Below are 144,179 nucleotides of genomic sequence, written 5' to 3'. Positions count from 1 at the left end.
TTGCCTTGTTACCTGTACACATTCCGTGACACTGGCTTCATGACAGCAGAGAATCAGTCTGCATGTCATAGCAGAGAATGAGGCTTCACGTCACCCACCACTGCAACAGTCCATTGGCATATATTTAGGCCTAGCACACAGGCAGAGCAGAGAGGTCCCGTAACAGACAATCTGGCTTCATGTCAGCAGAGAATCAGTCTGCATGTCATAGCAGAGAATGAGGCTTCACGTCACCCACCACTGCAACAGTCCATTGGCATATATTTAGGCCTAGCACACAGGCAGAGCAGAGAGGTCCCGTAACAGACAATCTGGCTTCATGTCAGCAGAGAATCAGTCTGCATGTCATAGCAGAGAATGAGGCTTCACGTCACCCACCACTGCAACAGTCCATTGGCATATATTTAGGCCTAGCACACAGGCAGAGCAGAGAGGTCCCGTAACAGACGATCTGGCTTCATGTCAGCAGAGAATCAGTCTGCATGTCATAGCAGAGAATGAGGCTTCACGTCACCCACCACTGCAACAGTCCATTGGCATATATTTAGGCCTAGCACACAGGCAGAGCAGAGAGGTCCCGTAACAGACAATCTGGCTTCATGTCAGCAGAGAATCAGTCTGCATGTCATAGCAGAGAATGAGGCTTCACGTCACCCACCACTGCAACAGTCCATTGGCATATATTTAGGCCTAGCACACAGGCAGAGCAGAGAGGTCCCGTAACAGACAATCTGGCTTCATGTCAGCAGAGAATCAGTCTGCATGTCATAGCAGAGAATGAGGCTTCACGTCACCCACCACTGCAACAGTCCATTGGCATATATTTAGGCCTAGCACACAGGCAGAGCAGAGAGGTCCCGTAACAGACGATCTGGCTTCATGTCAGCAGAGAATCAGTCTGCATGTCATAGCAGAGAATGAGGCTTCACGTCACCCACCACTGCAACAGTCCATTGGCATATATTTAGGCCTAGCACACAGGCAGAGCAGAGAGGTCCCGTAACAGACAATCTGGCTTCATGTCAGCAGAGAATCAGTCTGCATGTCATAGCAGAGAATGAGGCTTCACGTCACCCACCACTGCAACAGTCCATTGGCATATATTTAGGCCTAGCACACAGGCAGAGCAGAGAGGTCCCGTAACAGACAATCTGGCTTCATGTCAGCAGAGAATCAGTCTGCATGTCATAGCAGAGAATGAGGCTTCACGTCACCCACCACTGCAACAGTCCATTGGCATATATTTAGGCCTAGCACACAGGCAGAGCAGAGAGGTCCCGTAACAGACAATCTGGCTTCATGTCAGCAGAGAATCAGTCTGCATGTCATAGCAGAGAATGAGGCTTCACGTCACCCACCACTGCAACAGTCCATTGGCATATATTTAGGCCTAGCACACAGGCAGAGCAGAGAGGTCCCGTAACAGACGATCTGGCTTCATGTCAGCAGAGAATCAGTCTGCATGTCATAGCAGAGAATGAGGCTTCACGTCACCCACCACTGCAACAGTCCATTGGCATATATTTAGGCCTAGCACACAGGCAGAGCAGAGAGGTCCCGTAACAGACAATCTGGCTTCATGTCAGCAGAGAATCAGTCTGCATGTCATAGCAGAGAATCAGGCTTCACGTCAGCCACCACTGCAACAGTCCATTGTCATAAATTTAGGCCCAGCACCCAGGCAGAGGAGAGAGGTCCCGTAACAGACAATCTGGCTTCATGTCAGCAGAGAATTAGTCTGCATGTCATAGCAGAGAATCAGGCTTCATGTCAGCCACCACTGCAACAGTCCATTGGCATATATTTAGGCCTAGCACACAGGCAGAGGAGAGGTTCATTCAACTTTGGGTAGCCTCGCAATATAATGGTAAAATGAAAATAAAAATAGGATTGAATGAGGAAGTGCCCTGGAGTCCAATAATATATGGTTATGGGGAGGTAGTTAATGTCTAATCTGGACAAGGGACGGACAGGTCCTGTGGGATCCATGCCTGGTTCATTTTTATGAACGTCAGCTTGTCCACATTGGCTGTAGACAGGCGGCTGCGTTTGTCTGTAATGACGCCCCCTGCCGTGCTGAATACACGTTCAGACAAAACGCTGGCTGCCGGGCAGGCCAGCACCTCCAAGGCATAAAAGGCTAGCTCTGGCCACGTGGACAATTTAGAGACCCAGAAGTTGAATGGGGCCGAACCATCAGTCAGTACGTGGAGGGGTGTGCACACGTACTGTTCCACCATGTTAGTGAAATGTTGCCTCCTGCTAACACGTTGCGTATCAGGTGGTGGTGCAGTTAGCTGTGGCGTGTTGACAAAAGTTTTCCACATCTCTGCCATGCTAACCCTGCCCTCAGAGGAGCTGGCCGTGACACAGCTGCCTTGGCGACCTCTTGCTCCTCCTCTGCCTTGGCCTTGGGCTTCCACTTGTTCCCCTGTGACATTTGGGAATGCTCTCAGTAGCGCGTCTACCAACGTGCGCTTGTACTCGCGCATCTTCCTATCACGCTCCAGTGCAGGAAGTAAGGTGGGCACATTGTCTTTGTAGCGTGGATCCAGCAGGGTGGCAACCCAGTAGTCCGCACAGGTTAAAATGTGGGCAACTCTGCTGTCGTTGCGCAGGCACTGCAGCATGTAGTCGCTCATGTGTGCCAGGCTGCCCAGGGGTAAGGACAAGCTGTCCTCTGTGGGAGGCGTATCGTCATCGTCCTGCCTTTCCCCCCAGCCACGCACCAGTGATGGACCCGAGCTGCGTTGGGTGCCACCCCGCTGTGACCATGCTTCATCCTCATCCTCCTCCACCTCCTCCTCATCCTCGTCCTCCTCGTCCTCCAGTAGTGGGCCCTGGCTGGCCACATTTGTACCTGGCCTCTGCTGTTGCCAAAAACCTCCCTCTGAGTCACTTCGAAGAGACTGGCCTGAAAGTGCTAAAAATGACCCCTCTTCCTCCTCCTCCTCCTCCTCCTCCTGGGCCACCTCCTCTTCCATCATCGCCCTAAGTGTTTTCTCAAGGAGACATAGAAGTGGTATTGTAACGCTGATAACGGTGTCATCGCCACTGGCCATGTTGGTGGAGTACTCGAAACAGCGCAACAGGGCACACAGGTCTCGCATGGAGGCCCAGTCATTGGTGGTGAAGTGGTGCTGTTCTGTAGTGCGACTGACCCGTGCGTGCTGCAGCTGAAACTCCACTATGGCCTGCTGCTGCTCGCACAGTCTGTCCAGCATGTGCAAGGTGGAGTTCCACCTGGTGGGCACGTCGCATATGAGGCGGTGAGCGGGAAGGCCGAAGTTACGCTGTAGCGCAGACAGGCGAGCAGCAGCAGGATGTGAACGCCGGAAGCGCGAACAGACGGCCCGCACTTTATGCAGCAGCTCTGACATGTCGGGGTAGTTGTGAATGAACTTCTGCACCACCAAATTCAGCACATGCGCCAAGCAAGGGATGTGCGTCAAATTGGCTAGTCCCAGAGCTGCAACGAGATTTCGCCCATTATCACACACCACCAGGCCGGGCTTGAGGCTCACCGGCAGCAACCACTCGTCGGTCTGTTGTTCAATACCCCGCCACAACTCCTGTGCGGTGTGGGGCCTGTCCCCCAAACATATGAGTTTCAGAATGGCCTGCTGACGTTTACCCCGGGCTGTGCTGAAGTTGGTGGTGAAGGTGTGTGGCTGACTGGATGAGCAGGTGGAAGAAGAGGAGGAGGAAGCCGAGAAGGAGGAGGTGGCAACAGGAGGCAAAGAATGTTGCCCTGCGATCCTTGGCGGCGGAAGGACGTGCGCCAAACAGCTCTCCGCCTGGGGCCCAGCTGCCACTACATTTACCCAGTGTGCAGTTAGGGAGATATAGCGTCCCTGGCCGTGCTTACTGGTCCACGTATCTGTGGTTAGGTGGACCTTGCTACAGATGGCGTTGCGCAGTGCACACTTGATTTTATCGGATACTTGGTTGTGCAGGGAAGGCACGGCTCTCTTGGAGAAGTAGTGCCGGCTGGGAACAACATACTGTGGGACAGCAAGCGACATGAGCTGTTTGAAGCTGTCTGTGTCCACCAGCCTAAATGACAGCATTTCATAGGCCAGTAGTTTAGAAATGCTGGCATTCAGGGCCAGGGATCGAGGGTGGCTAGGTGGGAATTTACGCTTTCTATCAAATGTTTGTGAGATGGAGAGCTGAACGCTGGCGTGTGACATGGTTGAGACGCTTGGTGACGGAGGTGGTGGTGGTGGTGTTGGTGGTACATCCCCTGTTTGCTGGGCGGCAGGTGCCAACGTTCCTCCAGAGGCGGAGGAAGAGGCCGAGGCGGCAGCAGCAGAATAGGCCGAGGCGGCAGCAGCAGAAGAGGTAGCAGGGGGAGCCTGAGTGACTTCCTTGGTTTTAAGGTGTTTACTCCACTGCAGTTCATGCTTTGCATGCAGGTGCCTGGTCATGCAGGTTGTGCTCAGGTTCAGAACGTTAATGCCTCGCTTCAGGCTCTGATGGCACAGCGTGCAAACCACTCGGGTCTTGTCGTCAGCACATTGTTTGAAGAAGTGCCATGCCAGGGAACTCCTTGAAGCTGCCTTTGGGGTGCTCGGTCCCAGATGGCGGCGGTCAGTAGCAGGCGGAGTCTCTTGGCGGCGGGTGTTCTGCTTTTGCCCACTGCTCCCTCTTTTGCTACGCTGTTGGCTCGGTCTCACCACTGCCTCTTCCTCCGAACTGTGAAAGTCAGTGGCACGACCTTCATTCCATGTGGGGTCTAGGACCTCATCGTCCCCTGCATCGTCTTCCACCCAGTCTTGATCCCTGACCTCCTGTTCAGTCTGCACACTGCAGAAAGACGCAGCAGTTGGCACCTGTGTTTCGTCATCATCAGAGACATGCTGAGGTGGTATTCCCATGTCCTCATCATCAGGAAACATAAGTGGTTGTGCGTCAGTGCATTCTATGTCTTTCACCGCTGGGGAAGGGCTAGGTGGATGCCCTTGGGAAACCCTGCCAGCGGAGTCTTCAAACAGCATAAGAGACTGCTGCATAACTTGAGGCTGAGACAGTTTCCCTGGTATGCATGGGGGTGATGTGACAGACTGATGGGGTTGGTTTTCAGGCGCCATCTGTGCGCTTTCTGCAGAAGACTGGGTGGGAGATAATGTGAACGTGCTGGATCCACTGTCGGCCACCCAATTGACTAATGCCTGTACCTGCTCAGGCCTTACCATCCTTAGAACGGCATTGGGCCCCACCATATATCGCTGTAAATTCTGGCGGCTACTGGGACCTGAGGTAGTTGGTACACTAGGACGTGTGGATGTGGCAGAACGGCCACGTCCTCTCCCAGCACCAGAGGGTCCACTAACACCACCACGACCATGTCCACGTCCGCGTCCCTTACTAGATGTTTTTCTCATTGTTATGGTTCACCACAACAACAAATATATTATTTGGCCCAATGTATTGTATTCAAATTCAGCGGGATATAAATTTGAGGCCTAGTATTTAGGCGCTGGGTGACCGGTATGGATTTAGTGACAGAATTAGACTTGGAAATGCACAGAAGCGTGTGTGTGTGAAGTTATTCTGAATGACCCAATGTGCACCTTGAATATTATATACCCTTTTAGGGATAGATTTCAAATAGCTCTGATATAGCAGAAACCACTAAATTATGAAATTGTTAAATTGGGAATTGTATTTAAACCCAGAACAAAAAATGTGCTTTGACGGACACTAAATAACTTTCCCAGCCACAACAGGACAGCGTTAACGAGAGATTTAGCAGGATATAAATTTGAGGCCTAGTATTTAGGCGCTGGGTGACAGGTATGGGTTTAGTGACAGAATTAGACTTGGAAATACACAGTAGCGGGTGTGTGTGAAGTTATTCTGAATGACCCAATGTGCACCTTGAATATTATATACCCTTTTAGGGATAGATTTCAAATAGCTCTGATATAGCAGAAACCACTAAATTATGAAATTGCTAAATTGGGAATTGTATTTCAACCCAGAACAAAAAATGTGCTTTGACGGACACTAAATAACTTTCCCAGCCACAACAGGACAGCGTTAACGAGAGATTTAGCAGGATATAAATTTGAGGCCTAGTATTTAGGCGCTGGGTGACAGGTATGGGTTTAGTGACAGAATTAGACTTGGAAATACACAGTAGCGGGTGTGTGTGAAGTTATTCTGAATGACCCAATGTGCACCTTGAATATTATATACCCTTTTAGGGATAGATTTCAAATAGCTCTGATATAGCAGAAACCACTAAATTATGAAATTGTTAAATTGGGAATTGTATTTAAACCCAGAACAAAAAATGTGCTTTGACGGACACTAAATAACTTTCCCAGCCACAACAGGACAGCGTTAACGAGAGATTTAGCAGGATATAAATTTGAGGCCTAGTATTTAGGCGCTGGGTGACAGGTATGGGTTTAGTGACAGAATTAGACTTAGAAATACACAGTAGCGGGTGTGTGTGAAGTTATTCTGAATGACCCAATGTGCACCTTGAATATTATATACCCTTTTAGGGATAGATTTCAAATAGCTCTGATATAGCAGAAACCACTAAATTATGAAATTGCTAAATTGGGAATTGTATTTCAACCCAGAACAAAAAATGTGCTTTGACGGACACTAAATAACTTTCCCAGCCACAACAGGACAGCGGTAACGAGAGATTTAGCAGGATATAAATTTGAGGCCTAGTATTTAGGCGCTGGGTGACAGGTATGGGTTTAGTGACAGAATTAGACTTGGAAATACACAGTAGCGGGTGTGTGTGAAGTTATTCTGAATGACCCAATGTGCACCTTGAATATTATATACCCTTTTAGGGATAGATTTCAAATAGCTCTGATATAGCAGGAACCACTAAATTATGAAATTGCTAAATTGGGAATTGTATTTCAACCCAGAACAAAAAATGTGCTTTGACGGACACTAAATAACTTTCCCAGCCACAACAGGACAGCGGTAACGAGAGATTTAGCAGGATATAAATTTGAGGCCTAGTATTTAGGCGCTGGGTGACAGGTATGGGTTTAGTGACAGAATTAGACTTGGAAATACACAGTAGCGGGTGTGTGTGAAGTTATTCTGAATGACCCAATGTGCACCTTGAATATTATATACCCTTTTTGGGATAGATTTCAAATAGCTCTGATATAGCAGGAACCACTAAATTATGAAATTGCTAAATTGGGAATTGTACTTCAACCCAGAACAAAAAATGTGCTTTGACGGACACTAAATAACTTTCCCAGCCACAACAGGACAGCGGTAACGAGAGATTTAGCGGGATATAAATTTGAGGCCTAGTATTTAGGCGCTGGGTGACCGGTATGGATTTAGTGACAGAATTAGACTGGGATATGGCCAAAAAATAACCACACTATTGCTGGTTAAATGCACTTGGTGACGGGCGCAGCTTGCCCCTGATTTAGTATATGGCCAAAAAATGAACAGACTATTGCTGGTTAAATGCACTTGGTGTCACAGCTTGACGCACCACACTACTGAGGGTTAAATGCACTTGGTGACGGGCGCAGCTTGCCCCTGATGTAGTATATGGCCAAAAAATGAACAGACTATTGCTGGTTAAATGCACTTGGTGTGACAGCTTCACCCTGATGTAGGCTTTAGCCAAAAAACAACCACACCATTGAGGGTTAAATGCACTTGGTCGCAGCTTGGATGCACTTGGTCGCAGCACCGCACAAGACACAAAATGGCCGCCGATCACCCCAGAAAAAAGTGACTGACAAACGGTCTGGGCAGCCTAAAAACAGTGAGTGAGCATTTGAATTTCAGCAGCTCAATGATGCACAGCTGCAGATCGATCGATTAATCAAGTGAAGTCCTTTGGAGGAGTTAATCTGCCTAATCTCGCCCTACTGTCGCATCCGCAACCTCTCCCTACGCTAATCAGAGCAGAGTGACGGGCGGCGCTATGTGACTCCAGCTTAAATAGAGGCTGGGTCACATGGTGCTCTGGCCAATCACAGCCATGCCAATAGTAGGCATGGCTGTGACGGCCTCTTGGGGCAAGTAGTATGACGCTTGTTGATTGGCTGCTTTGCAGCCTTTCAAAAAGCGCCAAGAAAGCGTCACAAAAGCGCCAAGAAAGCGACGAACACCGAACCCGAACCCGGACTTTTACGAAAATGTCCGGGTTCGGGTCCGTGTCACGGACACCCCAAAATTCGGTACGAACCCGAACTATACAGTTCGAGTTCGCTCATCCCTAATGTCAAATAATTGCTATTTTTGAAAGTGTTGCTATCTAGTATAATAGTAGAGGAATTGAAATTTGGAAATTTGCTAATTTTTCCAAATTTTTGGTACATTTGGTATTTTTTTAACTCATTTTTACCAATGTCATGAAGTACGATATGTGACGTGAAAATAATCTCAGAATGGCCTGTATAAGTAAAAGCGTTTAACGTTATTACTACATAAAGTGACATATGTCAGATTTGCAAAAAATTGTCTGGATAGGAAGGTGAAAACAGGCCCGGAGTTGAAGGGGTGGTTAAAGGTGTGTAGTGAGCACTTTGACCTCAAAAGTGTTTTCTAGAATTAGGAAACACTTTGCAGTGAAAATGAAAAATGGAATTTTTTCACAAAAAGTTATGTTATGTTTCACTTTCCCAAAGGGTGACAGGACAAAATGCACCCCGCATTTTGTTCTCCCTTTCCCCCTGAATACGCCAACACCCCATATGTGCTCAAAAAATGATGCATGGCCGCACAACAGTTCTCTAGAATCAATCAGCAAAATATAGATTTTGCTGACCTGAATTGGCAGACATTTATTTTAGGTACCATGTCACATTTAAAAGATTCCTTAGGTCCCCCGAAATTAAAAACCCCAAGAAGTGACTATATTTTGGAAAGTGCAAACCCGTACGATCATTTTGAGTGGTGGAATGGATACTTTTCAGCAAACAGGTGTCTCACAGAAGGCAGAAACATTAAAGGATTTCAAGACACACGTTTGTGAAAATGGAAAATTACTAGCAGACCCCATTTTTTTTCTTTTGCAAGGGGTTAAAAGAGAAAATGCGCCCTAGTATGTGTTTCCCATTTTCTCCGCATTCAGGAAACACCCCATATGGGCTTGTAGCCTGCTGTATGGGTGCACAGCAGACAAACAGCAAAATATAGATTTTGCTGGCAGGTCTGAATTGGCAGACATGGATTTTAGGTGCCATGTCGCCAGTGGCGACTCTAGGAACAATATATAGGGGGGGCACAAAGATACCACAGTCAAAAATGGGGGGGCACAAACAAAATAAGTATATATTAATAAGATTACAAAATACGAGAGAATTGCGGTATGCAGGGATACAGTTATAATAAAGCAATTTACTTACAAAAGAAGCTACTCAGTCGTCTGCTGTGCTGTCCCCTGCTTGCTTCCACGGATTCTTTCCCCTTCTTTCTGTCTCTCGTCAGTGCACAGGCGCACTGTTATGGTGGATCTGTGGAAGACACACTGTTATGGGGGCATCTGTGGATGACACATTATGCCTCTCATTAGCCCTCATTATGCCTCTCATATCAGCCCCCATATTAGCCCTCATTATGCCTCTCATATCAGCCCCCATATCAGCCCTTATGCCTCATTAGCCCCCATATCAGCCCTTATGCCTCATTAGCCCCCATATCAGCCCTTATGCCTCATTAGCCCCCATTATGCCTCTTATTAGCCCCATTATGCCTCTTATTAGCCCCATATGCCTCCTATTAGCCCCCATATGCCTCCTATTAGCCCCCATATGCCCCCTATTAGCCCCATATGCCCCCATATGCCTCCAATTAGCCCCCATATGCCTCCAATTAGCCCCCATATGCCTCCAATTAGCCCCCATATGCCTCCAATTAGCCCCATATGCCTCCATATGCCTCCAATTAGCCCCCATATGCCTCCTATTAGCCCCATATGCCCCCATATGCCTCCAATTAGCCCCCATATGCCTCCAATTCGCCCCCATCTGCCTCCATTTTCATCCTATTAGCCCCCATATGCCTCCTATTAGCCCCCATATGCCTCCTATTAGCCCCCATATGCCTCCAATTAGCCCCCATATGCCTCCTATCAGCCCCATATGCCTCCTATCAGCCCCATATGCCTCCTATTAGCCCCAAATATGCCTCCGATTAGCCCCAAATATGCCTCCGATTAGCCCCAAATATGCATCCAATTAGCCCCCAAATATGCCTCCAATTAGCCCCAAATATGCCTCCAATTAGCCCCCAAATATGCCTCCAATTAGCCCCCAAATATGCCTCCAATTAGCCCCAAATATGCCTCCAATTAGCCCCAAATATGCCTCCAATTAGCCCCCATATGCCTCCAAATGCCCCCATATGCCTCCAATTAGCCCCCAAATATGCCTCCAATTAGCCCCCATATGCCTCCAAATGCCCCCATATGCCTCCTATTAGCCCCCATATGCCTCCAATTAGCCCCCAAATATGCCTCCAAATGCCCCATATGGCTCCAATTAGCCCTCATATGCCTCCTATTAGCCCCCATAATGCCCCCAGCAGCCACATTTTTTATAAAATAAAAAATAAAAACACTTACCTCTCCTGCTCCTGGACGGATGCCGCCTGCCATTTTCTCCTCAGTCGACTGTGCTCTAAACTGGCGCGCACAGCGTGAGGTCACAGAGCGACCTTACGCTGTGCGCAGCCCTGCACAGCCGACAGCCGAGGACCAGGAAGTGGTGAGTACAGAGCGTTCACCACTTCCTGGTCCTTCGGTACTAATGAGCGCTTCTATAATGGAAGCGCTCATTAGTATTCACTCTGGGGAATCAGCGGGGGGGCACCCGGGGGGGCAAGGGACAACATAGGGGGGGCAATTGCCCCCCCTCGCCCCCCTCTAGCGACGCCACTACATGTCGCATTAAAAAAATTCCTGAGGTCCCCAGAAATTAAAAACCCCAAGAAGTTGATGAAATTAAATTAATTCTCCATGGATAAGTGGTAGATTTTTAAACACTCCTGCATGCACAGATCAGATTTTTCAGGGCAGGTTTCGCAGTGATAAATGGTGTCTTTCCTTATCCCCCTTTGTAACACACTCTGCACCTTTTTTGGGTCCTTCTCTTCCTTGCTGTCTGGGGGACTTGACCTGGAAAATGTTGCCCTGGTATAACAAAGGCACCATGACCTCCAGAAATACCGGCACCCTCCCCAGCCTGTCTTTGAAAAATTAGGGCCTTGATAACCACCTCTTGGAACCTGAAGGAAAGTTCCTGTGTGGCCTGCAGATTGAAATAACACGTATGCATTGCACATTGCCATCTGTACAATGCGTATGGCCAGCTTTTTGTACCACACTTTCGTTTTTCATATGGCACTGTAGGGCTTCAGAAGTTGATCTGAAAGACCCACCCCACCCATGTGCCTGTTGTAATCCAGGATACAAACTGGTTTGGGGGTAGTGGTTGTGGTACCTTGTACAGGAGCAGGGGAGCTGTTGTTAGTGAGAATGGTGGTCAGTACGTCCCTCTTGTCCTTGTACTTAACCACCAGCATATTCTCATGGAGGAGATCCCTACTATCACCCATTTTCAGTGGTTGCCCTACCAGGAATCTAGGGAGGACTCTCTGATTTTTGCTTGCTGTGCCGCAAGCCACAGTTAGGGACATGAATAAGGGTATGCTGGTATAATAGTTATGCAAATAGAGGTGGTAACTAGAGTTGAGCGAACACCTGGATGTTCGGGTTCGAGAAGTTCGGCCGAACATCCCGGAAATGTTCGGGTTCGGGATCCGAACCCGATCCGAACTTCGTCCCGAACCCGAACCCCATTGAAGTCAATGGGGACCCGAACTTTTCGGCACTAAAAAGGCTGTAAAACAGCCCAGGAAAGAGCTAGAGGGCTGCAAAAGGCAGCAACATGTAGGTAAATCCCCTGCAAACAAATGTGGATAGGGAAATGAATTAAAATAAAAATTAAATAAATAAAAATTAACCAAAATCAATTGGAGAGAGGTTCCATAGCAGAGAATCTGGCTTCCCGTCACCCACCACTGGAACAGTCCATTCTCAGATATTTAGGCCCCGGCACCCAGGCAGAGGAGAGAGGTCCCGTAACAGAGAATCTGTCTTCATGTCAGCAGAGAATTAGTCTGCATGTCATAGCAGAGAATGAGGCTTCACGTCAGCCACCACTGCAACAGTCCATTGGCATATATTTAGGCCCAGCACACACACAGGCAGAGGAGAGAGGTCCCGTAACAGACAATCTGGCTTCATGTCAGCAGAGAATCAGTCTGCATGTCATAGCAGAGAATCAGGCTTCACGTCAGCCACCACTGCAACAGTCCATTGGCATATATTTAGGCCCAGCACACACACAGGCAGAGGAGAGAGGTCCCGTAACAGAGAATCTGGCTTCATGTCAGCAGAGAATCAGTCTGCATGTCATAGCAGAGAATGAGGCTTCACGTCACCCACCACTGCAACAGTCCATTGGCATATATTTAGGCCTAGCACACAGGCAGAGCAGAGAGGTCCCGTAACAGACAATCTGGCTTCATGTCAGCAGAGAATCAGTCTGCATGTCATAGCAGAGAATGAGGCTTCACGTCAGCCACCACTGCAACAGTCCATTGGCATATATTTAGGCCTAGCACACAGGCAGAGCAGAGAGGTCCCGTAACAGACAATCTGGCTTCATGTCAGCAGAGAATCAGTCTGCATGTCATAGCAGAGAATCAGGCTTCACGTCAGCCACCACTGCAACAGTCCATTGTCATAAATTTAGGCCCAGCACCCAGGCAGAGGAGAGAGGTCCCGTAACAGACAATCTGGCTTCATGTCAGCAGAGAATTAGTCTGCATGTCATAGCAGAGAATCAGGCTTCATGTCAGCCACCACTGCAACAGTCCATTGGCATATATTTAGGCCCAGCACCCAGGCAGAGGAGGGAGGTCCCGTAACAGAGAATCTGTCTTCATGTCAGCAGAGAATCAGTCTGCATGTCATAGCAGAGAATGAGGCTTCACGTCACCCACCACTGCAACAGTCCATTGGCATATATTTAGGCCTAGCACACAGGCAGAGCAGAGAGGTCCCGTAACAGACAATCTGGCTTCATGTCAGCAGAGAATCAGTCTGCATGTCATAGCAGAGAATCAGGCTTCACGTCAGCCACCACTGCAACAGTCCATTGGCATATATTAGGCCTAGCACACAGGCAGAGCAGAGAGGTCCCGTAACAGACAATCTGGCTTCATGTCAGCAGAGAATCAGTCTGCATGTCATAGCAGAGAATGAGGCTTCACGTCAGCCACCACTGCAACAGTCCATTGGCATATATTTAGGCCTAGCACACAGGCAGAGCAGAGAGGTCCCGTAACAGACAATCTGGCTTCATGTCAGCAGAGAATCAGTCTGCATGTCATAGCAGAGAATCAGGCTTCACGTCAGCCACCACTGCAACAGTCCATTGTCATAAATTTAGGCCCAGCACCCAGGCAGAGGAGAGAGGTCCCGTAACAGACAATCTGGCTTCATGTCAGCAGAGAATTAGTCTGCATGTCATAGCAGAGAATCAGGCTTCATGTCAGCCACCACTGCAACAGTCCATTGGCATATATTTAGGCCCAGCACCCAGGCAGAGGAGGGAGGTCCCGTAACAGAGAATCTGTCTTCATGTCAGCAGAGAATCAGTCTGCATGTCATAGCAGAGAATGAGGCTTCACGTCAGCCACCACTGCAACAGTCCATTGGCATATATTTAGGCCTAGCACACAGGCAGAGGAGAGGTTCATTCAACTTTGGGTAGCCTCGCAATATAATGGTAAAATGAAAATAAAAATAGGATTGAATGAGGAAGTGCCCTGGAGTCCAATAATATATGGTTATGGGGAGGTAGTTAATGTCTAATCTGGACAAGGGACGGACAGGTCCTGTGGGATCCATGCCTGGTTCATTTTTATGAACGTCAGCTTGTCCACATTGGCTGTAGACAGGCGGCTGCGTTTGTCTGTAATGACGCCCCCTGCCGTGCTGAATACACGTTCAGACAAAACGCTGGCTGCCGGGCAGGCCAGCACCTCCAAGGCATAAAAGGCTAGCTCTGGCCACGTGGACAATTTAGAGACCCAGAAGTTGAATGGGGCCGAACCATCAGTCAGTACGTGGAGGGGTGTGCACACGTACTGTTCCACCATGTTAGTGAAATGTTGCCTCCTGCTAACACGTTGCGTATCAGGTGGTGGTGCAGTTAGCTGTGGCGTGTTGACAAAAGTTTTCCACATCTCTGCCATGCTAACCCTGCCCTCAGAGGAGCTGGCCGTGACACAGCTGCCTTGGCGACCTCTTGCTCCTCCTCTGCCTTGGCCTTGGGCTTCCACTTGTTCCCCTGTGACATTTGGGAATGCTCTCAGTAGCGCGTCTACCAACGTGCGCTTGTACTCGCGCATCTTCCTATCACGCTCCAGTGCAGGAAGTAAGGTGGGCACATTGTCTTTGTAGCGTGGATCCAGCAGGGTGGCAACCCAGTAGTCCGCACAGGTTAAAATGTGGGCAACTCTGCTGTCGTTGCGCAGGCACTGCAGCATGTAGTCGCTCATGTGTGCCAGGCTGCCCAGGGGTAAGGACAAGCTGTCCTCTGTGGGAGGCGTATCGTCATCGTCCTGCCTTTCCCCCCAGCCACGCACCAGTGATGGACCCGAGCTGCGTTGGGTGCCACCCCGCTGTGACCATGCTTCATCCTCATCCTCCTCCACCTCCTCCTCATCCTCGTCCTCCTCGTCCTCCAGTAGTGGGCCCTGGCTGGCCACATTTGTACCTGGCCTCTGCTGTTGCCAAAAACCTCCCTCTGAGTCACTTCGAAGAGACTGGCCTGAAAGTGCTAAAAATGACCCCTCTTCCTCCTCCTCCTCCTCCTCCTCCTGGGCCACCTCCTCTTCCATCATCGCCCTAAGTGTTTTCTCAAGGAGACATAGAAGTGGTATTGTAACGCTGATAACGGTGTCATCGCCACTGGCCATGTTGGTGGAGTACTCGAAACAGCGCAACAGGGCACACAGGTCTCGCATGGAGGCCCAGTCATTGGTGGTGAAGTGGTGCTGTTCTGTAGTGCGACTGACCCGTGCGTGCTGCAGCTGAAACTCCACTATGGCCTGCTGCTGCTCGCACAGTCTGTCCAGCATGTGCAAGGTGGAGTTCCACCTGGTGGGCACGTCGCATATGAGGCGGTGAGCGGGAAGGCCGAAGTTACGCTGTAGCGCAGACAGGCGAGCAGCAGCAGGATGTGAACGCCGGAAGCGCGAACAGACGGCCCGCACTTTATGCAGCAGCTCTGACATGTCGGGGTAGTTGTGAATGAACTTCTGCACCACCAAATTCAGCACATGCGCCAAGCAAGGGATGTGCGTCAAATTGGCTAGTCCCAGAGCTGCAACGAGATTTCGCCCATTATCACACACCACCAGGCCGGGCTTGAGGCTCACCGGCAGCAACCACTCGTCGGTCTGTTGTTCTATACCCCGCCACAACTCCTGTGCGGTGTGGGGCCTGTCCCCCAAACATATGAGTTTCAGAATGGCCTGCTGACGTTTACCCCGGGCTGTGCTGAAGTTGGTGGTGAAGGTGTGTGGCTGACTGGATGAGCAGGTGGAAGAAGAGGAGGAGGAAGCCGAGAAGGAGGAGGTGGCAACAGGAGGCAAAGAATGTTGCCCTGCGATCCTTGGCGGCGGAAGGACGTGCGCCAAACAGCTCTCCGCCTGGGGCCCAGCTGCCACTACATTTACCCAGTGTGCAGTTAGGGAGATATAGCGTCCCTGGCCGTGCTTACTGGTCCACGTATCTGTGGTTAGGTGGACCTTGCCACAGATGGCGTTGCGCAGTGCACACTTGATTTTATCGGATACTTGGTTGTGCAGGGAAGGCACGGCTCTCTTGGAGAAGTAGTGCCGGCTGGGAACAACATACTGTGGGACAGCAAGCGACATGAGCTGTTTGAAGCTGTCTGTGTCCACCAGCCTAAATGACAGCATTTCATAGGCCAGTAGTTTAGAAATGCTGGCATTCAGGGCCAGGGATCGAGGGTGGCTAGGTGGGAATTTACGCTTTCTATCAAATGTTTGTGAGATGGAGAGCTGAACGCTGGCGTGTGACATGGTTGAGACGCTTGGTGACGGAGGTGGTGGTGGTGGTGTTGGTGGTACATCCCCTGTTTGCTGGGCGGCAGGTGCCAACGTTCCTCCAGAGGCGGAGGAAGAGGCCGAGGCGGCAGCAGCAGAATAGGCCGAGGCGGCAGCAGCAGAAGAGGTAGCAGGGGGAGCCTGAGTGACTTCCTTGGTTTTAAGGTGTTTACTCCACTGCAGTTCATGCTTTGCATGCAGGTGCCTGGTCATGCAGGTTGTGCTCAGGTTCAGAACGTTAATGCCTCGCTTCAGGCTCTGATGGCACAGCGTGCAAACCACTCGGGTCTTGTCGTCAGCACATTGTTTGAAGAAGTGCCATGCCAGGGAACTCCTTGAAGCTGCCTTTGGGGTGCTCGGTCCCAGATGGCGGCGGTCAGTAGCAGGCGGAGTCTCTTGGCGGCGGGTGTTCTGCTTTTGCCCACTGCTCCCTCTTTTGCTACGCTGTTGGCTCGGTCTCACCACTGCCTCTTCCTCCGAACTGTGAAAGTCAGTGGCACGACCTTCATTCCATGTGGGGTCTAGGACCTCATCGTCCCCTGCATCGTCTTCCACCCAGTCTTGATCCCTGACCTCCTGTTCAGTCTGCACACTGCAGAAAGACGCAGCAGTTGGCACCTGTGTTTCGTCATCATCAGAGACATGCTGAGGTGGTATTCCCATGTCCTCATCATCAGGAAACATAAGTGGTTGTGCGTCAGTGCATTCTATGTCTTTCACCGCTGGGGAAGGGCTAGGTGGATGCCCTTGGGAAACCCTGCCAGCGGAGTCTTCAAACAGCATAAGAGACTGCTGCATAACTTGAGGCTGAGACAGTTTCCCTGGTATGCATGGGGGTGATGTGACAGACTGATGGGGTTGGTTTTCAGGCGCCATCTGTGCGCTTTCTGCAGAAGACTGGGTGGGAGATAATGTGAACGTGCTGGATCCACTGTCGGCCACCCAATTGACTAATGCCTGTACCTGCTCAGGCCTTACCATCCTTAGAACGGCATTGGGCCCCACCATATATCGCTGTAAATTCTGGCGGCTACTGGGACCTGAGGTAGTTGGTACACTAGGACGTGTGGATGTGGCAGAACGGCCACGTCCTCTCCCAGCACCAGAGGGTCCACTAACACCACCACGACCATGTCCACGTCCGCGTCCCTTACTAGATGTTTTTCTCATTGTTATGGTTCACCACAACAACAAATATATTATTTGGCCCAATGTATTGTATTCAAATTCAGCGGGATATAAATTTGAGGCCTAGTATTTAGGCGCTGGGTGACCGGTATGGATTTAGTGACAGAATTAGACTTGGAAATGCACAGAAGCGTGTGTGTGAAGTTATTCTGAATGACCCTATGTGCACCTTCAATATGATCTACCCTTTTAGGGATAGATTTCAAATAGCTCTGATATAGCAGAAACGACTAAATTATGAAATTGCTAAATTGGGAATTGTATTTCAACCCAGAACAAAAAATGTGCTTTGACGGACACTAAATAACTTTCCCAGCCACAACAGGACAGCGGTAACGAGAGATTTAGCGGGATATAAATTTGAGGCCTAGTATTTAGGCGCTGGGTGACAGGTATGGGTTTAGTGACAGAATTAGATTTGGAAATGCACAGTAGCGGGTGTGTGAAGTTATTCTGAATGACCCTATGTGCACCTTGAATATTATATACCCTTTTAGGGATAGATTTCAAATAGCTCTGATATAGCAGAAACCACTAAATTATGAAATTGCTAAATTGGGAATTGTATTTCAACCCAGAACAAGAAATGTGCTTGAACGGACACTAAATAACTCGCCCAGCTACAGCACTAGGGACAGATTTAGCGGGATATAAATTTGAGGCCTAGTATTTAGGCGCTGGGTGACAGGTATGGGTTTAGTGCCAGAATTAGACTTGGAAATACACAGTAGCGGGTGTGTGTGAAGTTATTCTGAATGACCCAATGTGCACCTTGAATATTATATACCCTTTTAGGGATAGATTTCAAATAGCTCTGATATAGCAGAAACCACTAAATTATGAAATTGCTAAATTGGGAATTGTATTTCAACCCAGAACAAGAAATGTGCTTGAACGGACACTAAATAACTCGCCCAGCTACAGCACTAAGGACAGATTTAGCGGGATATAAATTTGAGGCCTAGTATTTAGGCGCTGGGTGACAGGTATGGGTTTAGTGCCAGAATTAGACTTGGAAATACACAGTAGCGGGTGTGTGTGAAGTTATTCTGAATGACCCAATGTGCACCTTGAATATTATATACCCTTTTAGGGATAGATTTCAAATAGCTCTGATATAGCAGAAACCACTAAATTATGAAATTGCTAAATTGGGAATTGTATTTCAACCCAGAACAAGAAATGTGCTTGAACGGACACTAAATAACTCGCCCAGCTACAGCACTAAGGACAGATTTAGCGGGATATAAATTTGAGGCCTAGTATTTAGGCGCTGGGTGACAGGTATGGGTTTAGTGCCAGAATTAGACTTGGAAATACACAGTAGCGGGTGTGTGTGAAGTTATTCTGAATGACCCAATGTGCACCTTGAATATTATATACCCTTTTAGGGATAGATTTCAAATAGCTCTGATATAGCAGAAACCACTAAATTATGAAATTGCTAAATTGGGAATTGTATTTCAACCCAGAACAAGAAATGTGCTTGAACGGACACTAAATAACTCGCCCAGCTACAGCACTAGGGACAGATTTAGCGGGATATAAATTTGAGGCCTAGTATTTAGGCGCTGGGTGACAGGTATGGGTTTAGTGCCAGAATTAGACTTGGAAATACACAGTAGCGGGTGTGTGTGAAGTTATTCTGAATGACCCAATGTGCACCTTGAATATTATATACCCTTTTAGGGATAGATTTCAAATAGCTCTGATATAGCAGAAACCACTAAATTATGAAATTGCTAAATTGGGAATTGTATTTCAACCCAGAACAAGAAATGTGCTTGAACGGACACTAAATAACTCGCCCAGCTACAGCACTAGGGACAGATTTAGCGGGATATAAATTTGAGGCCTAGTATTTAGGCGCTGGGTGACAGGTATGGGTTTAGTGACAGAATTAGACTTGGAAATACACAGTAGCGGGTGTGTGTGAAGTTATTCTGAATGACCCAATGTGCACCTTGAATATTATATACCCTTTTAGGGATAGATTTCAAATAGCTCTGATATAGCAGAAACCACTAAATTATGAAATTGCTAAATTGGGAATTGTATTTCAACCCAGAACAAGAAATGTGCTTGAACGGACACTAAATAACTCGCCCAGCTACAGCACTAAGGACAGATTTAGCGGGATATAAATTTGAGGCCTAGTATTTAGGCGCTGGGTGACAGGTATGGGTTTAGTGCCAGAATTAGACTTGGAAATACACAGTAGCGGGTGTGTGTGAAGTTATTCTGAATGACCCAATGTGCACCTTGAATATTATATACCCTTTTAGGGATAGATTTCAAATAGCTCTGATATAGCAGAAACCACTAAATTATGAAATTGCTAAATTGGGAATTGTATTTCAACCCAGAACAAGAAATGTGCTTGAACGGACACTAAATAACTCGCCCAGCTACAGCACTAGGGACAGATTTAGCTGGATATAAATTTGAGGCCTAGTATTTAGGCGCTGGGTGACAGGTATGGGTTTAGTGCCAGAATTAGACTTGGAAATACACAGTAGCGGGTGTGTGTGAAGTTATTCTGAATGACCCAATGTGCACCTTGAATATTATATACCCTTTTAGGGATAGATTTCAAATAGCTCTGATATAGCAGAAACCACTAAATTATGAAATTGCTAAATTGGGAATTGTATTTCAACCCAGAACAAGAAATGTGCTTGAACGGACACTAAATAACTCGCCCAGCTACAGCACTAAGGACAGATTTAGCGGGATATAAATTTGAGGCCTAGTATTTAGGCGCTGGGTGACCGGTATGGATTTAGTGACAGAATTAGACTGGGATATGGCCAAAAAATAAACAGACTATTGCTGGTTAAATGCACTTGGTGTGACAGCTTCACCCTGATGTAGGCTTTAGCCAAAAAACAACCACACCATTGAGGGTTAAATGCACTTGGTGACAGGCGCAGCTTGCCCCTGATTTAGTATATGGCCAAAAAATGAACAGACTATTGCTGGTTAAATGCACTTGGTGTGACAGCTTCACCCTGATGTAGGCTTTAGCCAAAAAACAACCACACCATTGAGGGTTAAATGCACTTGGTGACAGGCGCAGCTTGCCCCTGATTTAGTATATGGCCAAAAAATGAACAGACTATTGCTGGTTAAATGCACTTGGTGTGATAGCTTGACCAACCACACTACTGAGGGTTAAATGCACTTGGTGTGACAGCTTCACCCTGATGTAGGCTTTAGCCAAAAAACAACCACACCATTGAGGGTTAAATGCACTTGGTCGCAGCTTGTGCTGGCGCACCACAAGACACAAAATGGCCGCCGATCACCCCAGAAAAATGTGACTGACAAACGGTCTGGGCAGCCTAAAAACAGTGAGCAATTGAGGATCAGCAGCTCAATGATCCACAGCTGCAGATCGATCAGTTAATCAAGTCCTTTGGAGGAGTTAATCTGCCTAATCTCGCCCTACTGTCGCAGCCGCAACCTCTCCCTACGCTAATCAGAGCAGAGTGACGGGCGGCGCTATGTGACTCCAGCTTAAATAGAGGCTGGGTCACATGGTGCTCTGGCCAATCACAGCCATGCCAATAGTAGGCATGGCTGTGATGGCCTCTTGGGGCAAGTAGTATGACGCTTGTTGATTGGCTGCTTTGCAGCCTTTCAAAAAGCGCCAAGAAAGCGTCACAAAAGCGCGAAGAAAGCGACGAACACCGAACCCGAACCCGGACTTTTACGAAAATGTCCGGGTTCGGGTCCGTGTCACGGACACCCCAAAATTCGGTACGAACCCGAACTATACAGTTCGAGTTCGCTCATCCCTAGTGGTAACCCTTATCCAGCAGTGGATGCAGTAAGTCCCAAACGATCTTCCCACTAACTCCTAGGATGGGGGGGCATTCTGGGGGTTCTATCCGGGAATCTTTCCCTTCGTAATTGTGGAACTTGTGGATGTACCCGGAGCTACTATCACAAATTTTGTATATCTTTATGCCATACCGTGCCCGTTTGCTAGGCAGGTACTGGCAGAATCTAATCCTCCCTTTGAAAAGTAATATGTCATCGCCAATTCTGTGAGAAGGTCTGGCAGACGTTCTTCTCTACCTCTTGTATGTTGTTCTTTGTTTTGGTTTCACTTTCTCATCTCCTTTCCTTCTGCCAGGTGTCACTTATTTCGACTAATCGTCTTCCTTTATATTCCCTCCCATACTGCCTCACTTTGCGGTTTATACTACTTCCTGGATGAAGTGTTCACTGCTGGAGGCTGCTTCTGCTGTTTGTTCAGATAAGTCTTTTACTTTATTGTGTTTCCTTTCTGGATTGATTCTAGGTGACCCTGACTCCATCCATATTAAGTGCAGGGAGCTGGTGGTACGTGGGCATGCAATCGTCTACCATACAGACCCTTGCATGTGCATAGCAGTCAGGGAGAGCTCTTAGGGTTTTATAGGGCTCACCTATAAGCTCCTTAGTTTGGGATCAAGCCAGTCGCTCATTTATTTATATGTTCCAGCTATCTGCTAACTTTATCCGTGACATAATAGGGACTAGTCTACACTGACATTTTTATCTCGGATGTACACCTCGGCAAACCTGGTGTTAAATTGGTCAATGACAGGCCTAACCTTGAACAGACGGTCAAATGTTGGGTCATTTTGGGGTGGGCACTGTGCATTGTCGTAGTGTAGGAATTTTCTAATTGACTCAAATTGTTTCCGGGTCATGGTCTTAAACTGTAAATCGGAGTCTGGTAGAAAATGTCTGGTAGAAATGTTTTTACAATGCCCATATGCAGCACGAGTCCCCAAAAATTCATCATCTCTGCTGCACTTACTAGGGTCCAACCTAGGAGTCTAGCATTTGCCGATGTAGGGTTATGATCAATAAATTGTTTGGCATATAAATTGGTTTGGGCCACCATTAAATTTACAAAATATTCAGAGAATTTGATTTTGAAAAAAATCTAGTTCAGTGAAGCCTGCATTCTGGACCTGCCCTCAAAATCCGGAATTTGGGGCTGATAATCATCAGGGGTTGTGTTCCATAAGGGTTCACTCTGGGGGGCTGACTCCGCTGCTACCCTGGGACATCTTCTAGAAGGTCCCTCATCAGCGGATGATGATGATGATGATGATGAGGGGGTAGAGGAGTAGAGGAAAGTGGCATCCTCTTCTCCCTCACAGGCAGACTCAGTATCGGAGGCAAGAATAGCATATGCCTCTTCAGTTCAGTATACTTGTTGGGATGGACGGGCCATTTTTTTTTATTGGGGTGTGCATTCCTAACTAAAATATATATATACAGTGGATGTGACCTATAAAATGTACAACTCAATTGAAAAACAAACTGAAATCTTTTAGGTAGAGGGAAGAAAAAATATTTAAATAAAATGATATGATTGCATAAGTGTGCACACCCTTAAACTAAGCACTTAGTCTTTTTGGGTATCAGCATGGCACATTTTGACGTGGCAAGATTAGCCCACTCTTCTTTGCAAAAAAACACTCCAAATCTGTCAGATTGCGAAGGCATCTCCTGTGCACAGCCTCTTTAGATCACACAAAAAGATTTCCAAACGAATTCAGGTCTGGGCTCTGGCTGGGCCATTCCAAAACTGTAATCTTCTTCTGGTGAAGCCATTCCTTTGTTGATTTGGATGTATGCTTTGGGTTGTTGTCATGCTAAAAGATGAAGTTCCTCTTCATGTTCAGCTTTCTAGCAGAAGCCTGAAGTTTTGTGCCAATATTTACTGGTATTTTGAACTGTTCATAATTCCCTCTAGCTTAACTAAGGCCCCAGTTCCAGCTGAAGAAAAACGGCCCCAAAGCATGATGCTGCCACCACAATGCTTCAATGTGGGTATGGTGTTCTTTTGGTGATGTGCAGTGTTGTTTTTGTGCCAAACATATCTTTTGGAATTATGGCCAAAAAGTTCAACCTTGGTTTCATCAGACCATAACACCTTTTCCCACATGCATTTGGGAGACTTCAGATGTGTTCTTGCAAAATGTAGCCTGGCTTGGATGTTTTTCTTCGTAAGAAAAGGCTTTTGTCTTGCCATTCTACCCCATAGCCGAGACATATGAAGAATACGAGAGATTGCTGTCACATGTACCACACAGCCAGTACTTGCCAGATATTCCTGCAGCTCCTTTAATGTTGCTGTAGGCCTCTTAGTAGCCTCCCAGAACAGTTTTCTTCTCGTCTTTTCATCAATTTTGGAGGGACCTCCAGTTCTTGGTAATGTAATTTTCTCCACTTGATGATGACTGTCTTCACTGTGTTCCATGGTATATCTAATGCCTTGGACATTCTTTTGTACTCTTCTCCTGACTGATACCTTTTAACATTGAGATCCCTCTGATGCTTTGGAAGCTCTCTGTGGACCATGGATTTTGCTGTAGGATGCCACTAAGAACATTTCAGGAAAGACCAACTAGAGCAGCTGTATCCCCAGTTATGTCCCCAGTTATAAGAGGGTGTGCACAATTATGCATATTATTTTAGTTTCTTTTTCTTCTTCTACCTAAAAGATTTCAGTTTGTTTTTCAATTTAGTGATACAGTTTATAGGTCACATTAAAGGTGGAAAAAGTTCTGAAATTTATCTTTGTCTTATTTTTTTTTTACATTTTAACAGGGGTGTGTAGACTTTTTATATCATATATATATATATATATATATATATATATATATATATATAAAATATATATATATAAAATATGACACTGGGCAGCACTGCAGACAAGGCAAGAAGATTGGACTGCCAGCAGCTATAGAAGCGATCCACCAACCAGATACGCAAATAAAGGAAATTCCACGGCACTTCCAAAAAAAGTGTGTGTATTTTACTACACCAGATGCATTGTTTCAGTCCTCTCAATGGAATGTTTTTCAAGTAGTGATATAATAATGGTGCATAGTACATGTTTAAATACCATCTACGTAGTAATGAAATAATTAAAATATTTAACATATAAAGTGCAGTAGTGCTCAGAATATTGAATAACAAGTCAAACGTATAGCAAACAATCACCACTGTTACGACTGTATAGTGAATACATCCATAAAATTAATTGCAAATATGGTAAAAATATCCAAAACATACAAAAGTGAATAATGACTCATAATTAATAAAATCCATACACTTGTGGCTTCCCATATGTGCTGAATTAAAACCATGATTGATGGATAGAGGGAAGGAGGACTATACATGACCAACATGGAGTCCTGCATGTTGCCTGGCATCTCTGTGCTGAGATTGTGCATGTCAGGAAGTAACCGCGTCACAGGAGAGCGATCACGTGATCAAAGTACATCACGTGACAGCAATCGCCATGGAGATGCTGTATACAATCACAGCTAGGCAATTCATTGTATGTGGAGAGAGCAATTGCAGGACACGTTCAGATCACACAATCGCAATCTCCAAGGGAGCAATATAAACATTATGTGTTGGAAACGAATCCCTAATAATCTCGTGCATAACATTAAGCCCCCGTCTCGGTGTCAGGAGGTGCCCAATCGAGCACACAAGTGGGCAGACAGACCTCACTACCCATGGGCGTCCGATCACGGTAGTGCCAGAGGGCAGCCATCACATCAAAGAGGGGGGAACAACTAGAAGAAAACATGTATGGGGAATTCACCTTGTGGGGCTTACATAAGAGAAACTTCCCATAAATAACACCATTTTAGAAAACTAAATCCCTCAAGTTGTTTGAATATGTTTTTACAAACTTTGTTAATCCTATAGGTGTTCACAAAAATTGAATGAAAATAGAGGAGAAATTTCTAAATTTTACTTCTTTTTGCAGATTTTCCATTGCTGTATGGGCATATGACAGGGCACAGAAGGGAAGGAGCAACATATGGATTTTGGAGGGCAGATTTCGCTGGGATAATTTTAAGTTGCCATGTCACATTTAAAGACCCCTTGATGCACCCCTACAGTAGAAACTCCGAAAAACCATTTTGGAAACTACGGGATAGGGTGACAGATTTATTGGTATTATTTTGAAGTACATTGATTTTTGATCACATGATATTACACTTTTTGTGAGGTAAGGTATCCAAAAATGGCTGTTCTGGCACTGTTTTTATGTTTGATGTTTTGTGTCTTTTTTTCATTATTGTGTCTTCATTTTCTGAAAATTTAGACTAGAACCTTCAGAATCACAGGTGCATATCCATGAAGCAAACATAATTACAAATAAATGGCTGCACACCGTTATATATACAAACAATAGAGCTAAGAAATGGGGGTCATTCTAGATAAAAGTGGTACAATACCGACTATAAATGAGTAATGGAAGCTCTTAGCGCACATACGTTTCGGGCCCATCTACCAGGCGTAAAAGTGGCTTCCGCAGATGGGTCCCTAACACTTTTGTTTTTTGTAATTATGTTTGCTTCATGGATATGCACCTGTTATTCTAAAGGTTCTAATCTTAATTTTCTTGCAATATATTGAGGGTAGCACCTCTTTTCGACTGAAAATGCCCATCTACCTGGGACTTCTGAGCAGAGTATGTTTGTAGCTGGTTCCTACACTGCCCTGAATATTGTAGCCTTAAGTAAGTCCAAAGTGAGGCAGTATATTTAGTGTTAGGGACCCATCTGCAGAGCCACCTTGACGCCTGGTAGATGGGCCCGACACATATGTGCACTAAGAGCTTCCATTACTCATTTATAGTCGGTATTGTACCACTTTTATCTAGAATGACCCCCATTTCTTAGCTCTTCTGTTTGTATATATAACGGTGTGCAGGCATTTTGTTTTTTTGTATTCATTTTCTGAAAGCCATATTTTTTTTTGCTGATCATCTTGTGTTGGGGCTTTTTGTGGGAAGAGATGACATTTTTATTGGCATTATTTTTGGGTACATAAGATTTTTTGATTGTTTGATATTACAGTTTTTGGGGGCAAGGTGACAAAAAATTGCTCTCTTGGCAAAGTTTAAATTTTTTTTATGTTAGGTCATGAACATGGCAATATCTGTCTATTTTTATTTAATTTATAAAAAAAATATCAAAAATTGCATGATGAATTACTGTCATTTAATTATTTTTTTTTATAAAACATTTTTTTTAAATTTTTCTTTTCACTTTTTAGTTTTGTCTCAGTAAAGAGACTTCAGCATTTCAGGGTCTGATCCCTGTTACAATGTAGTATAAAACATGCTGTATTGTACTACATTAAAACTGTCAGTTTTACAATGACAGTGTGCCTGTGAGACTCAGCCTGGGGGCCAGTTCTCACAGGCTTCCAAACATGGCGGATCACCAGGCTTTTGTGAGGCCTAATGTTGTCATGGTAGGCCCCTATCATCTCAGCATAGGGGGCTAATGGAGAGGCAGAGGGAGCTAATGACTATGCGATCCTCGTATATGCTGTAGTCAGTGTTGATCGCAGCATATAAGGGGTTAATCTGCTGGCATCTGCATTTTCAGCAATGTCAGCAGATACAGCAGGTGCCCAGCTGTCAATCACAGCTGGCCCCCTGCATTGATTGGGCATGTACAGCTCCGGTGGCCACCCGATCATCATGACGTACTAGTACTTCAAGGGTCAGCAAGTCACTGGCTGCCATGATGTACTAGTATGTCAAGGGTTGTTAAGGGGTTAAACAATAGGTTACCTTATGATACATTCCCTTCAGCTGCACTGCACTGATATCATCCCTTTTATCAGTCATTCTCTGCACAATATTCTACTATAGCTTTCTGCTCATTTTTAGCTACTCTCCTAGCTTTCTGGTCCAAACACAAGGCAATCATAAGCCAACAGAAAATCTTGCACTGGGAAATCCAGAAAAAAATTCAGTTATTTTACTGATAATTCTACCTATCATCTTTGGCAGAACTAGATAATTATGTGTATAGCTGTTTCATGGATATCAGATGTAAGATCTAAATAATGTCATAACATCAACCAACCAGAAAATACTTTTTACTTATTTCCTTTTTCGGAGTTCAACAAAATAATTCCCAAGAAAACATAATAATGTGATTCATAATAAGAAGTTGTTATTTTGATACAAAATAATTCAAATTTGAAAAGAACATTCACAGTTTCATGAATCCTGCAAGGATGAATGTGTATTCCTGAGTAAATTCCTATATATACATACAACAGATCTTACTGCAATGCAAATTGCTGAATTTAAATTGTCTTCCATGATTCTCTGACATGTCTAATTTGAAAGCAGAAACTAGTGAAATATGAAATGTAAAGATTTCTATTGATGGCATGTATTGACTCTAATGGGCTGCGTATTAGGGCTTGTTCACACGACCTCAGCCCGTGCTGTGGACTGCAAATTGTGGTCCGCAATGCACGGGCACCAACAGTGGGCCAGCTGCATGTGGATTCTGGATCCACTTTAATGGGTCCATGATCCATCCGTTCCACAAAAAGATAGAGCAATTTCAGTTTTTTTGCGGTGCAGAGGTATAGAACGGAACCTGCATCTCCGGATTTGTGGACCCATTCAAATGAATGGGTCCACATTTGTGATGCAGAATGCACACGGCCGGTGCCCTGTGTATTGCGGACCTGCCGTATGCGGGCCACAATATGGCCATGGCCATATTCGTGTGAATGAGCCCTTATAATGATAATTTGAGGGTCAATTAGCTCTCAGGGATTACCATCTCCTGGGGTTAAGATAGTTGGCACATTTTAAACTGACCTCAGCCAATTATTCTTCATATGCTACAGTCTACTAGTGTTCAGCGAATCGGAGCTAAACTAATTGACTTCAATCTGAATTTCAGGTAAAATATGATTAGCCACGAAGCTGAATTTCCTGGCGCTATTTTTTTCTGAAATGGGGGTAAAAAAAAACAAAAAACAACCTAACCATCTTATCCATTTGCTCGTTGAGAGGTGGTCACAACCTTCTTTATTGAAGAAAACATGCCAAATCTCGTGCATGCTGAGGTATGACATCACCACGTCATCAAGCTGTCCGTGTGCAGTGACATCATTGGGGATGATGTCACTGTGTCTGCCCAGCGTGATGAAGTGATGACTTCAAACAAGGAGGTTGCGATGGCCTCTCTGTGAACAAATAGATGAGGTATGTAATTTTTAGTTTTTAACTCCTGATAAACCCCTGAAAGGCCTGAATTCCTGACTGTCAGATGCCACAATCAGCATTGAACACATTGAATCTGAGGGGGGCGGCATTGAATCTGAGGGGGGCGGTGACGGGGGGGGGGGGCTGTGTGATGTGATTGCTGCTTCCTGTCATTGCTCCCGTTACATACAATGGAATGCGATTTGTGATGAAGTAATTCAAAATTAGTAAGTTATTTATTTGTGAACTTTGGCGAAGCAGCCAAATCAAATATTTGATAACTTTCCTCATCTCTATAGTCTACGCACCATAATGCAAAATAATTTACCCCTTAAAGGCTATGTACACCAATTTTTTTTTATGATTGCATCTTGGGCTAAAAATATTCTTTGCAGTTGTTTTTTATTAAAAATATCCAGCCATTCTGTTACAAATGGTTAACTGTTTGTCTATCTATGTAAAAGTAGTTTGTGCCACTCATCTTATTACCATATACTGTATCTAAATTACTAAAAGGTCATAAACACTTTTTTAAGACATGTTCTTATCGGTAAGATAATAATTGAATAATTGAGGTATTATGAATGTATAGGAGGTCAGAGATAAGGAGCTGTCAGCTAGTCTGCCTGATGAAACACAGTAAAAATACAGAGTCCGCTAGTAGATATTCTCAAGGCTGTACAGAGAAAGAGGCTGAATAAAAAATAAAGACCAATTGAAAAAATCATGTAAAATTGAACGCAATGTAATAATAAAAAAACGCCTCCAAAGGTGTACATAGCCTCTAAGAACAAATCATAATAAGTAGTGATGATCGAGCATGCTCGGCCAAACACCTTTTTGGCTCGAGCATCTCGATGCTTGGCACATGGCGGTACTCGGGCGAGTACCGCAAGTGCTTGAGCGCCATGCTCAAGTCTCCTCCCTGCATGTTTCTTGGCTGCTACGCAGCCAATAAACATACAGGTGAGTGCTGCCCTCGCTGTAATGCCAGTAGCCATGTTGGCTGCTGGCATTACAGTGATTGGCTGGCCGGAACGCGTCATAGGGTGCTATATAGCACCCGATGACGCAGGTTCAGCTCATTTGTAGTCAGGGAGAGCTGAGCATAGGAAGGGACAGAGAGTGTAGGGAGTGTAATTGAATATTTGTTTGGTACCAAAATGTTTCAGAGACCCAAAAGTCCTTGTAAGGACTATTGTGTGTGAGAGCAGCAATATATGTTTGTAGCACAACCGGCGCTAAATTGCTCAGTGTTAGGAAGAGCTGTGCATAGGAAGGGACAGACAGTGTAAGGACTATTGTGTGTGACAGCAGCAATATATATTTTTAGCGCATCATGAGCAAAATACCATGTATTAGGCCGCTACGGACAGTTAAATTATCCGTGCCACATCTCCTGTTTAAAGTGTGCGCATACCTAAATTATCAGTGACATCCAGTGCACTTTTTTCGTAGACGGTGTCTACTGTGGACAGTTATATTATCCGAGCCACATCTCCTGTGTAAAATGTGCGCATCCCTAAAATATCAGTGACATCCAGCGCACTTTTTCAGTAGACGGTGTCCGCTGCGGACAGTTAAATTATCCATGCCACATCTCTTGTTTAAAGTGTGCGCATCCCTAAAATATCAGTGACATCCAGTATACTTTCTCCGTAGACGGTGTCCGCTGTAGACAGTTCAATTATCTGTGCCACATCTCCTGTTTAAAGTCTGCGCATCTTAAAAATATCAGTGACATCCAGTGTATTATTTCTGTAGACAGTGTCCGCTGCGGACAGTTAAATTATCCACGCCACATCTCATGTTTAAAGTTTGTGCATCCCTAAAATATCAGTGACATCCAGTGTCCTTTTCCCGTAGGTGGTGTCCACTGAGGACAGTTAAATTATCCGAGCCACATCTCCTGTGTAAAGTGTGCGCACCCCTAAAATATCAGTGACATCCAGCGCACTTTTTCCGTAGACGGTGTCCACTGCGGACAGTTAAATTATCCGTGCCACATCTCCTGTTTAAAGTGTGTGCATACCTAAAATATCAGTGACATCCAGTGCACTTTTTCCGTAGACGTTGTCCGCAGCGGACAGTTAAATTATCCATGCCACATCTCCTGTTTAAAGTGTGCGCATATTAAAATTTTAGTGACATCCAGCACACTTTTTCCGTAGATGGTGTCCACTGCGGACAGTTATATTATCCGAGCCACATCTCCTGTGTAAAGTGTGCGCACCCCTAAAATATCAGTGACATCCAGCGTACTTTTTCCGTAGACGGTGTCCGCTGCGGACAGTTAAATTATCCGTGCCACATCTCCTGTTTAAAGTCTGCGCATCTTAAAAATATCAGTGACATCCAGTTGACTTTTTCCATAGATGGTGTCCGCTGCGGACAGTTAAATTATCCATGCCACATCTCCTGTGTAAAGTAGTGCTCATTAAAAAAATATCTGTGACATCCAGTGTACAGTCGTGGCCAAAAGTTTTGAGAATTACATAAATATTGGAAATTGGAAAAGTTGCTGCTTAAGTTTTTATAATAGCAATTTGCATATACTCCAGAATGTTATGAAGAGTGATCAGATGAATTGCATAGTCCTTCTTTTCCATGAAAATTAACTTAATCCCCAAAAAAACTTTCTACTGCATTTCATTGCTGTCATTAAAGGACCTGCTGAGATCATTTCAGTAATTGTCTTGTTAACTCAGGTGAGAATGTTGACGAGCACAAGGCTGGAGATCATTATGTCAGGCTGATTGGGTTAAAATGGCAGACTTGACCTGTTAAAAGGAGGGGGATGCTTGAAATCATTGTTCTTCCATTGTTAACCATGGTGACCTGCAAAGAAACGCATGCAGCCATCATTGCGTTGCATAAAAATGGCTTCACAGGCAAGGATATTGTGGCTACTAAGATTGCGCCTCAATCAACAATTTATAGGATCATCTAGAACTTCAAGGAAAGAGGTTCAATTCTTGTTAAGAAGGCTTCAGAGCGTCCAAGAAAGTCCAGCAAGCGCCAAAAGAGGATTCAGCTGCGGGATCGGAGTGCCACCAGTGAAGAGATTGCTCAGGAATGGCAGCAGGCAGGTGTGAGCGCATCTGCACGCACAGTGAGGCAAAGACTTTTCGAAGATGGCCTGGTGTCAAGAAGGGCAGCAAAGAAGCCACTTCTCTAAAAAAAAAAAAAAACATCAGGGACAGATTGATCTTCTGCAGAAAATATGGTGAATGGACTGCTGAGGACTGGGGCAAAGTCATATTCTCCGATGAAGCCTCTTTCCGATTGTTTGGGGCATCAGGAAAAAGGCTTGTCCGGAGAAGAGAAGGTGAGCGCTACCAACAGTCCTGTGTCATGCCAACAGTAAAGCATCCTGAGACCATTCATGTGTGGGGTTGCTTCTCATCCAAGGGAGTGGGCTCACTCATAATTTTGCCCAAAAACACAGCCATGAATATAGAATGGTACCAAAACACCCTCCAACAGCAACTTCTTCCAACAATCTAACAACAGTTTGTTAAAGAACAATGCATTTTCCAGCACGATGGAACACCGTGCCATAAGGCAAAAGTGATAACTAAGTGGCTCGGGGACCAAAACGTTGACATTTTGGGTCCATGGCCTGGAAACTCCCCAGATCTTAATCCCATTGAGAACTTGTGGTCAATCCTCAAGAGGCGGGTGGATAAACAAAAACCCACTAATTCTGACAAACTCCAAGAAGTGATTATAAAAGAATGGGTTGCTATCAGTCAGTAATTGGTCCAGAAGTTGATTGAGAGCATGCCCAGTCGAATTGCAGAGGTCCTGAAAAAGAAGGGCCAACACTGCAAAGACTCTTTGCATAAATGTCATGTAATTGTCGATAAAAGCCTTTGAAACGTATGAAGTGCGTGTAATTATATTTCACTACATCACAGAAACAACTGAAACAAAGATCTAAAAGCAGTTTAGCAGCAAACTTTGTGAAAACTAATATTTGTGTCATTCTCAAAACTTTTGGCCACAACTGTACTTTTTCAATAGGCTGTGTCCATTGCGGACAGTGAGATTAGCTGTGCCACATCTCTTGTGTAAAGTGTGCACATCCCTAAAATATTAGTGACATCCAGTGCACTTTTTCTGTAGACAGTGTCCGCTGCGACAGTTAAATTGTCCACGCCACATCTCCTGTTTAAAGTGTGCGCATCCCTAAAATATCAGTGGCATCCAGTGTACTTTTCCCGTAGGTGGTGTCCACTGCGGACAGTTAAATTATCTGCGCCACATCTCCTGTGTAAAGTGTGCTCATAAAAAAAATATCTGTGACATCCAGTGTACTTTTTCAATAGACGGTGTCTGCTGTGACAATGAGATTAGCTGCACCACAACTCCTGTGTAAAGTGTGCGCATTCCTAAAATATCAATGACATCCAGTGTACTTTTTCTGTAGACAGTGTCCGCTGCGAACAGTTAAATTTTCCATGCCACATTTCATGTGTACTTTTTCTGTAGACGTTGTCCGCTTCTGACAGTGGTCTTATCAGGGCCACATCTGCAGTGTAACGTGTGCACTTAAAAAAGAATTCTGTGACATACATTGTACTTTTTCTGTAGACGTTGTCTGCTTCTGACAGTGACCTTATTAGGGCCACATCTGCAGTATAACGTGTGTGCTTCAAAATTGTATCTGTGACATACAATGTAATTTTTCCGTAAACGGTGTCTGCTTCTGACAGTGACCTTACCAGGGCCACATCTGCAGTGCAGTGTAAAGTGTGCACTTCAAAAATGTATCTGTGACATACAGTGTAATTTGTCAGCTTTGAAACCATACTCCCCCTGGAACACATTGACTTTGGTTTCCCGGAAGCAGGTTGGCGGGTTATGGGAATAACGCCGCTGGATTGTTGGTCCTCATCGTTTATGGTAGTATCTACAACATTATCTGATCATCTTTGAACATCCGACTTTCATTTCTGATTAATGAAAACATTCTTGGCAAATACTTTCACTTCGGTTCGTCTTGTGCCGGACCAAGATTTTCACTTCTAGCGCACGCAATACGGATGCCCCCGGCCATCCCTCTTAATCGTGGCCCCAGTTCTGAAAGCCAACAAAATAGACCAGGAGTCCTATTCCATTATTTCTAGCTGAAGTATTCAGGCGACCCGGCCTGCTTTGAACACTGCAATTTTTTTCAATGGTCAGCTAAGCAGCAGGCTCTCAACCATTATGTTTTAGAGGGTCAGCTCAGCAGCAGGCCTTCGCCTATGATTTTTTAGAGGGTCAGATAACCGGCAGGCACTCGCATATAATGTTTTAAAGGGTCAGCTCACCTGCAGGCCCTCACCTACAATCTTTTAGAGGGTCATCTCACCAGCAGGCCCTCACCTACAATCTTTTAGAGGGTCATCTCACCAGCAGGCCCTCACCTACAATCTTTTAGAGGGTCATCTCACCAGCAGGCCCTCACCTACAATCTTTTACAGGATCAGCTCATCTGCAGGACCTCACCTAATTATACCTAATAGGTTATTTGCACGCATGCTAAAAATAACATCGAAAGTTGATAGGGCAGACATCCGAATGGGGAAGTGTGGCCCCAGGTTATCTAGAGTCATTAAAGCGGCAAACGAGTAGCTGAATGATCAATATGAAAGGGACAATGGGAATCAACAGAAATAGAGATGGCCTCGCTGTTCGCCTGGCGGTCGTTTTGCAGCGAACTTTGCTCCTTCGCGGTCCGCCGAACGGGCGAACATATGGCGATGTCCGCTGATGCCATATTCTCTTTCACATTGTGAAGAACTTTGACCCATGACACATACCTTCTGGTGTGATATACCAGTTACCCCCCAAAAAAACAGTTTGAAGCAGGGGTGTGATATACCAATAATATACTTTCTATATAGTGCATTTGGGTAGTACAGCATTTAATTGCGGTTTTGCTGCATTACCACGGCTACACAAAGTGACAAATGCTATTGGAACAAATCATTTTAACTGGTGTGATATACCAGTTGCCCTCCAAAAAAATTTAATGAGGCAGGGGTGTTTCTTCCACAAATACTGCTCATCTATAGGGACTTTTGTCACAGGGTCATTTTGAAAATGACAGGCAGAGGAAGAGGCAGGCCATTCCGCAGGGGTGGTAGGGGTCGGGCAGGTGCACCAAGCCAGAGCCTAAGTCTGAAGTTGAAGAAGGTGCATGCGATTAAGTCAAAGGATGCACCAGACTTGGTTGAGTGGCTCACTCAGCCTTCTGATTCTGCACCCTCCTCATCCTCTCTATCTGCACCCTCTTCACTCTCTGCTGTGTACACTCCCAAAGACACCACCACCATATCCCCTCCACTTAATTCAGAGGAATTATTTTCCCATACATTCCAAGACCTGACCGAGGCGCAGCTATTCTTGGCATCGGATCAGGAAGAAGAGGTATCAGCGGTCGCCACCCAGCAGTCTGACAACAGTACCCATATCAGCCCAAGGAGGGTGGTCCCTGCCGTTGCTGCCTAATTCGAGATCTCTAATGTCAGTGGTGGTGAAGGTGACGATGATGACGTGTCTTGGGTGCCCACATGTCATGACCCGGGTTGTATTCGAACCGGGGATCTTCCTGGTCTCTTAAACCATAGCCTTACCTGTTGTGCTACAGAAGAGATCTAGACTTTGGGAATGTCCTTACTGTGTTCAACACTACATCATACTCTCTAGCTCCACCTGCTGCCAGCTGTGGACAATTCTCAATCTGGACAGCCTTTAAATAGGAAGTGAGGTCATCACTCACTGCCCATTTATTTGGATTTCTTCCCTGGGTGTTTTGACTTCAGTGATCTTCCTTGTATTGAACTCCTGCCTGATATCCCGACTATTCTACTGCCTGCTGATTTTGTACCTTGCCGCCAGATCGTGAATGACCTTAGCCTGCCTGACTCTTCTCCGGATTTTGATTCTGAACTATTCGCCTGACGACGCTTTGCCTGGATCTCAAGCACACTATTTCCACTTCGGACACTACCTTTTACAGGTACCTTACATAATAAACGGGCCACAATGGCAGTGGACCCTGCTGAGATTGTTAAGGCGATTACACGTCAGGGACAATTGATCGGAGCTCATGAACAGCATCTTGCTTCCCTGGACGCCAAGTTAGATGAACTTTGCACCATGCTCAAATCTTGTTTGCCTGGTTCCTCTGCAACGGTTCAGACTCCGGATCCTACTCCTACTACGGTCCAACCCGCCTCTTCTGTACCACCAAAACTTCCCTTGCCTGACAAGTTTGGTGGCGATACTGAGGACTGCAGAGGCTTTTTAAATGTTTGCCGTTTGCATTTCCGCAACAACCCTGCAACTTTTAGCACCTTGTCTGCCAAAGTGACTTTTGTAATTTCCTTGTTAAAGGGGAAGGCCCTGGCCTGGGTCTCTCCTTATTTGGAACGCAACGATCCTGTACTCCAAGATGCTGAAAAATTTCTGGCCTCTCTCCAGATTGTATTTGACAAGCCAGGTAGAGTTTCTGCAGCTGAGTACTCCCTCTTGGACATACAACAAGACACCAGATCTGTGGCACAGTATGCTATTGAGTTCCGTACCCTTGCTGCTGAAACAAATTGGGACTCAAGGGCATTACGTGCAGCCTTCCGAAAAGGTCTTACGGATCGCATCAAGGACGAATTAGTCTATAAGGATCTCCCAGAAGACCTTGAGAAATTCATAGAGCTGTGTGTTCGTCTGGATGTCCGGTACCATGAAAGATGCCAAGAGAGACTTAGAACCCGCAAGTTTCCTAGGCCAGCTTACCGTTTGACCCCTGAACATTACCACCCTGAATGGACAGCCCTTGGGAGATGGTATTGTGAAATTCGAGACTACGACAATCACCCTGCAGGTAGGCCTCCTCCACAAAGAGGAAGTTGTCTTGTCTCTTATTGATTCTCCGCTTCTGCCTATCATCCTTGGTTACCCATGGTTACAACTTCACAACCCCTCTTTTGATTGGGAAAATGGAGAACTAACCTCCTGGGGATCGTCCTGTCGCCTTCGCTGTTTGTCTCAACCCAAAAGACGTTCTGCTTGCATGTTGGCTCCTGTGACTATCCCACCTACCTTGCCTCGTGAATACCATGACTTTGCAGACGTATTTTGCAAACAAAAGGCAGAGGTGTTACCCCCACATCGTCCTTTTGACTGTACAATTAAATTGATTCCCGGAGCACCTCTTCCCAAAGGAAAGACCTACCCCCTGTCTCTGCCCGAACAAAAATCTATGGAGGAATACGTAAGAGACAACTTGGAAAGAGGTTTTATCCGACCCTCTTCTTCTCCAGTAGGAGCAGGTTTCTTCTTCGTTGAAAAGAAAGATGGGGGCCTTCGACCATGCATAGACTATCGGGGGTTAAATCAAATCACCATAAAGGACTCCTACCCTTTGCCACTCATTCTTGAACTATTTGATCTACTTAAGGGGGCTGTTATATTCTCCAAGCTAGACCTACGAGGGGCTTATAACCTGATTCTAATTAATGAGGGGGACGAGTGGAAGACAGCATTCAACACTCGTAATGGACACTTTGAATATTTGGTCATGCCATTTGGCTTGTGTAACGCACCTGCTGTCTTTCAACGTTTCATGAATGAAATTTTTCATGATTTCAGCAACCGTTTTGTGATCATCTACTTGGACGACATTTTAATCTTTTCCAAGACTCTTCCAGAGCACATCTCGCATGTGAAACAGGTATTACAACGGCTTAGAGAAAACCATCTTTATGCAAAAATCGAGAAGTGCAGTTTCCATCAAAGCTGTATTCCTTTCCTTGGGTACATCATAAGTGCTGACGGTTTCCAAATGGACCCTCAAAAACTTTCCGCTGTCTTGCAATGGCCCCAACCGACCACTTTAAGAGGACTCCAAAGCTTTTTAGGATTTGCAAATTACTACAGACGCTTCATTAAGAGTTTTGCCTCCATTGCGGCACCCCTTACTGCCATGACTAAGAAGGGTACAAATTGCAAGGCGTGGTCTTCAGAAGCAAAATCAGCTTTCCAGCGATTAAAGGACATGTTCAGTAAAGCTCCAATTCTTCTGCATCCAAATCCTGACCTCCAGTACACTGTTGAGGTTGATGCCTCTGAGGTTGGAGCAGGTGCCGTACTCTCCCAGAGACAGCTAAAGTCTGGTAGAATCCATCCAGTAGCTTTTTTCTCTAGAAAGTTTTCTCCGGCAGAGATGAATTATGATGTTGGGAATCGAGAACTACTGGCCATCAAATTGGCATTGTCTGAATGGCGACATCTTCTGGAAGGGGCTTCCAAACCTTTTACTATCCTCACTGACCATAAAAACCTACTGTATCTTCAGACTGCTAGACGTCTGAACTCACGTCAGGCTCGATGGGCTCTGTTTTTCTCCCGTTTTAATTTTGTCCTTTCTTACGTTCCAGGACATAGAAACAAAAAAGCCGACGCTCTTTCCAGACAGTTCGCTTCCTCTGAAGAAGATCAACCAGCCGAGCAGTATATAATCCCACCTCACAAAATTGTCGAAAAGATCTCTACGGCCCTTTCCCAACAACTACAAGAAACCCAGAATCGTGTTCCCCAGGGCTTGAAGATACCACCAGGTCGCCTGTACGTAGCCCCTAGTCTCAGAAAACCTATACTCCTCTGGGCACATGATGGCGTGTTATCCGGTCATCCTGGTGTCACCATCACTCTTAAGACCTTGCAGCGTCATGTCTGGTGGCCTCGTATGAAAAAGGATGTTACTGACTATGTGGCTGCCTGCCCAACTTGTGCTGCTAATAAAGTACCCCGCACATTACCTGCTGGACTGTTACATCCACTTCCGGCACCTCGCCAGCCTTGGACCCATTTGACCTTGGACTTCATTGTAGACTTACCCAAGTCCGAGGGCATGACTGCTATATGGGTCACAGTGGATCGCTTTTCCAAAATGTCTCATTTTGTGCCGATTCCGGGATTACCTACAGCGAAAGCACTGTCCACTCTTTTCCTTTCCCATATTGTAAGACATCATGGCATACCTACCAATATCATCTCAGACCGCGGATCCCAGTTCGTTTCCCGATTCTGGAGAGCGTTCTGCAAGAAACTGGGAGTAACGCTCTCACTCTCTACCTCACATCACCCTCAAACTGATGGTCAAACCGAACGCATGAACCAGACCCTAGAAACCTACCTTCGACATTATGTCAATGCCTTACACTCCAACTGGTCTGAGTATTTGCCTTTAGCTGAGTTCGCCCTAAATTCCCGTTGGCACAGTGCTCTTCATACCACACCATTCTACGCAGCCCTAGGCTATCACCCTCAGACTTTTCCCCTACTCCAGCCTTCTTCTGGTGTACCAGCAGCAGATCAGCGGGTGAAAAATATTCTACTACATTGGAAGAAGATTCATTTATTACTACGGAAGTCAGCAGGCAAGTACAGGCTTTTTTCCAACAGACGAAGACACCATATACCTCCATATGTGGTGGGGGACAGAGTTTGGCTATCAACTAAGTATGTGAGACTGAAACAACCTTCTACCAAATTGGGCCCTCGATTCATCGGTCCTTACAGGATCATTGCTCGAGTTGGACCAGTTTCCTATCGCTTAAGATTACCTTCTTCTCTCCGGATACATCCCGTCTTCCACGTTTCACTCCTCAAAAAAGCTATTTTCAACCGCTACTCCAGATCACAACAACTACCTCCTCCTGTTCTTGTTGATGGACAAAATGAGTTTGAAGTCTCCAAGATTCTTGATTCCAGAAGACAGGGCCGTGGCCTTCGGTATCTGGTTCATTGGAAGGGGTATCCTCTCACAGACCGCTCCTGGGTTCCAGCCAAAGATCTGCATGCCCCTTCTCTTATACGAGACTTCCATACCTCGTTTCCCACTAAGCCCCGCTAGGCCCCCGGAGGGGTCCATTGGGGAGGGGGCCCTGTCATGACCCGGGTTGTATTTGAACCGGGGATCTTCCTGGTCTCTTAAACCATAGCCTTACCTGTTGTGCTACAGAAGAGATCTAGACTTTGGGAATGTCCTTACTGTGTTCAACACTACATCATACTCTCTAGCTCCACCTGCTGCCAGCTGTGGACAATTCTCAATCTGGACAGCCTTTAAATAGGAAGTGAGGTCATCACTCAGTGCCCGTTTATTTGGATTTCTTCCCTGGGTGTTTTGACTTCAGTGATCTTCCTTGTATTGAACTCCTGCCTGATATCCCGACTATTCTACTGCCTGCTGATTTTGTACCTTGCCGCCAGATCGTGAATGACCTTAGCCTGCCTGACTCTTCTCCGGATTTTGATTCTGAACTATTCGCCTGACGACGCTTTGCCTGGATCTCAAGCACACTATTTCCACTTCAGGACACTACCTTTTACAGGTACCTTACACCACAAGAGAGGAAGAGGAGGGGAGTTAAGGGGGAGAGACGGAGCTGCAGATTGGTAGGAGAAGGAGAAGCAGGCAGAACTTACAGTGCACAGGAGGCAAAAAGCAGACTGCTAATTTATCTGGAACGAGCTATCCACCATGCACGGTCACATCTTGCACTCCCAGGAGGCCAGCACATGGCTCCACAGTGTGGGCATTTTTTAACGTGTCCACTTCTGACAATAGTGTTGCCGTCTGCAGCCTGTGCTGTCAACTCATAAGTCGTGGTAAGCCCAGCACTCACCTAGGGACGACCACCTTAAGAAGGCGTCTAGCCTCCCATCACCGAGCCCAGTGGAAGCAGCACCGCCAGAACCCACAAAGCCACACTCCCGGCTCTCCACGTCCTGCCTCTTCTCCTGGCGTTTGTTCCCCACTCCACCTTCCACCGTGCCGTCGTCGCGTTCATCTGACAAAAGGCAGGCTTCCGTTGACCAAATTTTAAAATGGCTGACCGCTGGCTTGTCGTAGCCTGCCAACTATTAGCCTGCCAACTACTGCCATATAAACTAGTGGACTCGGAGGCCTTTAGAAAATTTGTGGCCATTAGCACACCACAATGGAAGGTCCCTCCCTGGAAGGAAATATTTCTCCCAGAAGGGCATCCCGGAGCTATATGGCCACATTCAGCGGCAAGTGAATGTATCTCTGGCACACAGTGTCGGTGCCAAGATACATCTGACCATAGACACGTGGTCTAGTAAACACAGGCAGGGAAGGTACATAACTTTTACTGCCCAATGGGTGAACCTTCTGACAGCCGCCAAGGATTGCACGCAGGCCTGCCTCTTCTTCTCCTCCTACTCCATCCTCCGTCTCCTCCTCGGCTGACTCCTTTTTTTCCACTGCTACCGCCTCTCCTGCCCCCCCTATGCTCCCCAGAACCTATTTGACATGCCAGGTGAGACATTGCCATGCTGTGCTGCGGCTGTTGCGCCTAGAAGCCAAGAGCCACACCGGTCCTGCATTCCTTTCAGTTTTGCGGTCATAGGCCAATCAGTGGCTAACCAGCCTCAATTTGACAGTTGGTAAAGTGGTGTGCGACAACGGTGCCAATCTGCTGAGCACGCTAAAACAGGGCAAAATGACACAAGGCACATGTCCTGAACTTAGTCGTGCAGCGATTCATTGACAAATACCCCAGGGTCCAGGACGTCTTGCGGAAAATCTCTGGCCATTTTAGAAGATCTTTCACAGCCATGGCTTGCCTTACTGACATTCAGCGGCAACAAGACCTGCCCATCAGACGTCTGATTTGAGACTGCGCGACACAATGGAACTCCACCTTGTATATGCTTGCAGTTAACAACTACCTGTACGAACTCTGCGACAGGACAGGTTTTGGGAAGCTTGTTTTTTTTCACCACGCTAGTGGATGCTCATGCGCGATGCCATTTGATGATATTACCAAACAGGTCAGTCGCAGCCAGGGCGCCATCAGTGACATCACACCTTAAGCCTTCTTTCTGAAGCGTGCATTGCGTTGTGTCATTGATCAAGCTGTTGAGAAGAAGGTGCAGGAAGATGAGGATATTGCAATATTGGATGAATTTCCAGGAAGAGCTACTCCATCTGAGACAAGTCATCAGGAGTCTGAAGAGGAGTCAGAGGAGAATGGTGCCTGGAAGGAGGAGGAGCAATAAGAGCTGGCTTTAAACTTTTCTGGGATCCCTGGTGTTGTCCGTGGCTGGGGGGAGGATACTGAGGACGACATTCTCCTGGGCGATGAGCAGGAGCCAGGCCACTCCACCACTTCCATTTTAGTGCAAATGGGGGCCTTCATGCTCCAGTGTTTGAAGAGGGACCCTCATATAAAAAGCATAAAGGGCAAGGACCAGTACTGGGTGGCAACGTACTTAGACCCACGGTACAAAAACAAAATGGAGGACAGGTTATCAGCATCACAGAGGGCTGTCAGAATGGAGCACTTTCAGGCCTTGCTTCGAGAAATGCTGCATTCTGCTTTTGCGGGTGCTGGCAGAGGAATTTCCACTCACAGAGAAACAGATGCGGGTACCAATCCTTCCGTGCATGCAAGAAGAGGGTGGTTTGAAGATGTGTTGGTCACTTCGGATATAAGATCATTCTTGCAGACAACCCATCGACAGCCGCCCTCCATATCCAGCCTCAGGGAACGCCTAGACCGACAGGTGTCCGACTACATCAGGTTAATGGCCGATGTGGATGCTCTGAGAAGTGAGGAACCCCTGGACTACTGGGTGTGCAGGCTTCACCTGTGGCCAGAGCTGGCACAATTTGCCATGGAACCATTGGCTTGCCACTCGTCCAGTGTCATGTCAGCACAGCAGAGGGCATCGTGACCGATAAGCGCACTCGCCTGGCTCACGACAATGTGGACTACCTCACATTTCTAAAAATGAATGAGGCATGGATCCCAGAGGAATTCAACACATGTGAGGGGTCGACCAAGTTTAATTAAATTTCCTCAAGACAGCCAACAAATATCCACCACAATAATGGTTCTCTGTCCGTTGAATGCCTAATGTTTTGGGCCTCAGAGTATTTCAACTATTATTATTAGGGTTTTTTTCAAGAAGGGGAATTTTGTTAGCCATTGTTTGTTTTAAATCCAGTTTTATATTTTTAGTTCTTTTAAACATATGTATTTGATCTATATTTGTACTAGACCTCCAGCCACATACTTGTTCTTTTATGTACGCTGAATGCATAATTTTTGGGGCCTGTAGTCCACTGGCCTGCTGTAAAATTAATATCCAATGACCGTGTAATCTACCTCCAGGCACATACTAACTTGTTCTTTTATGTACGCTGAATGCAAAATTTTGGGCTGGCCTGCTGTAAAATTGATATACAATGACTGTGCACAGGGGGGGATTAAGTGCACAATAGGCCCGGGGCTGTCTACACAAATCGAGGCCCTCCCTCCAATTTAAGTTTATTTATTTTTTTCTGTATGAAGAGGCTGCAGGGCTTCGTGAGGCCATATGACATCACATTCATCGTTCACATGGTCTAGGTGCAGCATCGTCCCATCTGAGTGATTGGGTCTGAGCTGTAATACCAAGCACAGTGCTATCAAATGGACAGAGCTGTGCTTGGTAAAGAGCAAAGAGGCTGCAGCGCTCACTGGGACATTGCGGTCTCCTCAAACAGCTGATTGGTGTCTTACCCCCATCTTATAACTCTCTGAGTACAGATGTCATAGATGTTACCTGCAGTCCTATGTAACACCCCACATAACACAGTAAACTATTGTGTTATGTGGGGTGATACATAGGACTGCATAAAGCATCTACTACATTATCTGCACACAGAAAGTTATCACTGTTATCTGGGCTATTACATAGGACTGCAGGTGACAAATTAAAATTTTAGTTGCCAAATAAAATTGCCAAGATTATAAAGACTTGGAGGAGATGAGACGCAGGTCACAGTAGTGAGCCAGCTCTACATACCAGGGTATACAGCACCATATAACTGTTACATCCAGTGACATCTCGTGTCATGTAAACCGTCTCTTTCCTCTTCTCCTCCGTTTGACCCAGACCGCCATGACAAATTCTTTCAGCCGCATCTCGTCTCTACAGAGTTTGTTACACAGACACATTAGAGTTCTCACAATTGGGGTCATTTATCAAACTGGTGTAAAGTAGAATTGGCTTAGTTGCCCATAGCAGCCAGTTTCCTCCTAACATTTTACAGAGGAGCTGGGCTACTAAGCCAGTTCTACTTTACACTAGTATGATAAATTGTTCCAAAGTTTCCTATAGTGTCTACAGAGGAGTGATAATGTCCCCTAGAGTGCCCCCAATAATAATAACACCCTATATTGTGCTCCTGGATATAATGCCTGTATAGTTTAGTGTCCCCAAAAATAATGCTCCCTAATAGCACTACCCCTATATAGTAATTTCCCCCACACTGCCCCCATATTAGTAATTTCCCCCACACTGTACCCATATTAGTAATTTCCCCCACACTACCCCATATTAGTAATTTCCCACACACTGCCCCATATAGTAATTTCCCCCACAAAGTAATTTGCCCTCCACACTGCCCCCATCAATAACCCCCCAAACTGCCACCATCGAGTAATTTGCCCCCACACTGCCCCCATCATGTAATTTGCCCCCACACTGCCCCCATCGAGTAATTTGCCCCCACACTGCCATCCATTAAGTAATTTTCCCCCAATTAAGAAATTTTCCCTCACTGTCCCTGCAGTAATATGTCCTCCTCTGCCCCCAAAGTTGGCACACACACAAAAAAAAAAGGCTAATACTATACTTACGCGTGTCCGGAATGGTGAGGCAGGCACGCATGCATTAATGCCCTGTGCGCGACACTATACAAGCGCATGATGATATCATCACGCACGGCGCACATTTACCATCACATAGGCCTCAGGCCTACTAGGCCTGAAGCCTATGGCGGCAATAGGCGGCCGGGCAGGGAACTATGTGCTCCTGTGTCCCTCTGCAGTATGTGTACGTTCGGGTCGGCGTTGGGCCCCCCTGCGATGCTGGGCCCGGGGCTACAGACCAAAATGCCCCAATTATAATCCGCCACTGACCGTGCAATCTACCTCCAGTCACATACTTACTTGTTCTTTTCTGTACGCTGAATGCATAATTTTTGAGGAGTGTAGTACACTGGCCTGCTGTAAAATTGATATTCAATGACCGTGTAATCTACCTTCAGCCACATGCTTACTTGTTTGTTTTATGTACGGTGAATGCATAATTTTTGGGGCCTGTAGTACACTGGCCTGCTGTAAAATTAATATACAATGACCATGTATTCTACCTCCAGCCACATACTTACTTGTTCTTTTCTGTACGCTGAATGCATAATTTTTGGGGCCTGTAGTCCACTGGCCTGCTGTAAAATTGATATCCAATGACCGTGTAATGTACCTCCAACCACATACTTACTTGTTCTTTTCTGTACGCTGAATGCATAATTTTTGGGGCCTGTAGTACACTGGCCTGCTGTAAAATTTATATCCAATGACCGTGTAATCTATCGCTAGCCACATACTTACTTGTTCTTTTATATACACAGAATGCATAATTGTTGAAGCCTCGGAGGTTTTCAACACCAGTGACAAGTAGTGATTATCAAGCACCAACGTATTCGGGTGTTCAGCCCAAACAAATTGATATATTTGTGTGCTCGGCCGAGCACACAAGTATAATAGAAGTCAATGGGAGACAAACAGGCACCCCCTGCTCTGAAGAGGGGCGGGTGACTGGTCCATTGGAAAAGGTCAGAAAGTGACAGAAACACCACCAAAATGGATCGGGAACACCATGGGGACGATGCCTGGATGCATCTTGGACTCCAATGTCCCGGCTGGGAACCATGTTGTCTGAGTTGTACGCCACTTTTACAGACTGACAAAAATATGCACAAAACCCCGCAAAAAAATCTATTCTACATGAAAAATTGTTAGGAAATATTATTTCCTGTATATTTAATTGTATTCAATATTATGTGCAAGTGCTGCAAAAAATTACAATCAAGAGGCACTCCAACACAGCCTGCATATCACATAAAGAAGTGCCTCATTCACATTGTGGTACAATTTTTCAGGTAGTGGGACTCCTACACTCTTAAAGCCTATGCACTAAGTGAAAGGACTGCCAAAAATTACAAGGAACCTGTACTCCCAAACACCCTTTGTTACACATAAAGAAGGGCATCATACACACCCTTGAAAAATTATGATTGATGACCTGCTGGTGACCCTCAAAAACATTTGGAGCAAGGGCCTGCTGATCTGACCATCTAACGTTAACCTTAGGGGCGAGGGCCTGCTGCCGCATTAATGACTCTCGATAACCTATGGGCGGTTGCACATCACCGTGATGCGACAATCCATTTGGATGTCTGCCCTATCAGCTTTTGATGTTCTGTTTTGCGCCTACCATGGTGATCACGGGTAACAGGGAAACAGGGTTCAATGTCGGAGATGGAGCTTGAGAAAGGGATACCACATGCAAAGGAGGTCAATGGTTGAGATTTGATAGGGTGGAGACGGTGGGTCAAGTTATTAAAGCAGAAACATCCAAGGAAGGCAGCAGGTGCGCAACAATTACCCACTCCCAACTCAGGGAGGTAGTGATGATAAATAACAATACAGGACTCTAAAGATGCCCTGTTATTGGAATGAGTGATAAAAATTACAGGGAATGTCACTGCCGTATTTTGGATGAGGAAACGTTATACAGGAAAGACCCTGCTGCCGCTTTGTTGACTCTAGATAACTTCTGCCTGATCGCACGTCCACATGATGTCCACGATCCATTGGCTATCTTCTCTATCAACTTTCAATGTTCTTTTATGTGCCAGAAACGGGGAATCATTGTTCGATTTTGGAGAGGGAGCCTGATAAACGGTTATGGCTACTACTTCAAAGCAAGGCAGCATGAGTTGCAGGCCTGCAGGTGAGCTGAGCATGTAAAATATTTGAGTTACGGGCCTAAAGGTGAGCTGACCATCTAAAAGATTTTAGGTTTGGGCCTGCTGGTGAGCTGACCCTGTTAAACATTATGTGCTAGTGCCTGTGGGTGAGCTGACCCTGTAAAACAATTTATGCGAGGGCCTGCGTGTGAGCTGACCCTGTAAAAGATTTAAGCCACGGGCCTGCATGTGAGCTGACCAATGTAAAAGATTCGAGTTGCGGGCCTGCAGGTGAGCTGACCCAGTAAAAGATTTTAGTTTCGGGCCTTCTGGTGAGCTGAGGTGGAACCGACAAACCCAACTTGATTTTGAAGGCTGCATTATTCTGCAGTTGACTGTAATACAGCTCCACAGATTGTTTCCATCTGCATCTTTCTCAAGAATATGTGGCCTCAGTCTTTTATCCAGACTCCTTCGTTGTGCTGCCAGCTCCACAGTATGTCACCTTGCCACTCATTTTTATCACCATGCTGCTGCTGATGCTGCTTAACCCCTTAAGGACACAGCCTTTTTACACCTTAGGACCAGGCCGTTTTTTTTGCAAATCTGACCAGAGTCACTTTAAGTGCTGATAACTTTAAAACGCTTTGACATATCCAGGCCATTCTGAGATTGTTTTTTCGTCACATATTGTACTTCATGACACTGGTAAAATGAAGTCAAAAAAATTATTTTTTTTGTTTGCACCAAAAAATACCTAATTTAACAAAAATTTGGAAAAATTTCCAAATTTCAAAGTTCCAGTTTCTCTACTTCTGTAATACATAGTAATACCTCCAAAAATTGTGATGACTTTACATTCCCCATATGTCTACTTCATGTTTGAATTATTTTGGGAATGATATTTTATTTTTTGGGGATGTTATAAGGCTTAGAAGTTTAGAAGCAAATCTTGAAATTTTTCTGAAATTTACAAAAACTACATTTTTAGGGACCAGTTCAGGTCTCAAGTCACTTTGCGAGGCTTACATAATAGAAACCACCCAAAAATGACCCCATCTAAGAAACTACACCCCTCAAGGTATTCAAAACTGATTTTGAATACGTTGTTAACCCTTTAGGTGTTGCACAAGAGTTATTGGCAAATGGGGAGGAAATTTGAGAATTTTATTTTTTTGTCTAATTTTTCATCTTAACCCATTTTTTCCACTAACAAAGCAAGGGTTAACAGCCAAACAAGACTGTATCTTTATTGCCCTGACTCTGCCGTTTACAGAAACACCCAATATGTGGCCGTAAACTACTGTACGGCCACACAGCGGGGCGTAGAGGGAAAGGTGCGCCGTTTGTTTTTTGGAGGGCTGATTTTTATGGACTGGTTTATTTACACCATGTCCCATTTGAAGCCCCCTGATGTACCGCTAGAGGAGAAACTCCCTAAAAGTGACCCCATCTAAGAAACTACACCCCTCAAGGTATTCAAAACTGATTTTACATACGTCGTTAACCCTTTAGGTGTTGCACAAGAGTTATTGGCAAATGGCGATGAAATTTGAGAATTTCATTTTTTTGCCTAATTTTCCATTTTAACCCATTTTTTCCACTAACAAAGCAAGGGTTAACAGCTAAACAAGACTGTATCTTTATTGCCCTGACTCTGCTGTTTACAGAAACACCCCATATGTGGCCGTAAACTACTGTACGGCCACACAGCGGGGCGTAGAGGGAAAGGTGCGCCGTTTGTTTTTTGGAGGGCTGATTTTTATGGACCGTTTTTTTGACACCATGTCCCATTTGAAGCCCCCCTGATGCACCCCCAGATTATAAACTCCATAAAAGTGACCCCATCTAAGAAACTAAACCCCTCAAGGTATTCAAAACTGATTTTACAAACTTTGTTAACCCTTTAGGTGTTGCACAAGATTTAATGGAAAATAGAGATACAATTTAAAAATTTCACTTTTTTGGCAGATTTTCCTTTTTAATTTTTTTTTCCAGTTACAAAGCAAGGGTTAACAGCCAAACAAAACTCATTATTTATGGCCCTGATTCTGTAGTTTACAGAAACACCCCATATGTGGTCGTAAACTGCTGTACGGGCACACGGCAGCGCGCAGAAGGAAAGGAATGCCATACGGTTTTTGGAAGGCAGGTTTTGCTGGACTGTTTTTTTTTACACCATGTCCCATTTGAAGCCCCCCTGATGCACCCCTAGAGTAGAAACTCCAAAAAAGTGACCCCATTTTAGAAACTACGGGATAGGGTGGCAGTTTTGTTGGTACTAGTTTAGGGTACATATGATTTTTGTTTGCTCTATATTACACTTTTTGTGCGGCAAGGTAACAAGAAATAGCTTTTTTGGCAGCGTTTTTTTTTTTGTTATTTACAACATTCATCTGACAGGTTAGATCATGTGGTTATTTTATAGAGCAGGTTGTCACGGACGCGGCGATACCTAATATGTATACAATTTTTTTTTATTTATGTACGTTTTACACAATGATTTCATTTTTAAAACAAAAAAAATGTTTTAGTGTCTCCATAGTCTAAGAGCCATCGTTTTTTCAGTTTTTGGGCGATTATCTTAAGTAGGGTCTCATTTTTTGAGGGATGAGATGACGGTTTGATTTGCACTATTTTGGGGTGCATATGACTTTTTGATCGCTTGCTATTACACTTTTTGTGACGTAAGATGACAAAAAATGGCTTTTTTTACACCGTTTTTATTTTAATTTTTTTACGGTGGTCACCTGAGGGGTTAGGTCATGTGATATTTTTATAGAGACGGTCGATACGGACGCGGCGATACCTAATATGTATACTTTTTTTTTATTTATGTAAGTTTTACACAATGATTTCATTTTTGAAACAAAAAAAATGATGTTTTAGTGTTTCCATAGTCTAAGAGCCATAGTTTTTTCAGTTTTTGGGTGATTATCTTAAGTAGGGTCTCATTTTTTGCGGGATGAGATGATGGTTTGATTGTTACAATTTTGGCGTACATGCGACTTTTTTGATCACTTTTATTACCTTTTTTTGGGAAGTAAGGTGGACAAAATTTCAATTTCATCATAGTTTTTTATTTTTTATTTTTATGGCGTTCACCGTTCGGGTAAAGTAACATGACGGTTTTATAGATCAGGTCGTTACGGACGCGGCAATACCAAACATGTGTAGGGAATTTAATTTTTTTAATTTTTAATCAGTGATAAATGTGTTTTTTTGATTTTTAGTTTTTTTTCACTTTTTTTTTGACCCAGACCCACTTGGTTCTTGAAGATCCAGTGGGTCTGATGTCTGTATAATACAGTACTGTACTCTATATAGGGCTCTGTACTGTATTTTACTTACACTGAACAGATCTATGCTTTCAGCACAGATCTGTTCAGCACCATGGACAGCAGGACGCCTGAGCAGGCGTCCTGTTGCCATGGGAACCTTCCCCGTCTGCTCAGAACTTCGCAGACGGGGAAGGGTGAGCACGGGGCTGCGGGGGGCTGTCTGGGGGCTCTCTCCCTCTCCATCGGGGGGCTGCAAAGGCACTGCAGCCCCCCGATCGGAGAGGGAGGGAGCTCCCTCTTACTGTTAACTTTTTCCATACAGCGGTCCATACGGACCGCTGTATGGAAAGGGTTAAACGGCTGACATCGCATCACCGATGTCAGCCGTTTATACCAGGGTGCCAGCAATGTGCTGGCACCCTGGTATACCCACTGTACACCAACGATTACGCAATAGGAGGCGGGCGGGGGATCGCGATCCCGCCTGCCGCACCGCCCGCCTCCCGCACCGCCCCCACCGCCCGCAACACCCCCCCTGCACCTCCCACCGGGCTAAAATCATTCAGAGGTGCAGGGGGGGTGATAAATATATATTTTCGCCACACTAAAGTTTCTGATCGCAGCGGTCAGGGACCGCAGCGATCAGAAACTGCAGAAAGCGCAACAAACCGCAGGTCTGAATTGACCTGCGGTTTGTTGCGATCGCGGACATGGGGGGGGTCACGGGACCCCCCCGCGCATTTAGCCGAGGTGCCTGCTCAATGATTTGAGCAGGCACCTTGTTCCGATCACAGCCGGCCGCACGGCAGTGATCGGAACAACACATGACGTACCGGTACGTCATGTGTCCTTAAGGACTCGGGAAACATGCCGTACCGATACGTCATGTGTCCTTAAGGGGTTAAAAGCCTTAAACTGATCACAAGGCCCCCAATTTAATTAATGTTTTGTAATCGATAAGCCCAACTTGCTTTTGTGGGCTGCATCAGTGGCGTAACTAGAATTGACTGGGTCCCACAGCAAATTTTTGAATGGGGCTCCATCCCAAAAGTAATTTTTTGTGACCTCTTTCTTTCATGCTGCCCCCCTGTGGCTAGTAAAGATAGCTCTCTCAGACCAGGGCTGACAACTGTTCCATCCGTTTTATACACTGTCCATACTGTCACTGTATATCATTTAATGAGTAATACTGTTGAGGGGGCCCTACCCAAATCCTTTAGTCATCCTCCTCCTGGATGGGCCCATTCTGGGTCAGGGCCCCAAAGATGCAGCTTCCCCTGCTTCCCCTATAACTACGGTCCTGGTCTGCATTAATCTGCTGGTGACTGTGATACAGCTCCAAAGATGGTTTCCATCTGCATCTTTCTAAACAATCTGTGGCCTCAGTCTTTTATCCAGACTCTGTCATTGTGCCACTATGTGTCCTCCTTATGCTGCCATCTCCACACCATGTCACCTTGCCACTGATTTTTTTGTACCATGCTGTTGCTGATGCTTCCTAAAAGGCCTTAAACTGATCACCAGGCCTACAATTTAATTAAGGTTTTACGCCCAAAACCAAGGTAAAAAATCGATTTTATAGAAAAAATTGATTGAAAACATTATTTCCTGTATATATACTTGCATGTAAAGTGCAAGTGCTGCCAAAAAGTACAAGGAAGAGGTACTCCGATACAACCTGTATATCACATAAAGGAGGGCCTCATTCACATTGAGTTGCAGGCCTGCAGGTGAGCTGACCCTGTAAAAGATTTTAGGTTTGGGCCTGCAGGTGAGCTGACCAAGTAAAAGATTTTAGGTGCTGTCCTGCTGGTGAGCTGACCCTGTAAAACATTATATTCGATGGCCTGCTGCTGAACCGACCCTCTAAAACATTAGGGGCAAGGGCCTGCTGCTGAGCTGACCCTCTAATACATTAGGAGCGAGGGCCTGCTGCTGAGCTGACCCTCTAAAACATTAGGGGCGAGGGCCTACTGCTGAGCTGACCCTATAGAAAAAAAATTTAGTTGAGAGCCTGCAGTTGAGCTGACCATATTAAAAAAAATTAGAGTGGAGGAAATATATGCAATCTGGATGAGGAGGAGGCACAGAAAACAAGATTCAACCATAAACTCTTTTTTTGTTGTGAAAAAGGTGCATGGGAATACACTACAGTAGATTGAGTACATTATAAATGATAGATTGAAATTGCCTTTATGTTCATCATGAGCTCAGCTGTCCTCTGGTGGAGTTGAGAAGTCAGGGGCAATCCAGGCCTTGTTCATTTTTATCTGAGTCAACCTGTTAACATTGCCAGTGGACAAGCAGATACTCTTATCTGTTATAATGCCACCAGCAGCACTAAATACACACTCAGACACAATGCTGGTGGCAGGACAGGCCAGCACCTCCAAGGCGTAGAGTACAGGTTTGTGCCAAGTGTCCAGCTATTCTCATTTTTTTAGAATATTTGTCATATTCGCTATATTTCTATAACTTCGTTTTTTAGAATATTCGTCATATTCGAAGATAAGAATATATAGCAATATAGAGAATATTCATAAAATGCACATATAGACTGTAATTTAGCTAATATAGTGCTATAGTATTTTTTTTTTATAGTGTCAATTTTTTCCAAATCTGAAGTTCAGAACAGACAAAACAAATTAGACTTAAAAAAAAATGATTATAGCTCTATAGTAGCTAAATTGCAGTCTATATATGTATTTTATGAATATTTACTATATTGCTATAACTTTCTAAAACAAGAATATGTAGCAATATATATTTAAATAATTCTTATACAGTCAAACAAAAGAAAAATAAAAATCACAATATTCGAATAATTAAATCGCATATTATTCACGATAAACAGACTAATGACGAATATTCGATTTCGGTGAATATAAGACAAATATTCAATCATCACTACATATAACGCGAGTGTCGCTGGAACGGCAGCATAACGTGAAATCAGCCATGTGTGCCAGAGTACAAATAGGCAAGATGTCGATGTCGACATCAGGATGACTCTCCATCTCCTCATCCTCATCCTCTTCTGCCTATCCACACTGAACAGATGGAATTAAAGTTCCATGGGTACTACCCTCTGTAGCAGAGGCAACTGTCTCCAGCTCCTCCTCCTCTACTTCATCGTCCAATTTGCGCTGAGAAGACAAACTGAGGGTGGGCTGGCGACCACCCTGTGTAATGTCCTCCCCCATTACATCATCTGCCACATTCAGAGCGTTGTCCCTAATTGTGAGCAGTGATCGTTTAAGGTAGACACAGCAGTGGGATGGTTACACTGATAATAGTGTTATCGCCACTAACCATCTGTGTGGATTCATCAAAGTTTTTTAAATCCTCACAGAGGTCTGACATCAATGCCCACTCCTCGCTTGTGAATAGTGGCAGTTGACTCGAAAGGCGACGACCATTTTTCAGCTGGTATTCCACAACTGCCCTTTGCTGTTCACAAAGCCTGGGCAACATGTGGAATGTAGAGTTCCTGCGCGTGCTCACGTCTCACAACAGTCAGTGAGCTGGAAGCCGCAAGCACTGCCAGACCATCTGAAGCTGTGGACAACTTGCGGAAATGGGCACACACGCAGCGCGTCTTCAGTAGTAGCTCTGGAAAATTGGGGTAGGTTTTGATAAACCGCTGAACCACTAAGTTTAAGACGTGGGCTAGGCATGGGATGTGTGTCAGATTCCCAAGCTCCAAAGCCGCCACCAAGTTATGGCCATTGTCAGACACAACCATGCCTGGTTGTAGGTTGAGTGGAGAGAGCCACAGCTCGATTTGGTCCCTTATACCCTGCCATAACTCTGCAGTGGTGTGCTGTTTGTCCCCTAAACAGATCAACTTCATCACAGCCTGTTGACGCTTACCCACAGCAGTGCTACACTGCTTCCATCTAGCGACTGATGACTGACTGCTGCTGGAGGTGGGGGTTGGAGCCAGTAATATAGCTGCTGGCATAGACCCTGATAAACGTAGGACCCGCAATCCTGTGCATGGGTAGCACCTGTGCCATCCCAAGGTACGACTCACTATTGGCCTCCACAACATTCACCCAGTGTGTGGTCAGGGAAATGTCGTGTCCCTGCCCACCAGCCCTTGTCCATGTGTCGATGGTTAAGTGGACCTTCCAAATAACTGTGTTGGTCAGGGCATTGGTGATGTTCTGGGACATATGATGGTGTAAGGGGGGCACGGCACACCGTGAAAAATAGTGGCGGCTGGGGACTGCGTACTGAGGGATGGCCAACGACATCAGGATGCGGAAGGCCTTAGTGTCCAAAAGCCTAAATGGCAACATTTCAAGGGACAGTAATTTTAAAAGTTGCGCATTTAGTGCTATGGCCTGTAGGTGGGTGGGTATTTGCGCTTGCATTGAAATGACTGTGTTATGGACATTTGGACTCTGCGCTGGGACAGGGAAGTGGATGTTGTTGCTGATGGTTCATGCAAAGGTCCAGGTGCAGGGCAAGGGGCATCCGGGCCTGCTCCTTCAACAGGTAGTTGGCCAGCAGTGCATAACACAGGGGAAGAGGAGGCATTGGTGTGACCCGCAGACCCACATTGTGGACCCAGGCATTCGGCCCACTTGTTATGGTGCTTGGATGCCATGTAGCGGATCATGCTGGTGGTGGTGAGGTTGCTAGTATTCACGCCCCAGCTCATTTTGGTACATCACCGGTTGCAAACTACCAGTCTTTTGTCGTCTTCACTTTCCTCAAGAAAGAGCCATACTGCGGAACACCTACAGCTTGGCAAGGTAGATTTACGCATAGTGGTGCTCAGTGTAACAGTTGCGGGTCTGTTTGGTGGGCCGACTTCTACCTTATGAAACCCCACTGCCTATTCCAGCCTGTTGCGGTGCGGCGGATCCCTCCCCCTCTGTACTGCTGTCCTCGCTCAGCTTTTCACCTTCCCAAGTTGGGTCAGTGACCTCATCGTCAACCACCTCCTCTTCCACTTTCTCACTCTGCTCATCCTCCTGACTTGACCACAACCTCAGTGATTGGTAACTGTGTCTTATCATTATCCAGCTCATGAACGAATGATTGCTGTTCACCATCGTCATCTTCTTAAGACTGTGAAGGCTCAAGAGGTTGGGAATCGGGGCACAATATCTCAGGTCCCTCTTCAAGCTTGCTGGGCGTGAGGGCCAAATGTAATTGAGTGGCACTGGAAAGAGCTCATCAGAATATCCCAGTGTGGGATCACTCGTTTGTCAAGCCTCTCCATGGTGGGAGGAAGGATGAAAAGAGAGAGGATTCAGTTGACCAGACTCTTGGCTACAGAGACTGGACTTGGTGGAAGAGGTGGTGCTTAACCGACTGGAAGCATCATCTTCAGCAATCCAACCGACCAACTGTTTGCACTGGTCTGACTTAGACAGTGTTGGCCGGTGCCACTTAGGTAAGTTGGACATGAAGCTGGGTACGGTGGATTTTTTTTTCTTGCTGCACTGGCAGCAGGCACAGTTTCATTGCGCCCAGGGCCACGGCCTGTGTGTGCACCATCAGCATCATTCCCACTTCCCCGTCCCTTAGTGCTCGCCTTCTTCATAATTAATGGTTTTGTCACTTGATGTGGCGCAGATTTTTTTACAGTCCGCTAAAGACACAATTTTCTGATGCAGGACAGTATATGTCACAGAAACAGTAAATAAACAGTTTTTGTACTGTATATGTCACAGAACACCACAAATATGGACACTATTTTAGGCCCAGATTATTGAAATCTTTGGTACTGACACTGTTTTCTGATGTAGTTTATATTTATATGTTTCCCTATATCTAGGCCTGACACAATGTATTGAAGCGCAGATCACACAATTCACGGATTACACTGTTAACAGCAAAAATATGTATCGATTATGGGAGAAAAAGTGTTTTCTGTATTTTAATTTTGTTCCCTATATCTAGGCCTGACAACCACACAAAGTATTGAAGCGCAGATCACGCAATTCACAGATTACACCATTGACAGCAAAAATGTGGACAGATTATGGTCAAAAAATAGTTTTCTGTATTTTTTATTTTTTCCCTATATCTAGGCCTGACAACCACACAAGGTATTGAAGCGCAAATCACACAATTCATGGATTACACCGTTGACAGCAAAAATGTGGACAGATTAGGGGAGAAAAATAGTTTTCTGTATTTTATCTTTTTCCCCCTATATCTGGGCCTTACAACCACACAAGGTATTGAAGCGCAGATCACACAATTCATGGTTTACACCGTTGACAGCAAAAATTTGGATAGATTATGGGAAAAAAATAGTGTTTTCTGTACTATAATTTTTTCCCTATATATGGGCCTGACAACCACACAAGGTATTGAAGTGCAGATCACACAATTCACGGATTACACCGTTGACAGCAAAAATGTGGATTATGGGAAATAAATTATTATTTTTTACTAATATTCTTCCTATCTCTGCCCCTGACACACAGAAAATATTGCTGCACAGATGTCACAAGTATAAAAAAATAAAATAAAATTAGTACAACTTTGTGCAATTAAATTGCACTCGATGATGCGTTCTGGCCAGCCAATCACTGTAATACCAGCAGCCAGTACTTACCTGCATGTTTATTGGCGGCTTAGCAGCCACAAAACGTTAGGGGAGGAGACTTATGCATGGCGCTCAAGCACATGGGGTATTCAGCAGAGCATGGTCGATCATCACTAGTGACAACCACGTGTTATTGAATCTCAACTATTATCATTAGGATTTTTTTCAAGAGGGGGGATTTTGTTAGCCATGTTTTTAATCCAATTTATATTTTTAGTTCTTTTAAACATATATATTTGACCTGTGTTTGTACTGGCCTGCAGTAAAATTGATATTCATTGACCGTATAATCTACCTCCAGCCACATACTTACTTAATCTTTTCTGTCCGATGAATGCCTAATGTTTGGGTCCTGTAGTCCAGTGGCCTACAGTTAAATTTTTATCCATTGACCGCATAATGTACCTCGAGCCACATAATCAGAATTTCTTATATGTTAGGTGAATGCCTAATTTTTAAGGCCCGTACTCTCGTGGCCTAAAATAATATATTTCTAGGCTCCATTTAAGAGATTTTCCCTTTGAGATGTATAAAAATGTCCCCTTATTAAGACACATATTTTTTGTTGAAAGTTTTGTCATTGATCCCCCTCTAGTATGCCACTGTCCATTCTGTGGGACTATTTGTGCACTTCTATTAAGTATTTGGTGGCTGCAAATATGAGATGATTGTTTTTCAGGTTTGCTGCCTATTAAATGGAATGGGGTCTGCTGCGAACTTGCGGTTCGCGAATATTTGATTGTGTTTGCAAACCGTCCTGGCCGATGTTCGTCCATCACTTACTAGAAACTGTGGAGGGAGGATGAACAGAGGTAGTGGTGAAAGGAAGGGACTATTATCCCTAATGTTTTCCTTACTAATACCTCTGCCCGGGGACGACTTCTGAAGGAGTACGAGGAAAACCCAGTCTGTCTGAGGGCCTACTAGGGTAAGTCAGGGGAGGCACGAGGACGGGGAGATTTCACCTTCAGGAGTCGTCCTCGGGGAGAGGTATTAGGAAAATGTTAGGGATAATAGTCCCTCCCTTCACCACTACCTCTGTTCATCTTCCCTCCACAGTTTCTGGTGATCCCTAGTGTTCCTTTCATATTGATCATTCAGCTACTCGTTTTCTATCGAAATTCCTTTTTATTTATTAGGATTACAATTTCCTTGTTATATATCCTTAGGTTAACAGGCCTAATCAGCCTTCCCTTATTTTAATGATATAAATAAAATCTAGTTTTAAAGGTGTAATTTTTCCATTTTTGTTTTTTTACAGAGCTGTGTGAGGACTAATTTTTGTTGGGCAAGTCAAATTTTTTTTTTTACAATTTTGGGGTACATATGACATGTATGTCATATGATACATTTTTATTCATTTTTGTGGGGTGGTGTGGGGGGAAAATGGGACCAAATAGCAAATTGTCTTTTTAATCTTGTTTTCCATTATGCCATTCACAGAGTACAATAAATATTGCTATTTTTTTAAATAGTTTGGACATTTTTAGACACAGCATTACCAATGATGTTCATATTTTATGTATAGCTTACCTATTTGTGTAAAGTGTAAAATTGTGAAATGGGATGATTTTCTGAGAACTTGAGAGAAAATGTAAAAACATATACAGTACAGACCAAAAGTTTGGACACACCTTCTCATTCAAAGAGTTTTCTTTATTTTCATGACTATGAAAATTGTATATTCACACTGAAGGCATCAAAACTATGAATTAACACATGTGGAATTATATACGTAACAAAAAAGTGTGAAACAACTGAAAATATGTCATATTCTAGGTTCCTCAAAGTAGCCACCTTTTGCTTTGATTACTGCTTTGCACACTCTTGGCATTCTCTTGATGAGCATCAAGAGGTAGTCACCTGAAATGGTCTTCCAACAGTCTTGAAGGAGTTCCCAGAGATGCTTAGCACTTGTTGGCCCTTTTGCCTTCACTCTGCGGTCCAGCTCACCCCAAACCATCTCGATTGGGTTCAGGTCCGGTGACTGTGGAGGCCAGGTCATCTGGCGCAGCACCCCATCACTCTCCTTCATGGTCAAATAGTCCTTACACAGCTTGGAGGTGTGTTTGGGGTCATTGTCCTGTTGAAAAATAAATGATGGTCTAACTAAACACAAACCGGATGGAAGAGCATGCCACTGCAAGATGCTGTGGTAGCCATGCTGGTTCAGTATGCCTTCAACCCCACATCATCACACCTCCTCCTCCATGCTTCACGGTGGGAACCAGGCATGTAGAGTCCATCCGTTCACCTTTTCTGCGTCGCACAAAGACACGGTGGTTGGAACCAAGGATCTCAAATTTGGACTCATCAGTCCAAAGCACAGATTTCCACTGGTCTAATGTTCATTCCTTGTGTTCTTTAGCCCAAACAAGTCTCTTCTGCTTGTTGCCTGTCCTTAGCAATGGTTTTCTAGCAGATATTCTACCATGAAGGCCTGATTCACACAGTCTCCTCTTAACAATTGTTCTAGAGATGTGTCTGCTGCTAGAACTCTGTGTGGCATTGACCTGGTCTCTAATCTGAGCTGCTGTTAACCTGCGATTTCTGAGGCTGGTGACTCGGATGAACTTATCCTCCGCAGCAGAGGTGACTCTTGGTCTTCCTTTCCTGGGGCGGTCTGCATGTGAGCCAGTTTCTTTGTAGCGCTTGATGGTTTTTGCGACTGCACTTGGGGACACTTTCAAAGTTTTCCCAATTTTTCAGACTGACTGACCTTCATTTCTTAGAGTAATGATGGCTACTCGTTTTTCTTTACTTAGCTGCTTTTTTCTTGCCATAATGCAAATTCTAACAGTCTATTCAGTAGGCCTATCAGCTGTGTATCCACCTGACTTCTCCACAACGCAACTGATGGTCCCAACCCCATTTATAAGGCAAGAAATCCCACTTATTAAACCTGACAGAGCACACCTGTGAAGTGAAAACCATTTCAGGTGACTTCCTCTTGAAGCTCATCAAGAGAATGCCAAGAGTGTGCAAAGCAGTAATCAAAGCAAAAGGTGGCTACTTTGAAGAACCTAGAATATGACATATTTTCAGTTTTTTCACACATTTTTGTTATGTATATAATTCCACATGTGTTAATTCATAGTTTTGATGCCTTCAGTGTGAATCTACAATTTTCATAGTTATGAAAATAAAGAAAACTCTTTGAATGAGAAGGTGTGTCCAAACTTTTGGTCTGTACTGTATTTCTCAGAAAATGGCTATACTATTACTAATACCCCAGAACCTGTTCTATAGCAACATAGTGTCTGCAAACCAATCCATCAAAATCCTCACTGCCAAAGCTGCTCATTAATTTCTACAAGATACCTGTGGTGTCAAAATGCTGACTCGATAAATAAATTGAGGGGTGTAATTTCCAAAATGGTTTCACTTATATGGTTTCCACTATACAGGTGTCTTAGGGCCTCTGCAAATGTGATCAAGTGCCCAAAAATCATTCCAGCAAACAAAAGCAAAATGTTCTTCCTTCCCTTCTGAGCCTTGCCATCAGCCCACACAGCATCTTATGTCCACATATTTGGCATTTTCCATACCGAATAGAATCCACCTATGAATTCAAGTAGTGTGGTGTGAGTCTTATATGGCATAAATGAATGCTTAAATGAATAAATGATTGCATAAATGAATGTGCAGCGGTCCGTACAAAGTGACATTTTCAACAGATATGGAATGTGGTTGGTTCCATATCTGTTAAAAATGTGAAATTTTCACTTTCCACGACCACTGCGCATCCATTTATGCAAATTACCTGTGGTATCAATGCAGACTCCATTCCTTAATACCTTGAATGGTGTCGTTTTGATAATAGGGTCACTCTTTAGGGGTGCCATTTATTATTCTGCCTCTGATCTATCCTGTCAGGTGAACACAATAAAAAATAAAAAGTGCCAGAAAAGTTATTTTTTGGTTACCTTACCTCAAACAAAGTGTAATATTGAGGGATCAAAAATCATATAAAACCCAAAATAGTGCCAAAAAACTGTTACCTTATCCCGTAACTTTCAAAATGGGGTCACTTTTTGGGAGTTTCAACTGTAGGGGTGCATCAGGGGGTCTTCAAATGTGACGTGGCAACTTAAAATGATCCCAGTAAAATCTGCCCTCCAAAATCCATATGTTGCTCCTTCCCTTCTGCACCCTACCGTGTGCCCATACAGCAGTTTATGACCACATGTGGGGTGTTTTTATAAACTGACGAATCAGAGTAATACATTTTGTTTTGCTGTTAACCCTTGCTTCCTTACAGAAAAAAAAGTATTAAAATGGAAAATCTGCAAAACGAAGCATCATTTTTCAATTTCTCCTTTATTTTCCTATAATTCTTGTGAAATACCTAAAGGGTTAACAACATTTGTAAAATCATATCTAAAAAAAGTTTCTAAAATGGGGTCATTTATGTAAGTAAAATAACTGAAATAAAGTGGCCTAAATTGGAGGAAATGCTCAAAACCCCCAAACAACATGCACCACAAAAACATCCTAAACAAGATGGGATAATGTGTGGACGAGAATATAAAAATACATAAATCACATTGTATGCATTTTTGCTGGGGATTGCCGTTAGCAACGGATCGCATGAGGAGGAATTGCCCCCCGGGTTACAAACATGCCACAGAATTTTGGGTTTTTAAACATTTCCTCCCATTTTGACCACTTTCTGTCAGTTATTTTTCTTGATATGTTTAGAATTTGCCATTATGTACTGCTGGTAGCATTCTGTTGCACTTGGTAGCCTGTGTCACATGGCCTGTTATAGGTGGTTCTTACAGCCTTATGATCTCTCCCACTACCTGAGTGATTTCACTATGGAGGTATGGGGGAGCTTGGCTGTAAGTTGTATCTTAGCACCTCTCAGACCATATTCACACACCGTAGGAAGTCTAGTGGTAGGACCCCATGCCACACTGAGATACCTTGACAGTAGTGCAAAAGAGCTCCGATGTGTTCCTGACAGGAATACATTGGCTAAAGTCTCAGTTCTTAACATCAGCTTGAGGGATTAGCCAGTGTTGTCAGTTGCATATCATTGTGGTGCACCTTTCACAGTGAGTTATATATCATTTATGTAAGTCCCACAAAGTGACTTCATAACTAAATTGGTCCTTTAAAAAGCAGGTTTTGGAAATGTTCTTAAGCATTTTAAAAAATGCATCTAAATTTGTACTCCATCTAACATAAAAATATAAAATAAATTACATTTACAAAATTATGCCAACATAAAGTTGAGAAAGTAAACATAAATATTAAATTAAAGCAATAAATATTTTATGAGATGTTAATATCACAATTTTTGGTTAATTTTGGATTTTCTTATACATTTATAAATGAAAGTGAAATATAGTGTGTCAAATTTTTGTGAGGTACAATGTGTTATGAGAAAACAATCTCTTGGATAAGATAAAGCATTCCAAAATGATTACCAAAAATAGGTAGTAGCCTTCTAAATATAGAAAACCACTATTCTAAACGTATACAATATGCTCATGCTAGGACACAGCTCTGTCGTCAGCATGCTGATGTCTAACTATGTAAAATAAGGGGAGAGGGATTCAACCCTGCCCCTGGTGCTCGAACGTGCTAATTTGCATATGATTAAAAAAATGACAAATATTTAAAAAAAACTAATATATGGCACTATATTGAACATAGTGCTATATATTTGTTTTTTAGAATATTCGTCATTTTTTTCCATCTGACGTCCTGATTCCTCCCTGCTTAAGTTGCTTGTGGGCCAATGACTTATTGGCCCACAAGCAAGAAGCAGAGAGGAATCATGTGTTCAGATGTAAAAAATGACGAATATTCTAAAAACAAATATATAGCAGTATATTCTATAGTTTCTACTCTAGGGGTGCATCAGGGGAGCTTCAAATGGGACATGGTGTAAAAAAAAAATGGTAATCAAAATCTGCCTTCCAGAAACCATATGTCGTTCCTTTCCTTTTGCGCCCTGCCGTTTGGTCATACAGCATTTTACGACCATATATGGGACGTTTCTGTAAACTGCAGAATCAGGGTAATAAATATTAAGTTTTGTTTGGCTGTTAACCCTTGCTTTGTTACCGGAAAAAAAAAAGGATTAAAATGGAGATTCTTACGGACATGGTGATGCCTAATATGTCAACTTTTTTACATTTATTTAGGTTTTACCCTATATTATCATTTTATAAACAAAAACAAAAATAAACAAATGTATCTCCATAGTCTAAGTGTTAGTTTTTTTTTTAGTTGTTAGCCGATTATCTTAGGTAGGGGCTAATTTTTTGCGGGATAAGGGGATGGTTATTGGCACTATTTCGGGGGCTGTATGACTTTATGATTGCTTGCTATTACACTTTTTGTTATGTAAGGGGACAAAAAAATACCTTTTTTTTGCATAGTTTTTTTTTTTACTGTGTTAATCTAGGGCACGGGTGTCAAACACAAGGCCCGCGGGCCGAATCCGGCCCGCCAGACCTCGTCATGTGGCCCACGTAGCCGCCGCCGGCCGCCAGCCTTCACCTTTTATTATCACTTCCTGCAGGTGGCCCCTGCAGGAAGTGATAATAAGGAGCGCTGTGTATTACCGGTACTTACAACTACAAGCACTCGCCGAGAGGAGGGAGGAGGCAGGCTGGGGGGACGGGCGCTGGCAGTGTGAGTCATACGTCACGCGCCTGCGCCGCCCACTTTATGAATGAAGCAGGCGGCGTGGACGCATGACGTATGACTCACGCTGCCAGCGCCTGTCCTCCCGGCCTGCCTCCTGCCTCCTCCCTCCTCTCGGCGAGCGCTTGTAGTTGTAAGTACCGGTAATACACAGCGCTCCTTATGCGATTATATACATACGGTAACCATTAACTATTAGAGATACGATTATACAGTGAGCGGGGCCCGTGTAGTAGAATAGTCACTGCACGGGCCCTGCTGTCATTATAAAAGCAGATGCCGGCCCCTAGCCCGTGTATTGAGGGTCATTTACTACTACAGGGACACTTATGGAGGGGATCTGTGGATGACACATAGCATAAGATGCTATATATGTGTCATCCACAGATCCCCCCCATAACTGTCATACACAGATCCCCCATAAGTGTCACCCACAGATCCCCCATAAGTGTCACCCACAGATCCCCCATAACAGTGCGTCACCCACAGATCCCCCATAACAGTGCGTCACCCACAGATCCCCCATAACAGTGCGTCACCCACAGATCCCCCATAACAGTGCGTCACCCACAGATCCCCCATAACAGTGCGTCACCCACAGATCCCCCATAACAGTGCGTCACCCACAGATCCCCCATAACAGTGCGTCACCCACAGATCCCCCATAACGGTGCCATCCACAGATCCCCCATAACGGTGCCATCCACAGATCCCCCATAACGGTGCCATCCACAGATCCCCCATAACGGTGCCACCCACAGACCACAATTAGTTCAAAACCGAAAAATACGGTAACCCTTACAGTTCTGGAATGTGTTGGATAACACTGACAGCATTATGTCAGTGTTATCCAACACATTCCAGAACTGTAAGGGTTACATAGTATCATAAATCAGTATAATGCTATGTGACCCCAGTCAGCGCTTGCAGGTCAAGCTTTCAGAGCTAGTTATTACTTACATTATTACAAAAAACAGTAATAATTGAATGCAGTGACAATAATTTATGATAATAAAGAGTGGACACATAGTCCTACAGATACAACCGGCCCTTTGAAGGTGACCAAACTGCTGATGCAGCCCCCGATGAATTTGAGTTTGACACACCTGATCTAGGGGGTTAGGTCATGGGTAGGGATGAGCGAAACCGAACTGTATAGTTCGGGTTCGTACCGAATTTTGGGGTGTCCGTGACACGGACCCGAACCCGAACATTTCCGTAAAAGTCCGGGTTCGGGTTTGGTGTTCGTCGCTTTCTTGGCGCTTTTTGAAAGGCTGCAAAGCAGCCAATCAACAAGCGTCATACTACTTGCCCCAAGAGGCCGTCACAGCCATGCCTACTATTGGCATGGCTGTGATTGGCCAGAGCACCATGTGACCCAGCCTCTATTTAACCACCTCCCGACCGCTGTACGCGTATATGCGTCCGGGAGGTGGTTGCTTTACTCCTCCTGGACGCATATACGCGTCTTCTCGCGAGACGCGAGATTTCCTGTGAACGCGCACAGGCGCGCGCGCTCACAGGAACGGAAGGTAAGCGAGTGGATCTCCAGCCTGCCAGCGGCGATCGCTCGCTGGCAGGCTGGAGATCCGAATTTTTTAACCCCTAACAGGTATATTAGACGCTGTTTTCATAACAGCGTCTAATATACCTCCTACCTGGTCCTCTGGTGGTCCCTTTTGTTAGGATCGACCACCAGAGGACTCAGGTAGGTCAGTACAGTCCCACCAAACACCACACTACACTACACTACACCCCCCCCCCCCGTCACTTATTAACCCCTTATAAACCCCTGATCACCCATGATCACCCCATATAAACTCCCTGATCACCCCCCTGTCATTAATCACCGCCCTGTCATTGATCACCCCCCTGTCAGGCTCCGTTCAGATGTCCGTATGATTTTTACGGATCCACGGATACATGGTTCGGATCCGCAAAAAGCATACGGACGTCTGAATGGAGCCTTACAGGGGGGTGATCAATGACAGGCGGGTGATCACCCATATACACTCCCTGATCACCCCCTGTCATTGATCACCCCCCTGTCATTGATCACCCCCCTGTAAGGCTCCATTTAGACGTCCGCATGATTTTTACGGATCCGATCCATGTATCCATGGATCCGTAAAAATCATGCGGACGTCTGAATGGAGCCTTACAGGGGGGGTGATCAGTGACAGGGGGGTGATCACCCTGATTACCCTGATCACCCCCTGTCATTGATAACCCCCCTGTAAGGCTCCATTCAGACGTCCGCATGCGTTCTGTGGATCCGATCCATGTATCCATGGATCCGTAAAAAATCATGCGGATGTCTGAATGGAGCCTTACAGGGGGGGTGATCAGTGACAGGGGGGTGATCACCCTGATTACCCTGATCACCCCCTGTCATTGATAACCCCCATGTAAGGCTCCATTCAGACGTCCGCATGCGTTCTGTGGATCCGATCCATGTATCCATGGATCCGTAAAAATCATGCGGACGTCTGAATGGAGCCTTACAGGGGGGGTGATCAGTGACAGGGGGGTGATCACCCTGATTACCCTGATCACCCCCTGTCATTGATAACCCCCCTGTAAGGCTCCATTCAGACGTCCGCATGCGTTCTGTGGATCCGATCCATGTATCCATGGATCCGTAAAAATCATGCGGACGTCTGAATGGAGCCTTACAGGGGGGGTGATCAGTGACGGGGGGTGATCACCCTGATTACCCTGATCACCCCCTGTCATTGATAACCCCCCTGTAAGGCTCCATTCAGACGTCCGCATGCGTTCTGTGGATCCGATCCATGTATCCATGGATCCGTAAAAAATCATGCGGATGTCTGAATGGAGCCTTACAGGGGGGGTGATCAGTGACAGGGGGGTGATCACCCTGATTACCCTGATCACCCCCTGTCATTGATAACCCCCCTGTAAGGCTCCATTCAGACGTCCGCATGCGTTCTGTGGATCCGATCCATGTATCCATGGATCCGTAAAAAATCATGCGGATGTCTGAATGGAGCCTTACAGGGGGGGTGATCAATGACAGGGGGGTGATCAGGGAGTCTATATGGGTGATCACCCCCCTGTCATTGATCACCCCCCTGTCATTGATCACCCCCCCCCCCCCCCCCCCGGTAAAGCTCCATTCAGACATTTTTTTTGGCACAAGTTAGCGGAAATTTTTTGTTTGTTTTTGTTTTTGTTTTTTCTTACAAAGTCTCATATTCTACTAACTTGTGTCAAAAAATAAAATCTCACATGGACGCACCATACCCCTCACGGAATCCAAATGCGTAAACATTTTTAGACATTTATATTCCAGACTTCTTCTCACGCTTTAGGGCCCCTAAAAAGCCAGGGCAGTATAAATACCCCACATGTGACCCCATTTCGGAAAGAAGACACCACAAGGTATTCCGTGAGGGGCATATTGAGTCCATGAAAGATTGAAATTTTTGTCCTAAGTTAGCGGAAAGTGAGACTTTGTGAGAAAAAAACAAAAAAAAAATCAATATCCGCTAACTTATGCAAAAAAAAATAATTTCTAGGAACTCGCCAGGCCCCTCATTGAATACCTTGGGGTGTCTTCTTTCCAAAGTGGGGTCAAATGTGGGGTATTTATACTGCCCTGGCTTTTTAGGGGCCCGAAAGTGTGAGAAGAAGTCTGGGATCCAAATGTCTAAAAATGCCCTCCTAAAAGGAATTTGGGCCCCTTTGCGCATCTAGGCTGCAAAAAAGTGTCACACATGTGGTATCGCCGTACTCAGGAGAAGTTGGGGAATGTGTTTTGGGGTGTCATTTTACATATACCCATGCTGGGTGAGAGAAATATCTTGGTCAAATGCCAACTTTGTATAAAAAATTGGGGAAAAGTTGTCTTTTGCCAAGATATTTCTCTCACCCAGCATGGGTATATGTAAAATGACCCCCCAAAACACATTGCCCAACTTCTCCTGAGTACGGCGATACCACATGTGTGACACTTTTTTGCAGCCAAGGTGGGCAAAGGGGCACCTTTCGGATTTCGCAGGCCATTTTTTACACATTTTGATTGCAAGGTACTTCTTACACATTTGGGCCCCTAAATTGCCAGGGCTGTATAACTACGCCACAAGTGACCCCATTTTGGAAAGAAGACACCCCAAGGTATTCCGTGGGGGGCACGGCGAGTTCCTAGAATTTTTTATTTTTTGTCACAATTTAGCGGAAAATGATGATTTTTCTTTTTTTTTCTTTTTTCAGTACAAAGTCTCATATTCCACTAACTTGCGACAAAAAATAAAAAATTCTAGGAACTCGCCATGCCCCTCACGGAATACCTTGGGGTGTCTTCTTTCCAAAATGGGGTCACTTGTGGGGTAGTTATACTGTCCTGGCAATTTAGGGGCCCAAATGTGTGAGAAGAACTTTGCAATCAAAATGTGTAAAAAATGCCCTGCAAAATCCGAAAGGTGCACTTTGGAATATGTGCCCCTTTGCCCACCTTGGCATCAAAAAAGTGTCACACATCTGGTATCGCCGTACTCAGGAGAATTTGGGGAATGTGATTTGGGGTGTCATTTTACATATACCCATGCTGGGTGAGAGAAATATCTTGGCAAAAGACAACTTTTCCCATTTTTTTATACAAAGTTTGCATTTGACCAAGATATTTTTCTCACCCAGCATGGTTATATGTAAAATGACACCCCAAAACACATTGCCCAACTTCTCCTGAGTATGGCGATACCAGATGTGTCACACTTTTTTGCTGCCAAGGTGGGCAAAGGGGCACATATTCCAAAGTGCACCTTTCGGATTTTGCAGGGCATTTTTTACACATTTTGATTGCAAAGTTCTTCTCACACATTTGGGCCCCTAAATTGCCAGGGCAGTATAACTACGCCACAAGTGACCCCATTTTGGAAAGAAGACACCCCAAGGTATTCCGTGAGGGGCATGGCGAGTTCCTAGAATTTTTTATTTTTTGTCGCAAGTTAGTGGAATATGAGACTTTGTAAGGAAAAAAGAGGAAAAAAAAAAAAATCATCATTTTCCGCTAACTTGTGACAAAAAATAAAAAATTCTAGGAACTCGCCATGCCCATCAGCGAATACCTTAGGGTGTCTACTTTCCGAAATGGGGTCATTTGTGGGGGTTTTCTACTGTTTGGGCATTGTAGAACCTCAGGAAACATGACAGGTGCTCAGAAAGTCAGAGCTGTTTCAAAAAGCGGAAATTCACATTTTTGTACCATAGTTTGTAAATGCTATAACTTTTACCCAAACCATTTTTTTTTTTTGCCCAAACATTATTTTTTTTATCAAAGACATGTAGGACAATAAATTTGGCAAAAAATTTATATATGGATGTCGTTTTTTTTGCAAAATTTTACAGCTGAAAGTGAAAAATGTCATTTTTTTGCAAAAAAATCGTTACATTTTGATTAATAACAAAAAAAGTAAAAATGCCAGCAGCAATGAAATACCACCAAATGAAAGCTCCATTAGTGAGAAGAAAAGGAGGTAAAATTAATTTGGGTGGTAAGTTGCATGACCGAGCGATAAACGGTGAAAGTAGTGTAGTGCCGAAGTGTAAAAAGTGCTCTGGTCATGAAGGGGGTTTCACCTAGCGGGGCTGAAGTGGTTAAGCTGGAGTCACATAGCGCCGCCCGTCACTCTGCTCTGATTAGCGTAGGGAGAGGTTGCAGCTGCGACAGTAGGGCAAGATTAGGCTGATTAACTCCTCCAAAAGACTCCATCCATTGATCGATCTGCAGCTGTGGATGATTGAACTGCTGCTATTGAATTGCTCACTGTTTTTAGGCTGCCCAGAGCGTTTTTCAGTCACTTTTTTCTGGGGTGATCGGCGGCCATTTTGTGTCTTGTGTTGCGCCAGCACAAGCTGACACCAAGTGCATTTAACCCTCAATGGTGTGGTTGTTTTTTGGCTAAAGCCTACATCAGGGTCAAGCTGTCACACCAAGTGCATTTAACCAGCAATAGTCTGTTTATTTTTTGGCCATATACTACATCAGGTGCAAGCTGTCACCTGTCACCAAGTGCATTTAACCCTCAATGGTGTGGTTGTTTTTTGGCTAAAGCCTACATCAGGGTCAAGCTGTCACACCAAGTGCATTTAACCAGCAATAGTCTGTTTATTTTTTGGCCATATACTACATCAGGGGCAAGCTGCGCCTGTCACCAAGTGCATTTAACCCTCAATGGTGTGGTTGTTTTTTGGCTAAATCCTACATCAAGATGAAGCTGTCACACCACGTGCATTTAACCAGCAATAGTCTGTTTATTTTTTGGCCATATACTACAACAGGGGCAAGCTGTCACCAAGTGCATTTAACCCTCAATGGTGTGGTTGTTTTTTGGCTAAATCCTACATCTGGGTGAAGCTGTCACACCAAGTGCATTTAACCAGCAATAGTCTGTTTATTTTTTGGCCATATACTACATCAGGGGCAAGTTGCGCCTGTCACCAAGTGCATTTAACCCATAGTACTGTGGTTGGTCAAGCTGTCACACCAAGTGCATTTAACCAGCAATAGTCTGTTTATTTTTTGGCCATATACTACATCAGGGGCAAGCTGCGCCTGTCACCAAGTGCATTTAACCCTCAGTAGTGTGGTTGGTCAAGCTGTCACACCAAGTGCATTTAACCATCAATAGTGTGGTTATTTTTTGGCCATATCCCAGTCTAATTCTGTCAGTAAACGTATACCTGTCACCCAGCGCCTCAAGTTTATATCCAGCTAAATCTGTCGTTACTGGCGTGGCTGGTCAAGTTATTTAGTGTCCGTCAAAGCACAGTTTTTGTTCTGGGTTGAAATACAATTCCCAATTTATCAATTTCCTAATTTAGTGGTTTCTGCTGTATCAGAGCTATTTGAAATCTATCCCTAAAAGGGTATATAATATTCAAGGTGCACATAGGGTCATTCTGAATTACTTCACACACACGCTACTGTGCATTTCCAAGTCTAATTCTGTCAGTAAATCTATACCTGTCACCCAGCGCCTAAATACTAGGCCTCAAATTTATATCCAGCTAAATCTGTTGTTACTGCTGTACTGTTGTGGCTGGTCAAGTTATTTAGTGTCCGTCAAAGCACCTTTTTTGTTCTGGGTTGAAATACAATTCCCAATTTAGCAATTACCTAATTTAGTGGTTTCTGCTGTATCAGGCCTACTTTAAATCTATCCCTAAAAGGGTATATAATATTCAAGGTGCACATAGGGTCATTCTGAATAACTTCACACACATGCTACTGTGCATTTCCAAGTCTAATTCTGTCAGTAAATCTATACCTGTCACCCAGCGCCTAAATACTAGGCCTCAAATTTATATTCAGCTAAATCTGTCGTTACTGCTGTACTGTTGTGGCTGGGCAAGTTATTTAGTGTCCGTCAAAGCACCTTTTTTGTTCTGGGTTGAAATACAATTCCCAATTTAGCAATTTCCTAATTTAGTGGTTTCTGCTGTATCAGGCCTACTTTAAATTTATCCCTAAAAGGGTACAGTATATCAGATTCAAGGTGCACATAGGGTCATTCTGAATTACTTCACACACACGCTACTGTGCATTTCCAAGTCTAATTCTGTCAGTAAATCTATACCTCTCACCCAGCGCCTAAATACTAGGCCTCAAATTTATATCCAGCTAAATCTGTTGTTACTGCTGTACTGTTGTGGCTGGTCAAGTTATTTAGTGTCCGTCAAAGCACCTTTTTTGTTCTGGGTTGAAATACAATTCCCAATTTAGCAATTACCTAATTTAGTGGTTTCTGCTGTATCAGGCCTACTTTAAATACATCCCTAAAAGGGTATATCAGAATCAAGGTGCTGATAGGGTCATTCTCAATAACTTCACACACACGCTACTGTGCATATCCCAGTCTAATTCTGTCCGTAAAACGTATACCTGTCACCCAGCGCCTAAATACTAGGCCTCAAATTTATATCCTGCTAAATCTGTCGTTACTGCTGTACTGTTGTGGCTGGGCAAGTTATTTAGTGTCCGTCAAAGCACAGTTTTTGTTCTAGGTTGAAATACAATTCCCAATTTAGCAATTTCCTAATTTATTGGTTTCTGCTGTATCAGGCCTACTTTAAATACATCCCTAAAAGGGTATATCAGAATCAAGGTGCTGATAGGGTCATTCTCAATAACTTCACACACACGCTACTGTGCATATCCCAGTCTAATTCTGTCCGTAAAACTTATACCTGTCACCCAGCGCCTAAATACTAGGCCTCAAATTTATATCCTGCTAAATCTGTCGTTACTGCTGTACTGTTGTGGCTGGGCAAGTTATTTAGTGTCCGTCAAAGCACATTTTTTGTTCTGGGTTGAAATACAATTCCCAATTTAGCAATTTCCTAATTTAGTGGTTTCTGCTGTATCAAAGCTATTTGAAATCTATCCCTAAAAGGGTATATAATATTCAAGGTGCACATAGGGTCATTCTGAATAACTTCACACACACGCTACTGTGCATTTCCAAGTCTAATTCTGTGAGTAAACCTATACCTGTCACCCAGCGCCTAAATACTAGGCCTCAAATTTATATCCAGCTAAATCTGTCATTACTGCTGTACTGTTGTGGCTGGGCAAGTTATTTAGTGTCCGTCAAAGCACATTTTTTGTTCTGGGTTGAAATACAATTCCCAATTTAGCAATTTCCTAATTTAGTGGTTTCTGCTGTATCAGGCCTACTTTAAATACATCCCTAAAAGGGTATATCAGAATCAAGGTGCTGATAGGGTCATTCTCAATAACTTCACACACACGCTACTGTGCATATCCCAGTCTAATTCTGTCCGTAAAACGTATACCTGTCACCCAGCGCCTAAATACTAGGCCTCAAATTCATAGTCAGCTAAATCTGTGGTTACTGCTGTGCCTGTATTAGTGTAATACGGTACCTAAATAGATAGCCAGATAGTGTTAGGTGTCTGTAAAAAAAGGCCTGAATTTGAATTCAATACATTGGACCAAATAATATTTTTGTTGTTGTGGTGAACGATAACAATGAGGAAAACATCTAGTAAGGGACGCGGACGTGGACATGATCGTGGTGGTGTTAGTGGACCCTCTGGTGCTGGGAGAGGACGTGGCCGTTCTGCCACATCCACACGTCCTAGTGTACCAACTACCTCAGGTCCCAGTAGCCGCCAGAATTTACAGCGATATATGGTGGGGCCCAATGCCGTTCTAAGGATGGTAAGGCCTGAGCAGGTACAGGCATTAGTCAATTGGGTGGTCGACAGTGGATCCAGCACGTTCACATTATCTCCCACCCAGTCTTCTGCAGAAAGCGCACAGATGGCGCCTGAAAACCAACCCCATCAGTCTGTCACATCACCACCATGCATATCAGGGAAACTGTCTGAGCATCAAGTTATGCAGCAGTCTCTTATGCTGTTTGAAGACTCTGCTGGCAGGGTTTCCCAAGGGCATCCACCCAGCCCTTCCCCAGCGGTGGAAGACATAGAATGCACTGACGCACAACCACTTATGTTTCCTGATGAGGAGGACATGGGAATACCACCTCAGCAAGTCTCTTATGATGACGAAACACAGGTGCCAACTGCTGCGTCTTTCTGCAGTGTGCAGACTGAACAGGAGGTCAGGGATCAAGACTGGGTGGAAGACGATGCAGAAGACAATGAGGTCCTAGACCCCACATGGAATGAAGGTCGTGCCACTGACTTTCACAGTTCGGAGGAAGAGGCAGTGGTGAGACCGAGCCAACAGCGTAGCAAAAAAGGGAGCAGTGGGCAAAAGCAGAACACCCGCCGCCAAGAGACTCCGCCTGCTACTGACCGCCGCCATCTGGGACCGAGCACCCCAAAGGCAGCTTCAAGGAGTTCCCTGGCATGGCACTTCTTTAAACAATGTGCTGACAACAAGACCCGAGTGGTTTGCACGCTGTGCCATCAGAGCCTGAAGCGAGGCATTAACGTTCTGAACCTTAGCACAACCTGCATGACCAGGCACCTGCATGCAAAGCATGAACTGCAGTGGAGTAAACACCTTAAAAACAAGGAAGTCACTCAGGCTCCCCCTGCTACCTCTTCTGCTGCTGCCGCCTCGGCCTCTTCTGCTGCTGCTGCCTCAGCCTCTTCTGCTACTGCCGCCTCGGCCTCTTCCTCCACCTCTGGAGGAACGTTGGCACCTGCCGCCCAGCAAACAGGGGATGTACCACCAACACCACCACCACCTCCGTCACCAAGCATCTCAACCATGTCACACGGCAGCGTTCAGCTCTACATCTCACAAACATTTGAGAGAAAGCGTAAATTCCCACCTAGCCACCCTCGATCCCTGGCCCTGAATGCCAGCATTTCTAAACTACTGACCTATGAAATGCTGTCATTTAGGCTGGTGGACACAGACAGCTTCAAACAGCTCATGTCGCTTGCTGTCCCACAGTATGTTGTTCCCAGCCGCCACTACTTCTCCAAGAGAGCCGTGCCTTCCCTGCACAACCAAGTATCGGATAAAATCAAGTGTGCACTGCGCAACGCCATCTGTAGCAAGGTCCACCTAACCACAGATACGTGGACCAGTAAGCACGGCCAGGGACGCTATATCTCCCTAACTGCACACTGGGTAAATGTAGTGGCAGCTGGGCCCCAGGTGGAGAGCTGTTTGGTGCACGTCCTTCCGCCGCCAAGGATCGCAGGGCAACATTCTTTGCCTCCTGTTGCCACCTCCTCCTTCTCGGCTATCTCCTCCTCTTCTTCCACCTGCTCATGCAGTCAGCCACACACCTTCACCACCAACTTCAGCACAGCCTGGGGTAAACGTCAGCAGGCCATTCTGAAACTCATATGTTTGGGGGACAGGCCCCACACCGCACAGGAGTTGTGGCGTGGTATAGAACAACAGACCGACGAGTGGTTGCTGCCGGTGAGCCTCAAGCCCGGCCTGGTGGTGTGCGATAATGGGCGAAATCTCGTTGCAGCTCTGGGACTAGCCGGTTTGACGCACATCCCTTGCCTGGCGCATGTGCTGAATTTGGTGGTGCAGAATTTCATTCACAACTACCCTGACATGTCAGAGCTGCTGCATAAAGTGCGGGCCGTCTGTTCGCGCTTTCGGCGTTCACATCCTGCCGCTGCTCGCCTGTCTGCGCTACAGCGTAACTTCTGCCTTCCCGCTCACCGCCTCATATGTGACGTGCCCACCAGGTGGAACTCCACCTTGCACATGCTGGACAGACTGTGCGAGCAGCAGCAGGCCATAGTGGAGTTTCAGCTGCAGCACGCAGCTGATCAGTCGCACTGCGGGTCAGTCGCACTGCAGAACAGCACCACTTCACCACCAATGGCTTGGCCTCCATGCGAGACCTGTGTTCCCCGTTGCGCTGTTTCGAGTAGCGTTACAATACCACTTCTATGTCTCCTTGAGAAAACACTTAGGGCGATGATGGAAGAGGAGGTGGCCCAGGAGGAGGAGGAGGAGGAGGAGGAGGAGGAGGAGGAGGAAGAGGGGTCATTTTTAGCACTTTCAGGCCAGTCTGTTCGAAGTGACTCAGAGGGAGGTTTTTTGCAACAGCAGAGGCCAGGTACAAATGTGGCCAGGAAGGGCCCACTACTGGAGGATGAGGAGGACGAGGAGGAGGTGGAGGAGGATGAGGATGAAGCATGGTCACAGCGGGGTGGCACCCAACGCAGCTCGGGCCCATCACAGGTGCATAGCTGGGGGTAAAGGCAGGACGATGACGATACGCCTCCCACAGAGGACAGCTTGTCCTTACCCCTGGGCAGCCTGGCACACATGAGCGACTACATGCTGCAGTGCCTGCGCAACGACAGCAGAGTTGCCCACATTTTAACGTGTGCGGACTACTGGGTTGCCACCCTGCTGGATCCATGGTACAAAGACAATGTGCCCACCTTACTTCCTGCACTGGAGCGTGATAGGAAGATGCGCGAGTACAAGCGCACATTTGTAGACGCGCTACTGATAGCATTCCCAAATGTCACAGGGGAACAAGTGGAAGCCCAAGGCCAAGGCAGAGGAGGAGCAAGAGGTCGCCAAGGCAGCTGTTTCACGGCCAGCTCCTCTGAGGGAAGGGTTAGCATGGCAGAGATGTGGAAAAGTTTTGTCAACACGCCACAGCTAACTGCACCACCACCTGATACGCAATGTGTTAGCAGGAGGCAACATTTCACTAACATGGTGGAACAGTACGTGTGCACACCCCTCCACGTACTGACTGATGGTTCGGCCCCATTCAACTTCTGGGTCTCTAAATTGTCCACGTGGCCAGAGCTAGCCTTTTATGCCTTGGAAGTGCTGGCCTGCCCGGCGGCCAGCGTTTTGTCTGAACATGTATTCAGCACGGCAGGGGGCGTCATTACAGACAAACGCAGCCGCCTGTCTACAGCCAATGTGGACAAGCTGACGTTCATAAAAATGAACCAGGCATGGATTCCTCAGGACCTGTCTACCTCCCCATAACCATATATTATTGTACTCCAGGGCACTTCCTCATTCAATCCTATTTTTATTTTCATTTTACCATTATATTGCGAGGCTACCCAAAGTTGAATGAACCTCTCCTCTGTCTGGGTGCCGGGGCCTAAATATATTCCAATGGACTGTTCCAATGTTGGGTGACGTGAAGCCTGATTCTCTGCTATGACATGCAGACTAATTCTCTGCTGACATAAAGCCAGATTCTCTGTTACGGGACCTCTCTCCTCTGCCTGGGTGCTGGGCCTAAATATCTGACAATGGACTGTTGCAGTGGTGGCTGACGTAAAGCCTAATTCTCTGCTATGACATGCAGACTAATTCTCTGCTGACATGAAGACAGATTCTCTGTTACGGGACCTCTCTCCTCTGCCTGGGTTCTGGGCCTAAATATATGCCAATGGACTGTTGCAGTGGTGGCTGACGTGAAGCCTGATTCTCTGCTATGACATGCAGACTGATTCTCTGCTGACATGAAGACAGATCCTCTGTTACGGGACCTCTCTCCTCTGCCTGGGTGCTGGGCCAAAATATATGACAATGAACTGTTGCACTGGTGGCTGACGTGAAGCCTGATTCTCTGCTATGACATGCAGACTGATTCTCTGCTGACATTAAGCCAGAGTCTCTGTTACGGGACCTCTCTCCTCTGCCTGGGTGCTGGGCCTAAATATATGACAATGGACTGTTGCACTGGTGGCTGATGTGAAGCCTGATTCTCTGCTATGACATGCAGACTGATTCTCTGCTGACATGAAGACAGATTCTCTGTTACGGGACCTCTCTCCTCTGCCTGGGTGCTTGGCCTAAATATCTGACAATGGACTGTTGCAGTGGTGGCTGACGTGAAGCCTGATTCTCTGCTATAACATGCAGACTAATTCTCTGCTGATATGAAGACAGATTCTCTGTTACGGGACCTCTCTCCTCTGCCTGTGTGCTGGGCCTAAATATATGCCAATGGACTGTTGCAGTGGTGGCTGACGTGAAGCCTGATTCTCTGCTATGACATGCAGACTGATTCTCTGCTGACATGAAGCCAGATCCTCTGTTATGGGACCTCTCTCCTCTGCCTGGGCGCTGGGCCTAAATATATGACAATGGTCTGTTGCACTGGTGGCTGACGTGAAGCCTGATTCTCTGCTATGACATGCAGACTGATTCTCTGCTGACATGAAGACAGATTCTCTGTTATGGGACCTCTCTCCTCTGCCTGGGTGCTGGGCCTAAATATCTGACAATGGACTTTTGCAGTGGTGGCTGACATGAAGCCTGATTCTCTGCTATGACATGCAGACTAATTCTCTGCTGACATGAAGACAGATTCTCTGTTACGGGACCTCTCTCCTCTGCCTGTGTGCTGGGCCTAAATATATGCCAATGGACTGTTGCAGTGGTGGCTGACGTGAAGCCTGATTCTCTGCTATGACATGCAGACTGATTCTCTGCTTACATGAAGCCAGATCCTCTGTTACGGTACCTCTCTCCTCTGCCTGGGTGCTGGGCCTAAATATATGACAATGGACTGTTGCACTGGTGGCTGACGTGAAGCCTGATTCTCTGCTATGACATGCAGACTGATTCTCTGCTGACATGAAGACAGATCCTCTGTTACGGGACCTCTCTCCTCTGCCTGGGTGCTGGGCCTAAATATATGACAATGGACTGTTACACTGGTGGCTGACGTGAAGCCTGATTCTCTGCTATGACATGCAGACTGATTCTCTGCTGACATGAAGATAGATTCTCTGTTACAGGACCTCTCTCCTCTGCCTGGGTGATGGGCCTAAATATCTGACAATGGACTGTTGCAGTGGTGGCTGACGTGAAGCCTGATTCTCTGCTATGACATGCAGACTAATTCTCTGCTGACATGAAGACAGATTCTCTGTTACGGGACCTCTCTCCTTTGCCTGTGTGCTGGGCCTAAATATATGCCAATGGACTGTTGCAGTGGTGGCTGACGTGAAGCCTGATTCTCTGCTATGACATGCAGACTGATTCTCTGCTGACATGAAGCCAGATCCTCTGTTACGGGACCTCTCTCCTCTGCCTGGGTGCTGGGCCTAAATATATGCCAATGGACTGTTGCAGTGGTGGCTGACATGAAGCCTGATTCTCTGCTATGACATGCAGACTGATTCTCTGCTGACATGAAGCCAGATCCTCTGTTACGGGACCTCTCTCCTCTGCCTGGGTGCTGGGCCTAAATATATGACAATGGACTGTTGCAGTGGTGGCTGACGTGAAGCCTGATTCTCTGCTATGACATAGAGATTGATTCTCTGCTGACATGAAGCCAGATCCTCTGTTACGGGACCTCTCTCCTCTGCCTGGGTGCTGGACCTAAATATATGACAATGGACTGTTGCAGTGGTGGCTGACGTGAAGCCTGATTCTCTGCTATGACATGCAGACTGATTCTCTGCTGACATGAAGCCAGATCCTCTGTTACGGGACCTCTCTCCTCTGCCTGGGTGCTGGGCCTAAATATATGACAATGGACTGTTGCAGTGGTGGCTGACGTGAAGCCTGATTCTCTGCTATGACATAGAGACTGATTCTCTGCTGACATGAAGACAGATTCTCTGTTACGGAACCTCTCTCCTCTGCCTGGGTGCTGGGCCTAAATATATGACAATGGACTGTTGCAGTGGTGGCTGACGTGAAGCCTGATTCTCTGCTATGACATGCAGACTGATTCTCTGCTGACATGAAGCCAGATTCTCTGTTACGGGACCTCTCTCCTCTGCCTGGGAGCCGGGGCCTAAATATCTGAGAATGGACTGTTCCAGTGGTGGGTGACTTGAAGCCATATTCTCTGCTATGGGACCTCTCTCCAATTGATATTGGTTAATTTTTATTTATTTTATTTTTATTTTAATTCATTTTCCTATCCACATTTGTTTGCATGGGATTTACCTACATGTTGCTGCCTTTTGCAGCCCTCTAGCCCTTTCCTGGGCTGTTTTACAGCCTTTTTAGTGCCGAAAAGTTTGGGTACCCATTGACTTCAATGGGGTTCGGGTTCGGGACAAAGTTCGGATCGGGTTCGGATCCCGAACCCGAACACTTCCGGAACGTTCGGCCGAACTTCTCGAACTCGAACATCCAGGTGTCCGCTCAACTCTAGTCATGGGGTATTTTTATAAAGGAGATTCTTACGGACGCATCAATACCTAATATGTTTACTTTTGTATTTATTTTAATTTTAATAAATATTATTAAAAAAAAAAAAAGAAATGTGGGGTGTCTCAAGTCTGAGAACCATAGTTTTGTTCTATGATAGTCAGTGGCTAAATTGGGGAAGGGGATTATAAATGTAGTACTTCCATGAAAGTGTGGTTCTCCCTGAAGCAGCCAATAATGCAGAGGCCCGGATGATTGGGGCATGTGTCACACTGAGTGGTAGAGTCCTTTCGTATCCCCCTCCTGTGACACACTCTGCACCTTTTTTGGGTCCATCCATTTTTTCCAGTATGGGGGACCACACCTGGAAAGTGTTGGCCAGGGACGATCCGGGTGCCTCCAGTTTCCGAGGTACACCCGTCTGCTCTTTCCCGGTCAGAAAAGATCAGCGCCTTGTGGACTGCCTCATAGAACTGAAGGAATTTTCCTGTGTTGCCAGCACTCTGGGACAGTACAAAAGAGTTGTACAAAGCAACCTGCACTAAGTAGACCGCAACTTTTTTGTACCATGCCCGGGTTTTGCGCATGGCGTTATATGGCTTGAGGACTTGATCCGAGAGATCAACGCCTCCCATATACCGATTGTAGTCGACAATACAATCGGGCTTGAGGACCGTTGCCACGGTACCTCGCACAGGGACAGGGGTGATGCCATTACCATGAATTGTGGACAGTACAAGGACATCCCTCTTGTCCTTATATCTGACCAGCAGCAGGTTTCTACTGGTAAGGGCACTGGTCTCACCCCTGGGGACAGGTACCTGGAGGGGGCAGGTAGGGAGGGCGCGCTGATTTTTCCGCATGGTCCCACAAGTGGACGTGGATCTGGCGGCGAGGGATTGGAATAAGGGGATACTAGTATAAAAGTTATCAACGTACAGGTGGTAACCCTTATCTAGCAGTGGGTGCATAAGGTCCCACACAAGGTTCCCGCTAAGAGTGGGGGGACATTATGGGGGTTGAATACGGGAATCTCGCCACTAGTACACACGAAACTTGTAAGTGTACCCTGAGGTACTCTCACAAAGTTTGTACAGCTTCATGCCATACCTCGCCCACTCAGAGGGAACATACTGGTGGAAAATGAGTCTCCCCTTGAAAGCAATGAGAGACTCATCAACCACGCCCTCCCTTCCAGGTACATAGACCTCCACAAATTTGGCCCCAAAGTGATCGATGACCGGACTGATTTTGTACAGGCTGTCATAGGCAGGATTACCTTGGGGGGGACATGCTGCATTATCTGCATAATGCAGGCATTTCCAGATGGCCTCAAACCAGGTACATGTCATGGCCATACTGTAGAGTGGGTTCTGGTAGAGGACGCCCCCACTCCAGTACTGCCTGACACTGTGTTTTTTTTACTAGGCCCATATACAGCACGAGGCCCCAAAACATTCTCCTCTCGGCTGCACTGACAGAAGTCCAGCCACCGGCCCTAGCCAAAAGGGAGCCCAGGTGTTGAGCAACGAACTGTTGTGCGTACAGGTTTGTTTGCTCCACCATCAGATTTACAAAGTGGTCACTCAGAAAAAGACTAAAGTAGTCGTATTCAGTGAAGCCCACTATGAAAATATAGAGTCCTGGATGACCTACAAAATCAGAATTCTCTGGGGGCTACCAGACAAGTTCACCGGCAGGGGGGCGGTGATCAGAACTACACATGACATATCGGTACATCATGTGTCCTTAAGTACCGGGACATCATGCCGTACCACTGCGTAATATGTCTCTAACAGGTTAAGGCTGCTCAAGGTACAGTATCTGATATTACAGAGTCCATATCTGAACATAATGTATCAGCTGCTACTAAACAAGCAATTGGTGAACTAAGTATTTTTTGTTTAAAAATGTGTTTATGATCTCAGTGGTACTAAGAAAACACTATTTCCTTTACTCCCAATATATTTATTACACAGTTGTATTTAGATGAAAAATAAAGTTCATTCTGATGCTAAGTACCTCTTCAAGAGAAATAATGCAAATTATTTCATCAGATGTAATTGCCGAGTTTGTTCAAGATGCTCTTCTAATTAATAAAATGTCTAATTAATTTTTATTTATTTTTTTATCAGAAATGGAGATGGAAAGGGTGTGGAAAAGAGTATTGTGGGCATGAAGATATGGACCAGACTCTCAATAATATAATGAGAGTGAGAGAGAGAAATATTTCCAAGCATGTAAATCACTTTTTAGTCCAGTATAATTCACTGCCTGTCAAAAAAAAAGTCAGTTATGAGCCTCTTATTGAATAATTACTGTATGGGCGATTATCTTTCTGCTGGCAACAAGTTATTTAACCCCAACTGGTGCAATTAGTTGCTTTTCATTTCTTAAACAACCAAGTCGAAAGACACATCTCGTGGTCGTGGAAAAGATGTTAGTCTGTTTGAGAAGGGTCAAATCATTGGCATGCATCAAGCAGAGAAAACATCTAAGGAGATTGCAGAAACTACTAAAATTGTATTAAGAACTGCCTAACGCATTATTAAAAACTGGAAAGATAGTGGGGACCCATCTTATTCGAGGAAGAAATGTGGTGGGAAAAAATAGCGAATGATCGTGATCGGCAATCACTTAAATGTTTGCTAAAATCAAGTGGAAGAAAAACAATAGTATAACTCATAGAGTTATAGTATAGACTCTGGAGCAATGGAAGAAGGTGATGTGGTCTGATGAGTCCAGATTTACCCTGTTCCTGAGTGATGTGTGCATCAGGGTAAGACGAGAGGCAGATGAAGTGATGCACCCATCATGCCTAGTGCTTACTGTACAAGCCTGTGGGGGCAGTGCTATGATCTGGGGTTGCTGCAGTTGGTCAGGTCTAGGTTCAGCAACAGTATGTGCTCCAAGAATGAGGTCAGCTGACTACCTGAATATACTGAATAACCAGGTTATTCAATCAGTGGATTTTTTCTTCTCTGATGGCACGGGCATATTCCAAGATGACAATGCCAGGATTCATTGGGTTCAAATTGTGAAAAAGTGGTTATGGGAGAATGAGACCTCATTTTTACATATGGATTGGCCACCACAGAGTCCAAACCTTAACCTCATTGAGAATCTTTGGGATGCGCTGGAGAAGGCTTTGCACAGCATTCAGACTGTACCATCATCAATAAAAGATCTTGGTGAAAAATGAATGCAACATGGAAATAAATTTTGTGACATTGCAGAGGCTTATTGAAACAGTGCCACAGCGAATGCATGCTGTAATAAAAGCTAGAGGCATTTTTTTGGTGGCAACTTTTTTTGGGGACAGGCAGTGTATATTCCTGTCTTAACTCTATGGTCAATTCAGACATATTCTACTTGAAAATTAATAATTGATACATTTGCTCATCTCTAGATTGATTTCAAATCAATGCTCCTGATATGGACATTTCCTGGGACTTTAAAATAATTTTACTTGATTTTTACAATGTAACCAATACCATTCTAACCCAGTCATGAGGGAGAAAAGATGGATGGAAGAAAATTTGAAAACAAAATAACATTTACCGTATTTTTCACTTTATAAGACGCAGCCAATGATAAGACGCACCCCAGGTTTAAGGACCTTATATCAGCCCATAGTGAGACTCCCACCAGACCTTATATTAGCCCATAGTGAGACCCCCATCAGGCCTCAGATCAGCCCACATAGTGAGACCCCTATCAGACATTATAGCAGCCAATAGTGAGACCCCTATCAGGCCTTATATCAGCCCATAGTGAGATCACAATCAGACCTTATATCAGCCCATAGAGAGACCCTCATCAAACCTCAGATCAGATTAAAATAAAAAACCATCTCCATATAATGAGACCCCCATCAGACTTTATATCAGCCCATAGTGAGACCCCTATCAGACCTTATAGCAGCTCATAGTAAGACCCCTATAAGTGTCTTATATCAGGCTATAGTGAGACCCCCATCAGACATTATATCAGCCCATAGTGAAACCCCCCATCATACCTCAGATCAGCCCACATAGTGAGACCCCATTAGACCTTATATCAGCCAATATTGAGACCCCATCAGACCTTATATCAGCCCATAGTAAGACCCCGATCATACCTCAGATCAGCCTACATAGTGAGACCCTCATCATACCTCAGATCAGCCTACATAGTGAGACCCCCATCAGACCTCAGATCAGATTAAAATAAAAACCATCTCTTAGCTGTCCTGCGCTCCTCTCCACCTCTGGCAGAAGTCACTCTCTCCTGTCTTCCCAGCCTGCGCTGCTCTGTCACCTGAATGCGTGCAGCATCAGGTCATAGCGAGCGCACTACGTCCTGACTTTATAAGATGCACAGCCATTTTCCCACAGCCATTTTCTTATAAAGTGAAAAATATGGTATATAAATATAATAAATACCATTGCTTTCCCTCTAAGTGTTCCACAACTTATTTTTTTCCATCTTGTAAAATAAATTTCAACCAAGTGCCACCATGGTCCCATTCAAATGTTAAGCAAAGATATATAGCCGACAGCATGTTACACTGTGATGTTGAAGTAACACAAGAAAAAAAAACATCACTCAGTCATTGTGGATGTTCCCAGTTTGTATTCAATTTATACCACTATATAATGCATAGCTAGTAACTAGGGTTGAGCGAACCCGAACTGCAAAGTTCGGGTTCTTACCGAACTTTGCGAACCCGGACTTTTTCACTGAAGTTCGGGTTCAGGTTCGGTGTTCGGGTGATTTTATTATTTTCCTTTATAACATGGTTATAAGGTAAAATAATAGCATCCTTAAGACAGAACAAAATGGCCATGGAGTCTTGTTCGCGCAGGTCTTCTTTCTTCAGGACCTGTGATGACATCAACTCGTTCACCACGTGGTGATCGTGGTGATGTCACCATAGGTCCTGTTGAATCTTCTATCTTCATTCAGCAGGACCTGCGGTGACGTCAACGCGGCTCAACCCGTGGTGAGCGCTGTGATGTCATCGCAGATCCTTTTACAGGTTCTTAAGAAAGAAGACCTGCGCGATCAAGAGTGCGCAATGAGGTGAGTTTTTTTTAATTATTTTTAACCCCTCCATGGCCATTTTATTTAGCTTACTGTCTTAAGAATGCTATTATTTTCTGTTATTACCATTTTATAATGGAAAATAACAAAGTGAAGTTCGGGTCCCCATTGACTTTAATGGGATCTGGGTTCGGGGTTAAGTTCGGGTCTTCGACCTGAAGTTCGGCCGAGCCCGGCGAACCCGAACTTCCACGGGTTCACTCATCCCTACTAGTAACCAAATTCAGTGTTCAATGAATACTCCCATTATTAATTAATGATGCCATTTAACTTATTATTAACACAATATGCTGAACAGTAAAATTAATGGCATTGATTCCCAGTACAAAATATGTTGCTACTTGAATGCTATAGCATTTGATTAATGCCACTGCCCAATCCCAGTGCAAATAATGCCACCAATCACCCAGGGTACAATTCACCACCCACCCTCAGTATGCAGTAAAATTAAAGTCCAATGACTGTACATGAAATGACATAAATGGTGGGAAATCTGTTCCAGGATCCCAGAACCAAAGTTCTTAGGACCTTTCACTACAATTGTATATTGCAATCCCCTTTGAAATGTAAAAAGGTGTTAATTATTAAATTAAAAGTCTTTAACATCTTCAAAGGCCCTGGCAGCCCAGCTTTGGATTAGGAACATTGTGTGGATTTAAATTCCTTTCTACATGTAAAATTTCTTAACATAAACCAAATACTAATAAAAACTAACTGGTCAGAAAAAATAAGCAAAAAACAATGCTACATTATACAGTATACTGTTGCAAAGCCTTATTTTATCTGCTACTGTAGCTCCACTATCACAATCCTACATAGTGTGAAGCCAAAGCCAAGTCTAAATCATGGTTCTTAGTATAATTTCAGCTGCCAGTCATGGTGTTCTAACTGTAGTACTATGTCTGTAAAGAATAAATCAAGGCAACTGGACGTACTGTAAATTTCTTGAAAATGTTTCACTCGTTCTTCCAACGAGCTTTCTCAATTCTGAGTGACAGTACAAGAATTCTCTGGGAATAAATATGTAACTGAATCAACATCTGGTAATTATAGCCAGCATGGGGTCAGAGGTCATTATACCCAGCATGGGGTCAAAGGTGTTGATTATCCTAATTGGAGTCAGTTGGTGATAAAACTTCCCAGAAAAAGGTGTCAAGACAGCATTGTATGTGGCAGACAATAGATGTCTGACCCCCGGCCTTTATTTAAGCTTGGCTTCTCCATTTTTACGTAGATGGCCTCCTTCACACCTCATTTGTACCAATTGGCCTCCTTATCCAAAACACGTACTTGACTGTCTTCAAAGGTGTGACCTGTTTCTTTTAGATGTAAGTACACGGCTAAATCTTGACCAGAGGTTTTGGCTCTTCTATGCTGAGCCATAATAAACATCACATCCCTGTCTGCTTTAAACCCAGCAACACACTGAGGCAACAACTGGTTCACCCCAAAGACCCAACGCCTAAACACAAGATGGACAACATTGTGTACGCAGTCCAGTGCAATGAGAAATGCTCAGAACTGTATATCGGCGGAGGGGGTGGAGCCTGACCTTGAAGCTGAATGGCTGCGTGTTCCTGAGCTCCTCTCCCTGGCAGCTATTATAACCTCTTTTATTAGCCACTTGCATTGTGCAAATGTGGAAACCAGGCAAGGATCGTCACCCTGAGACACCAGAGCCGACAGGGGCCCGTTCCAGACAGCCAGAGATGGATAAATATCTCAAGAAACAGTCCAGGACCCCCGTCGCTGAAGTGTCCAAGATGGCACGGCAGCTCTCCGATGCAGAAGAGGGTTCAGAGGTGGGAAGCGCCTCCGATGTCTCCGATCGCAGACCACTGCGAAAAAGCTCCTCACTCTCCAAAGCAGTCCTCAGGGATATCCTGGAGTCAGCTCTTGCGCCTATAAAGAAGAACTTGGAGGAAATAAAAGGAGACCTGCGACACATTGGAAATCGCTTGGAGTCCCTGGAGCTCGCACAGGAAGCCATCTTGGTGCATGAGGGTAAGACGAGCACGGCCCTGCAGACCCACAGAGACTTGCTAAATGATGCGCTTTCGTGCATTGAAGACCAAGAAAATCAGAGCCGGCGGCAAAATATTCACATCCGCGGCCTACCCGAAAATATCGCGGTTGATGCGCTTAATTCGGCAGCATGCAACATTTTCTCCTCCCTGCAAGGGGCTGAAAGAGCAGCTTTGATTGTAATTGAGCGCATTCACAGGGCTTTTGAGGCCCAAGCCGAAACTTGGTGAGCCGCCGCGGGATGTAGTATGCGGCATCCTCAGCTATGTGGACACTGCTGCACTGCTCAAGGCGGGAAGGGAGGCTGATCGCATCATGTATGGTGAGACCTCCGTCCTATTTTTTCAGGATCTGGCCCCCTCCACCTTAGCCAAGAGGCGCATCATAAGGCCACTCCTGGAGGCCCTTAAAGCCACAGCCACACTATTCCGGTGGCTCTATCACTTTGGTCTGGCCATCTTGAAAAGTGGAAGGCAGTACACGGTGAAGACCCCGGGAGATCTTAAAGCTATATGGGGCCCTCTTGGGATTGCACCCATCGCAGTTCCCTCTTGGATGCCGGCTGATCAAGGGGATCCCATGCCTACCCCTCCGGGTGTGGATTTATTGGCAGAAAGTCTCGCCATCCAGACCAGAGAAGCAAGGAAAAGGCCGTTCGCAAGTAGCTGTTACGTGACTTTGCTCTGTGAGAAGCTGATGTTGCTTATGTTTACTCACTATTGAGTCCATTGTCCTGGGACATTTATGGGTTTCGGGCTGAAGGTTTTGCTCTGTCCGAGCTGTTTTTTGCCCGTTTGTTACCTAGTTGTAGACTTGATCAAGGTCTTAGCCCACTGCCCCGTTTACATGGGCTTTGGGTTTTGCCCTTTATATTGCTACCTTGCCTGCACAAGATACAAGATACAGGTTGTGATCTGACGCAATGTTAGCACCGATAGTTTTGCTGGGGTTATATGTTTGCCTTTATGTCGGTTATGTTACTGATTATTTCCTCTCCGCCACACCCCTCCTTAAACCCCCTAGTGGCCCCACAGGAGCCCCCCTCTGATAGATCCCGGCTGTCCGCCGCCATGAAAAAGGATCTCCATCAAGTCAGATGCTGGGTGGGACCACGTGCTCCCTGTCCATGGGGAGACATACATTGTTACATGAATAGTGTTTATGATCTTTGACCTTCCCTTTAATCTCCTTCCCCTCTTCCCTCTCCTTACTCCATCCGTTGCTGTCCAGACTGGAGGTCCTTATGCTGTGGGCCGACAGGCCTCCTCTGTCTTTACTATGGCCTCTATTGTAGTTGCCTCACTGAATGCCAAGGGTCTGAACGAGCCATGTAAGTGGTCTCAGGTGCTCTCATTGTTACAGAAAGATGAGGTTTTGATTGCATTTCTTCAAGAAACTCATTTCAAGACGGGAAAACTCCCGAAACTGTCCCCAAATATATTTCCACAATGGTTTCACAGCTCATTTGCCTCAGCTTGCAGGGGTGTCAGCTTGGCCATCCACAAGCGTCTACCCTTTAAACACTCCGCTGTACTTGCAGACACAGACGGACGCTTCTTGTTTGTGAAGGGGCACATCGCTGACACACCTGTCACCCTGGCTAACATATATGCCCCTAATAGGGGTCAGATCCCCTGGCTCGTTCGGACTCTTGATCAACTAACAGCTTTTAGTGAGGGCATGCTTATACTAGGAGGTGACATTAATGTGACCATGGAGCCAGGCCTTGACTCGTCCTCCCAGAGATCCGAGTTGTCCCACAAACTTCTGCGCCGTCTGAAGACGGTGCTGAAGAAACTGCGGGTTATAGATGTATGGCGCACTATGCACCCCTCTAGTCTGGACTATACGTTTTATTCCAATGCAAAAAAGTCCTTCCATAGGCTGGACTACATATTTCTATCCTCCCCCATATTTCTCAGGTGGTAGATACGAGGATTGGGAACATATCTGACCACGCCCCTGTCTTTCTTCCGGGTGTCTATGACTGCTCTTCCTAAAAGGGAAAGAATATGGCGTCTTAATGACACCTTGATCTCCGATCCTGCTAATGCTACTAAAATCTCCCAAATTATGTCTGAATTATTCTCTCTTAATACAGCGGGCGACCCCCCTCCCTCTCCTTCCATTCTGTGGGAAACCCATAAGGCTGTGGTTCGAGGAGAACTAATAGCTCTGGGATTGCACGTTAAAAGACTGCACTCCAAGGCGATGGATGACCTGTTGTCCCACATAGCAAGTCTTGAGCTGACTCATAATCAAACTCAGGCTCAGGCGGTGGCTGCTGAATTGGTGGAGGCCAGGACGGAACTGAAAAACCTGCTTAACGCTAAATCTGCGAAACTTATATTCCGCTCCAAGTTTAAAGCTTATGCCCATGGGAACAAAGGGAATAAACTGATGTCTGCCATGGCTAAGCAACGTCATATGGATTCATTTATCCCTGCTATTTTGGATGCGAAAGGCAACAAGCACAAATCGACCCATGACATAGCATAAGCGTTCAGCGCTTTTTATGCAGATCTTTATAACCTCCCCACCCCAGACCGTCCTGGTTCAGCCTCTATTGAGCAGGCCACAGATGAGTTCCTATCCACTCTGCAGCTTCCCTCCAGTAGCCCCCTCCAAGCTTCCCAGCTAGTCGCCCCTGTATCAAGAGAAGAGATTGACAAGGTCCTATCCTCCATACCATCAGGTAAAAGTCCTGGTCCGGATGGACTTCCTATATCGTATTATAAGACCTTCCGGGACGTTTTGTCCCCCCATTTTCAGACACTCTGTAACTTTCTCCTGTCTGGAGGCTCTCTACCCCCTCAAACCTTAGAGGCTCACATAACCATAATCCACAAAGAAAACAAGGACCCCCTCCAGTGTGGCAGTTATTGCCCTATTTCACTGCTAAATGCGGATGTCAAGTGGTGGGCCAAAATTCTAGCGCAACATATACAACTGATCCTGCCGGATCTTGTTGATAGCGAGCAAGTGAGATTTGTGCGTGGCAGACAGGGCTGTGAGAACACGATACGCCTGCTCCATCTTATGGAATGGGCTAGAAGCTCCTCCACGCCTTTGGCCTTGTTGAGCACGGATGCGGAGAAGGCCTTCGACAGGGTCGGTTGGCATTATATGTCGCGGGCCCTGTCGAGGTTTGGTTTTCCAGACTCGTTCATATCTGCGATCTTCACTCTGTACTCAGCCCCCTCTGCCAAACTCAAAATAAATGGTACACTCTCTCCCTCCTTTTCCATCTCTAATGGGACGAGGCAGGGCTGTCCTCTTTCCCCATCTTTATTCGTCATAGTGATGGAGACTTTGCTGTGTAAGATCCGGCAGGACCCTGCTGTTAGGGGCCTTACCATTAATTCTCAGACCCACTTGACAGCCGCAGTTGCTGATGATCTACTTATAATGACCTCTAATCCCGAAACATCCTTCCCCAGGCTCTTGACTCTTTTTGAGGAGTTTGGCTATGTGTCAAACTTTAAAATCAATTATAGTAAGTCAATGGCCCTTAACATCACTTGCCCGGATTCGGTTAAAGAGACCCTCCAGAGAACTACCCCCTTTCACTGGGCTACAAAAGACATAGTATTTTTAGGGGTACACGTCCCGGCTCAAGCACAGGACTTATTTGCTCTTAATTATGCCCCCTTACTATCCTCAGTTAGGAAACATTTGCAATCTATTAAACTTCCGTTTATCTCTTGGTGTGGGAAGAGGAACTACCTCAAGACCATTATAGCCCCTAAATTTCTGTACTTATTGCAGGTTTTGCCTATTTGGCTGCCGCACTCATTTTTTGTTGACATAAGCAGAGTTTTTTCCCTCTTCTTGTGGGGAAATAAACCCTCAAGAAATTGCATATTCAGTGTTGACCAGAGAGAAGAGGTTTGGCGGCTTTGGTCTGCCCGACATGCTTTCCTACTATATGGCCTATCAACTATTTCAAGGTCTATCCCTCCTTAATAGCGCTTATAGTGCTCCATATGTGCGTCTAGAGCGCTCTCTGCTTTCCACCAAAATGAAGCAGATTATTTGGGGGTTGTCCGCCTGTTCTCCAGGTAGTTCCTCTTTATCACCCCTATAGGCCAAGCAATTTAAAGACAAAGTGCTTGCATTCCCCATACCAGGTACTCCACTCTCCTCCTTGCAGTTTTACATTCACCCGGAAGCTGAGAAGCCTTCAAGCATCTGGCCTCTTTTAGCTGAGATTCCTTTAAGTGAGATCCTGACCCCAGATGGGACCCTGAATTGGACCCCAGTCTTGAATGACCCCAAAATCAAAAAAGCACCTTTCCTCCAGGGATTTGCCCTGCAGAAGGAGATTAAATTGATCAAACTACCACCCCCCACCACCTCTAGTCCGCCCTCTTGGTTGGTTAAGAGGCTATCAGACACCCGTAAGATCCCCAAACCGCTGTCTACCATATACAAAAAGTTACTCTCAGCCTCCCCTCCTGAGTTACACTTCCTCAATTCGTGGGAAAGAGAACTGTCTTCAGATCCGGAAAGGGCTTTTGTCCTTACACACTCTCACGGCTTTAGCCGCTGTATTAAGATACAAGATAACTTGTATAAGCTGCTTACAAGATGGTACAAATCCCCTGAGTTTTTGCATAGGCTTAATGCAGACATTCCAAGTGAGTGCTGGAGGTGTAAAATGTATATAGGCTCCCTGTCACACATTTGATGGCACCGTGAAAAAATCAAAGCTTTCTGGTCGAGCATAGAAGCACTGATAAATGAGGTGTGTGCTACGCAGGTTAAGCTAGATCCCAAACTGATCCTGCTTTGGTGCGCTAATGACTCGCTGTCCCCCTGTAGATCTGATCTTCCCACTATGCTTATCACAGCGGTGAGACGGCTGATCCCGCTGCTTTGGAAGGATACTGAACCTCCTACTGTTTTGATGTGGAGAGACAAGGTGGATCAGATCTATAGATTTGAAGAGCTGGCCCATTGGGAATCTTACACACGTCCACGCTTTCTGAAAATCTAGTCACCTTGCTGAAACAGCATGTCACCCTAGGAGACCTCACGCGTCCGTGGGTTTGGCTTGAATCTCTGATCTCTCAGTGTCAGATACCAAAGAAACTAATCTCGCGGATCTATAGCAAACTCCGCTCACCCCCTATGCTAGCCAAACCATCATTTATTGCACATTGGGAGTCAGATCTAAACACTACAATCCCATTTGACTTACTGCCTACTTTGCTGGAGTCCCCCCACGGGACCTCTCGCTGCGTCAGAATCCAAGAAAATGGTTACAAAATCCTTACTAGATGGTACAACACGCCAGATAAAACATCAAGGTACGCCAGATCTGCTTCTGACGCTTGCTGGAGATGCCTTGGGGAGAGAGGGACTTTCCTACACATATGGTGGACTTGTCCCCTTATCCATACATGGTGGAGTGAGGTCTTCTCGCTCGCTAACAAAGTGTGCAGCACCTCGATCACTCTATCACCTCAAATAGCCCTTTTGTCCCTCCCTCAGTCTAAAGAGGATGCTAAACCTCCATTTGTATTCACTCAGATGTTGATGGCTGCCCGTCTCCTCATTCCTAAATTCTGGCTCCGCCCTGTTGTTCCAACCCAGGAACAGTGGTTCCTAAAAATTGACCAGATACATAGATTTGAGGAGTTGTCAGCCTGGGAAGCACGCGCCCATGGATCTTTCCTCAAGAAATGGTCCTTATGGTCCAAATTTAGGTCTCCCAAGCCGTAATTCATCTTTGCTGAGTGTAGCCCATGTGGGTAGTCTTCTTACATCTTGACCATCATGTGTCATATTTTCTAGGGGTAATCCCCTAGCCTCGCTGTATGTACCTCCACGTATCCCTTCAGGCATTACCTGCCTTCTGGGGATCAGATACTGACCTCCCCCCACCTTTTCTTTACTTAGCTTAGCTATGTCTCGATTATGTGTCGACTCTACCCCAAATGACGCACAGTGCCTCTCTGCTGATTATTGATGTATGCCTATTCCATGTCTCATGTTCATGTCTCATATCCATGTCTCATATCGATGTCTTGCATTTGCTTGGCCTGCAAGCCTTTACCTTGGTCCCTTGTTATAAAAAATTTACAATAAAAATATAAATAAATAAAAAATAAAAAAAATCTAGTCACCTTGGAAGAAATATAGGAAGTTTCCTTGACAGAGGTGGAACACTCTTCACATCCCCCCCCCCCTCCTTTCCTCCCCTTTGTGTTTTATATTTTTATTGTCTGTCAAATATGGGGTTTCATCTTATATACCATGTACCGCACTGAGATGCAATGCCCTCTTGATACCTTTTTCTGGGAAGTCTTTATCACCTACTGACTCCAATTAGGATAATGGAATCAACACCTTTGACCCCATGCTGGGTATAATGACCTCTGACCCATGCTGGGTATAATTGCCAGATGTTAATTCAGTTACATATTTATTCCCAGAGAATTATTGTACAGTCACTCAGAATTGAGAAAGCTCGTTGGAAGAACGAGTGAAACGTTTTCAAGAAATTTACAGTATGTCCAGTTGCCTTGATTTATTCTTTACAGATATACCATGACCTGAATAAATAAGAACCTTCACAGACATGTAGTACTATGGTTCAGAAATGCTATGACTTCCTTAGTGTCATCAGAGCACAAGAGTATATACAGTTAACAATTGCTATACAGTCAAATTCCTAGAGTCTTGAAGCAGCATGTGACTCCTGAGGCACTCTTTGGGGAGCACTGAATTGAAACAATTTTTGTCACACTTTTATGTTACTGTTAGATGATCACAATGTAAGGACATCTTAAATTTTACCAACAGTTCAGTTAATAAAAAATAAAAAATAAAATTCTCAAAGGTTTAGTTAAATAGATGCATAGCAGATATCAAAAATAACATCTAGTTTGAGGTACTTTCTGTCTTTTAAATATAGATTTACCTAACAATTGATAAATTACAATGTTGAATCATAGAGATGAGCGAATTGAAGTTGATGAAGTAGAATTCAATCCGAATTTCAGGAAAAATGTGATTCGCACCAAAGTCAAATCTCCTCATGGTTCAAGGTAACGAATTGCATTTTTTCCTAAAATGTCCCAAGAACAAGCAGGAACTGAAGACAGTTGCAGTAGATACCTGGCAGAGCATCAACAGGTTGCCTGTGAATAAGGTCCTATCCCGTATACCTTTGAGTGATTCCGTGGCTTTTTTTTTTTTTTATAAATTTTCTTTATTGAGAAAATCAGTATACAAGAAAAATTATGGAGGATGCAACCTCCAGGCATATTCAACAAATAACAAATTTGTCACATTAAAAGCAGGGCTGAGTACATAGGCATAAAAAATCTTAGTACATGAGACCAGATATAGGTAGATCACCTGGTGGAGGCGTTATGGAAGCATCAAGCAATCAAATTAAGAAAGAAAGGAGAACATACTATATGATGCTAAATGTTTTGGGGGTGATTTGAGAGCCAGTACTGGGAATTTTATCTCAAGAATGATTAGACGGTTAAAGTCCTGAATATTTTCCACTCAAGCCAGATTCTCGTGAAAGATTGGAAAGTTCTCATTTCCCAGGAGGAGATTTCTTCAAATCTATGGATTTGGTCGACTTTTGAAAGCCATTGCTCTATAGGAGGGACATCTGTAGAGAGCCAGAGTCTCGAGATGAGGAATCTGGCCGCGCATATCAGGTGTTTGAAGAGGCTCAGATTAGAGGTTTTATGTTTGGTCGGATAAACGTTTAAAAGCGCTATCTCGGGAGAAGGGAGGAATTCAGCTCCACAAATATGGTTGCTGATTTGGAAAACTTTTTCCCACCATGATAGGAGAGTTGGACACTCCCACCAAATGTGTAAGTAGATGCTTCTGTCAACTGAGCATCTCCAGCACCTGTCACAGCCTGAAGACGAGTATCTGAAAACAATATCCGGGGTCTTGTACCATCTAGTGATAATCTTATACCCATTTTCCTGGAGTCTTACACACCTCGACAACATGTGTGGGGAATTTAAGATTTTATCAATCTCCTTGCATGAAAAAGTACGAGATCAATGAAGGAAGGTGAAATAAATGAGGCTGGGGATCTAAGTCTGCTGTAGAGTTGTGATATTACTTTTGGACGATCTTGCGAGCTGCTAATCAGACATTCAAACCAACTCAGCGGTCTCATTAGATCTCCAAAGAAGATATGTTGAGATAGGAAATATAATGGGTTTGTAAGTGTAAGTGAAGGGGAGAATGAAAGGCTTTCCCTCAACCCACTTAGTGACAAGGGCATATTGTCATGGAATAATTCTCTCAGAAGTGTGTGGGAGTCTCTAAGGTGTATAAGTAAGCTGTCAAGGAGAGCTTTGGGAGCTATTTGTAGAATATCCTGTACCTGGAGAAGAGGCGTAAGGAAAAGGACCTGGAAGTGTGTGGACTGGAACCATTTCCAGGTATTAATAGTGTCTTTAATCAGAGGGGTTGCATCAGGAGGTACATTTACAACATGGTTAGCACTCCTTTTTTCTGAGATTTCTGAGTTTGGTTATCTAATCTAAGCAAACACCTTCAATTGCTTTTCAATGGCTTTTGTCTCAAGATAATGAAATGAGTTAAGAAATTTGAGTTAACAAAGGGAGTGCTAACCCTGCTACATCTGTATAGGGGGGAGGCATTTGTGACCTAAGAGGAGAGCTCTGAAGGAGGATTTAACCAGAGATTGTTCTATCTGAACCCAAGATTTATGAGGAGGGACCCTCAGCCAATCCACCAGTCTGGAGAGGAGAACAGCTTTATCGTACAATTCCAGGTCCGGGAGGGCTATACCACCTAGTGGCTTGGGTCTATTCAGGATCTTATAGGAGAGGCGAGCTTTTTTCTTGTTCCACATGAAGGAGCTAAATATTGATCTAAGAGAGACGTAGTATGAAGGTGGGACTGGGATAGGGAGGACCTGTAATAAGTATGTCAGTTTGGCTAAGACTAAGGAGGTAAGAATATTTTTCCTACCAAACCAGGATAGTATTGGAAGGTCAAGGTGTTTAAGGGTATCAGATATATGGTTCAAAAGAGGGGTATAATTTAAAGCAAAAAGTTGGGAGAGATAATTACTTATCTTAATACCTAAATATGTTAGGTGAGGAAGAGACCAGTTAAGGGGGGAGTTGTGTTCCAAGCAGGACGTTTGGGAGTTAGATAGGCCAGTGCATATAATTAAAGATTTACTATGGTTGATCTTGAAGTTGGAGAACTTGCTAAATGTTTCTATGTGTTGGTAGATTTTTGGGAGTGCGGTGCTTGAATTGCTCGCCATGATCAACAGGTCGTCAGCGAAAGCCGCTGTCTTGTGTTCCTGGTCCCCAAGATTTACACCTTTAATTTCTTTGTCTAGTCTGATAGACTGTAAGAGGGGATCCATAATTAATACAGAGCAGAGAGGGGAAAGGGGGCATCCTTGCCGAGTGCCATTGCTTATCTGGAAGGGGGAAGAAATAGTGTCGTTAATGGAGATTGCGGCTGAGGCATTAGAATACATGCATCAATAGCTGATAGGAAGGGGTCAGGGAATTTTTGAGAAGACAGTACTGATTTCATAAATGACCATTTAACTCTGTCAAATGCCTTCTCAGCATCTGTACTGAGAAGGACAAGGGGCAGGGATTTATTTTTGGCACAGTAAACGATGTTAAGAACTCTAGCGGTGTTATCTTTGCCCTCTCTCCCCCTAAATAGTTGGTCTGATCTCTGTGGATCAGGGAAGGGAGTATAGAGGCTATTAGCCAACATTTTGGCCAGTAATTTGAGGTCTATGTTAAGGAGAGAGATGGGCCTATAGCTGGGGCAAAGTGTAGGATCCTTACCCTCTTTTGGGATCAAAATAATATGGGCTTTAGCCATATCGCTAGACAGAGGGTTGTCGCTCAGGGATAAATTGTAGATCGGTATCAGGTATGGTATAAGTGTATCTTGGAATGTGGAATAGTAAGAGATAGGGAGACCATCTGGGCCTGGGCTTTTACCCTTGGGGGAGTTATGGATAGCCACCATAAGTTCATCTGAGGTAAAAGGTGAGGCCAGGAGTTTTTTGTCCCCTTCTGAGAGAGAGGGGAGTTGCAACTTCTCCACAAAGGAGGAGGGAGATGGCGACGGCTCTGATCGAATAAGTGTGTGGGGGAGACCTACAAGATTATAGAGGGATTCATAGAAGTCTCTAAATTGTGCTGCAATTTGGTTTGAGTCAAAAATGGGCAACCCTGAGGCGCTAGTATGTTTATGCACAAAATTATTTGATTTCCTTGTTTTAACCCTCTGAATAACAAATTTAGAGGCTTTGTTGCCATGAGCAAAGATCTTTTGCTGTGAATTAAGATAGTATTTCGCTGTTTGGGAGTTCAGTAGGTTTTTGAGAGAGTGCCTATAGTTGTTTAACTCATCTAAGTGAGACTTAAGTAGGGAAGTTTTATGGGTTTTCTCTAGTCGATTGATTTTCTCATGGAGATCATCAATCTAACTGAATAGATAAGAGGGGCACACCTGCATCTGAAAATCACATGGAGCACCAGCCAATACGTTGTTAAAAATACTATTTATTAGCACCAAAAACTAAAATAGGATGCGGATCCTCAATATAATCACTTTAAACATACAAATTTAAAACCATGAAAAATATATGACCATGTGCATAATACTGTATTATGTGGCAAGAACACTGGTTGATGGTTACTTCAGATTGACTAGATCGTAACTACTTATTCTTGTATCTTGAGTCTTTGATAAAAATTCTGATGCGCAAAGTCTGATGCGCAAAGTCAGATGCGCAATGTCTATGCTGATATACGTATGAAAGTTCCGACTGTGGCCAGTTATTTACAAATACATATGCGATCTTTGTTGTTGGATATCTTCACAGCATATACCGAAATAGTCTGCTGCTAAACCGTACTGTGTATAAACACACTACTCACTGTTCTGAAGCAGTGGAGTGACCGGTCACTCGTGCTCGGCGTGGCGTCCCACGTGTTACAGCATCGATGGTCTGAGCTCCGGTCTGCTCTTTTATTTACGTGAGTAGAATACCAAAGCTGGGAAAAACAGTCTGTTTAGACGCCGGGGTCGAGAGGTAGTTGAGACCCGATATGTTGTTCGGCGTTACTGGGTGTCTTTTGATCCAGACACGGCAAGACTTTTGTTCCTTCCTGTCAGCTGCGTAGAAGTGCTTCCAAAGGTTCGGAGGTGGTGCGCAGATTGTAGGCTGCGTTTTTTTTTCTTTACTCGAGACTTGTGTACAAGAGCGGACCGGAGCTCAGACCATCGATGCTGTAACACATGGCACGCCACGCCGAGCACGAGTGACCGGTCACTCCACCGCTTCAGAACAGTGAGTAGTGTGTTTATACACAGTACGGTTTAGCAGCAGACTATTTTGGTATATGCTGTGAAGATATCCAACAACAAATATCGCATATGTATTTGCAAATAACTGGTCACAGTCGGAACTTTCATACATATATCAGCATAGACATTGCGCATCCGATTTTGCGCATCTGACTTTGCGCATCAGACTTTGCCTATCAGAACTTTTTTCAAAGACTCCATACAAGGATAAGTAGTTACGATCTAGTCAATCTGAAATAACCATCAACCAGTGTTCTTGTCACATAATACAGTATTATGCACATGGTCATATATTTTTCATGGTTTCAAATTTGTATGTTTAAAGTGATTATATTGGGGATCCTCATCCTATTTTAGTTTTTGGTGCTAATAAATAGTAATTTTAATAACGTATTGGCTGGTGCTCCATGTGATTTTCAGATGCAGGTGTGCCCCTCTTATCTATTCAGTTAATTTATTCACCTTAAAAGATTGGGGTTATCTTTGTCAGAGGGAGAACCCATTCCTTGTCTTTTGGAGGGTGAGCCATTCCAATCATTCAAGTCGAGATCATCAATATGCTGATTTCTGATTTTCTTAAGGTGGGCCCCAATACTGATGCACTGGCCTCTCACATATGCCTTATGAGCGTCCCATAGGGTCTGAGGTGAGATTTCAGGAGAGACGTTTAAATGGAAGTAATCCTTTAGAGCTGTTTGTATTTTAGATTTGGCCTCTGAATTCCCTAATAATTATTCATTAACAGTGGCGTCTCTAGCTTTCAATTTTTGGGGGGGCACACTGGGGGCCAGGACAAAAGTAGGGGGGGCAGCTATAACAACGATACATTTACACAAGTATGCTGTAGAAATGCTGCGATACTTTACCCAATACCTAAAACCGCAAACGGGAAGAAAACACCAATCACTCAGATTTCAACATGTCCTAGCTGCCTGGGCATGCTGGAATTACTACAATTACAGCATCTACCGGCTGTGTCAAGTCTCCTTCTCTTTGTCACATGGCATGACCCGATAGTATCGCTATCAGCGAGCACCTGAAGTACTTGTACTCAGTATTAAAAAATATATTTAGTGCATTCCTATAAAATAATGAATAAAACAATAACCTCCTACTGCAATTTGTAAAGAAAACAAAAGGTGCAGTCCCCACTATTCACTCCAGGCACAATTATGTCCCATTCTCAGGATTGGTGGGGGCCACAGTGGTTAGACTTCCATCTGCTGCTTTAGCTTATAGAGCAGTGGTCTCCAAACTGTGGAGCTCCAGATATTGCAAAACTACAACTCCCAGCATGCCTGGAGTGGACAGCCAACAGGAGTTGTAGTTTACTGAGGGCAGTGATGCGGCTGAATTCAGGAAAGCACCCGCAGCTGCTGACCGAAGCTCCTAGCATTAAGTAATGCTGAGAGCATCAGATCATTAGGATCTGTGGGTGACACTTATGGAGGGGGATCTGTGGGTGACACTTATGGAGGGGGATCTGTGGGTGACACTTATGGAGGGGGATCTGTGGGTGACACTTATGGAGGGGGATCTGTGGGTGACACTTATGGAGGGGGATCTGTGGGTGACACTTATGGAGGGGGATCTGTGGGTGACACACCGTTTATAGCATCTTATGCGATATGTGTCATCCACAGATCCACCCCATATCAGTGTCATACCGGGATCCCTCTCCCTATAAGGCCCCATTCACACATCCTAAATTTGCATAATAGAATTGCGGACCCATTCATTTCTATAGGGCAACACAACGTGCTGGCGGATACGGAAATGCGGACATGCACTTCCGGGTCCGCAATTCCGTTCCCGAAAAAAAATGCGAGACCTGCACATTGCTGCTGTTACGGATGTCTGAATGGAGCCTAACAGTGTCAGCCACAGAGTGGCACAGATCCCCCCCCCCCATAATCGTGTCATCTACAGATCTCCCTCCCTATAACAGTGTAATCTACAGATCCCCCACCCCCCGGTACAGTGTCATGACATCCACAGACCCCCAAACCCCATCCCTATAACACTATAAGAGTATCATCCACAGATCCTTCCCCCCTATAACAGTGTAATGACTCATGATATCCACAGACCACCCTCCCACCGCTCCCATTTGAACATGATTTCTCTAAACGGTAAAGTAGTAAACACTGTAATCATCCAGGCTGCACTGACAGTAACTTTAAGGCTGGGTTCACACCTGAGCGTTTCTCAAACGCGCGTTTTACGCGCGTTTTTGTCGCGCGTTTTTATGCGCGTTTTTTGTAATAGTAAACGCGCGTTTGACGCGCGTTTGTGTGATTGACTGCAGTGTCCTATGGCCACAAACGCGCGTCAAAACGCCCCAAAGAAGCTCAAGTACTTGATTATGCGTCGGGCGTTTTACAGCGCGATCGTACGCGCTGTAAAACGCCCAGGTGAGAACCATTCCCATAGGGAAGAATTGGTTTTCATGTGTTGAGCGTTTTACAGCGCGTTTGAACGCGCTGTAAAACGCTCAGGTGTGAACCCAGCCTAAAGGGGTTCTGCACTTTCATTTAACTGATGATCTATACTCTGGATAGATCATCAGCTTCTGATCGGCGGGGGTCCGCCGCGGCCTTCTAACTGTTTACGGCCAGCCCACTGACGTCACGACTAGTATCCACTAGCCTGAGCGCGGCTAAGCTCTGTTCACTTGAATGGAGCTTAGGCCTCGTTCACATCAGCGTTCAGCCTTTCCGTTCTCCTGCTCCGTTATAGGAGCAGGAGAACAGAAAGGACGGATTGGGCACATAACTAAGGCGAGCGGAGCCTACGGACCTCATAGACTATAATGGGGTCCGTTAGGTTTACGCTCAGAAAATGATTTTGGAGCGGAGACAAAAGTCCTGCATGCAGGACTTTTGTCTCCGCTCCAAAATCATCTTCTGAGCGTAAACCTAACGGACCCCATTATAGCCTATGGGGTCTGTAGGCTCCGCTCAGTTATGTGCCCAATCCGTCCTGTCCGTTCTCCTGCTCCTATAACGGAGCAGGAGAACGGAAAGGCTGAACGCTGATGTGAACTCAACCTTAGCTGCACCCACGCTAGTTAATATTAGTTGTAACTCGTGACATCACTGGGCCGGTAAACAGTGAGAAGGCTGCGGCGCTACTGGAGCGCCAGTGCCTTCTCTAGCCTTCTTCTCAAGCAGCTGATCGGCGGGGGTCCCAGGGGTCGGACCCCTGCTGATCAGAAGCTGATGATCTATCCAGAGAACAGATCATCAGTTAAATGAAAGTGCAGAACCTCTTTAACTTTTAAATCAGGAAGATTCAGGGAATCAGGGGCAGCCGCCATCCAGCTCTCCTCTCAGACTCAGTCAGAGCTCAGATCTAATCTAATAGAAATATAGAAAGATACTTAGTCCACGTGCCACGTCCACTAAGTCACTAGTAATTTGTACCTTATTATTAAGTAAACCTGACTCTGTGTCCTGACTCCTGCTACACACCTTCACCTGTTCTCTTCACCACTAGGTCTGGTCTCTTTGGTCAGTCAGTCAGGCTCAGTCCAGTCTGTCTGTTGTTCGATATATCAATCGTGTAGGTTAAGGTGGGCCACGCCGACTCCATCCATACCACTCTGTCTCTTCTGGGCCTGGCTGGCTTAAGCAGGTAGACTACAGGCAGTGGGCGGGCTGCTCATGGTGACGTCACGAGCCGGAGGAGGACGAGCGCCGCCCACACTGCTGCCAGTCAGACCCAGACGGCAACGCCTAATGAATTAATCTAATTAGTGACTCAGCAGCTGAGCCTGAGAAGCTGAGCTGATTTATGCACAGCACCTCCAGCCAGGCTGTCTACAGTGCCACTGAGTCTGAGGTCTGACTCAACTGATCAACTCGTCAGGGCCTGGGGGCGGAGCTGGGGGCGGGGCTAAGGACGTGGCGCGGCGGCGGTGGGTGGAGAGAGTCAGCGAGACCACAGAAGAAGAGAGTTAGACTGAAACCGCAAGTGAGTGAATGAAGATGCATGTCCGATATCCGGTACAGTCAGTGCACAGCAGCACAGCAGGCAACACAACTCACAGACAAGTACTAGTAGTGCCAAAATGAATGGGGGCATTTTAGTTGGGGGGGCACATGGGGGCCCCCCCTGGCGACGCCACTGTTCATTAAATCTCCAGGTGGCAAAGGATTTGTTTTTCCTCAGGGTGGAGAGGGATGCGAAGGTAGGGGAGTGGTCAGATAGGAGGATGTTTCCTATGCTCGCTTCTTTGCAATATTGAAGGTGGTCTTTAGATATAAAGATATAGTCCAGGCACTGGTAAGAGCCATGGACTGATGAAAGGAAGGTATAGTCTTTAGTGTCCGGGTGTAGAGTACGGCAAACATCAATATGATGGGCCTTCCATAATTTAGAGGTCAAAGAGCGAATGGCGGATTGGGAGTGGGCAGATTTCCCTGAGGAGGAGAAGAAGAAGGGAAAGAATCTGAAGTCCAGTACATCAGATACTCATGGACGAAAGGAATGGATCCACATCTTCTTCCTCCTCACCGGGATACACCCATCAATTTGGCGACTGTAAATGGAAAGGAAAGATCAGAAAGAGTCAGTGGAGAGACGTCTAGTTGTTAAGGAGTTAGCCTTCTTCCTCTGGTGGTGGGCTTTTGGGGTCCTCCTGGGCTCAAACGGGTTCGGTTTAGGAATTTCTGGTAGGGAGGCGACATCTTGAATAAAGTCCCAATTTTCGATATCCATACTGGGAATCTCCAGGTGCTGAAAACCTTGCTCTAGGTCAGCATGGCTTCTTATCATAATCCAGATCCCCTTGTAAAGGAACGAGAGGCCAAATGGGAAAGTCCAACGATAAAGGATTTCGTGGTGTATGCGCCACTCTGTCAGGGGCTTGAGAGCTTTGCGCTTTTTCAGGGTGACAGGAGACAAATCCTGGTAGATGTGGATTTGTTGATCTCTGAACACTTCTTGTAGCTTCCCGGCACACTCTAATATGGATTCCTTATCTTGGAAGTTTAAGAAGCGGCAAATTATGTCCCTGGGCGGCTCAGACGGTTTAGGTTTCCGGTGGAGTGGCCCGAAGCTGTTCACGTAGGGCCAGTATCACCTCAGGTATTTCGAAGGTAAGTATGGACTCTGACAGGAATCTTAAGTTATTCCTCCTACCCCGATTCTCCTGGTCCTCCAGTGCGGCTTGCATGGAGTTAAGACAGTTTTGCACTGAGTGAAGACTGTTTGAGGTAGCCGATTGAAATTCTAACATGGCGGTTTGCACGTTTTCTAGATCTTCCACCCTGCCCCCAATATGTCTGATATATTGGCGCATAGATGATAATTCACTTACCAGCGGTTCTAAGGCTTTAGTTAGGGCTGACTTCAGATATTTCCTCGAAATCGTGAGGTTTTGGCGGCTTCCTGTATCTTCGGAATCGCTTTCTCTCTCTGCAATATCCTGGCTTTCATCCTCAGGCTCAGGTTGTGTGGCCAGCGCCATTTTGGATTCTTTGGCGGCGTATATGGACGCCTCTTTTTTAATAAATTTGTCCATCTCGCAACTTGCTACGGATGGCTTCTGGTGATGAGGAGGTTGCCCTGATCTCGGGTGGCCATATTTTCACCATCTGCCAGCCGGTATAGCTAACATTAGCAGTAGTAAGGCTATGTCAGCAAGACGGAGCTCAGGCACACACAGCCATCCACTTCTGGCGCTAGCTCCGCACCCTTGATTCCGTGGCTTTTGACTCCTTACTCATTTATCGTCTCCATCCTTGCCTGCTCCTTGTGTCTGCTTCGCTTCTCCTGGTTTTTGACTTTGACTTGTTTTTGACTCGTCTTTGCTAATCCTCTTGTACTGTAGTTACCTCCTGGTTTTGACTCGGCTTGTTGACCATTCTGTTTGTTTGTCTTGTTTGGCCCTCCGCACTTACCAAGGCTAGGGAATGCCACACGGTTGTACTCCATTACCTAGGATGTATAGTGTAAGTAGGCAGGAACAGGGGTGTGGGTGGAGTCAGTGTTGCACATACCCTCGTCCTCTTTGTGACAGATTCACAGGCCCACTTTACCACTATGAATCCCCTTCAAAATCTGACAGATCATGTTCTGATTCTTGCCCAGTTTGTTCAGGAGCTAGGAGAGAGGTTACAAGTTCAAGGAGCTGGCCATAAACTTACTGTCTCCCCTCCATCCGCCTTACGGGTGGAACCCCACGTTAGCCTTCCTGAGCGGTTCTCGGGGGACTGAAAACGTTTTCAAACCTTTAAGGAGAGTTGCAAACTATAATTCAGACTGCAAATCCATTTATCTGGCCTTGGGTCACAGCGAGCGAGAATAATAATATCCCTGTTACAGGGTGACCCCAGGAATAGTCGTTTTTATCACTCCCCGACTCGCCGTGTCTTGAGTCAGTCAATGCATTTTTTCAGGCCCTAGGGCTGCTATTCTATAAACCAGACAAAGCATCCGTAGCAGAGAGTCAGCTGAAAGCTTTGGTGCAGGGTGACCGACCGATAGAGGAATATTGTACTCAGTTTGATGCATTCCATCTGGTTGGAATGATCCTGCTCTCAAAAGTCAGTTCAGATCTGCTTGTAGGTTATCCTTCCACTAAGACCTTGGAAGAGACCATGACTCTTGCAGTAAGACTGGACAGACGCATTAGGGAGAGACAGCGGGAGCTTTTGTTTTCTTCCCAGGTTATGTCCAAACCAGAGGTCTGTCCCATGGGAATCAAGTCCGAGCCTTTTGCTGATGAACCCATGCAGATTGGTATGACCAGAAGAGGCCAACGCCGTCGCCAAGGTACATGTTTTTACTGTGGCGACTCTGATCATTGGATCCCGCAGTGTCCCAAGATCCCTCCTTCCGGAAGATCACCCAAAACTGAGGGAGCTAAAAACAAGGTACTCCCTGGGATGGTTAAAAGTAAATTATTTGTACCAGTTACTATTTCATTAGGGCCTAACAAGGGTTCAGGAAATGCACTTATCGACTCTGGATCTGCCACTAACTTTATTGATCTCAAGTTTGCTTTTCAGGTGGGGATCCCTATGTTTACCCTTCCCAGGGGTGTTTACATGATAGCCATAGATTCTACCCCATTATCAGGAGGAATGTTTAAGTTTTACACTCCCAAAATTACTCTAACTGTAGGGGTGTGCCATACTGAGAATTGCTCTCTGTTGATCTTGGAAAATGTACCCGTTGATGTGGTGTTAGGTATGTGCTGGCTCCAATTACATAACCCGGTGATAAATTGGGTCAGAGGGGAGGCTGAAAAATGGGGACCTAAATATGATTCTTGTTTATCTTTCGTACAAGCAGGGATCTCAGCAGAATCTAAGTTATTACCTCCATTCATCGTGGAATATATGGATGTATTCTCCTCATCTAACCCCGAGAGCTTACCCCTCCATAGACCATATGACTGCGATATTGAACTAGTGGATGGGTCTAGGTTGCCTAAGAGGCATATATATGATTTATCTGGTCCTAAACGTAATTCCATGATAGATTATGTTAAGGCAATGCATACTCCGCCGCACAGCGTTTTGCGTTAAGTGGTTAAGAATCAATATCCCCTTCCTTTAACTCCCAATCTGTTCAATCAGGTTCTGGGGGCTTCATGTTTTTCCAAACTCGATTTGAGAGGAGCTTACAATTTAGTTCGAATTAAATAAGGTGACAAATGGAAAACTGCTTTTAACACTCCAGAAGGACATTTTGAATATTTGGTCTGCCAAATTAGAAAAAAGCATTTTTGGGGTATAAGAAAGTTTGTATCTTGGCTATGTCCTTACTCCACATGAATTTAAAATGGATCCTGGTAAGGTACAAGCTATTTTAGACTATGTAAGACTGTGATCCCTAAAAGCCTTACAGCGCATTTCAGGGTCCTCTAATTTAAGACCTTGTGCGTTTTTCTCACGGAAGTTCTGGTCCACTGAGAGAAACTATGATATTGGTAATCGGGAATTTTTAGCCATCAAATGGGCTTTTGAGTAGTGGAGACATTTTTTAGAGGCGGCCAAACATTGTATCACTGTTGTCACTGACCATATAAATTTGTTGTTTCTTGAGTCTGCGAAAAGGCTTAATCCTCGGCAAGCTAGATGGGCATTATTCTTCACGCGTTTTAACTTCTCTATTACCTTTAGGCCAGGAATTAAGAATGTGAAGGCTGATTCCTTGTGTAGAAGCTTTTGTGCATATCAACCCCCTGACATTCCTTCTGAACTTATCTCACCAGCTAACATCATTGTGGCAGCATTATCCGCGGATCTTGCATCTCATATTGAGGCAGAGCAACATCTAGCTCTGGCACAGACACCTACAGATAAGTTTTTTGTTCTTGGGCATTTCCGTCTCCGGCTGCTTGGTGAGTGTCATGATTCATTTTTTTGTGAGCACTAGTGATGGACGAACATTGGCCGGGACGGTTCGCAAAATCAATCGCACAAGTGCAATCAAATGTTCACGAACCGCAAGTTCGCGGCAGGCCCATTTACTTTAACTCTAAGTTCACACCTGAGCGTTTTACAGCGCGTTCCTACGCGCTGTAAAACGCTCAACAAGGAGAAACCAATGCTTCCCTATGGGAATGGTTCTCACCTGGGCGCTGTAAAACGCCCGACGCTCAAACAAGTTCTTGAGCTTTTTTGGGGGCGTTTGTCGCGCGTTCCCGTACATAGACTTCAGCAGGAATGCGCGACAATGTGTGTTCGCTTGTCTCTGTATGCGCGATTGTAAACGCCGGTACAATCGCGCATACAGAGCGCTCGTTTCAGAACGCTCAGGTCTGAACCCAGGGTAAAGGTAGGCGAACCTGGAATACTTTCAGGTCTTATTTGCAGCCACCAAATACTTACTAGAAGTGCACAAATAGTCCCACAACATGGACAGTAACATACCAGATGTATTATTTGAATTTGCGATCTCAATTTATTTATTTTTTCTATGCAAAACATCGTCAAAGTAATTTTCGCCTACGCACATGCGCAAACTACAGCAACTACTACAGCAACTGGGTTTCCACCAAACCGAAATTGCATGCAATGAGAAAAGATGGTTGGCAACAATTTCCGCGACTTTGAGGAAGAATCTTTCTGCTCACTGTAAATAATTTGACATTAAAGCAGTGTATTTTATTACATTTCACCTGCATGTTATAACAATTGCTGTATATGCAGATTGAGTGTTTAAAAAAAGCGCCATTGCAAAAAACCATAATAATGAGATTTATTTTTTCACGGTACACACAACTTCACATTTTATAAGGTCTCATGAGATATTAGTAATTGTGTGAATATGCACAAAGAAAAGTCCAGCTCACCCAATTGCTCAAACACCTGCGTGCACGGAAAAGGCTGGCAAGCCCATATACTCTTGATATGAAAGCACAATGAAATTCCAGCACTCACGATTTTGGTAGCTAAAATCTTCGTCTTTCATTCAGGCAGTAGACATATAAACAGGACATCCACCCACAAGTGCAGCAACCTTGACGCGTTTCGAACAATAGTTCTTAGTCGTAACAATGAGCAGTGTCTCCTCTGGCACCTTTATACCAGTCTGAGCCAAAAAATGTAATTACTTTCCCCTCACCTGAGGGGTGGGGGGAGTGTAGGAGTCAGGGAACATTATAACCTCTTGTTTTCCAGGTGAGGCACTGCTCATGTGTTTCACAATAGAAAATTCATGCATCTATACAAAGTAACTGATTATTACAAAAATTTGTATTGAAAAATAACCATTAAATAAAAACAGTGAACATATTAAAATTGTCAAAGAATGTCAATTGTCAGGATAGCATCAGAACACCACATTGGTTATATATAGCCAACTTATTTGTATGGATCCACATATGTTAGTGCTGTGTTGCTAATTCTGGCATTGATCCTTTTTCTCTCTTACTGCTCTTAATTAGAGTTGAGCGGACACCTGGATGTTCGGGTTCGAGAAGTTCGGCCGAACTTCCCGAAAATGTTCGGGTTCGGGATCCGAACCCGATCCGAACTTCGTCCCGAACCCGAACCCCATTGAAGTCAATGGGGACCCGAACTTTTCGGCACTAAAAAGGCTGTAAAACAGCCCAGGAAAGGGCTAGAGGGCTGCAAAAAGCAGCAACATGTAGGTAAATCCCCTGCAAACAAATTTGGATAGGGAAATGAATTAAAATAAAAATTAAATAAATAAAAATTAACCAAAATCAATTGGACAGAGGTCCCATAGCAGAGAATCTGGCTTCACGTCACCCACCACTGGAACAGTCCATTCTCAGATATTTAGGCCCCGGCACCCAGGCAGAGGAGAGAGGTCCCGTAACAGAGAATCTGTCTTCATGTCAGCAGAGAATCAGTCTGCATGTCATAGCAGAGAATCAGGCTTCACGTCAGCCACCACTGCAACAGTCCATTGTCATAAATTTAGGCCTAGCACCCAGGCAGAGGAGAGAGGTCCCGTAACAGACAATCTGGCTTCATGTCAGCAGAGAATCAGTCTTCATGTCATAGCAGAGAATCAGTCTTCATGTCATAGCAGAGAATCAGGCTTCATGTCACCCACCACTGTAAGAGTCCATTTTCATAAATTTAGGCCCAGCACCCAGGCAGAGGAGAGAGGTCCCGTAACAGAGGTTCTGGCTTCATGTCAGCAGAGAATCAGTCTGCATGTCATAGCAGAAAATCAGGCTTCACGTCACCCAGCACTGTAAGAGTCCATTTTCATAAATTTAGGCCCAGCACCCAGGCAGAGGAGAGAGGTCCCGTAACAGAGGATCTGGCTTCATGTCAGCAGAGAATTAGTCTGCATGTCATAGCAGAAAATGAGGCTTCACGTCAGCCACCACTGCAACAGTCCATTGGCATATATTTAGGCCCAGCACACAGGCAGAGGAGAGAGGTCCCGTAACAGAGGATCTGGCTTCATGTCAGCAGAGAATCAGTCTGCATGTCATAGCAGAGAATGAGGCTTCACGTCAGCCACCACTGCAACAGTCCATTGGCATATATTTAGGCCCAGCACACAGGCAGAGGAGAGAGGTCCCGTAACAGAGGATCTGGCTTCATGTCAGCAGAGAATCAGTCTGCATGTCATAGCAGAAAATCAGGCTTCACGTCACCCAGCACTGTAAGAGTCCATTTTCATAAATTTAGGCCCAGCACCCAGGCAGAGGAGAGAGGTCCCGTAACAGACAATCTGGCTTCATGTCAGCAGAGAATCAGTCTGCATGTCATAGCAGAAAATCAGGCTTCACGTCAGCCACCACTGCAACAGTTCATTGTCAGATATTTAGGCCCAGCACCCAGGCAGAGGAGAGAGGTCCCGTAACAGAGAATCTGTCTTCATGTCAGCAGAGAATTAGTCTGCATGTCATAGCAGAGAATCAGGCTTCACGTCACCCAACATTAGAACAGTCCATTGGCATATATTTAGGCCCAGACACCCAGACAGAGGAGAGGTTCATTCAACTTTGGGTAGCCTCGCAATATAATGGTAAAATGAAAATAAAAATAGGATTGAATGAGGAAGTGCCCTGGAGTCCAATAATATATGGTTAAGGGGAGGTAGTTAATGTCTAATCTGGACAAGGGACGGACAGGTCCTGTGGGATCCATGCCTGGTTCATTTTTATGAACGTCAGCTTGTCCACATTGGCTGTAGACAGGCGGCTGCGTTTGTCTGTAATGACGCCCCCTGCCGTGCTGAATACACGTTCAGACAAAACGCTGGCCGCCGGGCAGGCCAGCACCTCCAAGGCATAAAAGGCAAGCTCTGGCCACGTGGACAATTTAGAGACCCAGAAGTTGAATGGGGCCGAACCATCAGTCAGTACGTGGAGGGGTGTGCACACGTACTGTTCCACCATGTTAGTGAAATGTTGCCTCCTGCTAACACGTTGCGTATCAGGTGGTGGTGCAGTTAGCTGTGGCGTGTTGACAAAAGTTTTCCACATCTCTGCCATGCTAACCCTGCCCTCAGAGGAGCTGGCCGTGACACAGCTGCCTTGACGACCTCTTGCTCCTCCTCTGCCTTGGCCTTGGGCTTCCACTTGTTCCCCTGTGACATTTGGGAATGCTCTCAGTAGCGCGTCTACCAACGTGCGCTTGTACTCGCGCATCTTCCTACCACGCTCCAGTGCAGGAAGTAAGGTGGGCACATTGTCTTTGTAGCGTGGATCCAGCAGGGTGGCAACCCAGTGGTCCGCACAGGTTAAAATGTGGGCAACTCTGCTGTCGTTGCGCAGGCACTGCAGCATGTAGTCGCTCATGTGTGCCAGGCTGCCCAGGGGTAAGGACAAGCTGTTCTCAGTGGGAGGCGTATCGTCATCGTCCTGCCTTTCCCCCCAGCCACGCACCAGTGATGGACCCGAGCTGCGTTGGGTGCCACCCCGCTGTGACCATGCTTCATCCTCATCCTCCTCCACCTCCTCCTCATCCTCGTCCTCCTCGTCCTCCAGTAGTGGGCCCTGGCTGGCCACACTTGTACCTGGCCTCTGCTGTTGCCAAAAACCTCCCTCTGAGTCACTTCGAAGAGACTGGCCTGAAAGTGCTAAAAATGACCCCTCTTCCTCCTCCTCCTCCTCCTGGGCCACCTCCTCTTCCATCATCGCCCTAAGTGTTTTCTCAAGGAGACATAGAAGTGGTATTGTAACGCTGATAACGGCGTCATCGCCACTGGCCATGTTGGTGGAGTACTCGAAACAGTGCAACAGGGCACACAGGTCTCGCATGGAGGCCCAGTCATTGGTGGTGAAGTGGTGCTGTTCCGCAGTGCGACTGACCCATGCGTGCTGCAGCTGAAACTCCTCTATGGCCTGCTGCTGCTCGCACAGTCTGTCCAGCATGTGCAAGGTGGAGTTCCACCTGGTGGGCACGTCGCATATGAGGCGGTGAGCGGGAAGGCCGAAGTTACGCTATAGCGCAGACAGGCGAGCAGCAGCAGGATGTGAACGCCGGAAGCGCGAAGAGACGGCCCGCACTTTATGCAGCAGCTCTGACATGTCGGGGTAGTTGTGAATGAACTTCTGCACCACCAAATTCAGCACATGCGCCAAGCAAGAGATGTGCGTCAAATTGGCTAGTCCCAGAGCTGCAACGAGATTTTGCCCATTATCACACACCACCAGGCCGGGCTTGAGGCTCACCGGCAGCAACCACTCGTCGGTCTGTTGTTCTATACCCCGCCACAACTCCTGTGCGGAGTGGGGCCTGTCCCCCAAACATATGAGTTTCAGAATGGCCTGCTGACGTTTACCCCGGGCTGTGCTGAAGTTGGTGGTGAAGGTGTGTGGCTGACTGGATGAGCAGGTGGAAGAAGAGAAGGAGGAAGCCGAGAAGGAGGAGGTGGCAACAGGAGGCAAAGAATGTTGCCCTGCGATCCTTGGCGGCGGAAGGACGTGCGCCAAACAGCTCTCCGCCTGGGGCCCAGCTGCCACTACATTTACCCAGTGTGCAGTTAGGGAGATATAGCGTCCCTGGCCGTGCTTACTGGTCCACGTATCTGTGGTTAGGTGGACCTTGCTACAGATGGCGTTGCGCAGTGCACACTTGATTTTATCGGATACTTGGTTGTGCAGGGAAGGCACGGCTCTCTTGGAGAAGTAGTGCGGCTGGGAACAACATACTGTGGGACAGCAAGCGACATGAGCTGTTTGAAGCTGTCTGTGTCCACCAGCCTAAATGACAGCATTTCATAGGCCAGTAGTTTAGAAATGCTGGCATTCAGGGCCAGGGATCGAGGGTGGCTAGGTGGGAATTTACGCTTTCTCTCAAATGTTTGTGAGATGGAGAGCTGAACGCTGCCATGTGACATGGTTGAGACGCTTGGTGACGGAGGTGGTGGTGGTGTTGGTGGTACATCCCCTGTTTGCTGGGCGGCAGGTGCCAGCGTTCCTCCAGAGGCGGAGGAAGAGGCCGAGGCGGCAGCAGCAGAAGAGGCCGAGGCGGCAGCAGCAGAAGAGGTAGCAGGGGGAGCCTGAGTGACTTCCTTGGTTTTAAGGTGTTTACTCCACTGCAGTTCATGCTTTGCATGCAGGTGCCTGGTCATGCAGGTTGTGCTCAGGTTCAGAACGTTAATGCCTCGCTTCAGGCTCTGATGGCACAGCGTGCAAACCACTCGGGTCTTGTCGTCAGCACATTGTTTGAAGAAGTGCCATGCCAGGGAACCCCTTGAAGGTGCCTTTGAGGTGCTCGGTCCTAGATGGTGGCGGTCAGTAGCAGGCGGAGTCTCTTGGCGGCGGGTGTTCTGCTTTTGCCCACTGCTCCCTCTTTTGCTACGCTGTTGGCTCGGTCTCACCACTGCCTCTTCCTCCGAACTGTGAAAGTCAGTGGCACTGACCTTCATTCCATGTGGGGTCTAGGTCCTCATCGTCCCCTGCATCGTCTTCCACCCAGTCTTGATCCCTGACCTCCTGTTCAGTCTGCACACTGCAGAAAGACGCAGCAGTTGGCACCTGTGTTTCGTCATCATCAGAGACATGCTGAGGTGGTATTCCCATGTCCTCATCATCAGGAAACATAAGTGGTTGTGCGTCAGTGCAGTCTATGTCTTCCACCGCTGGGGAAGGGCTAGGTGGATGCCCTTGGGAAACCCTGCCAGCAGAGTCTTCAAACAGCATAAGAGACTGCTGCATAACTTGAGGCTCAGACAGTTTCCCTGATATGCATGGGGGTGATGTGACAGACTGATGGGGTTGGTTTTCAGGCGCCATCTGTGCGCTTTCTGCAGAAGACTGGGTGGGAGATAATGTGAACGTACTGGATCCACTGTCGGCCACCCAATTGACTAATGCCTGTACCTGCTCAGGCCTTACCATCCTTAGAACGGCATTGGGCCCCACCATATATCGCTGTAAATTCTGGCGGCTACTGGGACCTGAGGTAGTTGGTACACTAGGACGTGTGGATGTGGCAGAACGGCCACGTCCTCTCCCAGCACCAGAGGGTCCACTAACACCACCACGACCATGTCCACGTCCGCGTCCCTTACTAGATGTTTTCCTCATTGTTATGGTTCACCACAACAACAAAAATATTATTTGGCCCAATGTATTGTATTCAAATTCAGCTGAATATAAATTTGATGCCTAGTATTTAGGCGCTGGGTGACCGGTATGGATTTAGTGACAGAATTAGACTTGGAAATGCACAGTAGCGTGTGTGTGAAGTTATTCTGAATGACCCTATGTGCACCTTGAATATTATATACCCTTTTAGGGATAGATTTCAAATAGCTCTGATATAGCAGAAACCACTAAATTATGAAATTGCTAAATTTGGAATTGTATTTCAACCCAGAACAAAAAATGTGCTTTGACGGACACTAAATAACTTGCCCAGCCACAACAGTACAGCGGTAACGACAGATTTAGCGGGATATAAATTTGAGGCCTAGTATTTAGGCGCTGGGTGACCAGTATGGATTTACTAACAGAATTAGACTTGGAAATGCACAGTAGCGTGTGTGTGAAGTTATTCTGAATGACCCTATGTGCACCTTGAATATTATATACCCTTTTAGGGATAGATTTCAAATAGCTCTGATATAGCAGAAACCACTAAATTATGAAATTGCTAAATTGGGAATTGTATTTCAACCCTGAACAAAAAATGTGCTTTGACGGACACTAAATAACTTGCCCAGCAAGATCCGATACGGAGTACGAACCGTTTCGGACCACTCACCCGTACTAATTGAGGTTCGCACTGGGGAGAATAAGGACATAAGGGGGCTAGGATTCAAGTTGAACCCATATTGGCTTGCCGTTATGGAGAATCCTCAGTCTATTACATTATTGATATCCTCCTTTTGGGAGGTAAATTTTCCCTCTGCCAACATCAATGTAGTATGGGACGCTTTGAAAGCGTATTTAAGAGGGGTCTTCATCAGTGAGATTGCTGCAGCAAGGCGAACATTTAGGGGTAAAGAGGAGGAACTGGCTAAGATCGCTATCCTTACCAATGAATGTTTTACCAGTCAACCCACGGAACACAACAGGGAAGAGATGCAGAAGGCTAGCTGTTGCTTGGAAAAGTATCTAGTAGAGAAAGCAAATCATAGAGTATTCTTTAAGGGGCTTAAATATTTCTCGGAGTCCGGACGTCCTGGTAAGCTCTTAGCAAGAATAATTTCTCAACAAGATAGGAAAAATCAATCCATCACTTTAATTCGAAATTTAGAGGGGGAAACTATAACAAATTTAGAGGGGATTAGGGATGCCTTCTTACAATATTTTGCTCAGATATATAGACCCCCTCTCGATACGACATCCGAACTGGCGATGCGACTCTTGGAGAAGATTCCACTTTCCACTTTGAATGAAGTTCAGGTGGAATTTTTGGAGGAGGATCTGTCTCTTTCTGAGTTGAAGGAGGCCTTGGGGTCTATCTCGGGGAGCTCATCGCCAGGGTTGGATGGCCTCCCATATGAAGTTTATCGTAGGTATGGTGAGACGCTCCTCCCCCAGCTACTTGAGGTGTTTTCCCAAGCGGCCCAGGGAGGGGGCTTGCCATGTTCTATGATGGAGGCTCTTATCGTTCTGGTTCCGAAAAAGGATAAAGACCCGGCAGAATTGAGCTCCTATAGACCAATTTCTTTATTAAATACCGATGTTAAGCTACTATCAAAAATTTTGGCTAGGAGGCTCTCGCGGGTTATTTCCACTATTATTCATCCAGATCAAAATGGTTTTATGCCAAGAAGGGGCACCCATCATAACTTGCATAGGTTATTTATGAATATTCAGTCCCCGGGGAGTGGCGCCCGCTCCATCCTGTCGTTGGATGCTACTAAAGCCTTCGACAGGGTGGAGTGGACCTTTCTCTGGGAGGTGATGAAAAAAATGGGCTTTGGCCCAAGATTCTTGGCGATGGTACAGCTCCTTTATAACTCCCCAGTCGCTAGGATAAGGATCAATGATATGATTACAGAGAGCTTTATATTAGGAAGAGGCACCCGTCAGGGTTGTCCTCTTTCCCCTCTGTTATTTAATATTTACATTGAACCCCTAGCGGCTAGTATTAGGCTGGATCCGAGGGTGGCCGGTTTTGGTACAATGGGGAATCAGGATCGAGTATCATTATATGCAGACGATATCTTGATTTTTATGCATCAGACAGATACGACTCTTCCTCGCATAATGGACCTGGTTGGTCTCTTTTCCGGTCCTTCCGGTCTCGAGATCAACTGGGATAAGACCGTTCTCCTCCCCATAGATGAACTGCGGGGCGAACGGTACAACCAGCTAACGATCTCAGATTCAATAAAGTACCTGGGTATAACAGTTTCTGCCAAACCACAGGAATATCTTCAACTCAATCTGCTCCCTCTGTTGATAAAGCTGAGGGTTAAAATAAAGATTTGGCAAAAAATTCTGTCGGCGAGAGCCGACAGAATTTCATTAATAAAAATGGTGGTGCTGCCCCAGGTTCTATACATCTTGCGCAACTCGCCTGTATGGATTGTAGATAAGTACTTTAGATTGATAGAGCGGATGCTTAATGACTTAATATGGGGGAGGAAGCGTGTGAGACTGAAGGTACTCTATTTTTCTATGCCCTATAATCGGGGAGGTCTTAACCTCCCCTACTTTAGGGGGTACTTTGTGGCCTCCCAACTCTGCTTGTTTAATGAATGGGAAAATAGCCAGTTCTGCAGCAGGGTGGTGAAAGACTCAGGCTTTGCAGATTTCTTTGCAGTACTTGAGTCTGACTATTTACTAAATGCAGTGAGTGGGTATACACTCTTCTGCAGAATGGCTATAAAGTCTTGGCGAATTATAAGGAACTGGTGTGGAGTTGGGGCATCACTTATTTGTACTCCATTGTGGCACAATCCAAAGCTTTTGAATTTAAATGACCTGAGTTGCAGCCAGTATTGGAGGACCAAGAATATTCAGTACCTGCATCAAGTGGTCAGTGGTGGACACATCTTGTCCCTTGCGGATTTAAAGCAAGGGGCAAATTTAGGTGAGGTGGCTTGGTATGCATATTTTCAACTAAGGTCAGCACTTTCTAGCACTGTGAATCGCTATCTTTTTATTATAGAAACTCCAGAATTTTTACACGATTTAATTTCCAAGAAAATAGTCACGAGAATTAAAGTATCTCACTGTTATAGACACTTAATGAAGAAGTTTTTTTCTGACGTTCTTTCACCAGGACAGAGAGCCTGGTCATCCTCGCTCTCAGCGACGGGCTCTCCGAACTGGGAGAATATAGGGGAAAGCTTAACATTGGTCTCGCACAATTTTAATCACATTGTGGTACAATTCAATATTTTGCACAAAATATATGTGACACCTATATGGTTATATAGGAGAGGACTTAGTACCTCCTCTGGCTGCCCACGCTGTGGTGAACCCGAGGCAGATCATCTACATCTGTTCTGGGATTGCCCAATGGTGAGCAGGTACTGGAGATCGGTTCAAACCAACCTGGCTCGTAAACTCAACATTGTGGTTCCCTTCACTCCCAGGATATGGGTTCTGGGAGATTTATCGGAGGTTAATTATCAACCCGCAAATGGTCGATTGTTGATTAAGGTGATGTTTCTGGCCAGGCTTCTCATTTCTAGAGCATGGTTTTGCCCCTCCGCTCCAGATTGTAATAACTGGTTGGGTCTGGTTGAGAAGGTGAAAAGTTACGAGAAGATCTTGCATAAACAACGAGGCTCCTACTTAAAGTGGGATAAATTGTGGAAAGACTGGGATATGATCAACTAATTTAAATATATATATATCTTTTTTTTTTTTTTTTTTTTTTTTTTTTTTCTCTGCAAGGTGGGGGGAGGGGGGGGGGGTATGGTAGGGGATTTGCTGGGGGAAGATCCAATTTGTCCGGCTTTTTGTTTGTATGCAATGTATTAATGCAGAATGTGAAGCTATAATGGAGCATCTTTTGAAATGCCGGGGGCTGGCAGGACTTACCGGCATTGGATATTGGTTAATTCTTGATTAATCTAAATTATGGACTAATATTCTGGTGAGGGTTCGGGGCTCAGGACCTTGGGGGGTCTGGGCATCGGGTGTGACCCGGGATGCGGCTTTTTCTCTTGGACGTGAGTTTCTACCACGGGCAGTGAGCTGACTCGGGTGTGGTTTGGGTCCCGTCATTTGTCCCTTCTTAATGAACTGGAGTTTATGCTGGGCACGGTTCTCTTAATGAGACAGTGCTGGCTGGTTACGTTTTTTTCTTGTCTTCTCAAGTGCTGGAGATTGTTGAGTGACACTTTGATTGTGTCCTCTCTTCACGAGATACCGCGGTGAACCCATGCGAGTCATGCTTAAACAGGCTATTATCATTTAATCCAACTTTATGGGGATGAGGCAGGAAATCCTGGGAGTGGGTTTTATACCACTGGGATAGAAGACTGCTGGACCCCCTTTTGTTCTTCTCCGGTTCTATGGAAGGGTGCGATTAAAGATCGCTATGAGCCTGCCCCAGATGGGATAGGTGTGCATCAGAGGACTCGCCCCACGGGTCTTGGTCCTGTCCGTGGCGCTTGCTTACGTCTGAGAGAGGCCGTGGCAGGTGCGTGTTCGCTGCTTGGCGGGCCCCCCGGGCCTCGGGCCTATGCTCCCTCCCAGTATAGAGATAATTATAATAAATAAGATGTCTCCTTCTATCTGTAATTCTAAACCCTTCAATGCCGGGTGGGTCCTGCTTCCCCCTCAGGCAGAGAGACCTCTATCTGAGTTTGGTCAATATCTATTTAATTATGGGTATTTGCATGAAATCATATTTAACTATGCTTTATGGACTAGAACTGACGGACACTTGGATCTTATTGCATTGTAAATGGTATATTGTCATGTATCTTTTTGTATGATAACTAAAAAAAATAAAATAAAAGTTTATATAAAAAAAAAAAAAAAAATAACTTGCCCAGCCACAACAGTACAGCGGTAACGACAGATTTAGCGGGATATAAATTTGAGGCCTAGTATTTAGGCGCTGGGTGACCGGTATGGATTTAGTGACAGAATTAGACTTGGAAATGCACAGTAGCGTGTGTGTGAAGTTATTCTGAATGACCCTATGTGCACCTTGAATATTATATACCCTTTTAGGGATAGATTTCAAATAGCTCTGATATAGCAGAAACCACTAAATTATGAAATTGCTAAATTGGGTGACCGGTTTGGATTTATCGACAGAATTAGACTGGGATATGGCCAAAAAATAACCACACTATTGCTGGTTAAATGCACTTGGTGTGACAGCTTGACCAACCACACTACTGAGGGTTAAATGCACTTGGTGACGGGCGCAGCTTGCCCCTGATGTAGTATATGGCCAAAAAATGAACAGACTATTGCTGGTTAAATGCACTTGGTGTGACAGCTTGACCAACCACACTACTGAGGGTTAAATGCACTTGGTGACGGGCGCAGCTTGCCCCTGATGTAGTATATGGCCAAAAAATGAACAGACTATTGCTGGTTAAATGCACTTGGTGTGACAGCTTGACCAACCACACTACTGAGGGTTAAATGCACTTGGTGACGGGCGCAGCTTGCCCCTGATTTAGTATATGGCCAAAAAATAAACAGACTATTGCTGGTTAAATGCACTTGGTGTGAGAGCTTCACCCTGATGTAGGCTTTAGCCAAAAAACAACCACACCATTGAGGGTTAAATGCACTTGGTGACAGGCGCAGCTTGCCCCTGATGTAGTATATGGCCAAAAAATAAACAGACTATTGCTGGTTAAATGCACTTGGTGTGACAGCTTCACCCTGATGTAGGCTTTAGCCAAAAAACAACCACACCATTGAGGGTTAAATGCACTTGGTCGCAGCTTGTGCTGGTGCACCACAAGACACAAAATGGCCGCCGATCACCCCAGAAAAAAGTGACTGACAAACGGTCTGGGCAGCCTAAAAACAGTGAGAAATTGAGTATCAGCAGCTCAATGACCCACAGCTGCAGATCGATCGATTAATCAAGTCCTTTGGAGGAGTTAATCTGCCTAATCTCGCCCTACTGTCGCAGCCGCAACCTCTCCCTACGCTAATCAGAGCAGAGTGACGGGCGGCGCTATGTGACTCCAGCTTAAATAGAGGCTGGGTCACATGGTGCTCTGGCCAATCACAGCCATGCCAATAGTAGTCATGGCTGTGACGGCCTCTTGGGGCAAGTAGTATGACGCTTGTTGATTGGCTGCTTTGCAGCCTTTCAAAAAGCGCCAAGAAAGCGTCACAAAAGCGCCAAGAAAGCGACGAACATCGAACCCGAACCCGGACTTTTACGAAAATGTCCGGGTTCGGGTCCGTGTCACGGACACCCCAAAATTCGGTACGAACCCGAACTATACAGTTCGAGTTCGCTCATCCCTACTCTTAATTAAATTGAAAAAATGCATACATAGCTATGATGAAAAAATTTGAAAAATAGGAAAGTCATGAGTTAGTAGAAATACATAAGTTCATTTTTCTTATTGAGGCCATTTGGATGTCTGGTATTCAACTTAAAAATCCAAAAAGCCTCTCTGAGTCTCACTAAACGTTTAAAATCTCCTCCTCTGCTAGGTAATTTCACCTGTTCAATTGCAAAGGCTTTGAAATTGCGCACCTGGCTTTCGTGTTTGCAAATAAAGTGTTTAGCCGCATTGGATGTGTTCACACTGTGCGGATTGTCTATTGATGTGGTGTCGCTTTATCCATCAATACCACATCATGTGGCAATGTTAGCACTCGAATGCCATTTGCATAAATACAGCAATGTTTCTGAGGCTTTTATAGATTATACTCTGGAGGTTACTCAATTTCTGATGTCTCACAATTATTTTTCATTCAACTCTATATACTATGTACAGATATCTGGTGTATCAATGGGTGCGAAGTACTCACCCTCCCTGGCCAATTTAACAATGTCCTATTGGGAGGAGGCATATGTATATAATATTAAAAATCCATTTGCGGAACATGTGGTGTGGTATGGCAGGTACATCGATGATATGCTCTGGAGTGGTGATGTACCTGCCATACAAAACTTCATGCAATATCTGGAAAATAACACATATAATTTAAAATTCACATATATGGAACATCCGCAAAGTATCAATTTTCTTGATCTTACACTTTCAGGAAAACCGAACCAGATCATACAAACTAAAACCTACCGCAAGGAAATAACAGGAAATACATTACTACGGGCAAATAGCCATCACCCCCTACACACAATAAAATCAATTCCTGTGGGAGAATTCACACGTGCCTACAGAAACTGCAGTACCGCAGTGGCTTTTGAAATAGAGGCTCAAACTATTCAAAATAGATTAAAACAAAGAGCATATCCAAACTGGATGATATCCAGAGGCCTAGCTATAACTAAAAAGAAAAATAGAGAAGATTTACTCTTTTCAACTCCTAAAAATAAAAATATGTCTAAACAGATATCAAAAAGTGAGAGTTCAGATAAAAATGTAAATAAAAACGAAAAAGATAATTTACCTACACTTGTTTTGACGTACAGTAAGCAATTTGAAAAAATTCAACAAATTATTAAAAAATATTTACCTATTCTTCATGATGACGAAATATTGCACTGTGCGCTAAAACAAGGTTGTAGAATTGTGTCAAGACGGCCAAGAACTATAGGAAACGATTTATCACCCTCCATGTATATACATCGAAACAAATATAAACGGGATCCCTGGCTTATATACAAGGGTTTCACCAGATGCGGAAGTTTGCGCTGCCGCACTTCTACATACGCAGTAAATACCAAAACTTTTCACGATGCGAATAATTCACATATATATCCAATCAAATCTTATATTAATTGTAATTCTATAGGGGTGGTATATATCATAAAATGTATAGCCTGTGACATTTTATATGTGGGATGTACCACTAGAAAATTTAAGGTCCGAATTCTAGAGCACCTCAACTACATAAAAAATCCGCACAGTGTGAACACATCCAATGCGGCTAAACACTTTATTTGCAAACACGAAAGCCAGGTGCGCAATTTCAAAGCCTTTGCAATTGAACAGGTGAAATTACCTAGCAGAGGAGGAGATTTTAAACGTTTAGTGAGACTCAGAGAGGCTTTTTGGATTTTTAAGTTGAATACCAGACATCCAAATGGCCTCAATAAGAAAAATGAACTTATGTATTTCTACTAACTCATGACTTTCCTATTTTTCTAATTTTTTCATCATAGCTATGTATGCATTTTTTCAATTTAATTAAGAGCAGTAATAGAGAAAAAGGATCCATGCTAGAATAAGCAACACAGAACTAACATATGTGGATCCATACAAATAAGTTGGCTATATATAACCAATGTGGTGTTCTGATGCTATCCTGACAATTGACATTCTTTGACAATTTTAATATGTTCACTGTTTTTATTTAATAGTTATTTTTCAATACAAATTTTTGTAATAATCAGTGACTTTGTATAGATGCATGAATTTTCTATTGTGAAACACATGAGCAGTGCCTCACCTGGAAAACAAGAGGTTAAAATGTTCCCTGCCTCCTACACTCCCCCACCCCTCAGGTGAGGGGAAAGTAATTACATTTTTTAGTTCAGACTAGTATAAAGGTGCCAGAGGAGACACTGCTCATTGTTACGATTAAGAACTACTGTTCGAAACGCGTCAAGGTTGCTGCACTTGTGGGTGGATGTCCTGTTTATATGTCTACTGCCTGAATAAAATCGTGAGTGCTGGAATTTCATTGTGCTTTCATATCATTAGTAATTGTGCACTAAGTATTGTTTTGATAACTTGCCACTCCAGTACAGGCCCCAAAAATTAGCCAATAGGCATTCACCTGACAGCACACAACTTTGTAGGATTCTGTGGCTGGAGGGACATTAGGCAGTAAAGGGATAAAAATGTTACTGTTGGCCAGTACAGGCCCCAAAAATTAGCCAATAGGCATTAATGTTGAGCACAAATATTTGAATAACGAATATTTTTAGCGAATATAGCAACTTCGAGAATTTGCTATTATTTTGAGTATAGTGCTATATATTCGCTATATCGAATATTCGTGAAAAAAATCATTGGCCCACAAGCAAATTAGGCTGGAACAAATCTTTTTTTTCTTATTGAAAAAAAATATTATGAATATTCTGAATAACGAATATATTCGCTATATTGCTATATATTAGATTTTTTTTGAATATTCAAAAACAAGAGTATATAGCAATTTAGCGAATATTTGTAAAATACAAACATAGACCAATTTAGCTAATATAGTGCTATAATCTTTTTTTTAATAGTCTTATTTTTTTTTTAAATCAGAAGTTCTGAAGAGAAACAAAGTTACAACTATTCGACAAAGAATATACCACTATATTAGCTAAATTGATAGATTCTACATAAGTTTTTTCAAATATTCTCCATATTGCAAGAAGCAGGGTGGAATCAATCTTGTTATTCGAATTCCCAATTTTTTGCTGAAAATCGGAAACGTTTTGAATGATCATGTGGGGAAGCGATCTTTTGAGTGACGTAATCGTGTCACGTGTCATGTGCCCTGGTTTCGGTTTTGCTTTTGCTACCAGTGGAGTTTAGCAGTCTGCCTGAAGTAAAATCGGCTATCGAAAATGGGACAAATTCTATTTCTAAAAGAAGAAGTTATTCTCACTGTAAGTAATATTGTAATATAGCACTGTATTTTATTTCATATTGCATGCATGGCACAACAATATTTAGCAACACTCGATCTACGTATAAATTAGTTATATGTAGATTGAGTGTTGCTTAATATTCGTGTATGCGAATAAGAACTACATTGATACAATTTTTTTTTAATTTTTTTTCCCCACAACTTTTTTGCTTTATTGTAGTGGATATTTTGTTGAATAGTGAAAGGAAAAAATTAATTAAGTTGTCCTATAAAGGTGAGAGCAGTGCAAACGCACCTCTCACCAAGGTACTGCTGTCAAGCGTAAGAGAAAAATCAAAGGGGCAGTAACAATTAAAACGTGATGTTTATTAGTATGACTAAAACAAGTAAAGTCCCCTTACTAGACAAACAAACAGATACGGTCGGGTCCTGTGTACGAGTGTGTCACTGGAGCAGTGACCCACTGTACCCAGGATCCCTAGGGCGAGCCCTTTATAAGGTTGTGCGGACCCCAAAGGTCAGGAGGTGCCACAAATGGTGCTAATAAACCCCGGCAAGGGTGTCCTAGATCCCAATTGGAGAGCAGGGACGAACCCAGGTGGAATAGAAAATAAGGATGGGTCTTACCGGTACCGGGGCAAACCGTGCTTGATGGTGAACAGTCACGGCAGACAAGCCAAGGTGAGTTCTTATTCTAGCACATGGATAGGGTGTTCCAGTCCGGGGGAAGGGTACTTCGTAGGTAGGAGGTTGCCTTTTGGAGAAGGGGCCGCAAGGGGAACAACTGTCCCTGTAGCGCCCTACTTGACCTACTATGACCCTGTTACCCTAACACGGGATCCGTGCCCCGCAAGGGGTGGTCCCGTCCGGAACCTTGCCCTGCAATAAGGTCCCTAAGAGACCCTGTCAGGGTAATGGAGAGGGGAACACCTAATCTGGTTGGACTAAGGTGGTAATAACACCGTGGGCAAATTGAGGATATGCTCATATGCCCCTAAATGTAAATGGTATGCTCATATGTCCCTACGCGTTTCGTCAAAAATTGAACATACATGAAAAGAGTACTAGTACTAACAACCTCTTGAGTCATCAGGGGACAGGGGTTGGTACTAGTGGCTGTGGTCCAAGTCACCAGGCGTCGGTGTTGTAGTACCGAGCGCCCGTGGCCTAGACCAGACTAGAGAAGGTCATTAGGTGTACTTAGTCTATTTATGAGAGTCCTCACAGCCACATAAGAAACTAAGCTTATGCTCGGCTATTAGGAGGGAGGTACTGGCTACCTCCAACCACTTAATGGTGAATAACGTGGTTGATGCTGTAGCTAGAGTGCGTATGGCATGTCCAGGTACATCTGAAACACAAAGAATAAAAAGCGTACAAACGCCCCATGAACTACTGAAATGAGGTTGAATCTATTTAGTAGAAGACAGCATACAAAAGTACAATGATCCCCTGAAAGCGATATGTGGATACATAGTCTCCAAATATAAGGGTGGGGATTCTGGCAATAAAAGATGCTAGTACTTACAGTCAAAGCCTTGGTGCGTATGGCATCCAACTGGCTAGGCCGGCGTCGTTCCGTTTTATTGAGGCCGGATGTATGGTGTCTGGCAGCGCTACTCTGCGCGCCGCTACTGTTTTTAAATCATAAGGGGACGCTGCGCATGCGTGCGTCACTCTCCAATGGGTGGCGCAGGTTGATGATGTCGGCGCAGTCAAAAGACCTGACGGTCCCAGTCTGATGACGCGGCCCAAGTTCTGGGTCACGTGTGCAGCGTCATCAGTCAGGAGCGCCGCGGCCGTCCCTCCGCTATGTATACGCCCACATCCCAGTCCGTCCATCACCAGGCCGGTGACCGCTGCTGAATGGGCGGAGCTGGCTGACGCTGGGAGGGCGGAGATCGCGGCATCTCCGAGAGGCTGAGAGGGTGGAGCTGAGTGTATCCTTTAGACTCGGCTGCTACAAGCCACTCGCAGGTAGTTGGTCCATGGAGGGTCATAGTTACAGGACCTCCAGATTGGACAACAAAGTGGATATTTAATAGCAGGGAAAACCACCATGACTGGCAATAGGTACCCTATCTTTTTGTTATTACAGAGACAAGCGAATAAGCAGCAATATATGAAATAGTTGCTGCATACCCAATCGGAATTAAACGTCACATAGGGTACTATGGCTATGAGCCCAAATGAGGTCCAGTCAAAGGGGGGAGGGGGAAAAAACCAGATGAAAAAGGTTTGCCTGGAAAAAAGTATATTCATAAGTAGGCAATATACATTTATGGTCCTTTCACAGAAAACAACCAAAATGCAATTGTTCGTTTAAGCCTAGTGGGTGGGTGGTTTTTAATTTAAAAATCCACCAACACTCACGCTGAAGTATACGTTTATCCCAATCGCCTCCACGTTGGCGCTTCTGGACGTGTTCAATGCCCAGGAAGGACACCGCAGATGCACGGCCCCCATGGTGATGCTGGACGTGCCTTGCCACTGGAGTGTCCCTATCGTTCCGTATGTCCCCGAGGTGCTCACCCATCCTTTTGCGCAGTTCCCTGCGGGTTTTCCCGACGTATCGCTTGCCGCACTCACAGGTGATAAGATAAATAACACCTATGGTACGACAATTGATAAAGTCACGTATGTGATAGGCATGGCCACCTGGGTCCAACGCAAAGGATTTACTTTGGGTGAGCTGACCACAGAAACTGCAATGTCCGCATCTAAAGCAGCCATTGACCGGGTTGTCCAGCCACGTTCTAGGTTTCTCAGGTGGACAGTAGTGGCTGTTCACCAATTTATCTCTCAGGTTTGTGCCCCTCCTAAAGGTCACGGAGGGTTGAGGGCTTAGAACCGTGGTCAAGTCCGGGTCCATCAAAAGGGTCCCCCAATTGCGGCCTATGATCTCTCTTACGTTGGTAGATGCCGCATCGAAAGTCCCTATGACCCGTATCAGTCTCCTAGGCTCGCTGACCGGGTTCTTAATGGGGTATAAAAGAGAGGTGCGTGTTTCAGTGCACGCTCTCTGATAGGCCCTTTTAAGTGTCCTATCTGGATAACCACGTTCACGGAAGCGCCTTCTCAGGTCGTCGGCCTGGCGCTTAAACTCCCTGGTATCGGAGCAATTGCGTCTGAGTCTTAAATATTGTCCGACCGGTATGCCCCGTTTTAGTGGGGTAGGGTGGCAGCTATCCCACCTGAGAAGGGAATTCGTGGACGTTGTTTTGCGGTAGATGGTTGTTTGTACCCTACCGCCACTACCCCTAGAGATGGAGATGTCTAGGAACGGAAGGTGATCCTTCACTATGACGGAGGTAAACCTGAGGTTTATGTTATTGGTGTTCAGGTCCTCTACAAACGTGGTGAACGCGTCCTCTGGCCCGCTCCACAGAACGAAAATATCGTCTATGTAGCGGGACCAGAGGACCACATGTTCCAGATACCTTCTGGGTGTATCACCAAAGACCAGTGTCTCCTCCCACCAGCCCAGGAGCAAGTTCGCGTAGGAGGGCGCACACGAGCTGCCCATGGCGGTGCCCCTGAGCTGGTGGAAGATACGACCATCAAAGAGAAAAAAATTACTATGTAGAACATAGTGAAGAAGTTGTAGGACCAGGTTATTGTGTGCAGTGTACTGCAGTCCCCTGGCTCTTAGGAAATGAGCCACTGCATCCAAACCCCTGTCATGCGGTATGGACGAATACAGGGCCTCCACGTCAATAGACGCCAAGAGCCAATGCGGTTCCATCTCTATATTCTCAAGTTTGGTTAGGAGATCCCCGGTATCCTTCACATACGAAGGCAGTGCTTGTACAAAAGGACTCAGAATCCGGTCCACGTAGATACCTACATTCTGTGAAAGGTTCCCTACCCCCGACACAATAGGACGTCCCTTGATGGGTGTTGTCTCTTTGTGAACCTTTGGCAGGCAATAAAAGGTCGCCATTACTGGGTGGGGGGGATAGAGAAATGCGAACTCATCCACACTGATGAGCTTATCCGACTTAGCTTGGGTAAGGATGTCTAGTAGTTCTTTTTGGAATCTACAGGTGGGGTTGGTGGACAGAATTTCATATCCCTGGGTATCTTGGAGAATAGTAAGGCACATATCTTTGTAGTCTGAGGTATTCATAACAACTACATTGCCCCCTTTGTCTGAGGGTTTAATCACTATTTGTCTATCCTTCTCTAGTGTCTGTAGTGCATCCCTCTCTCCCTTGCTACAGTTGAACCTCATAGGAGATGAGTCCATGGTGGAGAGTTGTGTTAGAGTATGCTTGAGGAAGACGTCAATGCACGAGATTTCCCCAGTGGGCGGCATTTTAGAGCTCTTATTTCTCAGGTCCGTAAAAGGACCTTTACCTTCAGGGTTGCATGGCATGCTATCCAGATTGTACAGAAAGCGAACATCACCGAGGATCTCCACCGGTATCCCCGGTATCACCGGTATCCCCCTTATTTTCTATTCCACCTGGGTTCGTCCCTGCTCTCCAATTGGGATCTAGGACACCCTTGCCGGGGTTTATTAGCACCATTTGTGGCACCTCCTGACCTTTGGGGTCCGCACAACCTTATAAAGGGCTCGCCCTAGGGATCCTGGGTACAGTGGGTCACTGCTCCAGTGACACACTCGTACACAGGACCCGACCGTATCTGTTTGTTTGTCTTGTAAGGGGACTTTACTTGTTTTAGTCATACTAATAAACATCACGTTTTAATTGTTACTGCCCCTTTGATTTTTCTCTTACGCTTGACAGCAGTACCTTGGTGAGAGGTGCGTTTGCACCGCTCTCACCCTTATAGGACAACTTAATTAATTTTTTCCTTTCACTATTCTTGTGCCCTGTGGATATGGCAGGTTTCCTAACCACAGGCTTAGATAGGAACTCTTGGCTCAACGAGGCCAAAACAGTTTTTTCAGAGCAAGCCTTCACGCAAAAAAAGTACACCCCCACCCTAAACGGTGCTTTCACCGAACTTACACGCATATATAAGGAGCACATTAGCTCCTGGTGGGAAGTACAGGGCCTAGACCAATACATAAAACAAGGCATAGTACCACGTGGTCTCCGTATATCCCTGACTCCTGCCAATCGTATTAGAAATCCCGACCTTCTGAGAAAGTGGGAGAAAGAGGCGACAAACAGTTCCCTTAGGTTCATGCAGATACTCTTAGATGAGGAAAGGATTGTCCTTGAACGAGTAGAAAAAAACCTGGGGGATCAGATCGAAATCACAAAGAGGTTCCATCAAGATCCCGAGTTCAGTAATAAGGAAACACAACTGCAGAATACCATCGAGCGTTATCAGTATCACCTCAAAGAACGCAAACATAGACAGTTTTCCAGAGACTCACAGGACTTAAAGAAAACAAAGCATACCTTTTTCTGACAAACCCCGATAACCCCCAGAAAACAGATCAATCCTCCACCGAGACTGACATCTCGGATAACGAAAGAGAGAGACAACCCATAACTAGGGGTCGGGGCCGGGGAGGGTATAGAGGAAGGCGTCGGGGGGGTCGCTATAACACAAACCACTATAGCAATCAATCGCAATGTATTCCCCCCACCTCACAATCATCCTCCTCATCATCTACTTTTTTAGATCAAGGGATGCATTACGATCTGCGGAATCGTATCAACCAACCCCCGGCAACACAACAGCGTTAACTGACGATAGGCTTGTGATTAATCTGTCATCCCGACCTCTGACTCCAACTGAGGTCAAGATTTTGAGACGGGGCCTATCGTTTGTACCAACCAGCCGATTTGACCTATTCCGCTGGACCAAGGATCTCCACCTGTTCGCACGCAAACTTAGGTGGCATAAACACTTCCAACTAAGGGATAAAAAAGAAAGTCGCGAGCTGGGGATACCGGTGGAGATCCTTGGTGATGTTCGCTTTCTGTACAATCTGGATAGCATGCCAAGCAACCCTGAAGGTAAAGGTCCTTTACGGACCTGAGAAATAAGAGCTCTAAAATGCCGCCCACTGGGGAAATCTCGTGCATTGACGTCTTCCTCAAGCATACCCTAACACAACTCTCCACCATGGACTCATCTCCTATGAGGTTCAACTGTAGCAAGGGAGAGAGGGATGCACTACAGACACTAGAGAAGGATAGACAAATAGTGATTAAACCCTCAGACAAAGGGGGCAATGTAGTTGTTATGAATACCTCAGACTACAAAGATATGTGCCTTACTATTCTCCAAGATACCCAGGGATATGAAATTCTGTCCACCAACCCCACCTGTAGATTCCAAAAAGAACTACTAGACATCCTTACCCAAGCTAAGTCGGATAAGCTCATCAGTGTGGATGAGTTCGCATTTCTCTATCCCCCCCACCCAGTAATGGCGACCTTTTATTGCCTGCCAAAGGTTCACAAAGAGACAACACCCATCAAGGGACGTCCTATTGTGTCGGGGGTAGGGAACCTTTCACAGAATGTAGGTATCTACGTGGACCGGATTCTGAGTCCTTTTGTACAAGCACTGCCTTCGTATGTGAAGGATACCGGGGATCTCCTAACCAAACTTGAGAATATAGAGATGGAACCGCATTGGCTCTTGGCGTCTATTGACGTGGAGGCCCTGTATTCGTCCATACCGCATGACAGGGGTTTGGATGCAGTGGCTCATTTCCTAAGAGCCAGGGGACTGCAGTACACTGCACACAATAACCTGGTCCTACAACTTCTTCACTATGTTCTACATAGTAATTTTTTTCTCTTTGATGGTCGTATCTTCCACCAGCTCAGGGGCACCGCCATGGGCAGCTCGTGTGCGCCCTCCTACGCGAACTTGCTCCTGGGCTGGTGGGAGGAGACACTGGTCTTTGGTGATACACCTAGAAGGTATCTGGAACATGTGGTCCTCTGGTCCCGCTACATAGACGATATTTTCGTTCTGTGGAGCGGGCCAGAGGACGCGTTCACCACGTTCGTAGAGGACCTGAACACCAATAACATAAACCTCAGGTTTACCTCCGTCATAGTGAAGGATCACCTTCCGTTCCTAGACATCTCCATCTCTAGGGGTAGTGGCGGTAGGGTACAAACAACCATCTACCGCAAAACAACGTCCACGAATTCCCTTCTCAGGTGGGATAGCTGCCACCCTACCCCACTAAAACGGGGCATACCGGTCGGACAATATTTAAGACTCAGACGCAATTGCTCCGATACCAGGGAGTTTAAGCGCCAGGCCGACGACCTGAGAAGGCGCTTCCGTGAACGTGGTTATCCAGATAGGACACTTAAAAGGGCCTATCAGAGAGCGTGCACTGAAACACGCACCTCTCTTTTATACCCCATTAAGAACCCGGTCAGCGAGCCTAGGAGACTGATACGGGTCATAGGGACTTTCGATGCGGCATCTACCAACGTAAGAGAGATCATAGGCCGCAATTGGGGGACCCTTTTGATGGACCCGGACTTGACCACGGTTCTAAGCCCTCAACCCTCCGTGACCTTTAGGAGGGGCACAAACCTGAGAGATAAATTGGTGAACAGCCACTACTGTCCACCTGAGAAACCTAGAACGTGGCTGGACAACCCGGTCAATGGCTGCTTTAGATGCGGACATTGCAGTTTCTGTGGTCAGCTCACCCAAAGTAAATCCTTTGCGTTGGACCCAGGTGGCCATGCCTATCACATACGTGACTTTATCAATTGTCGTACCACAGGTGTTATTTATCTTATCACCTGTGAGTGCGGCAAGCGATACGTCGGGAAGACCCGCAGGGAACTGCGCAAAAGGATGGGTGAGCACCTCGGGGACATACGGAACGATAGGGACACTCCAGTGGCAAGGCACGTCCAGCATCACCATGGGGGCCGTGCATCTGCGGTGTCCTTCCTGGGCATTGAACACGTCCAGAAGCGCCAACGTGGAGGCGATTGGGATAAACGTATACTTCAGCGTGAGTGTTGGTGGATTTTTAAATTAAAAACCACCCACCCACTAGGCTTAAACGAACAATTGCATTTTGGTTGTTTTCTGTGAAAGGACCATAAATGTATATTGCCTACTTATGAATATACTTTTTTCCAGGCAAACCTCTTTCATCTGGTTTTTTCCCCCTCCCCCCTTTGACTGGACCTCATTTGGGCTCATAGCCATAGTACCCTATGTGACGTTTAATTCCGATTGGGTATGCAGCAACTATTTCATATATTGCTGCTTATTCGCTTGTCTCTGTAATAACAAAAAGATAGGGTACCTATTGCCAGTCATGGTGGTTTTCCCTGCTATTAAATATCCACTTTGTTGTCCAATCTGGAGGTCCTGTAACTATGACCCTCCATGGACCAACTACCTGCGAGTGGCTTGTAGCAGCCGAGTCTAAAGGATACACTCAGCTCCACCCTCTCAGCCTCTCGGAGATGCCGCGATCTCCGCCCTCCCAGCGTCAGCCAGCTCCGCCCATTCAGCAGCGGTCACCGGCCTGGTGATGGACGGACTGGGATGTGGGCGTATACATAGCGGAGGGACGGCCGCGGCGCTCCTGACTGATGACGCTGCACACGTGACCCAGAACTTGGGCCGCGTCATCAGACTGGGACCGTCAGGTCTTTTGACTGCGCCGACATCATCAACCTGCGCCACCCATTGGAGAGTGACGCACGCATGCGCAGCGTCCCCTTATGATTTAAAAACAGTAGCGGCGCGCAGAGTAGCGCTGCCAGACACCATACATCCGGCCTCAATAAAACGGAACGACGCCGGCCTAGCCAGTTGGATGCCATACGCACCAAGGCTTTGACTGTAAGTACTAGCATCTTTTATTGCCAGAATCCCCACCCTTATATTTGGAGACTATGTATCCACATATCGCTTTCAGGGGATCATTGTACTTTTGTATGCTGTCTTCTACTAAATAGATCAACCTCATTTCAGTAGTTCATGGGGCGTTTGTACGCTTTTTATTCTTTGTGTTTCAGATGTACCTGGACATGCCATACGCACTCTAGCTACAGCATCAACCACGTTATTCACCATTAAGTGGTTGGAGGTAGCCAGTACCTCCCTCCTAATAGCCGAGCATAAGCTTAGTTTCTTATGTGGCTGTGAGGACTCTCATAAATAGACTAAGTACACCTAATGACCTTCTCTAGTCTGGTCTAGGCCACGGGCGCTCGGTACTACAACACCGACGCCTGGTGACTTGGACCACAGCCACTAGTACCAACCCCTGTCCCCTGATGACTCAAGAGGTTGTTAGTACTAGTACTCTTTTCATGTATGTTCAATTTTTGACGAAACGCGTAGGGACATATGAGCATACCATTTACATTTAGGGGCATATGAGCATATCCTCAATTTGCCCACGGTGTTATTACCACCTTAGTCCAACCAGATTAGGTGTTCCCCTCTCCATTACCCTGACAGGGTCTCTTAGGGACCTTATTTCAGGGCAAGGTTCCGGACGGGACCACCCCTTGCGGGGCACGGATCCCGTGTTAGGGTAACAGGGTCATAGTAGGTCAAGTAGGGCGCTACAGGGACAGTTGTTCCCCTTGCGGCCCCTTCTCCAAAAGGCAACTTCCTACCTACGAAGTACCCTTCCCCCGGACTGGAACACCCTATCCATGTGCTAGAATAAGAACTCACCTTGGCTGTCTGCCGTGACTGTTCACCATCAAGCACGGTTTGCCCCGGTACCGGTAAGACCCATCCTTATTTTCTATTCCACCTGGGTTCGTCCCTGCTCTCCAATTGGGATCTAGGACACCCTTGCCGGGGTTTATTAGCACCATTTGTGGCACCTCCTGACCTTTGGGGTCCGCACAACCTTATAAAGGGCTCGCCCTAGGGATCCTGGGTACAGTGGGTCACTGCTCCAGTGACACACTCGTACACAGGACCCGACCGTATCTGTTTGTTTGTCTTGTAAGGGGACTTTACTTGTTTTAGTCATACTAATAAACATCACGTTTTAATTGTTACTGCCCCTTTGATTTTTCTCTGATATTTTGTTGAATATTTGTATAATAAAAAAATGTGATTATATGCTTTCATCTTTATTCTTCAGCGCTTTCTGGAGCGGGGCTATCCATGGACCCGGAAAAGGGTGGAGAAAGAGGCAATTGTATGATCTGTTCGGGCGAAATTAAAAAGTGGCATTTGGCACGACCAGATCGGTTCGAAGATTATAGTAAAAGATTATGCGCAGGTACAATGCTTACATGAATTGTGTATCTCTCTCTACAACACTCAGTAATGTATATATTCAGTTATGCTGCTAATCCGTACAGATGTAGTATGGTTAACACACAACCTCTTAAATCAAATTTCTTAACTCATCACGTAATCTTGAAACAAAAGCCATTTTATAAAATAGCTTAACGCATTTAATTGCATTAAGATTACATAGCACGTCTCATAAAGCATGTGTGTTAACTCTACTACATCATGCAAACATCATTCAGTATTCCGGTCAAAGTCCTCGGCCATTACATACATCCCCCACACAATTTGCATGGGATTCAAGATTATATATATATATATATATATATATATATATAAAAGGATGTATGTGTGCATGTATGTATGTGTGTATGTTCCGCAAAAACTCAAAAATGCGACCATCGATTTCAACGAAACTTGGTACACACATCCCTTGCTACCTGGAAATAAATATTGCGAGGGTCTCGGCTCTCTATGACGTACCGTTCCCAAGATATTCCCCCCAAAACCAGATATTCCCCCCCAAAAAAAAATTACCTGTATTATCCGATATAAGCCTGCCAGCCTTTCACTTAAATCCTAACTGCCAAATGACGGGTGCAATGGAGTACACAGTTAAAGGTCCGGTCACAGTGAAAGTTACTGTTAAAGGGCCGGTCACCGTGAAAGTCACTGTTTAAGGGGCGGTTACCGTCAAAGTCACAGTTAAAGGGGAGACTTTAAGCCTCCTTCTAATTATAAAGTTAAAAATTTAAAGATAAAAACATCCTGCACGATATGATACAAATGTGCAGATGTCCCTGGCCATATTATTGAAGAAAACCACAGAAATAAAAAAATAATGCACTTAATAAAGTAGATGAAAGCACTATATATGGGCAAAGTCCTCACTCTGATATGATAATATCTGAGACACTTAGTCAATATATTTTGATCAAAACACATCTAAGCCCGCCTACCGAACGCCAAGGTGGTCTCAGGTCAGACAGGTCCTACGCTAAACCTACCTAAGCCGTTGGGCTTCTATGTTCAGGAGCACAGACACCGCACGTATGGTGTGCTGCTCCTAGTAACCTCCATGTGCATCAAGCAACCAATGGGAGGAGGAGCAAGCACAGCCATATATACCACCTAATTAAGGCGCTCTATTGGATAGGAAGGGCAAAAGTGCAGAGGAATGCTACTCCCAAGATAATAGGTGTGCATTCACACTTGAAGGTGCCACTCCCTCAAGCAAATACTACATAGACAAAAAAAAATCACAGAAAAAACTAAGATAAAACATCCTGCACAATATGATACAAATGTGCGGATGTCCCTGGCCATATTATTGAAGAAAACCACAGAAATAAGATAATAATGCACTTAATAAAGTAGATGCAAGCACTATATATGGACAAAGTCCTCACTCTGATATGATAATATCTGAGACACTTAGTCGGTAGGCGGGCTTAGATGTGTTTTGATCAAAATATATTGACTAAGTGTCTCAGATATTATCATATCAGAGTGAGGACTTTGTCCATATATAGTGCTTGCATCTACTTTATTAAGTGCATTATTATCTTATTTCTGTAATTATAAAGTTACCCTGACAACTAAATCAACAGAGGGTGGGTGGGCAGATCTTCAAAATGCGGCTTGGTAGACAGTCTAACGCTGGCTGCCACAAAAAATTATATACCCAACATAACACCATCCAATAACCCCTTATCTAATATCCGAACTGTTGTTTGGTTTCCCTAATAGTCAATTACCCAGTCACAATACCCTATATTGCACCTTCCTAACAAATTCCATGTAACCTCATCCTACCTTGTAACTTAGACTAGTTCTACCCATCTATAATACTTGTTTTTACCCAAAAAATGAGACAAATCCACTATTGGTACAATTCATAATCACATGCAGATTCCTCCATATAGGAATTTCTTGATCTTTACCTTTGTTATGATTTCGGAGTTATTTGTCTAAATTCTTAACATTGTGTCATTAATTATTACAGGTCAACCCGTTCCCTCCGTCCGCCACCACAAAAAATAAAAAAATAAGAGCAGGTGCCCATGGAGCAGGTGGAGGGAGAAAATGTTGAGGCCACTTACCCCCCAAGATGTTTGCGAGACAGAGGCGACAGAGGAGGAGGCCGGAACTTCCCAGCCACCAGATTCTATCCCCCTCCCCAGCTCCAGAAGAGGAGGAAGAAGTGGTGTACACCCCCCACCGGGAGTGTAAATATGTGCACATATTGCTATAATTTGGTATACATAACATATTAACAGGCATCCCTCGATCCCCCCACCACCCTGCATCTCCAGAGCTGCAATGCACATGTGTAATGAATCTGAAAAATAGCAGCCCTTCGTTAACATGGCTGCCTGTTTAGCTGAGCAGCATTTGCACCCCGGTTCACAAACGTTTATGCCTGGGGCAGGGTGTCTGTTGGTCCGTAATAGACTGTCCCTCTGCGCCAAGTCACATCCCGCTGAGGCCTACTCTTATAGGCCGGCCATGAAGTGGTTAAAAGTGCCAACAATGAGGGGACAACAGAAACGAGTGTAATAGGAAAATAGTAAAAATGCAACATACTCTGTAAACTACCCAAAAACTATTAACTAACCAAATAAATAACATTATACTCTATCCAAACTATCACTAAGAAAACCAAAATATAATTAAAGTAAATATCTATAGTTATTGTATTTCGATCTAAATAGGCAGTGTTTAAACACATACTACACACAATGCACTAATTGTCTTGTAAGTAATACTAATTGAAATAAAATGTTTTTTTTTTGTGTGTATGAACAAGTGCATAAAGCACTAAGAAAACCAAAATATAATTAAAGTACATATCTATATTTATTGTATTTAGATCTAAATAGGCAGTGTTTAAACACATACTACACACAATGCACTCATTGTCTTGTAAGTAATATTAATTGAAATAAAATTATTATTATTTTTTTTTGTATGAACAAGTGCATAAAGCACTTAGAAGATAGTAAAAGAGAGTTCATAAATGACGTGGTGGAACTAAAAAAATTGCAGCATTGCGTCAATAAGAAGGTGCGGGAAATGGAGGAAAAGCACCTTCTCCAATTACAAAAAATTAGAGGCTTGTTTTCTTATTTTTGTTATAAATACTTTCTTCATTTTTCAGTTTGATAACACGTGCTTTTGTTTTTTATAATGTAATGTAAAACCCCTTTATTCCAGGGTCAGGACAGACAGCAGAACAGACAGCATTAGGTACATGGTAACACTGTAGTATATGGCCCACACATAACTCAGCAGTGTCAGGACCTAAAACAGCAAGTATTGGTAATGGTGGAGTATAAGGCCCACACATAAGTCATCAGGGTCAGGACAGACTTCAGCATCAGCAGCAGGTAGATGTTAATGGTCCAGTATAAGGCCTACACATAGCTTGGCCTAACTCAGCATGACAGCCAGCAGCAGGTTTGAAGTGCGCAGCAGGCATTTGTTCCCAGGAATGGGCCCCTACCAGACCAGGACAACACCAAAACTAAACCCAGACACCTCTGACAGCAGCATGTTGTAAGTGTGCAGCAGGAATGGGCTAACATGAAAAAAATACACTATTTATTTTGACTTTCTAAATTATTTTTTTCAATAAATAATTATTTTTTTTAAACAACAAGAAAAAAAAGTACAAAATTAGCTACACACGACATGACGCGTTCCTCCGACTGGGCACATCAAGTCTGTGGCAGATAAGTATTTTTAATAACATTTTGACAATAACAATTTACAACATTTTAACAATAACTGTCCTTTCTGGCTGATTTTTTTATATTTTTTCATGGAAAGCAACTATATCTTTCATTATTTGACGGTTCCTCGTATCCATCCTCCGAACCTTCTTCGAAACCTGCCGCAGCAGCTTATGGATAGCCAAAAGATCTTGTAGATACTCCTTCTTGAACTTGCCCATTCGTTGATGCCATTTATAGATTACTGCATATTTAAAAGAAAAGAAAATATTAATGCCGATATGCACAGCATCAATAGTAACCTATGGTTAATATACATTATTGGCATAGTAACCTATGATGCTGCATGCTCCCATGCGCACGTTGTATGCTGCTCCAGGACATATGGCATGCTCATGGACCGTATGTCTCGGAGGGCATACGATCGCGTGCAAGGGGCCTTAGGCTACATGCACACAACCGTTGTGTGTTTTGGGTGGTGCGTAAATGGTGTATCTGAAAAACCTGTAAGGCTTCCCTATGCATTATGCAATTAGCGTAACTGCCCAGACAGCCATTTCAATTGCTGCATATTCTTGTCTGCAAAACGGACAATAGGACAGGTAATATTTTTTCTAGGCACCACATAATGGAGCTATGGATGGGGACAGCACATGGATTGCAGACCGCATCTTTTTCGGCACCATGGAATTTAATGGGTCCATATCCAAGCTTTAAAAACTGCGGCTCGGATGTGGACCTAAACAACGGTTGTGCGCCTATTGCAAGGGTGCATATCTGTTTCTTTATAGTAAGGTAGTTTATGTTTACCCCCGCATTGTAGAGACTTATAAACAGTTACCAACCGGCCAATTTACTACTAAGCCGCAGAGCAAAGTGACTGGATGCACAGGCATGTACTATTATGTAACAACAAACCCCCGGGCTCCAGGCGTAGTTGCTTGCTAACCGGGGTTCAAAAGCGGTTCAGGTAAACAGGCAGCCATGTTAACTAAGGTTGGCTATAGTTTAGATTTCTTACACATGTGCATTTTTGATCCATAGTTGAAAGGGGGGTGGGGGGATCATCTGATGCATGTGAACATCTTATATATACAGAATTATTTTGATGTGTGCACATATTGACCCTCCTAGTGGGGTGTATAGACCACCTCTCCCTCCTCTTCTTCTTCTTGACATGGGTGGTTAGATCCTGGTGGATGAGAAGGTCTGGCCTCCTCTGCCTCGACTTCCACCATTGTGCATACATCGGGGGAAGTGCAGACTACAGGGAATCAAGTGCCGACATCAGGGGGGGTGCAGACATCTGAGGGGAACTGCAGACATCAGGGGGGAAGTGGCCAAGACATTTGCAGAGGGTCCGGCCTGCTCTCCCTCCGACTGCTCCTCCGGCTCATCAGGTGGGGAAGTGCAGACATCAGGGTTGGAACTGCAGAAATCAGAGGGGGAACTGCAGACATCAGAGGGGGAAGTGGCCAAAACATTTGCAGAGGGTCCGGCCTGCTCTCCCTCCGACTGCTCCTCAGACTCTTCGTCCATCGACACCTGCACCACGTTCAGAACAGGCCTTTTGGGTCTTCGTTGTTTTGTTAATGGAATGGGAAGCCCTGTAAATAATCATACAATGGTAAGAATTTAGACCAAAAACTCAGAATTCATAATAAAGTAATAGATCAAGAAATTATGAGATGTATTGATCTGCTTGGGATTATGATTATACACATGGTGTATTTTCCTCAATTTGTGGTTTTATAATATTTCAAAACCAGTGTTATAGATGGGTAGATCTAGTCGAAGTTACAAGGTATGATGAGCTAACACAGGAATTTTTTAGGCGGATGTGCTATAAGGTATTGTGGCTGGGTTATTGATGGTTTAGGGAAATAAACAACAGTTCTGCAATTAGATACGGGGTTATTGGATGGTGCTATGCTGGGTAAGTTACTTTTGGCGACTGCCAGCATTATACTGTCTGCCAAGCCACATATTCATGATCTGCAGCCTGCCCGCCCTCCTTCCCTGTTGACTTAGTTATCACAGTCACTTAGTAGAAGGGGGGGTTAAACTTGCTTGCCGATAGGTGGTGACTGGTGAGGGGACTTGATTAAGAAGATAAAGAACTAGCTGACTGCCTCAATTAATACTTCTGTTCAGTTTTTACAAAGGAAAATGAAGGAAAAGGACCTCAGTTAGGAAAGAAGACTAATGAATCTTTTGATGGATGTGCCTTTACAGAGGAAGAGGTTCTAAGTCAGCTGTCTAAAATTAATACAAATAAGTCACAGGGGCTTGATGGGATACACCCAAAGCTCATAGCTCAGCAGTGAACTAGCAAAACCATTAACAGATTTATTTAACCAATCACTGGTAACAGGAGTCGTCCAAGAAGATTGGAAATTAGAAAATGTTATGCCCATTCACAAGAAAGGTAGTAGGGAGGAATCGGGCAAATATAGGCCAGTAAGCCTGACATAAATAGGGGGGAAATTAATGGAAACCATACTTAAGTAGAGGATTGTGGAACATCTAAAATCCCATGGATTGAAAGATGAAAAACAGCATGGGTTTACTTCAGGGAGATCATGTCAAACTAATCTTATTGATTTATTTGATTGGGTGACTAAAATAATAGATGGCGGAGGTGCAGTAGACATTGCTTATCTAGACTTAAGTAAGGCTTTTGATACTGTCCCACATAGAAGGCTTATCAATAAATTGCAGTCTTTGTGCGTGGACTCCCATATTGCTGAATGGATTAGGCAGTGGCTGAGGGACAGACAACAGAGGGCTGTAGTCAATGGAGTATATTCAGACCATGGTCGTGTTACCAGTGGGGTACCTCAGGGATCTGTTCTGGGACCCATATTGTTTAATATCTTTATCAGCAAAATTGCAGAAGGCCTCGATGGTAAGGTGTGTCTTTTTGCTGATGACACAAAGATTTGTAACAGGGTTGATGTTCCTGAGGGAGATTTTTTTCTCCTTATTTATCATCGGGACCACCTACGTGCAGATTCTGCTGGAGAATAAATTGTACGCTAAATTGGAAAAATGTGAGTTTGCGGTACCAGAAATTCAATTTCTGGGGTTTCTTCTCTCCGCTTCTGGTTTTTGCATGGACCCCAAGAAGGTCCGCGCTGTGCTTGAATGGGAGCTTCCTGAGAATCAGAAGGCACTGATGCGCTTTTTGGGTTTTGCCAATTATTACAGGAAGTTCATTTTGAATTATTCCTCTGTTGTTAAACCACTCACTGATATGACTAGAAAGGGGGTAGATTTTTCCTCCTGGTCGGTAGAGGCGCATAGGGCCTTTTCTAGTATCAAAGAGAGTTTTGCTTCCGCTCCCATTTTGGTACAACCTGATGTCTCTCTACCTTTTATTGCTATGGTGGACGCTTGCGGTGCGGTCTTATCTCAGGGTCCCTCTCCTGCCAAATGGCGACCATGTGCCTTTTTCTCAAGGAAAATCTCCTCTGCAGAGAGAAATAACGATGTGGGAGATAGGGAGTTGTTGGCCATCAAATTGGCTTTTGAAGAATGGCGCTATTGGTTAGAGGGAGCCAGACACCCTATTACTGTGTTTACCGACCATAAGAATCTGGCCTACTTGGAATCGGCCAAGCGTCTGAACCCAAGACAGGCCAGATGGTCTTTGTTCTTCTCTAGGTTTAATTTTGTTGTCACGTTCCGCCCTGGGGTTAAAAATGTGAAGGCGGATGCCCTGTCATGTTGTTTTCCGGGAGGGGGGAACTTTAAAGACCCGAGTCCCATTTTAGCTGAAGGGGTGGTCGTCTCTGCTCTTTATCCTGATTTGGAGGGAGAGGTTCAGGCAGCCCAGGCAGAGGCTCCTGATCTTGGTCCTCCTGGGAGGTTGTTTGTGCCTCTCGCTTTATGACACAAGGTTTTTAAGGAGCACCACAATACAGTCCTTGCTGGGCACCCGGGGAGTAGAGCCACGGTGGATCTCATTGCTAAGAGATTCTGGTGGCCGGCTCTTTGTAAGACAGTTGAGGGTTGTGGCAGCCTGCGAGACCTGCGCTCATGCCAAGGTCCCTCATTCACAGCCATCAGGTTCTCTCATCCCGTTACTCATTCCTTCCCGTCCTTGGACGCATCTGTCCATGAAATTCATTACGGACCTGCCTCGTTCCTCGGGGAAGACTGTGATTTTGGTGGTAGTGGACCGTTTTAACAAAATGGTGCATTTCACTCCCTTTCCTGGGTTACCCAATGCTAAGACATTGGCGCAAGCATTTGTTGATCACATTGTTAAATTGCTTCAGACATCGTTTCTGATAGGGGCACACAATTTGTTTCCAGATTTTGGAAGGCCTTCTGTTTTCGCTTGGGGATTCGGGATTCGGTTGTCGTTCTCCTCTGCTTTTCACCCACAGTCGAATGGTCAGACCGAACGCGTCAATCAGATCCTGAAGACATATCTCCGCTGTTTTGTGGCGGAGAATCAGGAGGATTGGTATTCTTATTTGTCCCTTGCTGAGTTTGCTTTAAATAACTGTCACCAGGAGTCCTCTGATAAGTCACAGTTTTTTTGTGCATATGGGTTTCATCCGCAGTTTGGGACATTCTCTGGAGAGGGGTCTCTGGTTTACCTGATGAGGAGAGATTTTCCTTGTCTTTGTCATTTATTTGGCAAAAGATTGGGGTAATCTGAAGAGGATGAGTGAGAGATATAAGTGTGTGGCGGATAAGAGACGTGTGCCTGTTCCGGACCTGAATGTGGGTGATCTGGTGTGGTTGTCTACAAAGAATATCAAACTGAAGGTTCCCACTGGAAGTTGGGTCCTAAGTTTATTGGGCCTTACAAGATCTTGTCCGTCATCAATTTCGTTGCCTCCCGTCTTGATCTTCCTCAGACTTGGAAGATCCATAATGTTTTTCATAGGTCCCTATTAAAACCTTATTTCCAACCTACTGTACCCTCCTCTTTGCCTCCTCCTCCGATTGTTGTTGATGGTAATCCTGAATTTCTGGTCTCTAGGATTGTGGATTCTTGCATTATCTGCGGTTCTCTCCAGTACCTCATTCATTGGGAGGGTTATGGTCCTGAGGAGAGGATGTGGGTCCCAGTGGCGGACATTAAGGCCACTCGTCTCATCAGGGCTTTCCATAGGTCTCATCCTGAGAAGGTGGGCTCTGAGTGTCCGGAGTCCACCCGTAGAGGGAGGGGTACTGTCACCGCCAGTTCTGTGAGAAGGTCTGGCAGACGTTCTTCTCTACCTCTTGCATGACGCTCTTTGTTTTGGTTTCACTTTGTCATCTCCTTTCCTTCTCCCAGGTGTCACCTATTTAGACTAATTGTCTCCCTTTATATTTCCTACCATACTGCCTCACTTTGCGGTTTATACTACTTCCTGGATGAGGTGTTCAATGCTGCTGCTGCTGTTTCCTCAGATAAGTCTGTTTACTTTATTTGTGTTGTCTTGCTGGCTTGATTCTAGGTGACCCTGACTCCGTCCGTATTTAGTGCAGGGAGCCGGTGGTTTTCTCCCCTCACTATTATAGGGCATTCAGGCGTCACACAGTATTAGGTACATGGGCATGCAATTGTCTACCATAGAGACCCTTGCATGGGTATAGCAGTCAGGGAGAGCTCTAGGCATTTTATAGGGCTCACCAATATGCTCCTTATTTTGGGATCAAGCCAGTCGGATGTTTATTTATAAGTTACAGCTTTCTGCAACATCATCCGTCACATTAACCCGATGTAGTCAGACACCTATCGGTCTAGGTGTTTCATGAGGCTGGATCAGGAGGGCGGCTGTCGATGGGTTGGCTGCAAGAATGATCTCATATCCAAAATGACCAACACATCTTAAAACCGCCCACTTCTTCCATACGCTGCTGGATTGGTACCCGCAACTGTTTCTCTGTGAGTGGAAATTCTTCTGCCAGTGCCCGCAAAAGCAGAATGCAGCATTTCTCGAAGCAAGGCCTGGAAGTACTGCATTTTGACAGCCCTCTGTGATGGTGGTAACATTTATGCCATTTTGTGTTTGTACCAGGGGTCTAAGTACTTTGCCACCCAGGACTGGTCCTTGACCTTTATGCTTTTTTATACGGGTGTCCCTCTTCAAATACTGGAGCATGAAGGCCCCCATTTGCACTAAAATTGAAGCAGTGGAGTGGCCTGGCTCCTGCTCATCATCCAGTATCATGTCATCCCCCTTCTCCTTCCTCCATCCACGGACAACACCAGGGATCCCAGAAACGTTTAAAGCATGCTCTTCTTGTTCCTCCTCCGCTCCGGCACTATCCTCCTCTGACTCCTCTTCAGACTCCTGTTATTGAGTTGTCTCAGATGGAGTAGCCCCCCCTGGGAATTCATCCAGGATTGCGACTTCCTCATCTTCCTGCTCCTTCTCTTCGATGGCTTGATCAATGACACAACGCAATGCACACGCCAGAAGGAAGGCGTAAGGTACGATGTCACTGATGGCACCCTGGCTGTGACTGATCAGTTTGGGAATCTCATCAAATGGCCGCAGAAGTTTGAATGTGTCGCGCATGAGCAGCCACTGGCGAGGTGAAAAAAAACAAGCTCCCAGAACCTGGCCTACCAAAGAGTTCGTACAGGTATTCATTAACTGCACTTTTCTGCTGGAGCAGCCTATCAAGCATATAGAAGGTGGAGTTCCAGCACGTCGGGCAGTCACAAATCAGACATCTGACGGGCAGGTGGTGTCACCGCTGAAAGTCAGCCAGGCGAGCCATGGCCATCTAGATCTTCTAAAAAGGCCAGAGATTTTCCTGGCCTGCCGCAAGACATCCTGGACCCCGGGGTACTTGGCCCTTTTTTAGAATGCTCAGTAGATTGACACCGTTGTCAGTTTACCAACTGAGTGGGGTTAGCCACTGATCGGCCTGTGACCGCAAAGCTGAAAGGAGTGCAGGACCGGTGTGGCTCTTGGCTTTAAGGCACAACAGACGCAGCACAGCATGGCAACATCTCACCTGGCATGTGGAATAGGTTCTGGAGAAGAGACGGTAGCAGTGGTCAGATTTATCTTGGCACCGACACTGTGTGCCAGAGATATAGTCACTTGCCTCTGAATGTGGCCATATAGCTCTGGGATGCCCTTCTGGGAGAAATATTTCCTTCTGGGGACCTTCTATTGCGGTGTTCCAATGGCCACAAATTTTCAAAAGGCCTCCGAGTCCACCAGTTTATATGGCAGTAGTTGGCGGGCTAGCAGTTCTGACAAGCCAGAGGTAAGTCATTGGGCAAGAGGGTTACCGGTGTCATCATTTTTTCTGCTAGAAAATTTGGGACAAAGAAGCCTGCCCTTTTCCAGATGAACGCGACAATGGCACGGTGGAAGGTTGAGTGGAGCACAAATGAGAGGAGAAGAGGCAGGACGTGGAGCGCCGGGAGTGTGGCTTTGTGGGTTCTGACGGTGCTGCTCCCACTGGGTTCGGTGATGGGAGGCTAGATGCATTCTTAGGGAGGTTGCCCCTAGGTGAGTGTTGGGCTTACCACGACTTATGCAGTTGACAGCACAGGCTGCAGACAGCAACACTATTGTCAGCAGTGGACACATTGAAAAAAGCCCACACTGTGGAGCCATGTACCGGCCTCCTGGGAGCGCAAGATGCGACCGTGCATGGTGGGTAGCTCGTTCCAGATACATTAGCAGTCTGCTTTTTGCCTCCTGTGCTCTGTAAGTTCTGCCTGCTTCTCCTTCTTCTCCTCCCTATCTGCTGCTTCGTCTCTCCCTCTGAACTCCTCTTTCTCTCTTGTGGGCACCCACGTGACGTCCATCGACATGTCATCATCGGATTCGTCATCGTTACCACTACTGACATTAGAGATCTGGGAGTATGCAGCAACAGGGGGGATTTGAGTACTGTCGTCAGACTGCTGGGTGGCAAATGTTGATACCTCCTCTTCCTGTTCTGATGCCAAGAATAGCTGCGCATCAGTAAGGTCTTGGATGTATGGGAAAATAATTCCTCTGACATGAGCGGAGGGGATATGGTGGTGGTGGTGGTGTCTTTGGGGGTGGACACGTCAGAGAGTAAAGAGGGTGGAGATATAGAGGATGAGGAAGGTTCAGAAGCAGTGAGCCACTCAGCCAAGTCTGGTGCGTCCTTTGACGTAATCGCACGCACCTTCTGCAACTTCACACTTAGGCACTGGCCTGGTGCACCTGTCTGACTCCTACCACCACTGCAGAATGGCATGCCTCTTCCTCTGCCTGTCATTTTCAAAATTACCCTTTGACTATAGAAGTCACTATAGAAGAGCAATATTTGTGGAAGAAGGTATATCACACCCCTTACTCAATAAGTTTTTTTGGGGGGGGCAACTGGTAAATCACACCAGTAGAAATTATTGGTTACAATAGTGTTTGTAACTCTGTGTAGATGCGGTAACGCAGCAAAACCGCAGACAAATGCTGCACTACCTAAATGCACTATATAGAAAGTATATTATTGGTATATAACACCTCTGCTTCAATCAGTTTTTGGGGGGCAACTGGTTAATTACACCAGTAGAAATTATTTCTTCAAATAGTGTTTGTCACTCTGTGTAGATGCGGTAAAGCAGCAAAACCACAGACAAATGCTGCACTACCTAAATGCACTATATAGAAAGCATATTATTGGTAAAATGGTATATAACACCCCTTCTTCAATCAGTTTTTTTGAGGGGCAACTGGTTAATTACACCAGTAGAAATTATTTATTCAAATAGTGTTTGTCACTCAGTGTAGATGAGGTAACGCATCAAAACCACAGACAAATGATGTGCTACCTAAATGCACTATATAAAAAGTATATTATTAGTATACAACACCCTTGCTTCAATCAGTTTTTTT

This window comes from Bufo gargarizans, chromosome 4 (assembly GCF_014858855.1).
Source record: "Bufo gargarizans isolate SCDJY-AF-19 chromosome 4, ASM1485885v1, whole genome shotgun sequence".
Taxonomy (NCBI): domain Eukaryota; kingdom Metazoa; phylum Chordata; class Amphibia; order Anura; family Bufonidae; genus Bufo; species Bufo gargarizans.
Note: the sequence above shows the minus strand (reverse complement) of the source record.